Consider the following 144,179-nt stretch of genomic DNA (forward strand, 5'->3'; position numbering starts at 1 on the left):
GCATGGATTTATTTCTAGGACAGTTCATTAAGTCAAACTTACCCAACCAGATGTGAATTCTGTGTCTGTTTTGATCACCAGGTTTTAGCTAAGGGTTTGGTAGGTACTTGGTGATGGGTAAATATTTGTTGAATGAATGATGGGTGGATGCTGAGGGGTCTGACTCAGTTGCGGACTGAAGGAAAAAGACCAGTCCTCCTCTAACGCTGTGCAGGTCTCAGTCAAGGGCAGTTCAGAGCTCTCGGCCGGGAACCACCGCCTGGAAGCCCCCGGTGAGCCCTGGAAGGCGCCGCGGGGAGGCCCGCCTTCCTGGAAAGCTTCGCTTGGAATTGTCTTCAAAAGCTGCGACGCAGCCCCCGGAGTTTGAGCACGAATAAATCATTAGCATTTTATTTACAATTCTGGGTTTACAATTCCTAGAAAAGGATCCTGCTGTTCAGTGCGGATTCCTGCTTTGCTGGCTTTCCTCAGCGCCGCCGCCTTCTCCCGTCTTCGGGGGACTGGGTTTGCTCAAGACTCATTTGGGCAGGAGTGGGGTGTGAAGCAGGCGCGCGGAGGGCTGGCCTGGAGGAAGGGGCTGCACCTCTCTCCCCGACACATCTTTCCCGACGACCCTGAGCGGAGAAGTCGTTCCCTCTCCGTTTTACCAGGAAAACAGGTTTGATTCAAAAAGGGTCGGGGGCTTGTCCAGGGTCACACAGCTTGCGGTGAAGTTTGCACCGAGTCCTTGGCTTCCAAACCCTGCCGGGCTGCAGCGGACCCCGGGATCCCCCCGGCTCGGGTCCCCCCGGCGCCCGCCCACCGCGCCCGCTAGATGGCAGCCTTGGTCTCCGCCGCGCGCGCGGCCAGCTAGGGCTCAGCGGGCGCCGCCGCCACGCTCCAGAGGGTCGGGCCGGAGGCCCCGCGGGCTGCTCCGAGGGAGGCGCTGCCGTGGGTATCCAGGGCCGAGAGACAGGGTCCAAGTGACCAGCGGAAGAGGGTTGCTGGAAGCAGTCCAGGCTCCCCTGCCTGGAATGAACGGGGTCTTGTTCCGGGCTCTCCTGGCGCGGGTTCCGAGAGAGCTCTGGGATTCTCCGCGGAGTGGCGGCGCTTTCAGCCCTGGCAATCCAGGGCGCGCGGGCGCAGGGCCCTCAGGGAGGCCACCTAGCCTGTCCTAATCCGATCTCTTTAGACGTGGCCCACGGTTAAGCCTTCCCCCTTCTCTCTGCCCCAGACTTGAGCGTTCTGAGCCTCACACTAGGGGCGTGGTGACCCTGGGCCAGTCCCTGCTGGCTTCTCAGCCACAGCGAAGCTTGGTCCACCAAGACCCGCAGGGGCCGACAGAGTCACCCCTCCTCTCCCCATCCCCACGGCCCCACCTTTGGGGAGCAGCGATTGGCGTGTCTCTGAGGCTAGCACACCTTGGGACCTGGGCCCAGCCACTGGAGAAAGACGTTTGTTTGTGTAGAGAAGGGGGCCACGGTGGTCCTGGGTCAAATCCTGTCCTTCCTGAGTAGGGGGAAGGTAGGATCCAGGGGCCTGTGGTCAGTCCTGTTGTCTCTGGAGTGTGTGATATGAATTCTTGGATTTGTTTTATTGGCCTCTTTCTTTTGGGCTCCAAGGTTTTCTTTTGGGAGCAGGTGAGGTTTACAAACACCCTCTCCCCTCCCTTCTCCAGTCAAGTCCCTTCTCTCCAGGTGCCTTCTCTGCTTTCTAGAAGGAAGGGAGCTGCACTGGAATTTGTCTTGGCCTAGCGGCCGTCTTTATGCACTAGTCAGGGACAGACCTGATCTTCTTCAGATTCTGAGAAATTGGGCCTTGTCGTGGCACTTGGGGGGAAGGGTGGTCACTGCGGACCCTGGAGAAGGCCTTTCTCAAGGTCACTCCCGGGCATCCTTGTGTCCCGCACAGCTGCAGGCCTTGTTCCAAAGACTTTTCTACTTTAGATCTGAGAGCCTTGCAAAGTTCTGCAGTTTGCTTTGGTTTGGAGAAGCATCTGAACATTCTTGGTAGAAGGCCTGGGTCTAGGAATTGGGTCAGGCACGGAAGGGACATTTTTTCCCCTGCTGTGGGTCTCCAGGCCATGCCTTCCCCAATCTCGGCCCTGCAGGTCAAGTCCAATGAGGACAGGTCTGTGGAGTTAGGTCATGGTGATGGGTTAGGTCAGGGATGAGAACAGCCCCTGATCCCATTAATGAAGCAGGGAGAGGGGCCTGCCAGCCAGTGTAGGCTGGTGCAGGTAATTGGGTATCCACCACATACCCCTCTGTTAAGACCACAGTTTCCAGGACACAGCCTCTCTCTAATGGAGCCTCAGAGCCCTGCGAAAGTAGGATCCCGGGCGTTAACCGAGCCTTACCCACGCAGGACGCAGACGGCGGTTTCGAAGGGGACTTGGACTTGGCACCTATCAGGCCCGCCATCAATTACTCGGTAATTATTCCGCACAACCTTGCAATCGGCCCGGGTCGCCGGCGTGCCCACCGGCGGACAGAGGGGGGAAGGTTGAGCGTCCCCCGGGGGCCCCAGCGCGCACCGCGGGCGGAGAGGGCCCTCTCCGAAGCCGCTGGAAAGGCCCTCTTTGACCGCGTGCCTGGGCCTATCGCCGCCGTCTTTATTGGCAGCCGGAGAGGCTGTTTGGGGAAATGGAAAAACTTGTGTCGGCGGCGTCAGTCTTGCAAAGAGGGTAGCCAAGCAGTTTGCAGTGCGTTCTGTTCCTCGCGCTGCCGCCACCGCCCCGGCTCCTCGGAGCCTGCAGGGGAAGGGAGAGGGGGAGGAGGTGACCGAGTTCACGTCCCCGCCGCCGCCTCTCCCGGAGTGATGGATGGCTGTCTTCCCGGGCGGGGGAGCGCCCGCACAGCTCCCTCTGCAGGGAGCGCCGCTCAGCCTCCCACACCAGGCGCTGTGGCTTCAGCAAGCTCCCTTTCCCCCAGTGCTGGGGAAGATGGGCTCTGGGTCGGTTAACCTGGCCGGTTACTTTGTGTTAATGAGACCAGTCTTTTCCGTTTCATCCCGACCTGTGCCAGTCTTGCTTAAACGTCCGTTTCCTTCTCCCGGCTCCGCTGACCCCACCTTTTACTACTACAAACCCTTGAGGGTCTTCTGTCCTCAGATGCCTTAGGCTCAGGAGGTAACTAACAGAACTCACCTGAGTTCCCTTGGGATGGAACTTTGCCCTTGGGCTAGGGAACAACTCACCCCTGGGAAGACAGATGAGAGATGGTGGGTATCCATTCCTCTCTTCTTTAAGAGATTCCATTAATTGAAAGCTCTAGTTAAGCAGTTAATTACAGAAATAGATTCTATTTTGTCTTTCTTTTCTCTCTATCCCCAAATGGCCTTAATAAATCTTCAGTAGCTGGGAATTCTGAGATCAAAACCAGGGGGTGGGGCTGAGGGTTGGGGAAGAGAAACCCTTCCTATTGGAAGGCGCCTTTATTTTGCAGTTTGTCTCCTGTTAGGAGATCCTTGGGTCTAGCTCATGAGGCAAAATCAAATCCCAGCTGTTGGTCTTGGGGCAGGATGTGTGGATGCTATTGCATTTGGGGGCCAGTGTACTTGAAAATCAACCTCCCCAACAATAATGATGATGAAAATAATAACATGAGGCAGCTAACATTTCTTGGGCACTTAGTATGTGTCAGGTAGTGTGTACTCTATCTCCAGTATCTTATTTAATCTTAAGAGCAGACCTATAAATTAGGTGCTATTGTCATCTCCATTTGGCAAGGGAGGAAACTGAGGCTCAGAGAGGTTAATTAACTTGCTTCTGGTGACACAGCTGCAAAGGAACAGAGGTGGAACTCAGCCTAAGTCTTTCTGATTTCAAAACTCTGGACTTATTCGCTCTGCTTTATTGTTACAGAAACTTGCAGTTATTTGCTGCAAAGCACATTTGTATGTTGGGAAATACCCTTTACCATTATTTTACAATTTTGCAATGAGTGGCTGTTTGGTTTTGCTGTTTCTCTCTCTCTCTCTTTTTTTTTTTCAAAATAGAGTGAAAAAAAAAAAAAAAAAAAAGCCCCAGCTCTTACTTTCCAATGGGTCAGCCAGCTCAGAGGAGGAAGAAACTGCTGAGTTTCATTGCTGGCTTGTATAACAGAGAAGTTGCCTTAGAATTATTTGTCTTAAAAGTGATCGATTAATTTAACTAATATTTAATGCACTTACTGTGAAGTCTTATGGAGTGTCTTCCTTTTGCCACTGTGCCTTTTTTCCAGAGTGGAGCTGGATGAATCTGTCCTCCCTGGGTACCCACTGTACTTGCCCTTCACCCTCTGTGAGGATGGGGAGGGCTACCCAATGAGAAACCTCTGCACAAGCTGTTCAACCAAGTTGGCTGTGAGTTGGCCCAGAGCCATGGAGAGTGAGAAACTTTCAAATTTCAAAACTGCCCTGGGCCAATTTAATAAACTTCTGCCACCTCCATCCTCTCCACATTTTTGAATTCTCAAAAATGCACTCCCATCTAAGATGCGTACAAGAGTGGAAGGATTTTGGAATATTAATAATGCAGACTTTTACAGCACAGCAAGGTGAATTCTCAAGGGGTAGCGGTTAACATCTGCTTTCTCTTTCCCAAGATAACAATGGGGAAGCCTGTGCTCTGCACACACACACACCAAGCCAGGACTGTGAGAGCCGAAATTTTCTCTCAGCAAAGAAGTATATTGTCCCCAGATCTGGCACTAGAAACAATAACCAGAAAACTTGGATGTAGCAAGAGTGACAGTGATAGAAGTTAAAAAAAACCAACAAAACAAAGCCAAATCTCTCATGGGGCTGTGAACAAGACCCTTTCTTGCAGGGGGTCTGAATGATGGTAAGAAGCTCTCTGTTTCCTCCCAGTGGGGCAATTCTTAGCAATCAGCATCAGAGCTGTGGTCCTGACATGTCCCCTGGGGAGCAGCAGGATGCTTTGTATCAGGAGACAAACAGAGATTCAGCCTCTGGTTCTAGACACAGGCTCTGGGGCATTCTGAGGGGGTCTTGTGCATGTCTTCTTTGAGGGTTTCTCTGCTTCTGCCATCATCTCTGCCCTCCACGGTAAAGACTATGGCTGCCAGTGAACTCTGGAAACAGAGGAGCCTGGGTCCCCATCCCAGATCTGCCCATGCGAACCTCAATAAGTGAACTCTCTAAGCCTCTGTCTTCTTAGTTACAAAATGGGGATAGTAAAACTGGCCTGGTGGGTTGTGGGTTGCTTAGCACAGAGTATGGCTCAGTACAAGGTAACTATTTTTTAAAAATCACACATAAATAGCTACAGTCCACACTTGTTTTCTAAGACCCATTTCATACCCTTTGAGCTGCTCATTTTAGAGAATAAAATGCTCTGTAACTTGGGAAGAAACTAGGTGACCCAGAATATAATTTCTGGTCTAGCCTCACTCTATAGATTCACTTGAATAGTTTTATGGCAATTATCCAGAGTCAAATCTAGAAGCAGTGCAGACATTCTTTTAAAGGGAATCTCTTGGTTAGTTTTATTAGTAAAAAAAAAAAAAAAAAATGACCCAGAAGTTATTTTTAAAAATGAAGGGTGCCAGCCTTGTGCTTGTAGCTACCTAGGGACTCATCATGCAATTTTGGGGCTGAAACAAATATTCTTATATGTTGCAGCAATATCTTGTGGCTCAGAGAAATGTGAAGAAATGGTCAGGCTTCATCATACAGATGCCAGCCTAGCTGAATATTGGAAGCCCTGAGCTCGCATACTGGCTTCTTGGTTTCTATCTTTCGCTTGCATAATGCAATTTAAATCCCTTGTTAATTTCCAGGTCGAGTTTCATTCATGAGGATAATCTTTAATTGATGTTAAATATAGGGATCAAGTTAAGTGCATTATTTCTTTTTTACGAAGTGCTAATTGTTCATGTTCTCATAAATTATTTTCTCTTCTCATGTAGCAGGTTTTATGAAAGAACTTTTCAGCCAGTGCTTTTAACCTCATTGTATGAATATTATCCTGTAATCAGCAGGTCGTTCAGATCCTTTCTGTGCTGGTGATCTTTATGTCACCCTTCAGAGCAGAAAGGAGAAGAAAAATGAGCTCGTTTGGAGCATATGAATATATGAGTGGCTCATGGACATTAAAACAAATTTTATACCCAAATATTTGAAACTTTAAGAGCATCTTTTCTGCTGCTCTGTTCCTACTAAGACTCTTGAGGGATTCAGCCTATATCTACTCCTTTTTTTTAAAAAAGTCTGAGCAAGTCATTGATTTTTATCTTATTTAGTTTTGTGATAAAATATACATTGCATAAAAGTTACTATCTTAACCATTTTTAAGTGTATAGTTCAATAATGTTAGTTACATTCACAGTGTTGTGCCACCAATTTTCTGAATGCTTTCTATCATGCAAAATGACCCTCTGACGGGGAGGCTGTGTTATTCCTGTTTTGCATCCTAGGAAAGTGAAATTCAGAACCATTATGTCACTTGCCCAAGATCATCACAGTTCAGGAAACCAGGATTTGAACCTAGGTCTGTTTGACTCAAAACTTGCATCTTTTCTTTTTGCCACGCCGTGTGGCTTGCAGGATCTTAGTTCCCTGACCAGGGAGTGGACCTGGGCCCGCTGCAGTAGAAGCACAGAGTCCTAACCACTGGGCCGCCAGGGAATTCCCCAAACCTGCATTCTTGACTCAAACAATATTGTGCCTTTTGGGACAGCATAACCTGCCCCACCACCCCAGGAAACAAAAAAGAAGGGAAGACCACCGACATCGTGCTGGGAGAGCGTGGAGGGGATGAGATGGCTTCCTCTTGGGACTGGAGCAGACTTCTTGGAGGAAGTGATGTTTGGGCTAGGAGTAGCATGAGGATGTGGGTGGGCAGAGATGCGAGGGAAGAAGATTTTACAGAAAGGATTACCATGAACAAACAAAGGGGAGAGAAAGCATGAGATTCAGGGCAAGGCAAGTCCTTTGGGTGAAGTGTGAAAGGCTGAGAGAGGGGCTGCAGAGAGACCCATGAAGTCTAGCCGTTAAAGCTGGAAGGGCCGAGGGATGTGGACGCTCTTTTCTCAGAGGAGGAAGTCAAGGTCCCAGGAGGAAAACAAAGTTCAGACTGCCAGACTCCAGACCAGTGCTTGCTCCACAGCAGATTGGAAAAAGGTCGAGGGGTCTGGCTGTGGGGATGATGGGAAAGCCTTGAAGATTGTTGAGCAGAAGTATGATGTGGTGTGGGCATTTGATCTTGTATCCTGAGCCCCAGAACCCCAGGGTGGTCCGAGACAGTGAGGGGCAGTATTACACACACCAGGGCTATTGTGACTCTGCCCCTTTCTGGTGTTCTGTGGGCCAGTGCTGAGTAACCCCCTTCCCCAAATCCTGCTGTTGTTGTGTGTGTAGTCGCTCAGTCGTGTCCGACTCTTCGCGACCCCATGGACTGTATCCCTCCAGGCTCCTCTGTCCATGGCATTCTCCAGGCAAGAATACTGGAGTGGGTTGCCATGCCCTCCTCTAGGGGATATTCCCAACCCAGGGCTTGAACCCAGGTCTCCCCCATTGGAGGTGGATTCTTTACCTTCTCAGCCACCAGGAAAGCCCCCAAATCCTGCTAGAAGCTAGTAATTGTCTCCCAGGAAACTAGTGAATTTTCTTCTCCCATCACGGGTAAATTTCCAGAGTTTTAAAAAACCACTGGAGGCAGTACGTGTGAGGGAGGTTAGGAACACAGCCTCGGGAGTCAGACAGATGCTAGTTGGACCCACTTCTTTGTGCTATAATTTTCTTGGTGTCAAAAGAGGAATGCAGGGACTTCCCTGGCAATCCAGTGGTTAAGACTCCTCCCTTCCACTACGTGGGGGCTCCGGTTTGATCCCTGGTTGGGGAACTGAGATCCCCTATGGTGAAAAAAGAAAAAAAAAAAAAAAAAAAGAGGAATGCAGTAGGATTCTCCTGCAGATTAAGTGAAATACCATTTCAAAGAGAGGAGGGTGCTGGGCACTCGGAAAATAGTGTTTAGTGTGCAATGTTAGGACGGTTGTGGGTATTCCCAGGATGGCAGCAAGATGTTTTCTCTAAAGTAACAGCCCAGTTGGGGCAGTCAGTGCCAGCACTCTGGCTGCAGATCCTGCCCTTGGTCTAGAACAACAGAGAAACCAAAGAGAGACCAAAGGCCAATGTTGGGTATCAAGCGACTGAGTTTTGAATTTTGAAGGCCCTACTTAAGTTGGAAAAGCTTGCTGCTTGGGACTGAAGAAGTCAGACCTTTCTCTTCTTTCCACAAATTATTATTTGCCTGCCACGCCTCCTGTGGCAGGGCATTTCTCAAATGATGTTTCCACGTGGAAGTAACTGAAGCCACACTCAGGCTACGTATCTCCTACCCTAGGCATGGCCCTTCGCGATCTATTAGAGCTTTTTTGGTACATGCTTGTGGCAGGATCTATTTTTGACATATGAATGCATTTTGCTTTTTTTTTTTTCCTATTCTCCAGTCGTTATGCTCTAAGCCAATAGCATGGCCCTTCAAATTCCTGGGGCAAAGCAGGAGTTGATTGAAGAGAGGGCTCTTGTGTGAAAGCCAGAGTTCCTTGAAAACGTGATGCTGGCTGGCTTAGAAAGTAGGGGCTGCCTTGGAAAGCACTGAAAGAGGGAAAAGACAGAGGCTTCATGGGCCTGGGATGGGAGAGGGTAGCGGATTCCTCCAAAGGGATCCCGGGACCCATTTCTGGGAAAGAGAACACAGCCTTAGAAGGCTGGCAGAGTATGGGGGTAGCAGAGTTGATCTGGCCTAAGGGACTGTAAGGCTAGGCCTCCTGGCACATCCTTTGGAACAAGTAGGGCAGGTAGTGACCAGAGGGCCTGTCTGAGGCTTGGTCCTGCCCAAGACGCAGGTATCCTGGAGCAACCCTGGGGCAAGGAAGAGACCTAGTCATGCCTGTTTAGATTTCCAGGGTTTAGAGGGCTGGGTCTTCAGAGCTGGACTTAAACTTATTTAAAGAAAAGAAAAAGATTCCTTGGCCACTTGAGTGTGCAGATTGCACTTAATCCCTGCCACACTCCATTTGAGTCACTCGGCCCGGGCAGGGAAATGGGCAGGCACTGCTGACACTGTGGCAGATGAGTAAACGTGCTCCAGGAGGACAGTGCAAGCTCCCACAGCCAGGAGCTGGGGGGCCAGGCAGGGTTCCGTCTGTGGTGTCCACACTGCTTCAGGGTAGGACTTTGCTTGTGCTTTGAGATTTTCTCCAGGGACCCAGGGGAATGTGGATGGCAGCTTTCAGCTGAAGTCACTCTTTCACCTTCCATTTGGTCACTCGTTCAGCATGGATATAGACCACTTCCTATACCTGGAGACAGCGCTGGCTGAATATTTCATTGTACTGATATGTCATATTTTATTTTTCCATTCATCAGTTGATGGACTTTTGGGTTATAACACATGCATGTGTGCTAAGTCACTTTAATCATGTCCAACTCTTTGTGACCCTAGGGATTGTAGCCCTCCAGGCTCCTCTGTCCATGGGATTCTCCAGGCAAGAACACTGGAATGGGTTGCCATGCCCTTCTTTAGGGGATCTTCCTGATTCAGGGATCGAACCTGAGTCTCTTATGTCTCCTGCATTGGCAGGTGGGTTCTATACCACTAGTGCCACCTGGGAAGCCTGGGTTTTAATACATTTTAGCTATTATGAATAAAAGCTGCTGTGAACATTCATATACAAGTTTTTGTGTGGACATATGTTTTCAATTCTCTTGGGTATATACCTAGGAGTAGAATTGCTGAATCATATGGTAACTCTATGTTTAACTGTTTTCCAATCACTGCAGCATTTCGCATTCCCACCAGTAGTGTATGAGGGCTCCAGGGTCTCCACATCCTGCCTGTTTGGCTATAGCTATCCTAGTGGGTGAGGTAGTAGTTCATTGTATTTTTAATATGATTTCCCTGATGAATGATGTTGAGCATTTTTTCATGTACATTTGGTATATCTCTTTTGGAAAATATCTATCCAAATTCTTTCCCCGTTAAAAATAATCAGGTAGGTATCTTTTAATTATCGAGTTGTAAAAGTTCTTTATATATTCTAGATACAAGTCCCTTAACTAGATATGTGATTTGCAAATATTTTCTCCTATTTTGGGGACTGTCTTTTCTTTTTTTACCTCAAATGTTTCAAATTTTGATGTAGTTCAGTTTTCCTTTGTGCACATGCACACACACTTTCAGTATCATATGTGAAAAACCATTGCTTAACATGAAGCTACAAAGATTTACTCCTATATTTTCTTCTAAGAATCCTGTCATTTTAGCTCTTACATTTAGGCCTATGATCTATTTTCAGTTCTTTTTTGTGTATGATGATGTGGCTATCCAGTTGTACCAGCACTGTTTGTTGTAAGGACTAGTCTTTCCCCATTGAGTTATCTTTAAAAAAAAAAATTATTTTTAATTGAAGGATAATTGCTTTACAGAATTTTGTTGTTTTCTGTCAAATGTCAACATGAATCAGCCATAGGTAAACATATCTTGACTCCTTTGGAAAAAGTCAATTTACCAATAATGTAAAGGCATGCTTCTGGACTTTCATTCTATTCCATTGATCTATGCCGATCCTGATGCCAATGCCATGCTGTCTTGATTACTGTACCTTTGTGGTAGGTTTTGTGCCCCCTTCTCCAATCCCTTTCCCAGGCTATGGGCAGGTGCACCAGTGGTGGAAAGAGGCAGCTGCTCTTTTTAATTGATGCTGGGGCAGCAGATGCATGAACACTTACATTTGAACCAAGCATAGCCTTCTCCAGCCTCCTCATTTAAACTCATGGGCCTGAAAACTTCAGTCGCAAAGAGAACGCCTCAGTCTACCTTAGAGACAATACTTCTGCTCTTGGCTGCTTCCTCCAGCCGTGCGGTAGCTCCCTGGCTGGCAAGACCTCTGCCACTTCACCCCTCTGAGCTCCATTTACTTTGACAGTATTAATACCCACCTCTCAGGATTGTTGAAGAATAAATTAGATAATGTGTCAAGCACTGAGTGCTTTAGAAGCATTTATTCTGATGAGATATGTACTCAGCTTCATTTTTAAGGTGGGGAAATCGAGGCACACAGAGACGAGCCTGTAGATCAGGGCACCATATTATTTCGTGGCAGAGCCCGGACCCAAGCCCACTCCGGTCTCTGGAGCCTGTGCGCCCCCGCCGAAATTGCAGAGACCACGGCCCCCACTCAGGGCATATTCTGGGGGGAAGCTTGTCCCTGCCCAGTTCCCTTCCCAGCCTCTTCTTCCCTGGCGGGCCATCCCCAAGGATGTCTGGTCGGGCAGGGCGGGAGGCAGGGGTCCTCCGGAGGCCACCGGGCCCGCGGCCGGCGCGCCTTCCCAAACCCGGGCAGCCGCGTTCTGCCTCGGTGGCCCCGCTGCTAAGGACGCGGCCTGGGATGTGCTGAGCATTCGGGCTGGAAAATGAGCACAAAAGAACAAACAGGAAGGCCTCGGAAATGCTAATGCGGCGCCCGCGTGGCTGGCGGCGGCGCAGCCCGGGGCCGCGGTCACGGCGCTCTGCCTCATTATTGCTGCCGGGGGCCCGCGGCCGCGAGCAGCGGGGGACACGGGGCCGCACGCGGCGCGGCTGATGGTGGCGCTGATGGCGCGGCGGCGAGGCCCGCGGGCTCAGCGGGCGCCCGGCTTGCCCGGGCCGCACACTCCGGGGCCCCGCGCCCCCCGTGGCGGTGTCCCCCCCCCCCCCCCCCGTTGTCTGCTCCCGCGCGCCCCCCTCCCCCGGTCCCCCTTGGCCCCCGGCGTCCCAGAGGTCCCCGCGCCCCTCTCCACCCCCGAATCCCCCGCGGACCCCTCCACCCTCGGTCCCCTGACCCCTTCCCGTCCCCGCGGCCCCAGTGAACCCGTGTGCCCCCCGCGGCCCTCCAGGACAGGGGCGAGCTGGGGGGAGGGCAGGGGCCGGGGAGCGGGTAGAAAGGTCTGTGTCAGGAGCTAGGAGTGGGCGCCTTGCCGCCCCACCTCCCCGGCCGCTGCAGAAGCCTCCCCCTGATTCCTCATTCCCATTAATTTTCTAATGAAAAGAACTTTATTTCTTTTAAAATAAAAAGTGATCAACGCTAGTAGTGAGAAGCTCGAACAATGCCGCGACGCATGAAGTAAAAAGCGAAAGTCCTTCCAACCTGTCTTTCCCCAAACTTCCTCTTCAGAGATAAACACCGTTTACCATTGGTATGGAGCCTTCCAGACTTTTTAATATGGCAATTTGATTTAAAAAAAATTCATAATCGAAACATGATATAGGTCCTCCCTCCCCGCAGGCTGCAATCCTGTTACGCATTCTGGTCTCTCACTTGCTTTCTTCGCGCAAGAATGTGCCTGGAGATCTTTCCACGTTTATCAGGCCAAGTCCTGGGTAATTCTTTTCAAAACCATATAATAATATTCCAGAGCACCAGGGTATGATAATTAACTTAACCTTTCCCTTGCTACTACTAATTAAATGCTTGCTACATGCCAGGTCTTTAAGCACCTTACCTGCACCATGTCATTTAATCATCACAACAGAAGGCAAGTGTAATAATTCGTTTATTAAGGAATGAAGAAACAGGCCCAGAGAGGTGAAGGAACTTGCCTGAGGTCACACAGCTAGTAAGTGGCAAAGTGAGGATTCAAGTGGACTTGACTCTGAAGTCTTGTTCTTCTCCCAAAGCTCATGCCCAGCTAGATGTATCCTTAGGTCACTAAGTGTTGGCAGGGGTGCTCTTTCGCTACCTTGCTATATATATATATATATATATATATATATATATATATATATAAATATTTTAAATCTCACACGCAAGCTCTACATCTTTTTCTGTGAGATTCTGCTGATTTCATCATGGTGATTCTAGACTAGTGACTTTGATCTGAGGATTAAATAATTGAAATCGTATTGCATTCGTTTGTTAAAAAACAAGCATTAGTGGGTATGAAGTGAAAAGTAATTCTTTTACTCCAGATTTCTAGTTTCCTTATTAGAGAGGAAACTGCTGTTAGTAGTTTCTTATGTATCTTTCTAGACATTTTCAATGCATACACTTTGCCACATGAGTAGCATACTCCACAGGCTTCTGAACCTTGCTTTTCCCCCTGCTAACATTGTATTTGGAGATCATTTTGTATTGGCATGTACAGATCGATCTCATTCTTCTCCTTGTTGTTTTTTTTTTTTTCCAATTCAATTTTGTTTTTGAAATAGGTAATACATTCAAAAGATTCAGAAATCAGAATCATTGAAAGAGGAATATATTGAGAAGTCTTACTTCTATCCCTGTCTCCGCTGCGCGTGTTCCCCTTCCACCTTGAGCTTCTGCTTTTATTAGTGTCTCTTTCCAAGGTCTCTTTGTATGACATTCGCTATACTTCTTACAGTGTTTAGCTATCCTATTGACAAATGTTTAAGTTTTTCAGTTATTATTATTTTTTTGGTGATCCCGTAAAAAAGCTGCAGCAAACATACTTTTGGTGCATATGTGTGAGCATGTCTGTAAGAAAAATTCTTAGAGGCAAAATTGCTGGCTCAGAGAACAAGTAGATTGAAAATGTGAAACTTATTGCCAATTTGTCCTTCAAAGAAAGTTGTACCCATTTAAACCCCTGTTGTTGACAATTCATGAGCATGCTGGTATCTCCATTTCTTTGTCTACACTAGGTATTATTATTTTGATCTTTTCCAATCTGCTAGGTAAAAAATAATGCATTGTTTTAATGACTGAGGCTGAACATCTTTTAAAACACTTAAGTCATTTGTGTTCTTTTTATGATCTTTTTTTCTATTGGGTTGTTGGACTTTTTCTTCTTGGTTTCCAAGAGCTGTTACATAATATTATGGAAATTAGCTGTTTTCCAGCTTGCCATTGTCTTTTGATTTGGTTTTTGTTTTGTCTGGCAGAAATTTTTACATTTTGGTGTAGTTCAATTGATTAATTTTGAAAAAATTTATCAGATGTGTATTTTACTTAGAAAGATCTTAAAAATATTTTTTACATTTTCAAAAATGTTATTCATGTTTTCTTTCATGTGTTTCTAATTTTATTTTTTAGTGTTTAAATATTTCATCTTTTCAGAATATGTTTTAGTATAAGAAGTGAGGTAAGAATTTAATTTTTCTCCCCAAAATGGCTAGCCAGTTGTTCCAACGGTATTTATTAAAGAATCAAACATTTTCTCATTGTTTTGAAATGCCATCTTTATTATATACCTAATCCTGATATATTTTTGTGTCTATTTCTAGACCCTTTATTCTCTCCATTGATTGGTTGGTTTATTCATCTTTCAGTACCAAATTATTTTAATTACTGATGTTTTATATTTTAATGTGTAATAGGATCAATCACATGCCATTATTCTTTTTTTCCCTAGAATTTTTCTGACTATATTTATATGCTTATTTTTACACATAAACTTAAGATTTACTTGTCTTGTTCCAAGAATTATTCTTCTGATATTTTGGGATTATGTTACATTTATGACATAATTTAGGGAGAATTGATATCTTTATTCTTTTCTGTCAAGGTCATAATATGATTTTCCTTTACTCTGGAGGAGAAAATGCTCAGCAAGTATTTAATTTGTTCTCCTGTATTGTGCAGCATCTCAGGCATGGTGGGGCTACCTAACTGGTTCTGCCCAGTGAAATATGAGTAAAGGGGACATGTGACACTTTGGGGCTGAGACAATGACAAACTCACATGTGGTTTTCTCTGTTTTCTTCCTTTGCTTTGGTTATTATAGAAGCATGAGGTATTGTAGGATCCAAGCAAGCCTATCGCTGAACCACATAGGAGGACAGCTGCTTTGATTCTCAGCTGACTTCAGGTGTGTTAAACCATGCACTTTTGGTGCCGGTTGTATCTGCAACATCGTTTAGCCTATCCTGCCTGATGCACCTTCAGTAGCTTTAAAACTTTGTTCTTTTAGATCCTGCTAGTTCCTTGCTAGGTTTCTTTCTTTTTTCTGTTGCTATTATAAATGAAATTTTTTCCCTTCCTGTATATTTTCTAATGGCTTGTGATTTATATATAGGAAAGCTATCAGTGTTTATTATATTACATCTGTAATTACTCATCTTACTGAAACTCTTAGATGTTCTAATAGATTTTCAGTTGATTATTATTTTGGATTTACTTTCCTTTTAAAAGTTTTAGTTCTTTAAGTTGAAATATAGTTGATTTATAATATTATTTTAGCTTCAGGTGTATAGCATAGTGACTCAGTATTTTTATAGATTATACTCCATTAAAAGTTATTAGGGGATAATGGCTCTTTTCCCCTGTGCTATACAATGTATCCTTATTATTCACCTATTTTATACATAGTAGTTTGTATCTTTTAATCCCATACCCCTATTTTGCCCCTCTCTCCTTTTTGGTAACTACTAGTTTGTTTTCTATGAGTCTGTTTCTATTTTGCGTATACATTCATTTGTATTGTTTTCTGGGTTCCACATATAAATGACCCTCTTTTTCTTGTTTATTTGTGACTCTGGAGGTTGATAACTAAGTGTTCTAGGGCCAGGTGTATTTTCTGTATTTGCAAAACAATTAAACCATCTTTTAAAAAATTGAGAGCTTTCCCACATACACCAAAAGCTGGAATCCTAGCTTCATGTGAAATTTTAGGTGATTAGACCACACTAGGCTGGTATTCCTGCAGGAGAAAATGCATTGGAACTCATGAGCTGCTGTCCTAAGACGGGTCAAGACTCCAGAATTTAACCTGTCCCTGTTTTTTTTAAACCGAATTCTCTTTACTTTTTTCATTACCTGCGTGGCCCCTGAAGGCATTTGAGTTTGTAACCTTGCCGGTACTTTCAGAAAGAAATTAAGTTAATATTGATGGATAGTGGATATCCTTGACTTATTTCTGATTTTAATGGAAATGCTTCTAGTATTTTCCTGTAAGTATGAGGCTGGCTTTTTCCTCTAACATTTTATTATGAAAAATTTCAAATATCAGAAAAGTGGAGAGAATTGTATATAGCAAACACTCACATACCCAGCACCTGGTTGCTACAATTAACATATTATTACATGTTTTATTACATATCTATCCATCTACCGTTTGCTTCATCCAGCCATCATTCTATTTGATTTTTTTGGATGCATTTCAAAGTGAGTTGAAGACATCAGTGCAATTTACTTCTAAAAATTTCAGCATGCATCTCATTAACCAGAGTTCAATGTTTGAGATGGTTCTTTTTTTTTAGGAGGGTAAAATTTACATACAATTCAATGCACAGATCCTAATTCTACCATTCTGTGAATTTAGATGAATTCATACTCTTCCATAACCTAAACTCTTATCAATATATGATATTACTATAATACCAGAATACTATTGTATTCATTCCTAGCTCAGTTCCCATCCCTCCACCTCAGGCAATCACAGTTGTGATTTTTTTCTTACCACAGATTAGTTAGATCTCTTCTGGAATTTCATATAAATCATTCTCTTATGTAAGCTTTATTTCACAAAGTGTAATGTTTTTTGAAATACATTCATGTGGCTATAGGTATCAGCAGTCCTTTTATTGCTGAGCCTTATTTCGTGTTTAGGAAGTGAATGCTGTGTTCCCCCCAAAATTGGTATGTTGAAGCCTCAGCCCCCAATGTGATGGTATTTGGAGATGGGCCCTTAGGAGACAGTTAGGGTTAGATGAGACCATTGTGGTGGAGCCCTGGTCTGATGGCGTTAGTGCCTTTATAAGGAGAGACACTGCAGAGCTCTCACTCTTGCTCTCTTTTTCCTCTCCATGTGCAGATGCAATGAGAAGCCAGCCATCTGCAACCCAACAAAAGCACCTTTGCTAGAACCAGACCATGCTAATACCTTCCCCTTGGACTATCTAGTCTCCAGAACTGTGAAAAAATAGACTTTTGGGTTGTTTAAGCCACCAGTCCATGGTATTTCGTTATAACAGCCCGAGCAGACTAAGATATTCATTACATGAATATACTACAGCTTGCTTAACTATTATCCTATTGATGAATACCCAGATACTTTCCAGTCTTAGGCTAATATGAATAAAGTTGTTATGAATATTTATGTAAAAGTCTTTTGGGGACATTTGCTTTCATTCCTCTAGAGAATATACCTAGGAAAATCGCTGGGTTGTAAGATAGGTATATATTTAATTTTATAAGAAAGTACCAGACCTTTTTCCAAAAGTTTGGCATGTCCACCAACAACATACGAGAGTTCCAGTTGCTCTGCATCCTAGCCAACACTCGGCATTGCCTAAATTTTGTGTTGATGCTTAAGATGTATAAATCATATGTTAATGAAGTATCTACCTATTCCTATTTTATTGAGTTTCTCTGTTTTAAAAATCTGGAATGAATGTTGAAATTTATAAAACCTTTTCCAGCACCTGTAAAATGATCATATGGTCCTTATTCTTTAATTGGTTGTTATAGTGAATTATAGTAATAGATTTTCTAAAATTGAACCAGCCTTGCATTCCTGGGATGAACTCCGTTTAGTCATGGTATGTTAATCTTCTAATATGTGGTAGGAGCCTGTTTGCTAATAATCTGTTTAGATTATTATTCAATATTCATGGATAGGATGAGATATTTTCACTTTTGGTTCTCTGTAGAGTTTTGGTTTTGATATTATACTGACTGTGAAAACAGATTTGGAAGCATTTTAGCAGCCTCTACTCTGACCAGTGATTTTGGACTTGTGGTTTCTGTATGAATTTTTTTCTTTTTCCAGCTTGTTGGTTGATTTTTGGCCTCATAAAAGTTACTGGTCTGAGTTCCATCCCTGGGTCAGGAAGATCCCCTGGAGAAGGAAGTGCCAACCCACTCCAGTATGCTTGCCTAGTTAATCGCATGGACAGAGGAGCCAAAGAGTCTGACATGACTGAGCAGACACATACTTGCTGCCTATTGTGTAAGCACCGTGCTTATAGCCACAATATCCTGAGGCAGTGTAGCTAGGGATTAAGAGCACAGGTTCTGAAACCTAGTAGGGTCAAATTCCAGCTCTGCCTCTTACTAGTGGTATGGGGCAACTGAGGCTCAGTTGCCAATGACTGGGTCAGAGCACAGAGATAAAGAAGACTTTCAAATCTTCATCTATAAAACAGGGACAATAATGGTACCTGCCTCCCAGGGTAGTTAGGAGATGCAGTGACAGGTGAAGATTCCAGCAGAGATCCTGGTATACCATAAGCACTTGAGAGATATGGCAAAGCTGGTTCAACTCCTTAGCTGAGTTGAATCAGTCAAACTGTTGCATTTCTCTGCTGAGCCACAAAACTTGTGCAGTGTTTCCCGCCCTAGACATGGTGTAAAGATGTGAGAAAAGCCCATCCACATTTCCCTGAATGTTCACCTGGGTTGATGATAGGAGCCATCTCCCAGATCTGTCCAGCTGGACTCACTCAGACCCATGGAGGGATGTCCTCTCCATCGCCTACTGCCTTCACCTGTCCCCATTTTCCTTAGAAAGGGAAAATTGACGAGTACTTTGGAGCAGGCTGTATTGTCAGTTTTTGTTCTTTGTTTTGAATGATTATTTCTAATTTTAATTTTTTAAAAGCTAGCTCTGAAGCTTCCCTCTTATCATTCTACCTCAGTGGGCGTGAAAGTCTTCCTGGCTTTCCCCAGTGGAGAGGCAAGAAAGGGTTGAGGAGCTGATGGGGGACAGAGGCTGCTTCATAAGGGAGTGAGCCCCCTACCACTGCAGGCGTTCAAGCAGAGGCAGGATGGCCACTAGATATTTGGAAGTTGCAGAAGGGATTCAGGCATTAGATGATGGGGGTGGGAATGGGAAGTGGGGTGGGCATTGATTGAACTATGAAAAGCCAATGAGAAAAGCATTAAAGCTGGACAGAACTGAGTACAACATCCTACCTCTGCAGTTCCCTAATAGTGTGATTTCTGGCAAATCACTGCTGAAAAGAGCCTCAGTTTCCCCATCTATGAAATGGGCACAGGCATATCAACTCTACAGGAGGTGTGAAGAGCAAATGGGGTGATGGGGAGAAAATGTTATTTCTTTTCACCCCAAGATTCTGTGAAGTAGGGAGGATTCTTCCTAACGTTCAGGAAGATGAATGTTGTTGTTTTTAGCACTTGTCTGTCTTTGCAGCTCAATCCCATCTTTTCCACACAGCAAAAGGTATGTTTGGGTTTAAAGGTTTTCATATTAGAGGGTTTAGAAAGCTGTGACTGTGGCCAGACCAGACCAAATATCATGATGAGTGGGTGCTGTTGTGTGTTGTGGTTTCTGTTATATTTGGCTTCCCTGTCTACTTTTCCTAAGTTTTGTGAATTAGTTATTGGGGCATTATTGCGATGTCCAGTTTGGTAAAGTGACCTTCCTTGGACAAGAAGTGCAGCTGCTTGGTTGCTTCCTGTGGAGCCGAGGAAAGTCAGGTTGGAGTGTTAATTCTATTGTGCTGAAAAAAGAAACACAGTTGAATACCATTGCAAACCATTACATTTTTAACACTTTAACAATTCATGATGCAGAAATTTCCAAGAGAGGAAAGATCTGGAATTTTGAAGGACAAGCCTGTCTTGAGGTTTGATAGTTAAACATTACGTTCTAGAACTACAAGATGTAATAATAAAAAAATTTGGGAAAATTTCCCTATAATGGCAGATGGAGATTAAAATGCATTTGGGGACATTTCCAACATACATGAACAGAGTGGATGAAAGCAAGTCCTAAATGAGCTAACCTGTGGGAGCCAAGCTTGTCCTCACACCTCCAACTGACGGGGGCGGCATTCAAGAGACCAAGGGGTCTTTAGCGAATTTGATTTTAAGGGGAGGAGTAAGAACTAAACCACCCCAGGTTGTTGAGATAAATTGATTCTGGGACAGAAAATTAGTTTTGGTTTGGAGTTTCAGTTATAAAAGATGGTGGCATTGGTAAAAAGATCCATTTAGTACCAGTATGGACAGAAAATGATGCCCATTCTTCAGCTGGGGTAAACTGAGGCTCAGAAACACACAGCTTTCTAGAGGCTACCTGAGGAATGAGGCATATGTGAGACAATAATGCATATCTCCTTATCCTAGTCTTACACATGGATCCTCTCCAACTGGATCTCAAAACCCTGTTGTCTGGGCTGGCATGAACCCCACCAGGATTATAGATTCAGCTTCAGCAGGTGCTAATTAGCAATGTGGAGGAGAGAAACTTTCAAATCCTAGCCAAAGGCTGTATCATCTGCCCCATGCCCTGCAGTTGGTCCTCCCAGGAGGCTGAGTGTGGATGACTCTGGGTGCTTTATCTCCTGCCCCGCTGCATAAACAATTCAGAGGCAGGAGTGCCTGCTGGAGGGAGTGTCACTGAGGTGGTGGAATGCTCATTGCTACTTAAAAGCTGTGGGATTATCAGTGAACTGGTACTGCAAGATGGGGGAGGCGTGGCATGCTCTGTACTGTCTGATGCGGCCCCTCCCTCTCCCCTCTCCCCAGTTCCCTTGCTGTTACCTTCTTCATTGATTCTACTGAAACTCACTAAATGCTCAGAGTGAATGGATTTCCAGTGGACACCAGTCAAGTGACTGAGTTTTGCACCTGGGGTGATGTGGGGCAGAACAGAAGCATGATGGGGGAGCAGAATTAAGACCACAGATGTGTGAGTCTGGGGACAAAACCCACAACCTGGGAAAGTTTGAAAAGCCCCTCTGTAGCTTCCCCAGGCTGAGGTTACATCTGGCTGACATTATCAACACCCTTTATTTATAGTGGAGGCATCTGAACCTTGAGAGGTTGTTGGATGACTGGTCAAGTGTTGGATTCTTTTCCCATCTGGAGCTTTAGATCCTGCTAGCAATACCCTACCCTGATTCTCCTGAAATCTCTCATGTCTGGAGAGAGACTTGGTAGGCTGCTGGGGGTCAGGTGGAGAACCACTGAAAGATGAGTTCCTTTCAAGGGGGAGTAAGGTAGTCCGGGAAACAGGACATTACCATGGGTCAGGCTACTCATAGGTTGATCATATTCTGAGGATATTAGAGGCTGCTCTCTGGAAGGCTGAAACACCCAAGGACCTCTATGTTACTAGCTAGTCAAAGGCCAGACCACTTCCTGCAGCAGCCCCCAGCTCCTGCCTGTCACCTTGTACCCTGGGCCCCGGGCTCTGGGGGTCAGCTTCCATGCCAGCATCCTCACCAACCTCACGTGCATATATTTTTCAGTGGGAACAACAAAAGCACTAGAGAAGAGGGGACTCTTTTCTCTAGAGCATTTATTATTAGGGGCCAATGGTACCCGGAGGAAAAACACTGGCTTCCAAATTCTGCACTGGAAACCAAACCTAATTTAGGGAAGTACAACGTGCTGAAGAAAGATTGCCTCTTAATTTTAGATTCATGCGGAATGCAGGCAGGAAGGCAGAATCTCTTAACATAACACAGGCTTTTTGGTGGTGTAACAGAATAATAAATCCTTGAGGAATTCCCCAAGCAAGGTAAAGTAGGATAATATACATTTCTTAATATTGCAGAAGTTTCCTTAATCTTATTGTTTAAACTTTTCAATAAACCGTAATGTTTATTAGAAGTTTTTCATTTCCAACTGTCAGATAATTCTTTTTGCTAAGTTGGGATAAACAGCCCCCCACCCCCAGTGCCTCTGGTTTTAGTTTCCTTTGATACAGATCTGACCAGACATTTGATGTAATAGAGAAGTATTGTGTTTTCTACTATGGTGAACTTAAGAGGTTCAAGTGTGTTAATGCAATTGAATTGATTGTAATATTTTATAAAAGTTTCTCCAAACGGAAATATTGTTAGCAATTCGACTTCTCAGAGGTTATGAGAGAAGAGACGGAGGTTTGCCTGTGGTGCAGAAAGCTTCTGGTTCAGCACAAGGATGGACAGACAAGGAGGCTTGGTATTGGGGAGTTCATTTCCCCATTTTCTAGAAAGAGACTCATTGGCAGGAAGAGCAGCCAGGCTTTCCCCAGAAAGCTTTGCAGGAGGACAAAATGCATTTTTATTTCGTAAGGGCTATGCGTTTGCCCACGGTGAGCACGGCATGGCTGCTTCCATATCAAATCTCCTTTGCTGAGCACCCCAGATTGTAACGTCAAGGAGACTACACCAAGCTGGAAATTAAGCTGAAGAATTCCAAGCCCCTTTTGCAGGAAAGGGGTGGGACATGGCAGTGATAATCACCAGTGAGAAAGAACTTTTTCTTTAGCAAATGCCCTAGAAGTACCGTTTTTTCTTTGCAATAGCTCTGCAGGGGAAAATCCTGTCTTCAATAATCAGCACCAATGATGGAGAAATTCATTTTTACCCTCTCTCTCTTTTTTAATTGATTTTTTTCCCCTCTTGAAAATGGCAAAAAATTTAACGTTGTTACTCCTTCTGCTCAACAGCAGAGAGGGAAAAAACAAAAGCAAAAACCAACAACAAACCTCAATCACAGTAAGGAAAGTGGGAAAATCCCATCCCTTAATGAGGTCTGTAACTGAGCCATTAGTTCTGCTTGAAGCCCCTGTCAGCCCCAGATTAAGCTGAGGGCTGGTCCTGGTGTTTTTAGATTCCTTCCCCGAGCACACTCTGCATACTCTTTCACCACCTGCTGGGTGGCTCCTGCATTCTGGTCTTTCAGAATTAAAAGTAAAAAAATGGACATTAGATGTTTTCTGCTTCCTGGGCAGGTGCTGGGATGATGGAGAGGATACTCAAGGCAGAAGCCTGTTGGTTTTCTACTGATGAATTCTTGCTCCTCGGCCTTCTAATATTTAGTGAGAGAAGCAGTCTGAATATAATTTTCAGAAAAGATCAGATTGAATGGAGCAATCAGTGGAGAACAGTTCTGAGCTCACCCTTTGTTATTTCTTCTTTCCTCTTTAAATGATGCTCCAAGCTAGTCAGGACCCAGGGGGTCCAGAGGCACAGTGGTGAGCCTGTCTCCTGTAGGGTCATCCTTGAGCCTTGAATCTCTTCTCTGTCTTAGAAGCTAGACCTGCCTTGAGGCCTGAGAATGGAATCTGCACTGTCCAATATGGTAGCAAGTAGCCACATGCGGTTAGTTAAACCGAAGTCCAAGTTCATGAAACAAAAATAAAATTACAATTTGGTCCCTCATGCAGACATAGAGAATAGCCTTATGGACACAGTGGGGAAAGGTGAGGGGGGGATGAATTGAGAGTAGTACTGAAACATGCACTACCATATGTAAAATGGATAGCTAGTGGGAATTTGTATATAATGCAGGGAGCTCATCCTGGTGCTCCGTGATAACCTAAGGGGTGGGATGGGGTGGGAGGTGGGCGGGAGGTTTAAGAGGGAAGGGATGTATATATATCCATGGCAGATTCATGTTGATGTATGGCAGAAACCAATACAACATTGTAAAGCAATTATCCTCAATCAAAAACAACTTTTTAAAAATTGTAAAAAATCAAAGATTTCATCCCTCAGTTGTATTAGCCACATTTTCAGTGCTCAATAGCTATTTGTGGCTGGTGGCTATTGATCTGTAAAGAGCAAAACATTTCTATCATTACAGAAAGTTCTACTGTACAGTGTCTGCATGAGGCCGGGTCTTATTTCCCAAGCTGGGGGGCTTGATTTTACTCAAGGCATAAAACTGGAAAGCCCACAGAATTTGATGTTCTTTAGACAGCAAAACTTTTGTTTTTTTTTTAACAAAAACTTAAAAAATTGGCTTGCTGGGTCTTTGTTGCAGCTCATGAGCTTCTTCTCTAGTTGCAGCATGCAAGGTCTTCTAGTGACAGAGCATGGGCTCTAGAGTGCCTGGGTGTAGTAGTTGTGGTGGGGGGGCTCAGTTGCCCCTCGGCATGTGGGATCTTAGTTCCCGGACCAGGGATAGAACTTGTGTCTCCTGCATTGGAAGGGGGACACTGGACCACCAGGGAAGTCCCAGCAAAAACTTTAATAAGGGTTAATTGACATGAAACATTATATTGGTTTCAGGTACAGTACAACATAATGACCTGATATTTGTATATGTTGTGAAATGATCACTGTAGTAAATCTAGGTAATATCTATTATCATGCATAGAAGGCTTGCTGTTTATTGGCAGAGAGCAAGGAGCACATGTAGTTCGTAGGGAAAGAACAAATGAACTTGGGCTCATTTTGAACAAGGCTGCTGGTGGCCACAGGGTGAGATGAAGCGGGACCCTGCCCTATGTCTCTGCCAAGTGACCTGAGGATCCCCAGCAGAAGAAATGCCAAGGGCCTGGGACAGAAAGAGAGTGGTACATTCCAGGCATAGGAGGCATCACTCATTCTAAGGAATCGTCAGAGTAAATTCCAGGCAAAGGCACTGGCTGTGGTTGGACCCTCTGTGTGCAGAGGCTGAGCATGATGTCAAGGTAACACCCTCAAGACTCCTTCCCACTCACAGTTTTAGAGGGTCCATGAAAGTGAAAGTTGTTCAGTCATGTCTGACTCTTTGCGACCCCATGGACTATATAGTCCATGGAATTCTCCAGGCCAGAATACTGGAGTGGGTAGCCTTTCCCTTCTCCAGGGAATCTTCCCAACCCAAGGATCGAGCCCAGGTCTCCTGCATTGCAGGCAGATTCTTTACCAGCTGAGCCACAGGGAAGCCCAAGAATACTGGAGTGGGTAGGCTATCCCTTCTACAGCAGATCTTGCTGACTCAGGAATTGAACTAGGATCTCCTGCATTGCAGGCAGATTCTTTACCAGCTGAGCTATCAGGGAAGCCCGAATGTCCATGGCTGACCCTTGATTGGGGCCCTGGGTTTCACATCCTCACCTGGAGCTGGAGCCATGAGCCTTCCCTGGAGATGGGGTCAATTTGGCTTCTAGGAGAGTCTCGTGGAGGGTGTGGCAGATTGTCATGTCTGAAGATGACCCCACTAAAAAGCATCCCAATCTTGCTCTTCTTGCAGTGTGAGGTTGACCCTCTCCATGAACCTGGATGGACTTTGGTAACTGCCTTGACCAAGAGAGTGTGGAGGAAGTGAGGCTGTTTGACTTTGGAGGTCAGGTCATAGAAGGTGATAGGTGGCCTCTCCTCCCCTATACTTTCCTCCCCTCCCTTCCCTGGCCTCTGCATGCCCCTTGGGAGCCCTGGGCTGCATGTAAGCCATTTGACTACCTTCAAGCTCATGTGCTGGAGAGATCATGTGAACGGGCTACATGGAGAAAGAGAGAGATGCTTGAAGAGCCCCAACTGGCCAGCATCTAATGGGGCCCCAGGGATCGTGGAGCAGAGACCACCCATCCCTGCCATGCGTCATCCAAATTCCTGACTGGCAGGATCTACGAGTATAATAACTGAATGTTTTAGGATAATTTGGGGGATAATTTGTGATACAGCCATTGTGATGGATCAGTGGGTCTGTGGGACCCTTGGAGGTTGGGAGAAGTACCAGCTTTGCATTTTGGGTGGCCTAGAGCATCCTTGGCAAATGCTGGAAACAGTAGGGTGCTTTTGCGAATGCAGTCAGACCTGGCGATTTGAGGGTTTGGAATTTGGTTTGGCTTCTAACCAGCCTTGGGCTAGAACTTCCCAGAGCAGCTTCCATCGAGAAAGGGTTTGCACAAGCAAATAGGAATGGCGACCGAGTGAGGGGGAGTGACTTTAGTTGTCCTAAGAGGATAACTGATTTTGAAGAGACCCAGCCAAGTGTGCATTACTATTTACACATTAACGATTGATATGCTTACCACAATGCCTTGTCAATCCACCACAGCAGGCCCCTAAGGACCTAGTTATGGGAACTACAACTAGGTTTGTTAGAGCCTGGTTAACGTCAATCTAGTCACTTGCACTTAAAAAAATAATAATTGATGAGCATTTCCCAATGGTTCTTAAAATCCGATTTTTACTTTTTGAGATTAGACCAGCCCTTGCTCTGGTCTGGTATACATGATCGTTGCTATTATTTATCAAGAGCTGTACATGTGCCAGGCAGGCACTGTGCCAGGTTATTTAACCTGGAATATTCTCATTTAACTCTTGTAGCCACCTTTGAGGAAGGTTCTAGAATTAACCTTCTTTTGCAGATGAGGAAGTCATAGCTCAGAGAGGTAAAGTGACTTATCCAAGGTTGTCCAGTGACCTGACTCCAGAGCCTGAGGGAGTGACCACCATGTAGAGTCAGCCTCTCCAAGGGAGCCTGCCTCATCTTCCCAAACCGGTGGAGGGCAGCTCCCGCAGAAGCCAGATCACCCGAGCTCCAGATGCATGTCCAGGTGAGGTCTTCTTGGGGGTACCAGTGCAGTGAGCTGTGTGACCTTGCACAAGTCATGTCCCACTCTGGGGGAGACTGACCTTGAAGATCTCAAAGCCTCCTTCCCAGTCTAGTCACTAAGATAGTCTCTGAACCCAAGGTAGCAAATATCCCCTTAGGTTGAAGCTCCTGTTTGTAAAGCCTGCTCCAGATGCTTTAATTAATTATTCAGGCTGACATCTCTAGCTCCAAAATCAGAGGGTTGAGAAAAGATCATAGGAATATAATCAGTGTGAACTTGGCTGGTAATCGCCGGTCCCGGGGTGGTGTGAAGAGAAGAAAACCCTCCAAATTGGTCTTCTCTTAACACTTTGGCCCTGGTTCTGCCAGCGGCCACGATAAAACCATCCTGCCTCAATAATTAATGAGCCGGAGCGCCCGTGGCCTGGGCCCCTGGAGGAGGCCCCTCACTGCGGCAGCGCGTCCGAAGGCCCCGTGTGCGCATGCGCCTGCGCATCCACATGTGGCAGCCGGTCGTGGGCCGCGAACACTGAGTCTCCGCGGCTGACCCAGCAAAGTGCTGGGAGTGTGACCGGAATGAAGGGTTGCTCTGTCTGTCTCCGAGGTGGCGTGGTAGATCAAATCACAGCGGATCAGGCGCCGAGATGTTGCCTTGCTCTGAGTGACAGAAGTTAATAATTAGTGACAATGATTGACAGATACACTCCATCTGCTGCTCCGACGCCTAGGAGCAGTTATTCCACAACTGTCTGCGGGCACAATGAACTCCCCCGGGAGCGCGGGCTGGCCCGTGATTGACAGCTGCCTCCAAGAGAGACAGGCCACTGACGGGAAAGTCGCTGTCAGCAGAAGCACTCCGGTCCCCACCATGTACCCGAGGAGGCTCACTCGCTGTATACATTTATTCTGTTTCATTTATCATGTCAGCCGCGGTTTTAAATAGATTACTAGCTAGCCTGTTTTTTTTTTTTTTTTAAACTGGAGAGTTTTCTATGGGTAAATGAGAAATATCCACGTGTGTTGACTACTTCCCGGGATGCTGGTCTTCCTCTGCTTTGCTCTCAGGATAGATGGAGGAGAGGGAGTCGGAGCTTGCCTGGGTTGTAGATTTCACTGATCTTCGCATTAAAATCAAAATGACATCTTTAACCAGAAGCCCTGTAAAATGGTGCTGAGCATTACTTGGAAAACTGGGCTCCAAAGCACAAACTAGAGCAGGAGAACTCTCTCATTTTTTTTCCGTAAGAAATAAACACGTCTCAGAGCCTGCCTTTAGATGAAAGAACTTGTAAGGGTTGCTCCTTAAATGATATCTGCATTTGTAGGGTTGAGTAGAAGTCCTTCACAATTCAGAACCCCAGCTTTCTCAGGATGAACTGTTTATTCCTTTGTGGTTTCACGGTCAAAATCTGGAACTAACTAGCTGGGTAATCGTAAGTGTGTGTTACAGTTCTATCTAGACCAAAGTTCCTGCCCTCATTTCTTCCCTGAGTATTTTTATCTTAAATTAAAGCTCAATTTCAAACCAGCCTGATGGAACTGGAGGGCTCTGAAGCCTTCTAGCTCTATTATAAATAGGAAAACAGAAATATATATGCTTTTTACTAGAGGAATTATCATCACCTAATTGTTTCTACTTATAATTTGTTCGGCTTTCTGGAAAGATGCATTTTAATTTTGCTTCATTTAAGACCCTGAAGATAGACTTTCCAGACCATCACTTACTCCTTGCTCTCCTTTATTCCCCCTGATGCTTCAGCATAATTTAAAGGACTGTCCATCTTGTTATGAATAAAAGCCTACTTAAATCTTGCTATTTAAAATACAATGAACCCTGTTTATATTGATCTCATTCAGAATGTTTTCCCGCATACGATGTCCATCTTTTAAAGGATGGGTCATGTTTCCTCTTAAGATGTTTTCTTATCTTATTCCCCTAAAATGATATAAACAGTTTTAGTAGTCTTGATAATTAGGTATTCGGGTAAAGAAAAGACATCCTGTTCTTTTTCAAGTTTTTAAATGATCAGCCTACCAGAAAATGAAGTCATAGGGGGTACAAATGCTTGCCTCTCATCCAGGGTTAGGTTTTCCTCTCTCTTTCTGTAAGAAGGAAGCTTATTAGGATACAGGATGGTAGTGGCATCTTAGCCTTCCCCTAGGGTGAATGAGTATTGCCCCAGATGGCCCCAGGTGTCTTGCCCCAAAGATTCAGAGAAAGGGTGGGTGGGTGGGGCTGGATATTGGAGAGGGAATGTGTAAGTTTGATTGTGCCCCACCCCTGCCTCCTCGTTCCCAAGTTAAATGTGTACCTGGGTCTCCTATAAAATCAGATTTTGTGTGATCAATGTCTCTCATATCTATTCTAGAGAGATTTTGAAGCAGAAATGTTGATGGAACTTGTTTGTCTATCTACTTATTTTTGCTCCGTTGCTTAGAAGGACATTGTCCTCCATTTTCCTACTTAGAACCTGCTCTAGTTAGAACTACAGTGACCTTAAAGAACCAGGTGCACTGCAGGTTCCAGGAATACAGAGGGGAACAGAGAAACTTCCTAGTACCTTACCACTTATTGAGGGATTGGACCAGGAAATAGGAATCATACCACTTCATGGTTTTTCCAGTAGTCATGAATAGATGTGAGAGTTGGACCATAAAGAAGGCTGAGTGCCAAAGAATTGATGCTTTCAAATTGTGGTGCTGAGACTGTTTATAACAGCCAGGACATGGAAGCAACCTAGATGCCCATCAGCAGATGAATGGATAAGAAAGCTGTGGTACAAATACACAATGGAATATTACTCAGCCATCAAAAAGAATACATTTGAATCGGTTCTGATGAGATGGATAAAACTGGAGTCCATTATACAGAGTGAAGTAAGCCAGAAGATAAATACCAATACAGTATACTAATGCATATATATGGAATTTAGAAAGATGGTAATGATAACCCTATATACAAAACAGAAAAAGAGATACAGATGTATAGAACAGACTTTTGGACTCTATGGGAGAAGGTGAGGGTGGGATGATCTGAGAGAACAGCATCAAAACATGTATATTATCAAGTGTGAAACAGATCACCAGTCCAGGTTGGATGCATGAGACAAGTACTCGGGGCTGGTGCACTGGGATGACCCAGAGGGATGGGATGGGGAGGGAGGTGGGAGGGGGGTTCAAGATGGGGAACACATGTAAATCCATGGCTGATTCATGTCAATGTATGTCAAAAACCACTACAATATTGTAAAGTAATTAGCCTCCAGCTAATAAAAATAAATGGAAAAAAAAAAAAAAAAAACTGTGGTGCTGGAGAAGACTCTTGAGAGTCCCTTGGACTGCAAGGAGATCAAACCCGTCAATGCTAAAGGAAATCAACCCTAAATGTTCCTTGGAAGGACTGATGCAAAAGCTCAAGCTCCAATACTTTGGCCACCTGATGTGAAGAGGCCACTCATTGGAAAAGACCCTGATGCTGGGAAAGTTTGAAGGCAGGAGGAGAAGGCGGTGACAGAGGATGAGATGATTGGATGGCATCACCGACTCAGTGGACATGAGTTTAGGCCAACTCCAGGAGACAGTGAAGGACAGGGAAGCCTGGTGTGCCGCAGTCCATGGGGTCACAAAGAGTCAAACATGACTTAGTGACTCAGCAACAATAGCAGCAACAACAACCACCACTTCACGGCTAACGCTGAGTAAGACTCGGGGAGCCTGGAGGAGAGGTGCCCTTGGTAGTTGAGGAAGCTTTCTTGGAAGAACCCTAAGGAAGGAGAGAGGGAGTGGGTGAGAGAGAGGGTGTTTCAGGCAACAAGAAAGGTAAATGAGGAGGATCCAAACCAAGCTCAAGGGGATGGCCTTGTAAACTAGGGAAGGAAACTACAGTTACATCACTAGGGGGCCTTATTTTCATAATGAAGAGTCTGGACTTGATGTTAAAATTTTGCACTTTAAGAAGGTCAGTTTGCAGTGATCTGTAGAATGCTTTGAAGAGAGGGGAGTTGGGAGGCAGGGTGTGGTTAGGAGGCTGTTGTAGAATTGACTTGGCTTGGGTTGGTGAAGTGGTGGAGAGAAATGAGAGGCAGAGAGAGAGACAGAGGCCTCTGGAAAGTAAATTCAGTAGGCTTGGGTGATGGGATGGGGTGAAGGGCTGCGCTCTACTTGAGTGACTGGGTAGGCAGAAGGGCTGGTCTCGGAGATGAGGACCCTGGGAGGAGGAGCCCGTGGAGATGGGAGGAAGATGAGGGACTGGATCTTGCACTTGCTAAATTAGAAACGTCTGCAGTCAAGGCTGGCTTCTGGGGTGTGTGCCCTGGGTCGTTGCCCTGGGCCCAAAGGGGTTCCACTCTCAGTTTAATGCTCTGATGTCCCTGTCTTGAAATTCATAATAAAGTTTCCATGAAGGGCCTCGTGTTTTCACTCTGCACAGGTTCTGTGTACAGTTCATTGGAGTAGAAAAGTCAGAGAAGCAGCTTTTCATCTGACTCTGGAAGTCAGGGCTGGAGACCAGGTCCAGGGGATGTCAGCAGAGAGAAGCATATTTCAGCCCTGGGAGAGGGTGGGCTCCTGAGAGGGACCAGGAGAACTGAGATAAGAAGAGAGTCAAGGGGAGGACCCAAGACACACAGCATTTTAGGGACAGGCTCTCAGAAGGAAGAACCTCCGAATGCAAAGACCCTGTTGCCACTTTTTGCCTTTGAGATGAAGCACCAAACGTTAGCCGTTGTCTGAGGTCTGAGGAGTTTTGGCTTCATCTTAGGTTATCAGCTAAATGGCAAATCCAGTCAGCAAATGAAAAAAAAATTATGAGCAACCGTCAATAGTTATTAATATCGACATCTCAACTTTCTTCAGATTTCAAAGCCCATTCATTCATTCAACAACTATTTACTGAGTACCTGCTGAGTGCCACGGATGGATCAGCAAATAAGAGACAAAAGAGCTCCATACGTCGTGGAGCTTATTCTCATGAAGAGAGCCAACAAGCAGCATAATAAATGGATACGTTGCATAATATGCTTCAGCTTCAGATGCTGAAGCTCCAATACTTTGGCCATTTGATGTGAAGAACTGACTCATTAGAAAAGACCCTGATGCTGGGAAAGATTGAAGTCAGGAGGGAAACGGGGTGACAGGATGAGATGATCGGATGGCATCACTGACCCAATGGACATGAGTTTGAGCAAGCTCCGGGAGATGCTGAAGGACAGGGAAACCTGGCATGCTGCAGTCCATGAGGTTGCAAAGAGCTGGAAGTGACTGAGCGACTGAACTGATCTTATATAAGATAGTGGTGGTTTAGTTGCTAAGTCGTGTCTGACTCTTGCCTGCCAGGTTCCTCTGTCCATGGGATTCTCCAGGCAAGAATACTGGAGTGGATTGCCATTTCCTTCTCCAGGGGATCTTCCCGATCCAGGAATTGAACCCAGGTCTCCTGCATTGCAGGCAGATTCTTTACCAACTGAGCTATGAGGAAGGCCCATATAATACAGTAGGAAGTGATAACTGCTTTGGAAAAAAAAGAAAATCTCACTTAATTTTTCTTTTTGAACAAAAAGTGGCATTTTCCTCATGGTGTAAAAGCATCATGGATGGGCACTGGGGCTGAACGTGGTCCTCAGCTCTGGTTTCTTTCTCTGCTTCCTCTGTGCTGACTCTGTTCTTCAGAGGACCCCCACTCTCGTGAGTGGTCAGAAATGGCACCCCAACACCACTGTCCCCCCAGTGTGAATCCAGCAAAAGAACGCGGGTGTCTTCTCCCACTTGCTGGCCAGGGCCTGGAGAGATGCTTGGCAGAGACTGGCTCCTTTGCCCTCCTCTGAACTGTCCCCCGGCCCCCTGAAAGTTGGCCTCATCCTCATGTCACAGCTGAGGAAGACAGGCCAGGAGAGGAGAGGCAAGTGACCTTCCTAGGACCCTGCATTTAGAAAGTGGCAGGCCTGGGAGCTGGGCCTACGCTCTCTGATAATGAGACTGACACGCTGCCTACTGTGCTCAGAGGGCAGACGGGGCCTGGGCTCTCTGACCCTAAAGTCTGGTCCCAAGGCAGAGTATAAATTAATGGGAAGACATTGTGTCTCCCCAGATCTACTCTAAGACTTAAAGGTGAAAAATTTACGTGATTATCAAAGGCTTAATCAGAGATGTGATTAAGCAACCAGATGGGTGTACAAATAGCAATTGCTTAGAAATTGAGCATAATCCTTTTTTTTCTCTTAAAAATTGAAATATGGTTGATTTACAATATTCTATTAGTTTCGGGTGTCCAGCAAAGTGGTCTGTTGTTTTTTTTTTTAAGTCGTTCAGTTGTGTCCACTCTTTGCTACCTCACGGACTATACAGTTCATGGAATTCTCCAGACCAGAATACTGGAGTGGGTAGCCATTCCCTTCTTCAGGGGATCTTCCCAACCCAGGGATGGAACCCAGGTCTCCTGCATTGCAGGTGGATTCTTTACCAGCTGAGCCACCAGGGAAGCCCGATCTGGTTATATGCATATGCAGGCATATATTTATCTGATTGTATACATATATAAATACATGCCTACATTCTTTTTTTGTTCTTTTCCATTTTAGTTTATTGCAAGAAGTTGAATATAGCTGGTATGCTGCAGTCCATGGCGTTGTAGAGTCAGACATGACTTAGTGACTGAACAACAGTTATTGCAAGATGTTGAATATAGTTCCCCGTGCTATACAGTACATCCTTTTATTTATCTGTTTTATATATGATAGTGTGCATCTGTTAATCTCAAACTCCCAGTGTATCCCTCCCCCTCTTCCCCTCTGGTAGCCATAAGTTTGTTTCCTATGTCTGTGAGTCTGTTTCTGTTTTGTAAATAAGTTCGTTTTTACTATTTTTTGGATTCCACAAGTAAGTGATATCATATAATATTTGTCTTTCTCTGCCTGACTTACTTCATTTAGTATGATAATCTCTGGGCCCATCCATAAAGCAAATGGCATTATTTCATTCTTTTTTTAATGGCTGATTAGTAATTGATTGTATATATATATATGTATATATATATATATGTATGTATGTGTGTGTGTATATACACCTCATCTTCTTTATCCATTCATCTGTTGATGGACATCTAGGTTGCTTCCATGTCCTGGGTATTGTAAACAGCAGCGCAATCCTTACATTATAGGCATTTAGACAATGAAAACCCCTCCAGTTCAATTCTTACCTGTGATAGGCCCAGCAAGTGGAGGAAGGTCAGGGCTGGGAGGGAGGTGAGGACTCTGTCAATTGGAATAGCTTAAGGCTTGTAGGGGGTCTGGGCTTCTGAGTAACCACTTGGTTGTCTGTTTTTGGCTAGTGTCTCCCAATTAGCTAAACACCACAATTGGTAGGTACCTAATGAATATTCACATCCTCTTAAAAACCTCATCATTTGCTAGTTTAACTCCCTGCTAGTTTTTCTTGATGATAATAATAACACTGAATACTTCAGTTCAGTTGCTCAGTCAGGTCTGACTCTTTGCGACCCTATGGACTGTAGCACATCAGGCTTCCCTGTCCATCACCAACTCCTGGAGCTTGCTCAAACTCATTTCCATCGAGTCAGTGATGCCATCCAACCATCTCATCCTCTGTCGTCCCCTTCTCCTCCCGCCTTCAGTCTTTCCCAGCATCAGGGTCTTTTCTAAGGAGTCAGTTCTTCACATCAGGTGGCCAAAGTATTGGAGTTTCAGCTTCAGCATCAGTCCTTCCAGTGAACACCCAGGACTGATCTCCTTTAGGATGGACTGGTTGGATCTCCTTGCAGTCCAAGGGACTCTGAAAAGTCTTCTCCAACACCACAGTTCAAAAGCATCAATTCTTTGCCTCTCAGCTTTCTTTATAGTCCAACTCTCACATCCATGCATGACTATTGGAAAAACCATAGCTTTGACTATGTACTTACTGAATGCTAGATAGTACACTAAGAGCTTTACCTGCATTATCACATTTAATCCCACCGAAACCCCATAGATAGGTAATTTTTCTCCCCTCCTTTTACAAATGAGAGAGGTGAGCCCTTTAAGGATGAAGTAGCTCTCCCTTGGTTGTGGATAGTGAGTGGCAGAGAGCCGAGATTTAAATCCAATTCTGTCTGATTCTCCAGCCCAGGTTTTTAACCACTGACAGAGCAAAAGCTTTCTTTTTCCTTAAAAAAAAAAAAAAAGAAAGAATATTAAAAACAAAAATAAGTAAAATATATAGCTTGTCACTTTCCCAAACCCTGCAATCTCTTTTTGGTTTTTTTTTTCCTTTTTGAGGTGGAGTCAGTCCCCACTGGGAGTAAAAGCCTTCAGTTAAGTAGCAAAATGCACCTGATGCTAAACTTGATTGAGGCTGAGGCCAAAGAACTTGATAAGGTAGATGCTTGACTGGTTCAAAGGAACTTTGAGACTGAATGAAGCAGAAAGCTACAAAGCCCTGGGACAGAGTCCCTCACTGTCCTCTGCATTGTGACATCTCTCTTTGGAGGGAGTTTATATGTCTGTCAGATGCACGGACTGTGCAAGGTTTTCCTAGGTTTCACTGTCATCAAAAGTGCCAAGAGAATTATGCCTTGGAATAATCGTAACAGCCACCACTCACTGAAGGGCACCTGTGTGGGGACTGGCTGAGGCTTTATATAATCACCTCCTTTAATCCTCATAAGAGCTGGTAGGAGATAGAGGTAGTCAGTCCTGTAAAGTCAGTGCAATTTTAATCCCCAATTCACATGACACAGTTGGAGATTTGCTTAAGAGGGCTTGGGTGACTGAGGATCGTGGTTTCTGAGTAGTAGAGCAGGAATTTGAACCCAGTAAAGGCTGCCACTTTAGCCACCATGCTGTAAGACCTGCCGCAGGACTCAGAGGCACTTCTGAGGTCACTAAGTCCAACTGCGGCAATGTAGAGCAGGGGCCTGCTTAAAGTCCGGGAACAGCTGCTCGCAGAACCAGAATACGAATTAAACATGTCCTGACTCCTCCTCGAGCTCCCTTCCAACCTCCTGGCGAGCTTTTGAGCAACTTATTCTGCAGGGCTTCCTAAAACTGTCCCAGAGGGAAAATTGATGAGCGTTCTGTTCCTAAAGCACTTCCTCAACTCAATATGCAATTAGGCAGTATTACTCAGAGAGCGCGGCTTGCCCCTGCCCACTGGCCGGCATCTTTCAGCTCTGTCGATGACCTCATCTGTAGCTTTGTGAGTTCATCTTTGTTGAGGAACAGTAGCATGCTTGACCAGCGAAACTTCCACCCTAACAGCATCATGCCACCCTAACATGAGCCCATCATGCCATCCCAACAGCAAGCCTCTTTGGGGCTTCAGAAACTAAGCCCAGAGCTATGGTTTTAAAATAGACCACCGATTCTGCCCAACTTTGTCACTGTGAATGTACATATTGCTAAGAGGAGCCAGCGTTGATTGGGGATTTATCATGTGCCCGGCTCTCTGTAGAACCTGTCTGTCTCATTTCATCTTTACGACTGCCCTTTGGAGGACATACTCTTTTTTAAAATTTTTAAAATATTTTTGTTGGAGGATAATTGTTTTACAATGTGGTGGTCTCTGTCATACATCAATACCAATTAGTCATAATTATATATGTATATGTCCCCTCCCTCATGAACCTCCCTTCCCCCCCCCCCCCAAGTCGTCACAGAGCATCAGGCTGGGCTCCCTGTGTTACATAGCAGCTTCCTGCTAGTTATCCATTTTGCACATGATAGAGTATAAGTGTCAATGATGCTTTCTCAATTGGTCCTACCTTCTCCATTCTCTGCTGTGTCCACCAGACTGTTCTCTATGTCTGCAACTCCATTTCTTTCCTGTAAATAGGTTCATCAGTACTATTTTTCTAGAGTCCATATATATGTATTAGTATACAGTATTTTTCTCTTTTTGACTTACTTCACTCTGTATAACAGGCACTAGATTTATCCACTTCACTACAACCGACTCAAATTTGTTCCTTCTTACGGCTGAGTAATATTCCACTGTATCTATATACCACAACTTCTTTACCCATTCATCTGTCAATGGACATCTAGGTTGCTAGGACATCTAGCCATGTCGTGGCTATTGTAAATAGTGCTGCAATGAACATTGGGGTGCATGTTTCTTCTAGAATAGTGGTTTTCTCAGGGGATATGCCCAGTAGTGGGATTACTGGGTCATACGGTAGTTTTATTCCTAGGTTGTTAAGGAATCTCCACACTGTTCTCCATAGTGGCTGTACCAGTTTGCAGTCCCACCAACAGTACAGTAGGGTTCACTTTTCTCCACATCCTCTCCAGCATTTATTGTTTGTAGTTTTTTTTGATGATGGCCATTCTGTTTGGTGTGAAGTGACACCTCATGGTCGTTTTAATTTACATTTCCCTAATAATGAGTGATGTTGAGCATCTTTTCATGTGCTTATTAGCCATCTGTACATCTTCTTTGGAGAAATGTCTGTTTAGGGCTTCTGCCCATTTTTTGATCGGGCTGTTTGTTTTCTTCTATTGAGCTGTATGAGCTGCTTATATATTTTGGAGATTAATCCTTTGTCAGTTGCTTACATCGCAATTATTTTCTCCCATTCTGAGAGTTGCCTTTTAATCTTGTTTATTGTTTCTTTTGCTGTGCAAAAGCTTTTAAGTTTAATTTGGTCCTATTTGTTTATTTTTGTTTTTATTTCCATGACTTTGGGAGGTGGGTCAAAGAGGATCTTGCTGTGATTTATGTCTTTTAAAACCCGTTTTATGGATGAAACACATCAGCCCCAGAGAATTGAAGAGATCTGCCCAAGAACATGGCTAGGAAGTGGTGGCGGCTTGAGCCTCTTAGGGTTTGTGAGAACCAAGAGTTTGTGCTTTGCCCCACAACTCCTGTCTGCATTTGGGGGAAGCTTATCCCAGATTGTGGGGGAAAACTTAAGGAGATGTTTTTCTGGCACATGGGTCACCTTGTCCTAGGACAATCTGGTATGCTTGGGAAGGGCCCACCTCAAGGCCTGAGGATGATCTATTGATAACTGGACTGCCAAGCCCATGGAGCAGCACCTCAGTCAAGTGACCTTCTGTCTTCTTCTTGAACATCTAGCAGCCTTTTTTTTAATTAAAAATTTTTTTTAAAAAAATTGAAGTATAGGAAAGTTATGACCAACCTAGACAGCATATTAGGAAGCAGAGACATTACTTTGTCAACAAAGGTCCATCGAGTCAAGGCTATGGTTTTTCCAGTAGTCATATGTGGATGTGAGAGTTGGACTATAAAGAAAGCTGAGCACCAAAGAATTGATGCTTTTGAACTGTGGTGTTGGAGAAGGCTCTTGAGAGTCCCTTGGACTGCAAGGAGATCCAACCAGTCCATCCTAAAGGAGATCACTCCTGGGAGTTCATTGGAAGGACTGATGCTGAAGTTGAAACTCCAATACTTTGGCCACCTGATGCGAAGAGCTGACTCATTTGAAAAGACCCTGATGCTGGGAAAGATTGAGGGCAGGAGGAGAAGGGGACGACAGAGGATGAGACGGTTGAATGGCATCACCGACTCAATGGACATGGGTGGACTCTGGGAGTTGGTGATGGACAAGGAGGCCTGGCGTGCTGCGGTTCATGGGGTCACAGAGTCGGACATGACTGAGCAACTGAACTGAACTGAACTGAACTGGTAGTTGATTTACAGTGTTGACTTAGTTTTAGGTGTACAGCAAATTGACTAAATTTTATTTATACATATCTATCCTTTTCAGATTCTTTTCCCTTATAGGTTATTACAAGATATTGAATATAGTCCCCTGTGCTGTACAGAGGTCCTTATTATTTATATTATAGTACACTTCTGTTAATCCCAGACTCCTAATTTATCCCTTTCCTGCCTTTTCCTTTGGTAACCATAAGTTTGTTTTCTATGTCTGTGAGTCTGTTCTGTTTTGTAAATAAGTTCATTTGTATCATTATTTTTAGAGTCCACCTATAAGTGATATCATATGATATTTATCTTTCTTTGTCTGACTTCATTTAGTGAAATAATCTCTAGGTCCATTCATGTTGCTGCAGTTGGCATTATTTCATTCCTTTTTTTATAGCCAAGTAATATTCCATTATATTCATTCATCTGTCAGTAAATGCTTAGGTTGCTTCCATGTCTTGGCTATTGTAGGTATAGTGCTTCTGTGAATAGTAAGGTTCATATATCTTTTCAAATTAGAGTTTTTGTCTTTTCTGGATATATGCCCAGGAGTGGGGTTGCTGGCTCATATGGTAGCTGTACTTTTAGTTTCTTAAGGAACCTCCATACTGTTCTCCATGGTGGCCGCACCAATTTATATTACCACCATCAACGTAGGAGGGTTCCTTTATGTCTTGCACTTTGTTTCTGTAGACCCCATTCTGACTGGTATGAGGTAACTCTTCATTCATTAGTTTTGATTTGCAGTTCTCTAATAATTATATGGGGCTTCCCAGCTGGCACTAGTGGTAACGAATCTGCCTGCCAATCCAGGAGATGCAAGAGACATGGGTTCGATCTCTGGGTTGAGAAGATTCCCTGGAGTAGGAATTGGCAACCTACTCTAGTATTCTTTCCTGGAAAATTCTATGGACAGAGGAGCCTGGTGGGGTACAGTTCATGGGGTCACAAAGAGTCAGACATGACTGATCACAATAATTATATAATTATAATACAATAATAATAAGATGCTTAGCAATGTTGAGCATCTTTTCATGTGTCTGTTGGCCATCTGTATGTCTTTGGAGAAATGTCTGTTTAGGTCTTCTTCTGTCCATTTTTTGATTGAGTTGTTTGCTTTTTTGATATTGAGCTGTATGAACTGTTTGTATATTTTGGAGATTAAGCCCTTGTTAGTTGCACTGTTTGCAAATATTTCTTCCTAGTTCAGAAGTTGTCTTTTTGTCTTTTTGTTTGTTTGGTTTTCCTTTGCTGTTCAGCAACTATTATTTAAGCTCTTTGTTTGTGTCAGTTACTGGAGCAGTTCCTGTGGATGGTGACAAGATTCATGCTTCCTGCCTTTCCTCAGCTCATAGTCTAGTGTGAAAGACAATGAAACCAATAATTACAGTGTTATGGGGGAGAGTACAACAATGGGACAAGTACGGAGCACTCAGAGATGTCCAGCAGGGTCACTGAGCCCAGACTGAAGGGTGCCATCAGGGAAGGCTTCCTGGAGGAGGTGAGGTTGAAACTCACTCCTAAAGAAAGAATGGTGTGTGTTAGACAAAGAAGACGTGGAAGGATGTTATAGGCAAAAACTTAAGGTGAAAGAGAGAAGATGGGGAGCTCCTTTCAAGAGAGCCTGTTACATCTTGGCTGTATCTTTGCACTCCTTACAGCATGCTCCTAACTTGCCTATGATCATACACCTAGGAACCAAAGCTGTTTGACTCCAGAGACAATGCTGTTAGCCTCCGCTCCAAGTTCCCTTTCTCCCTCTGAACATTGCCGTGTCCGGATGTGATGCCTGTAATTATTGCCATTCTCTCAGCACCACAAGAGGAGCCAGCTTGAGGGCAGCATGGATTCACTGAGGATGGGCAGTGGAGAGATGTAAAGAACCCGAGTGAGTCCTTGGTGATATTGTGCAGCTTCTGGATCAGGGGTTGAACCCGGTCCCTCTGCAGTGAGAGCGCAGAGTCCTAACCACTGGACCACGAGAGGATCCCCTCACCCCCTGCTTCTCTTAAATAATATAATGTTTTAGAGCGTAAGGTTGAATGCCTGCTCTGCCTCTCACCCATCACGTGACTTTGGGGAAGCTAGCTTTTCTGAGTCTTGGCTTCCTCATCTCTGCAATATGGATAATAGTAATTGATAATTATGGTACTTCCCCAGCAAGTGAGTTTGTAAAGACTACATGTGTTAATGCATGTCATGAGCATATAATAATGCCTGGCCTTCGGAAGTACCAACAGATGGAAGCTCTTCGTATTGCCAACACACATTTCTGGAGTCGGCTCACACTCCCAGCCTTTTCAAGGCTCTCAGTTAATAACAGAGGGACTTGGGCTAATCACAGTGCAGGTCGATCAGCATTGTGATAGAGCACAGAGCGGGAAGCAGTTGACTTTTCCCAGGGAGCAGGGGAAGGTCCACAGAGGCCATGTGTTTGATCAAGGACTGAAAACATGAGTGGAAGTTTAAGAGAATGGAGCGGGAGGAGAGGCTTTCCTGGCAGTGAGAGCAGCCTGAGCAAGGCACGAAAGTGTTCCAAGTATGTCAGAAAGCTCAAGTGGCTGGTGTGGTTAGAACTCAGATGTGGGTGCACGTGTATGGAAAGAATGTCCTGAGGCTGGACATATGGCTGGGGACCAGGTGTGGAACCCAGACTTGGGGCTTTGCTGTCACTCTTAAAGGTGTTCCACGCAACCACAGTCCTAAGGGATGCTGCTTGAAACTAGGATTCCATGGTGGTCAAGTCAGGTATGGAGAAGCTGCAATATTGCATTCCTGCAAAGACTGATGCACAGAGCGTCATAAGGACACTGACAAGTCCTGTAGGAGCAAAACCTGTTCAACTTGGTTGAGTGCAGTGTTTTACAAACTTTTTCACAAGGAGCCCTTTATCCACTGAACATCCTTTCCTGCAGGTCACACTTTGGGGAGATACTTTGAGGCATTGGGGAGCTGTCAAAGGTTTGAAGCACAGGAGTGAGGGATCAGTTGTGTGTTTTCCAGAGATTCCTTCTAATTATTTAAACAATAAGGGCAAATTAAGTCACAAGTAACCTGTTTCAAAGGCTTATCTGGCTCAGCTGAGGATCTTTTATTTTAAACGGGCGACTCCTCTTGGCTGTGTCCCTCTTTGAAAGTCTTCTACCTTTCAAGTGTCCGAAGCAGAGAGACTTGCTGAAACGTCCTGTAGGTTTCCTTCTGACCTTTTTGCTGTGGCTCTTTAAAGCTGAAGGTTAGATAATTCAGGCTCAGCACTTGGATTGACACTTGAAAGCTATGATGGGGCTTTTTGAGGGTTAAAGGTTAAAGTCAGTGGAGCTGCAGTTTGACTTGGAAAAATTGTTTTGAAGTTTTTTTCTTTTCATTATTTTTCTTTCTCTTTTCTCTCCTTCTCTCCACCCCCCTTTCTCTCTCTGTCTCTCTCTTAACAGAAAGACCACTTTAAAATGATGCTTTCCAACTTGGCAAATACTGTTGAAGGTAGAATATGTGATAGGTAGGTTCCTTTAGAAGGTTTTGGCAAAAGCTGAAATTTTTCAATCACTTGTAAGGGGAAGAGGGAGGGACCGTATGAAAAATACAGATTTCAGGGAATCTGCAACTTGAGTAATATGGATGAGCAGTAAAGTTAGAAAAATATAGGCCTGGGAGCCTTCACATTTTACATGTTCAATTTACAGGTCCTCCCTAGAAGGGACTCTCCTCCTATCCATCTCCTCACAGTGCTGCTCATCCCTGCCCAGTCCGCAACCCCAGGGTGCTCCCCTGAGGTTTCAGAGCAGGCCCTACCCTAGTCCACACAGACTCTGGCCCCACCACTGGGATCTTCACTTCCTTTCCTTGCTCCCATTCTCTTGCCGCAGCCACTGTTCTTGCTGCTGTGGGCTGAGGATTGAGGCCCAGGAGCAACATCAAAAACTTGGGGGTGATGGAGGTGATGGTGCGCATTCTTAGGGATTCATGCCTTTGGTGCTGGTTTGGCCCTACGGTGCTATGAGTCATCCTGCTTTATGGGTATCCGGCTTCCATATAACCTCATGCTGTAGGATGGGAATGTAGGGAAACTTGCTCTTTGGGGTCCCAGGTGCTCCTCCTTTTTTTTTTTAAATAGGGGCATAGTTGTTTTATAATGTTGTGTTAGTTTCTGCTATACAACTAAGTGAATCAGCTTTACGTGTACATATATCCCCTCTCTTTTGGACCTCCCGCTACCCCCCGCCCCATCCCACCCATGTCGGTCGTCACAGAGCACCGAGCTGAACTCCCTGCACTCTACAGCACTCGCTATGTGTTTCACACATGGCAGGGCACATGCATCAACCCCAATCTCCCAATTCATCCCCCTACCTCCTGCCTTGTCCACACGTCCTTTGCTATGTCTGCGTCTCTTCTGTTCCTTCCTCTTCTTTTCTGACTGTGTTCATCTCCCCCATCTTTTTTTTTTAACCTCTTCATCACTGGAACATTGCCTTTGTCCTCCACATTGTGACAGATTACCTTCTAGGGCTAGGTCATTGGTGACAATACTGGTGGGGACAAATCTTTATGACTGTTTTCAGCCACCAACCTCAACTCTGCTCTTAAAGAAAACATCCCATCTCTTACCATACTGGGATCCCTACTTAGGAGGCCTAATCTTGTTCCTTATTCTAGAGAACTAGCTTAGTTCTGGAGAGAAAATGCTTCAGGCCAGGCTACTTATTGAAGAGACTGGTAATAACGTTTCCTCTGAGAGCTATTGCTGCACTGGAGGTTTTGGTCTCTGCCTCAGGCAGCTTCAGTTCAGTTCAGTTCAGTCGCTCAGTTGTGTCCGACTCTTTGCAACCCCAGGGACTGCAGCAAGCCAGGCTTCCCTGTATACCACCAATTCCTGGAGTCTACTCAAACTCATGTCCATCATGTCAGTGATGCCATCCAACCATCTCATCCTCTGTCGTCCCTTTCTCCTCCTGCCTTCAATTTTTCCCAGCATCAGGGACCCCATGGACTATAGAGTCCATGGAATTCTCTAGGCTAGAATACTGGAGTGGATAGCCTTTCCCTTCTCCAGGGGATCTTTCCAACCCAGGGATTGAACCCAGGTCTCCCAAATTGCAGGTGGATTCTTTACCAGCTGAGCCACAAGGGAAGCCCCTTAGAGGGCTTGGGCTTTTATAACAAAAAGCCGTAGACTGGGTGGCTTAAACTATAAGGAGTTATTTCTCACAGTTCTAGGGGCTGGAAAGTCCAAGACTGAGTGCCATAGGATTGGTGTCTTGTGAAGACTCTCTGGGTTGTATGCAGTCACCTTCTTGCTGTGTCTTCACATGACCTTTCCTTAAGGCATGTGCCTGGAGAACCGCTCTTGTGTCTCTTCTTGAAAGTGGAAGTGAAGCTGCTCAGTCATGTCTGATTCTTTGCGACCCCATGGGCTGTAGCCTACCAGGTTCCACTGTCCATGGGATTTTCCAGGCAAGAATACTGGAGTGGGTTGCCATTTCCTTCTTCAGGAGAACTTCCCGACCCAGGGATTGAACCCAGGTCTCCCGCACTGTAGGCAGACGCTTTACCATCTGAGCCACCAGGGAAGTCTTCTTGTTAAGAAGTGTCTCTTCTTATAAGAGGACTAATCTCATCATGAAGGCTCCACCCTCATGACCTCATCTAGATCTAATCACCTCCCAAAGGCCTTATCTAGAGCTACCATCATATTGGGTCTCAACTTGAATCTTGTGGGAACAAGATTTCAGTCTGTAGCAGTCTCCAAATCTGTGTCCCAAATATAGCTCATCTATAAGAGAACTACTGTTAAGAATCTGCCTGCCACTGTAGGAGACTTAGGTTTGATCCCTGAGCCGGGAAGATCCCCTGGAGAGGGAAATGGCAACCCACTCCAGTATTCTTGCCAGGGAAATCCCATGGACGGAAGGCCCTGGTGGGCTACAGTCCATGAGGTTGCAAAGAGTCAAACATGACTTATTGACTAAACAACAACCACAGCAACAAGAGAGCTCATGCTCTCCTCCATGCTTTGTTTCTGGACTGTCACCCTGAGTGATTTTGTCCAGCCACATGACCTTCAGTGTTGACTGTGTTCCTGATTTGTGAGCAACAGAAAAGAACTCTAGCTGCTCTAAGCAAAAAGCAAGTCTATTGAAAGTCTATTGCGGTGCTCCCAGACTATTGGGAACTGGGAGACCAGGCCTTAAGAAAGAGGTGGGGTTTTGAACACAACCTCCATCTTCAAGGCATTTGCTCCAGTTTCAAAGCATCTGTAGTGAGAATCCGATAGGTCCAACTTACATGGGTGGGTGGAGAAGATGGAAAAGTCATCAATACCCCCATCCCTTCCCCAGCTTAGCTGTTTTGATCAGAGCTGCAGTGGATGGGGAATTAGCCTTCTGCCAAGACTATCGGAGAATTCCAACAAAAGGGAGATCTAGATGCTCTTTGGGAAGAAGGTGGAGGGTTGGAATTCAAACCACAGGGCAATAAATAGGCACTATACTATTTGTTTGCAGAAGTCTCCAGTTTTATACTTTTAGCCCTGAGTCTTGTCCAATGGCTGACTTGACAGTGCCACTGGATGTCTCATAAGCATGTTAAACTTAACACGTCCAAAATAAAACACTTGGTTTTTGTCTCTTGCTCGAATCAGTAGTACCTGCTCCCACCACCTTCCTCATTTGAGTCAATAAGACCACCATTCATGCAGTTTCTTAGACCGGAAATCGAAGTGTCAGCTCCTTTCCTTCCTTTCCATCTGTCCATTGGTGGTTCTATAGGCTCTACTGAAAATATAGCTCTCCACTTATCATTGCCTCTGTTGTTAACATCCACACCCAAACCACCACCATCTCTCACTAGACTACTTCAGTAGCCTCTGAATTGGTCTTATTGCTCCTCCTCTTACTTTCCTATAATCCATTCTCTCCACAGTGGCTTTCTAAAGCAGCAATCATATCATGACTCCCACTAATTAGAACCTTAGTGATATGTAAAAGTTTTCCTTTCCATGGGTAATAAACTCCAAACTCTGCCATGGCTTCAAGGGCCTGTAACTGATCTGGCTCTTTTCCATTTCCCCAACTCCATCTCTTACCAGTCCACCCCCGATTATCTTTTGCATTCCCACAATGCTGGTCTTCTTTCCATCCCTGTAACATCCAGCCTCTGCCTGGCTCTGACCTTGACTCCTGCTTGTTGGAATGCCCCTCCCCCAGATCTTGGCAGGGCTCCTCTTTAAGGCACAGATCTAGAATCAGATGTTACCTTCTCTGAAAATCTTCTGGTCACCTAACCAAAGGTGCTCCCCATCTGTACTGTCTATCATGTAACTGATTTATTGCCATCATAGCACTTCCTGTCTGAAACTGTCTTTGTTCATTTATGTGTTTATATTTTTCTTTGATTGTCCTATTGCTCAGTCACTCAGTCGTGTCCGACTCTTTGTGACCCCATGGACTGCAGCTTGCCAGGTTTCCTTGTCCCTCACCATCTCTTGAGGAGTTTGCTCAAACTCATGTCCATTGAGTTGGCGATGCCATCCAACCATCTCGTCCTCTGTCATCCCCTTTTCTTCCTGCCTTCAATCTTTCCCAGCATCGGGGTCTTTTCTAATAAGTCGGCTCTTCGCATCAGGTGGCCAAAGTATTGGAGCTTCAGCTTCAGCATCAGTCCTTGACTGTCAGCCTCTTATTAAAATATAAACTCACCCAGAGCAGGGTTCTCATCTGTCTGTTCACTGCTGTGTTCACTGCCTAGGACAGTGTCTTGAATATGTGGAGACTCAATGGCTATTGGATATTTGTGAATGATGATCACTCATGCTGCTGTTCTGGGGCCCTCTGAGCCCAGGGTCCCCCTCAAGGCCAAGTCCTTTTGAATATGAGGGGAGGAGGATATGGCCACAGCTCAGAGGCTGGAGCCCAAGCCTCCATCCAACCATGTACTCAGTAGCCCCATCTGGGCACTGTCCCCTTGGTGTTCCTGTGCCAGATAGCCCCGTGGTGTCCACTTCTGCCTAAGCCCAAAGACCAGGTGTGACTTTTACTTCTCTTGACTTCCACACTACCCACACCCAACTGATCACCTAGCCCTGCAAATCAATACAAAAAAGGACAAATAACCCCACAGAAAATGAGAGCAAAACTATAAAAAGATAGATCACAGATGAGAAATACAAATGGCTATAAACCTATGAAAAGATGCTCAACCTCATGGGAAAGAGTTCAATAAAATGAACTTTTTTTGACCCCCCGCCCAGCCCCCAGCCCCCACCCCCCACCACATTAGACTGAGAGAGGGACCTCCCCGGGGGTCCAGTGGCTAAGATTCAATGCTCCCATTGGAGGACGCCCAGGTTCAACCCCGGGTCAGGGAACTAGATCCCACTGCCGCAACTAAAGATCCTGCGTGATGTAACGAAGACCCAGCACAGCCAAATAAATAAGTACATATTTAAAAAAAGGCCGATAGAAATGTGTAAATATGGATAAAATATTTAGTGCTGGGAAGGGGTGAGGGGATGAGTGATGTTGTGCACTGTGCATTGTAGGTAGTAATGTGAGTTAGTTTATCCTCTTTGGACAGCCAATGAGGCACATCTGTCAAAAATCAAAATGCACGTAACTTACAACCCCTCCCCATGCCACCTGTGGTTATATGCCCCAGAGAAATGCTCACATGAGTCACCAGAGAGCACGGATGATCATTGCAACATGGTTTATAAAAGCAAAAGAGTAGGCACAACCTAAGTGCTCACCACTAGGGCAATATTTAAATAAGCTGAGTACTTCCTTCTTATGCTTCAGTGTGGTGAGCCAGTGGTGCAGTGGTTTAAAAAGAGCAAGACACACATTTAAATGCTGATGTGAATATACCTCCAAGAAATACAAGACACAGACAGAAGTTGCAGAATATTGACAGTATAGTCTTATTTATGTAAAAATAACCATGACATATATTTACATTAATAGTTGATGTTTATTTATTAAGTAATAGCTCATATTTTACATAGTGCTCACTCTGTACCAGGCACTTTTCTAAGTGATTCAGGTACATTAACTCATTTAATCCTTATACTAACTCTATCAAGCAGATATGATTATGATCATCAGCCTCATGGAGAGGTGAGAAAGTTGAGGCACAGAACACTTAAGCAGCTTGCCCAAAGCTCCACAGCTAATAGATAATAGGGCTGGGATTCAAAACCAGATTGACTTTCTCTTTTAACTATTGTACCGCTGTGAAGTAGTTGTTATGCTTTTCTTAGTATTATCCTGTTTTTACAGATATGGAAACTGAGCTATGGAGAGGTAAATAATTCACCCAGGCCCCCCAGTGTAAGCAGAGGAGCTAGATTTGACCCTAGGTGTGACATCACCTCCTGTGCTCTTAATCACCATGCCGTCTCTTAATTTTTATATAGGTTTATGGCAAAGGTCTAACTTCCAAACAACTGAGAGGAACAGAGGGTAAAAAGAGACTGTCTCCTTTTCCTCCTCCACACTCTTATTCCCTGTCTTAGATATCTGGTAGGGGCCTTGCCAGTCAGGATAACCATTTGCCTCCTCAACCTGGCAGAGGTGGGGCTGGGGCTAAGACTGGAGGCTGGGATCAGGCTGAACCTGGTTGGTCCCAGAAAGACCATCTTCTGGTGGGCACCCACCCTAGCAGGGGCCTCCTTGGTGTGATTGGAGCACTGAGGGATCAGCCAGGCTGAGCAGATGGCAGAGGGTCTCCTAGAAATGCTATGTGACCCCAGGTAGAGGTGGCCTGGTCCCAGATACTGGGATGCTGAGCAGCCTCGCTGTGTTCTGCATGGGCTCCGAGCCCAGTGGTCCCAGGCAGCAGGTGAAACTGCCTGGTGGAGCTGCCAAGGGGTCTCCACAGAAATCAGTGATGGTTGCTGCATCTCAGCTTGGCAGAAGCTGGGATGAGAGACCACAGCTTTTGACCCAGCCTCATGAGGACATCTACAGGCGCTCTGGGACCAGAAGGATTTTTACATGGAAGTTTGTACAAATAAGCTAGCTTCACCTTTGCAAATACGAAGTGACCCTCCAGACCCCTAGGGGAATGCAGAGGAAGAGTCAGACATATGAGCTGCTCAAGGTCTGGAGACAGAGCTTGGGGTGACCCACCTGGTGGGATCAGTGAAGAGTATGTGAAGGTACCTGGTGGCTCAGTATAAGGGGGCTTTAGCCTTCATAGGCTGGGATTGAAGCCTGATGCTGCCACTTACCAAGTGAGTATAATGCTGAGGAGGCTACTGTGTCTGCTGAGACTCAGTATTCTCATCTGTGAAATGGGGATGATGAAACCACAGTAACTTCCCACCGGACCATCACATAGTTTAATAAATGAGATAAGGAGTGTGGGGCCCACAGATAGAGGAGTAAGCACCAATGCATGTCCGCTATTCTTTGTTTTGAACGTCATTGTCTATTTTTCAACAGATTTCATGGTTTGCGTTCCCTTCATGATCCTCTAAAAAAGTTTTTCGCTGAGATATAGTTGATTCACAATTTTTAAAGATTATATCACATATGTAGTTATTGTAAAATATTGGCAATGTTCCCTGTGTTTTGCAGTATATCCTTATAGCTTATTTTATACATAGTAGTTTATATCTTTTAATCCCCCCCACCCAAACCTGGGACATAAATACCCATGTTGGGTGGTGTGCAGACTCATTCAAACAGACTCTTCCTCTCTGCCCTCAGCATTGGTTACTGGGGACAGCATTGGGTGACAGCCCAATCCAGAAACCTTGGAGCCCTCCTGGATGCTTCCCTTCAACTCACACAGTCCCATAAATTGGCAAGTTCTGTCATTACAGCCCAGTGATAGGCTGAATAATGGCCCCTAAAGAGTGTTATTGTCATTTGGTCACCAAGTCTTGTCCAGCTGTTTACAACTCCATAGACTGCAGCACACCAGTCTCCCCTGTCCTCCATTATCTTTAGCCGTTTGCTCAAATTCATGTCTGTTAAGTTGGTGATGCCATCTAACCATTTCCTCCTCTGCCACCTGCTTCTTGTTTTGCCTTTGACTTTCCCAGCATCAGGGTCTTTTCCAATGAGTGGCCTCTTCACATCAGATGGCCAAAGTATTGGAGCTTGAGCTTCAGCATCAGCCCTTCCAACGAATATTCAGGCTTGATTTCCTTTAGGATTGACTGGTTTGATCTCCTTGCAGTCCAAGGGACTCTCAAGAGTCTTCTCTAGCACCATAGTTTGAAAGCATCAATTTTTTGGCACTCAACCTTCTTTATGGTCCAACTCTCACATCCGTACATGACTACTGGAAAAACCATAGCCTTGACTATATGAACCTTTGTCAGCAAAGTGATGTCTCTGCTTTCTAATATGCTGTCTAGGTTTGTCCTAGCTTTCCTTCCAAGGATCAAGCATCTTTTAATTTCATGGCGGCCCTCACCATCTGCAGTGATTTTGGAACCCAAGAAATTAAAATCTATCACTGCTTCCCCTAGAGATATGTGTGTCCTAATCCTTGAAACCTGTGAATATTACCTTATGTGGCAAAAAGGAATGTTGCAGATGTGATTGATTTAGGAATCTTATAATGGGGAGATTATCCTGGTTTATTCAAGCGGATTCCCCATGTCATCATAAGCATACTCCTCAAGGGAGGCAGAGGGAGATTTGACTACAGAAGAGGAAGGCGGAGATGTGACGATCAAAACAAGAAATTGGGAGTGGTTTGAGGAAGGGGGTCATGAAAACTTCCAGGCTCTACCAAGGACAAAGAAGTGGATTCTTCCCTGGAGCCTGCAGAAAGAACTGGGTCTGCTGACACCTTGCCTTCAGCCCGGTGAAACTGACTTCAGGCTTCTGACCTCCCTCCCTACAAGGGAGCACATCTGTATTGTTTTAAGCCACAAAAAAATGTGTGGTAATTTGTTACAGCAGCCTTTGCAAATTAATACAACCTCCCTTTTCTAAAAAGATGTTTTTCCAACTTGGCCTCTTTTTTCCGCCTCCTTGCTACTCCTCGCCATCTCTTGTTTGCCTCTCTTCCTAAATCTTGCTGCCTCTGTGATGACTTTTATAACATATATGAACAGCGGCCCACCATGCTGAGAACTAAGCCCAAGTCCCTAACAGGACAGTCCAGGAGCGTCCGTGTGACCGGCCTCCTGCCGGCGGCTCCAGCCTCGTCTCCTGCCTCCTCTTGCCTCATTCACTGTGCTTGCGGTGCAGCCATTCCTAACCTGGGCTCTACCTGCTGGCTTCCTTGCTTCCCACCAGACACATGTGGTTAGGATTTAGAAAGTCTGTGAACCCCTGAAATTCAGCTCAAAACTTGTCATGTACAAGTTGTACGCTGTTGGTGGGAATGCAAATTGGTACAGCCACCATGGAAACATTATGGAGATTTCTCAAAAAAGTAAAAATAGAACTAACCATATGACCTGGCAATTGCACTCCTGAGTATGTACCTGAAATAAACAAACAAACAAACAAATTAAAAAAGCAACACGCAGCCAGTGTTCATAGCAGCATTATTTATAATAATCAAGATATGGAAACAACCTGAGTCCATCGACAGATGAATGGATGAAGAAGATGTGATGTATATACCAATGGAATACAATTCAGCCATAAAGAACAAAATTTTGCCATTTGCATAGCATGGATGGACTCGGAGGGCATTATGCCAAGTGAAGTAAGTCAGGCAGAGCAAGACAAATACTATGATACTATATGATATCACTTATATGTGGAATGTAAAAAAATACAACAAACTAGTGATTATAACAAAAAAGAAGCTGACTCACAGTTACAGAGAACAGACTAGTGGTTGCCAGTGGGGTGGAGGGAAATATAGGGGTGGAGGAGCAGGAGGAACAAACTACTGGGTGTAAGATAAGCTCAAGGTTGTATGGTACAACATGGGGAATACGGACAATATTTTGTATTAACCTGTAAATGGAAACTAGCCTTTAAAAACTGTATATAAAAAAAAAAACTTGTCCTGCATGTGTGCTCATGTGTGTTCCTGGAGACACCATCCACAGGTATCTCTGAGCAGCTCCTGTGTCTCTAAGGAGATTGCGTGCCAGTGACAGCTTCTGATTTCTTGTACCTTTCCTGCTGCTTCAGCCTAGCACACCCTCACTCCTGTGTTCCATTCGCCTGAAATGCCTTCCCCCTCAAATCCCCTCATTCTATTCTTGTGTCTACTCTGGACCATCCCCCCCCGCCCCCCTCCCCCAGAGAACCCTGGGGGACACAGTACAAAAGGGAGACCCTCCCTCCCCCACCTTCCCTCTTAGGAACACAGATGAGAAACCTCCTCCCATCTTTATAGAATCTGTGAACCCCAAGGGAGGGACTTGGGGGCTCAAGTTCAAGATATTTTCCCAAAGGACAACATTTTCCTCCCTAAGAGAAATTCTAGTGTCGGCCATTAGATAATAATTTCCCCACCTCATTACGTAAACCACGAACCTGGAAGAAATAAATGTTATAATGCTGATATTAGAGCTATGCTTTGGAGGCAAAGAGAATTGGGTGATTAATTCCAACCTGGAGGATTATGGCAACTCCACAGAAGAAATATCACTGGAGCCATTTCTCACTGAATTATAAGGAGGACTTGGTAAGAGGAAAAGAAAGAAGGGAATGGGAGAAAGAAAGGTGTGGAGGCAGGAGGGGGCTTGGTGTGGGGATGGGGAGTGGTCTTCTGCCCTTTGAACCTTTGGATGTCTGGGCTGAGCTGTGGCCAAAGAGGTTAACTTGAAGAGGTTAATTCATCAGGGGAGGCCCCGCCTGGGGTGCTAGGGAGAATGGACTTGCATGGGCAGTGGAGAGTCATCAAGAGTTTTTGAGCAGGAGAATGATATAATCAACTCTGTGTCTTATTAGCATCTGTCTTCTCAGCCCCAGGGTACATGGCATGTCACAGGGCACAAAAGATGCTTTTGCATGAAGGAATGAATGCAAAGTTGCCTCTGGGAGAATGAACTGAGTTTAAAAGAGGCTGAAGAAGAGGGGACCCATAAAGTACTTTTCTAGTAGTTTAGAGTTAGATGATGAGGCTGATCCAGTCTGGGGTGCTGGGGTGGAGGGCAAGGGGCACTGGGAGGGTTATTGCCAGGAGGGATTAACTGGGTAGGGAGGGGCAGGATGAGAAAGGGGATGTTTGGGGAAGACAGGTTTGTGACCTACGAGAGGGTGGATGGTGGCATCCAGTGGGGGCCGCAGGAGAGGAGAGGTTTGGGGATGGAGGGATGGAGAGGAAAGTGAGGCATTTAGGAGGCTGGTATTGTGAGATCTCTCAGGTGCTAGATTCACAGAGTAGGGGTGGGATGGAAAGTGGGGAGGTGACATCTTAAGTTTCACCAGTGATCTGGGTTATGCACCCTCCTCCCACCCTGGCTTTCTCCCCAGAGAGAAGTCTGCACAGAAGTCCAAGGGCAGGAATCTCATTTGTTCTATCTCAGAACAAACCAGCCCTGAAACCAGTTCGAAGCAGCCATTTTTCATCCCTGTCCTCAGCCACCAGTTCCTCCCGGGAGTCCTCACCCTGTTATCTCTCAGCTTGGCATGGCCATCAGTTTGGGCTGGGACAAGGCACTGTATCTCCTGGAGATTTCCCTGATACGCTATCAGCAAAGGGCTTTCACTTCGAGTTACAGCGTTTCTAAATGTCCTCGAGAGGCACAACTCAGCCTGATGGAATGTTAATTATTTGGAGATGCTGATGGTATTTCTGAATTACAGTTAAACTATGGGTACCCCCTAATGCCTTGCCCCCCAAAATGCCCTAAGAACCCTAGAGCAGGAGGTGCATAGGGAATAGTCATGGCCATTTTGGGATATAGCTCATGTGTCCTGGCGGGGCCCAAGGCAGGGACTGGGGCTCACATAATTTCCTGGGCGTGTGGTGGGTGTGAACTAGTGATTTGATTCTATGTCCATCCATTCATTTATTTACTTACCCTCTCATTTCATAGGTAGTCATAACAGACCCATGCTAGGAATATAAATGTCATCAAAATAGATTTGTGTTATTTTGTGCTCAGGTGGGGGAATAAACAGGCACTTATGAAGCTGAGGGCTGAAAGTGCAAGTGTGGACTTGGTTTAAGAAGAAGAGGTAGCTAGGTTTAAAAAAGAGGTAAAGGATGTTCCAGAAAGAAGATACAGCTGATACAAAGGTCTTGAGATATGAGAGGAGAAAGTGGGATGAGTTCAGGAAGTCAAGAATTTCCATATGACCAGAGCATAGTGTGTACTCATATGTGTGTGTGCGCGTGTGTGTGGCCCTGTGTATTTGCATGTAAATATGAACACAAATGTGCACATACCCACCAGTATACGTGTATACTCACAACATGCATTGGACACATAGGCTTATGTATGTGCGTGCATGTGTGTACATGCAAATGCATATGTGGCTGTGCACACATGTGTATACGTGTGTGTGTGTGTGTGTGTGTGTGTGTGTGTGTGTGTGTATGCGGGTATACATATCTTGGGTAGGGGAACATGAGAGAGATAGGACTGGAAAATGTGGGCAAAAGAGAATTATAGGCTCTCTTCTTCAATGAGTTCAGGGCTTAAGAAACAAAATAGGGATGGGAACTATTTCTTAGGCAACCTCTACTGCCTGTCTGGACCTCTTGTCATCAAATAAACCTCCCCAAGAAAAGGAGGCATTGAAGAGCCTGGCTACACTCGCGGCATGAGTTTAAGGAGGGCAGAGAGTATACTGGATTCTTAACCACTCAGTACATTACCCCGCCCCACATTCCTGTTATTACTGCAGAGGAAAGACTTGCCATATTTCGGGTTCCTGATTTCTACCCTTGCTCTTCTTCGGTTTCACAAAGAGGTACCGAGGTGTGTCTCTGCCTGGGCTGGTTCTCCCAACAGCAGAGAGAGATGTTGCTGAGTGGAAATTTTCCAGACTAGTGGCTGACAACCGAGGCATGCACTTGGGCCAAGGAGCAAATGGGGCCCAAGGTCCTGCTCTGCTCTCCGTGTAGCTCCTGTGCATGCTGGCTAGTTATTGGTGAGGGACACTTCTTCCAGAAGACTGGCATCCTGACAGGGCACAGGTGTTGGGGTGTTACACTGCTCAGCCTCCCCAGCCCCGCCCAGCCACTGGGGACAGTGGCTGATCTCAGGCCGCCTGTGAAGCTTGGCCAGTGGTCCCCACCTTGGTCCTGAGAGAGCCTGGGGTCCATCCTCAATGCTATGCCCTGCCCTCCGAGAGCTGCAGGGTGTGGCCTTGGACCATCTCCTGGGAGCCCACTTTATGTGGGAGGCCACTGCTGCTTCACTGTGTGTTGCTATCCTTGAAGAGATGGGAGAAGAGATACACAAACAAATTAAATACAACGTAGAGTAAGAAATGCCGTAGAGAAGGACTGAGAACATACCTGTAGGTGAAAATGTTCATTGCGGAGCTTAACACATAGAAGGTGTTTAATAATGTTTAATTGAAAAATTTAGGATGCAATGGATAAAAGCATGGATTCTGGTGTCAGATTCTGACTCCAGCAGTGCTGGGAGGCCCAACGGCAATAACAATCATAATAATATTTAATATTTATTGAGCACTTATTTGCAGTAGGTATGGGGGTGGGGAACATAACAGTCACAATAGGAAATATTCATTGAGGGCTTACTAAGTGCTGGACACTGGGTTTAAGCTGTTTACGTGTATTGTTTTATGTGATCCTTAGACAATGCCATGAGGTATATGTGCTGGGAAGAATAGTGGCCCCCAAAGGTGTCCGTATTCTCATCCCTGTGAACATCTTCCTTATAAGGAAGAAGTGACTTTGAAGATGTACTTAAAGATCTTGAGATGGGGAGGCAATCCTGGATTATCCAGGTGGGCCCTGTGTAATCACAATTGTCCTTATAAGTGAAAGAAGGAGACCAGAGGGGCTTTTCACTGGCAAAAAGGTAGATATGCTGTCAACTTTTACATAAGATTTGAAAATTGTGTTAGAAAGGAAGATGCAGTGCTCCATTATCAATGTCTGCCAAGGATGTGGGAAGGGAGGATGGTGTATATGAGTTGGTTACTTACCATCCTAAAAGAGACCTAAGTAAGGAAACTAATTTACTCATGCCTTTGCCTGTCCTTCTAACAGTAGCATATTACTCATCATGGACAAGTCCCAGCTCCCAACTGGATACCGGTTTAAAGAAGGGAATCTCTACACCACTGGTTTCCTCTAAGTCTTGGATTCCAGTGCCCACCTGAGCTGACCCAGCGATTTTGTAATTTTCTATTGGAGCTTCCTCAAGGTAGGCTGGTGGTCTGCGGTGAGGTAGTGAGCTGCTTCCTATCAGCTCTGGAATCATGGAGAGAGTGCTGGGCTTGATCAACAAATCTGGGTTCAAATCTTGGCTCCACCATTTACTACTTGGAGTTGGAGAAAGAAGGAGAGAGAGTGTTCTTGGTTGAGGGATGGGTGTAAGCAAAGGCAGAAGCACGACCCATGGTGGAGATGTCATGGCAGATGGGAACCCCCGGGAGATAGTGAAGGATGTCAGCATGGTCCTCTCGCTCAGTCTTGGCTTAGGCTCTAAGACAATTGAGAACTTGTCTTTCTGAACAAGTTGTTGGAGTGCTATGCCATTTCCCTCCCTGGCCCCACCCACAGAGTGGATCTTTATTCTAAGCTTAAAAAGAGGGCCTATATTACCCCTGGAGTTTGAGACATACAGTGAACTGGTGTCCAGCATGGTCTTGAGTATTGTCTGCAGCTGAGAGGCTGGCAGAAGTGGCTGTGGTCACACTCAACTTTCACAGGCCAGAGTGTTGGGAACAGGAGCCCACATCCCATGCACCAGGGTCATTTAAAAACAATTACCACCTGTGATAGTGGTCAATTTTATATGTCAGCTTGGCTAGACCATGGTGCTCAGATACTTGGTCAAATATTATTCTGAATATTTCTGAGTTTTTGGATGAGATTAGCATTGAAATCAGTGGATGTTGAACAAAGCACATTGCTCACTGTAATGTGGTTAGGCCTCATCCAACCAGTTGAAGACCTAGCTAGCACAAAAGACTAGCTCCCCAAAATTTTGCAGCAGATGGCCTTTGGACTTGAACTGCAACACTGGATCTTTCTGGATCTCCAACCTATGAGCCCACCCTGCAGACTTTGGACTTGTCAGTTTCCATGGTCATGTGATCCAATTCCTTAAAATAAATCTTTATATATGAGATATACATATATGATATATGTATATATCATATGGGTTGTGTTCCTCTGGAGACCCCTGACTAGTATCCCACCCATAGGACTTTCTCCCATGGGTGAGGCAATCTCAGCAGAAGAAGGCTGGAGGATTACTCCTGGCTGCAGACTTGGGGGGAAGCAGTCATATGGACCATCCTGTGACTACCCACAGGGTGACTGGTGGGATGACAAACATTGTCTGCATTTAAGAGGGACTGCTGTTTTATCTTCCCAGTGAGAATGTTTTCAAGTAACCCATGAAAGTCGCTTACTCTGAATGTTTTGTGAGAGAAAGAATACATCAGGATATTGGGGTACCTCACAGGTCTCAAGATCAGCAAGCCCAGTGAGGAGTTTCGTGACAGAGGCAGGGATCCAGGTCCGTCCTCTTTCCATCTCATCCTGTGGCCTCTCGTGTTGGTCACTCCGTGGGGTGACTCTTTACTTGCTCACCATTACATGTTGCCTCAAAATGTCTTCCTCATCCATGGACTACTACCCACTACCACCCACCAACCATTGGTATCTCTTAGTTCACATTTTCAAGAGAAATCTGATTGACTGATGGCTAGCCAATGGACTGCCTCCCCCGATCAGGCGCTCCCTTTCCCCTCAACGATAAACTGGGGCCTGGAGGTGGGGTTACCCCGGTAACACATGGTGTCTGGGCTGCTCCTTTCTAGGGCTGCAGTGGAAGTGTGCAAGAAGATCACCAACAGTAATCAGAGGGCTAGCGTGACTGCAGCCTGCAAAACACAAAGATTATACTGAAAGATGGGGCTGTGAGGGGCATTTGGAGCTAGATCATGGGGGGATCTTGAGTGCCATGTCAAGGAGTTTGAACGTTACCTCCTGTGAGCCGGACTGGTGAAGTAACAGTCATCAACAGCTCCATCCCTTCAGATCACTGCCCGGTGGTGGCTCATTTGCCTGGCTAAGTAGTCTGACTGAAAGGTGGCAGATAGCTGGGGAACGCTCTGAAGAATGTGCCTTTTTTGATGGACTCCTGGAATGATGCTCAGGCTTTGGAATGATTCACTTCAAGGACTCTTGGCTTTTGTGTGTTTCAACTCTCAATTGCAACACTCCACTAATGTGGTTTTTTGCATTGAATTAAAATTAATCTAATACTTGACAACTCCGGCTGGACGCCTGCCAAATATGGAGACTAGAGATGCTTCCTGTAAATTCTGCCACAGAGGATTCTTACGATTCAGGGAACATCTCATTTATCTCACTGCTATGCACTCCTGACCCTAATTCTCCGGAGATACCTTCCGTAAGACCCTCTTGCATAAACGTGAGCATGTTCCACAGCAGCTACTTTTTCAAATCTGTATAACCTCTGGGGACCAGGATCATCTGAGGTGCAGGGAGAGAGTCATTTAGATGAGCCAACTCTGTTCAAAGTCAGTCTTGGATTTTTTCCAGTAATAATCTCTTTCGTCATTAATGGCCTGCTGGGTGAATCTTATTATATCTCCTTAAAATAATTTAGATGCTAATATCTCCCAGTGACCATTATGGGGGAACGTGGGGCTGGAGGTGGTGGTAAGGACTGAAAGCTGTCTTCTTTCTACTCTCCTTTTCACAGCTGGAGACCCTCATCTGATGGACTTAGAAAAGCTGCCCTAGCAACTAGGATTTTCATGCCTTTGCCCTCCAAATGCCTTTGATTGGTATCACAAAAGTTCTGCTTTCTGAATGAGGAGCCAGGATTCTGGGTGAGCAACCCCAGGGGATTCTGGGTGAATTTTCCAGAAGAATTCTGGGTAAACAATGGAAGGGAAATTGTATTTTTGATTAGATGTGAGCTTAAGGGTTGGCTAGGGAGGTATAAAAGAAGAGGAGGAATCTGGCAGTCAGGAGATTTGACTTCTGTTCTAAGTGTGTTGGGTTTCCCCGGGGGCTCAGCAGTAAAGAACCCGCCTGCCAGTGCAGCAGAACCAAGAGAGGTGGGTTCGATTCCTGTGTCAAGAAGATCCCCTTGAGTAGGGCATGGCAACCCACTCCAGTATTCTTGCCAGGAAAATCCCATGGACAGAGGAGCCTGGAGGCTATAGTCCATAGGGCTGCAAAGAGTCAGACGTGATTGAGCATGGCACAGCTAGGTGTGTTGCTGCTAGCCAAATTCCTTCCTTCCTTCTTTACTTTGCAGCTATTGATGCCTACTCCATGTCAGGTCCTGCGCTGGTTCTGAGAAAACAGACAGGTCATCATTCTTCTTCAAGGCGATCACCGCTTGTACGCCTTTCTCCTTCCTGAGCCTCAATTTCTTATCTATAGAGGGAGCAGGTGGGAGTGGAAGTTCTCAGAGGGCTCTTCCGAGGTTAGTACTCTGCCATGGTGAGAGCCTTGATATCTGGCCCCTTTTGTTTGATCTCATTCACTAAACTCCACCCACGTACTGCTTCATGGGCCTGGGATGCCGGCTTGCCATCAGCATCCTGCCCTTGAGTTGCTCAGGGTCAGGTAGAGCAGAAACACATGTGAGCTGGCGGCAAACAGACCAATACGTTTGTCCATAGCCTTGTGGAAAAGTGAAGGAGGGAACATATAGCTTTGTTCATGGATGCTGATTGTGAAGCTGGAGGTTTCCCAAGTTTCATGGGCTCCATTCTCCTAGATCCCACAGAAAATCCCAGCCTGATTGCAGCCAACTATTACAATCTTTTAACCAGACAAACAAAGGATTGGACAGCTTTTTCTAACTCTTGGAACTCCGTTTCTGATTCACCTGTGGGGAACTGTGTAGAAAAATTGGCTGAGTCTGCACTGAGGTTCTTGATTTTGAGCACCAGGGAACATGCCACCACTTAAAAGCAAAGTGTTTTTTAATGCTGCTGACATTTTAAGAGAAATATTTCTTGTTGGATGCTGGAGAGTACACCAATGTTGTTTCTAAGAACAGGAGAGAGTGTGAGATAGGAGTATCAAGCTTGATTGTGTAGCACATGGGCCTCTCAAGGCAGAGGGAAGGGTCAAAATGACATCCCAAATATTGTCCTAAGGATGCTGTGTCCATAGTTCTGTCTCAGGCTACCCATGGAACTCTAACTCGAGCTGATTTATCCCCATAGGTCCTGGGAGTTCCTGGCTATCTTGGTTTGGGTCCCCCCTGCCCCAAAAAACAAGGTGTATTGGTGAGGACTCAATCAGAGAAGAGCAGCTGCCACCAGGAAGAAACAAGATGACCATGTTCATCTCTTAGTAGGGTTTGCCTGAACCCCGACTAACACTTTAATACTAAACTTTGTTCTGATTTTTCTTCCTGGAGGATATATACCTACACTTAAGAGATTTGTTACAAAGATTGAATTTTATACACTGTGGGATTCTCTGTAAGTTCTGGTCATATTGCCTGATATTGGAGGTTGACGTCTCGAGGGCAGGCAGCTGGGAAGGGAAGATGGATGGAAAGGGAGGGAGGTCAAGGACAAACTGGGGCCTGCACCCCTGAGCTAGGACCCTGCAAGGATGCCATGAAATTAGGGTATGGGGGGTGGTCTTCTGTTTCAGAGCTAAACACATCCGCCTGACCTGACCATCAGAGATGTGACGTAAGATCCAAGGAGCTGATCCCAGGAAACATCAGTGAGGGATGAAGGTGAGGAAGAGGATCTGGGAAGGAAGAATCCAGACCAAGTGATCCCCCAGAGCGCGATCCCCCGGGAACTCTGGGAGGTAGCCTGAACCCGGCTTTGGAATTACCTGTGGGCTGAGGAAGCTGGGGAATTGTCTCTGATGCTGGTTGAGAGTTGCTTCCACCCAGAGAGAAGGCGTTTGGGCAGAAAGTTTCAGGTGTTCACCTTTGCAGGCTTTGGAGGGTGGCAGGGACGCTGAGGGCAGTGCTGAAAGGACTCCCTCTACACGGGGGCATCACTTACATGATCTCAGCTACCAAGCCCACCATCTTCTCGAGCTCCTGCTTCAGCTCTAGTGGGGGCAGCTCCTTCGGTCTCCTGTGGTCACTTGAAGTGGACAGAGCGACTTCCACATCCACTATTGCTTTATGATGTGGTCCTGAAAGTGGGGCCGACCTGGGTCCACTCTCAGGCCTTTTCAGAGATTCGAGGGTAAGAGTTGATTATGTCTTAATTTGTCTTGTCTGGCTGTCTCCTGAATTCAGCTAAACATGACCCAGGAGACATCTGCCGGTTGACTGCTATTTTCTGAACCAGACCTCTTTTCTGACAAGACCCATTTGTGAGGACTAAGGGTGTGCTCTACACAGCAGACCTGGACTCCACTCCATTCAGGCCCAGCAGGGCCACAACTCAGGTGAGACTTGGAGCCTCAGAGCTCCCAGGATCTCTGCCTCTCAGAGCTAGAAGGGGCTGATCGAGTCAACTCACCTATTGCCCTCACTCTCAGACAGAGAAGTTGAGGCCCGGAAAGAAGATGGGTTTTTCTGGGGTCACATAACCATTTCATGGGGTCCCAGCTTGTCTGAATCCACCACCAGCTGATTTCCTGTAATGCTGTGCTCTGTACCAGACAAAGTGTCTGGGTGGCTGCTCCTTCAACAGGGATCTCGTCATAAGCAGTTGGGAGATCTCTTTTGCGAGTGACTTTGAACCTGTTTCAAATCCTGGCATTGACATGCCCTCCAAGAGAGAAGAGCATGGACTTCAGATTTGGATAACCTGGGCTTGAATTTTAACTCACCTGTTATGTGACTCTGGGAAAATTACTTAACCTAGGTGTCCCACTTCTTCACCTGAAAAAAGAGGATAATAAAACATATCTTTCAGGATTGTTGTCCAGATGAAATGTGTTAATGTACATAGAACACTTAGCACAGTCTCTCAGACATAGTAATTATTCGCTAAGCAGTGATGATGACAATTATTGTTGTCATTGTTATTGTTAATGTCAAGGCCATTTGCCTCCAGTGTAGGGGCAGCTGATCATGCTGCCTGTATAAGTTTGTCTAATTCAGGTGTTTGATTTTAGGAAGCTCATTGTGACTGTACACCTAAGCCCCACTTCCATCCCTCCAGTATCAGTAATAAAATCGATGCTTTGGTCTCTACCTGTCTTACTCTTTTGTATTCTACTTACTTAGTTCAGATCCTGGATGGGGAAACCAGAAGTATTTATTGGGTCTGCTCAAACCCCAATAATGTTCAGTATGAACATGATGAAAAATTCAAAGAGGAAAAAAATTACCCACAGTTGTGTCATCTGGAGGTAACCTTCTTAAGCTTTTTCTATGTGGGTATATGTATTTTTAACCAAAGCTGTATTATGTTGTAGGTTTTATGTGTACTTTTTCACTGAAAGATGAAATGAATTCCTTTTCAATAAATTTTTTTTTCGACATGATTTTTAATGGCTGAATGTTTTTCAATGGTCGGAGTCTTCTACGATTTAGTGAACGAGTCTGTGGCTGGTGGAATGCCAGGTACTTTCTGCTTGCCTTCAAATTCACTCTTCACTCTCAGTGACCTCTCTGAACTTCCATGGACCCATCAACAGGCTGCTGTGCCCTAAGGCGCTGTGGGTACCCAGCATGGAAGAACGCAGGGCAGAGTGCATGTGCAGATCCTGAGGGCAGACTGGGCTATGCCAGGCGCATGCGTGCTAAGTAGCTTTAGTCCAGGCAGACCCTCTCCTAAACTTGCCTGTTAGGGTGGGAAGGGGAAGATCCCAACCCAGGGATCGAACCCAGGTCTCTCATATTGCAGGCAGATTCTTTACCAACTGAGCTATCAGGGAAAAACCTGAGAAGGGGTCAGGGTCCAGCCAAAAAAAAAAGTCAGTATTATTTAGACATACTTCCTCCATTTAGAACCAAAAGGAGTGAGGAGGGGGGAAAGGCCATGTAAAAAAAACTTCCAAATACTGTCACACACCTTATCATGTTTAATGGTCACAGCTAACCTGTGAGGTAGGTAACATTGTTGGTTCCTACTTTACAACTAAGACTAAAGTTCAGACAATAAAGTATTTGCCCAGAGTTACACAGCTAGTGAGTCACAAGCTTGGACTAGAAGCCGTACCTGACTCCTGACCACAAGTCTCCCCTCTCTGCATGAATCCTGAATGTTTTAAATGTTTGGAGTTTGAAGGAAGGTTGCCAGGGTGTGGTGGGCCAGACTCTTGGCAATTCTAAGGCCAGGCTGCCCAAGAACCCAGGGAGAGGGGACAGTAAAGGTTGTGAGCAGAAGAGCAACTCTTGCTCAGAATCTGTGAGGGCCGCCATCTGAGGCTCCCAGCAGCTCTGGCACCCACCTCCAGCCCTGACCTTACCTCTCCTGGTTCCCCGCACGCCCCGTGCCTCTGTGGGTGCTCTTTCCTCTTCCCAGGATGCCTTCTCTACCTAGCATCCCTTGTGGGCATTTTCTGCCCCTGAAGGAAAAATAGAAATGCTCTCCTCTCCACAAAGCCTATCTTGACCCCTTCCTCTGAATCACTCTGATTTCTATGTGGAAGTGAACCACGAACCCCACCAGAGCCTCCGGCAGAGCCCTTCCCCCTGGCTTCAACAGCAGCAGCTTGCCTCTAGAGGGTGTGCAGCTGTTTGTCAAATCACATCAGAAATAAGGAGTTTTGCCTTTTGACATTGCCCCCTGCATTCCAAGAGCGGGGAGTGGGGGCTCAGGTTCTACTCAAGAGACTGCAGAAGCTCTTCTAGGGAGCCTGCCCACCAACACACACACACACACACACACACACACACACACACACACGGACACAGAGATACTAGCTGCAGTCCCGGCACTGTGTGTACGCAACTTTCACGATGATTTTCCCTGACCCTCATAATAGTCCCTCGCATCCTTCCCCACCTCTCCATCCCTCTAGGTATCAGTTGGCTATTGCCATGTAACAAAGTGCTCCAGACGCTAGTGGCTTAAAATGAAAATATCTTAGTTTTCCTGATTCTGTAGATTGATTGTTTTCAGACGAGTGACTCTACTTCCCGTACTGTCACAGAGGTCACTCCTGTAGCTGCGTCCCATTCCCCAAGATGGTTGGTAATCTAGTTTGAGCTTCTCTATGTGGCCGCTGACCTCCAGAGGGGAAAATGCTAACTCTCACAATCACAGGAATTAAAGCAAATCACAGGTCTACCCAGATTCAGGGGGAGGGGAAACCAGTCTCCACCTCTTGACGTGAAGGGCAGCTAAGCACAGAGGGAGGGGAAGAATTGTTGGAGGCCATATTTGGAGACTGACTCCCCTCCCCTCCTCTGCCTCAGGCTTGGCTTCATCCTGAAGCAGCCTCTTAACTGTTCCACTGCTCCTGTCCCTTCTCCACTTCATTCCTTAACCAGAGGGATCATTCCAGGATACACATCTCAGCACAGGACTGTCTTACTCTCCTGTGGTGGCTCCAACTGTTGTAGACTTAAGTTCAAGATCCTCAGCCTATTAGATTCATCTCCTAGGTACCCTGAAGCCTCAGAGGTTGTTAATTTCTTCTCGATTAAGTCTTACCCCTGGAGTGCAAAGTCAAGTGGGCCTTAGGAAGCATCACAAAGAACAAAGCTAGTGGAGGTGATGAATTCCAGTTGAGCTATTTCAAATCCTAAAAGATGATGCTGTGAAAGTGCTGCACTCAATATGCCAGCACACTTGGAAAACTCAGCAGTGGCCACAGGACTGGAAAAAGTCAGTTTTCATTCAAATCCCAAAGAAAGGCAATACCACAGAATGTTCAAACTACCATACAATTGCACTCATTTCACATGCTAGCAATGTAATGTTCAAAATTCTTTAAGCTAGGCTTCAACAGTATGTGAACCAAGAACTTCCAGATGTACAAGCTGGATTTAGAAAAGGCAGAGGAGCCAGAGATCAAATTGCCAACATCCACTGGGTCATAGAAAAAGCTAGAGAATTTCAGAAAAATATCTATTTCTGTTTCATTGACTATGATAAATCTTTTGACTGTGTGGATCACAACAAACTGGAAAATTCTTCAAGAGATGGGAATACCAGACCACCTTGCCTGCCTCCTGAGAAATCCACATGCAGGTCAAGAAACAACAGTTAGAACCGGACATGGAACAATGGACTGGTTCAAAATTGGGAAAGGAGTACATCGAGGTCTATATATTGTCAACCTGCTTATTTAACTTATATGCAGAGTACATCATGCAAAATGCCAGGCTGGATGAAGCACAAGCTGGAACCAAGATTGCTGGGAGAAGTATCAATAACCTATACAGATGACACCACCCTTATGGCAGAAAGCAAAGAGGAAATAAAAAGCCTCTTGATGAAGGTGGAAGAGGAGAGTGAAAAAGCTGGCTTGAAACTCAACATTTAAAAAATGAAGATCATGGCATCCAGTCCCATCACTTAATGTCAAATAGATGGTGAAACAATGGAAACAGTGACAGACCTTATTTTCTTGGGCTCCAGAATGACTGCAGATGGTGACTGCAGTCATGAAATTAAAAGATGCTTGCTCCTTGGAAGAAAAGCTATGACAAACCTAGTTTAGTTCATTTCAGTTCAGTTGCTCAGTCGTGTCTGACTCTGTGATCCCATGGACTGCAGCACACCAGGCTACCCCGTCCATCACCAACTCCTGGAGCTTGCTCAGACTCCTGTCCATTGAGTTGGTGATGCCATCAAAACATTTCATCCTCTGTCATCCCCTTCTCCTCCTGCCTTCAGTTTTTCCCAGCATCAGGGTCTTTTCCAATGAGTCGGCTCTTCGCATCAGGTGGCCAAATTATTGGAGCTTCAGCTTCAGCATCAGTCCTTCCAATGAATATTCAGGACTGATTTCCTTTAGGATTGACTGGTTTGATTTCTTGGCTGTCCAAGTACTCTCAAGAGTCTTCTCCAACACCACAGTTTGAAAGCATCAATTTTTCGGTGCTCAGCTTTCTTTATGGTCCAACTCTTGCATCCATACATGACTCCTGGAAAAACCATAGCTTTGACTATATGGATCTTCACCAGCAAAGTAATGTTTCTGCTTTCTTAATATGCTGCATAGGTTGGTCATAGCTTTTCTTCCAAGGAGCAAGCGTCTTTTAACTTCATGTCTGCAGTCACCATCTGCAGTGATTTTGGAGCCCAAAGAAACCTAGACAACATTGGACTCATTGGAAAAGACCCTGATGCTGGGAAAGATTGAAGGTGGGAGGAGAAGGGGATGACAGAGGACAAGATGGTTGGATGGCCTCACTGACTCAATGGACATGAATTTGAGCAAGCTCCAGGAGATGGTGAAGGACAGGGAAGACTAGCTTGCTGTAGTCCATGGGGTTGCCAAGAGTTGGACATGACTGAGTGACTGAACAACAACAGTAATTATATATTAATGGAAATATGGTAGTTATTTGAACAAGTGTCAGGATTATCCTATCAAACTGTACCCCTGCAGGGCAGGGACCATACCACTCATCTTGCCTCCAGACTATGCATCCATAAATATCTGTCTAGTGAATGAGTTTAATCCCTAGAGGAAGAGATGAAGAGGGTGAGGATAGAGAGATCTGAGGGTTTGCCCAAAGTCATGCTGCAGAATTGGAATTTGAACTTGAATCTATTTGAACTCCAAGATCAGTTCTTTCCTCACACATATCAATTAGGTTACTTTCAGCTATGAGAAATAAAAGAGTCAACCCAAAAATGTTTAGGCAGGTAGATAGTTTAATGATTCATAAGAAGAAACCTGGAGTTAGGGCAATTTCAGGGTTGATTATTTCTGTCCTCTACTGACCTCACCAGGGACTCAAGTTCTTGTCATGCCTTCTCGGCTGTTTTCCTCATGGTCACAGGATAGCTGCAGCAGCTCCAGGCATCTCTCTTTAAGATCAAAGATCTTAGAAGTCCTCCAGCAGACAACCCCCTCTCCCTTCATATGTTGGTGTCTAGAATTACATTATATCCCTATTCCTAAACAGTCATTAACTGGAGAGATATAATAGCTTCAACTGGCTTAGAAAAATCAAAATATACTTGCATGAGTTTGTAAATTCCTGATACCAAGAAGAAAATCTTCTGTAAGCAGGGAGGGGGGAATGACATTAGGTAGTCAACCCACACACAATGCCACACCATACCCAGACCTGCTATGCTCCCAAGGAGGGCTCAAACCTTTGAGAAATAACAGAAAATGTTGTCAAAGTTAAAGATCTTTACCTGCTTTCCTGCCTTCCTTCTGTGTCCAGGGAGGCTTGGTTTGGCCTGGCCAAGGAGACTGAGCTGCCACTCCCCTGAACATACCTCCTGGGTACAAACGGAGGAAGGCACTTTTCTCTCTTGGACCTACACATCTTTAAGAATAAAATCTTCATTTCTCTTCATTCTGCCCCGCAGTCTTGGAGGTCACAGTTGTCTCTAACCTTCCTTATCTTCTCCGGCTTACACACTTGTCAAGTGAGGATTTTGCTTCCCTTCTCTGCTCAGATAACAGGTGATATGTGAGGGGTTGGCGTCTTTAAGAGCGATTAGTTCGGGTTTTATGTGAATATATTTTAAGGATTTCAAGATTAAACTTTTCCTCCTTCCACGTAATTCACTTTGGAGAGGCAGCTTCATGCCTATTTTATTTCGAAGTGAACTCAGTCTTGTACACAGAAGATCCTTACAGCCTCTGTGATCGTGTTCGATCTTCCCAGGAGGCAGTGTACAGTACTGGTTAAAAGCTCAGTTTCTAGATTCAGATCTGAATTCAATCCCTAATGCTGTCACTTGTTACCTGTGTGACCTTGGACAAATTGCTTCAGCTCTCTGACCCTGAGATTCCTTAAATGGGTCCACTGATGGCCTCACCTCATCGTGTTGTGAGGAGTGAATGAGTTACCATGAAATGCCATCCCTTCTTAGTGTTACTGAAGGTGGTTTTCTCAGTTGGGGCTTCCCTGGAAGCTCATACAGTAAAGAATCCGCCGTTAATGCGGGAGACATAGGGTTCAATCCCTGGGTCGGGAAGATCCCTTGGAGAAGGAAATGGCAACCCATTCCAGCATTCTTGCCTGGGAAATCCCATAAAAAGAGGAGCCTGGGGTCACAGAGTAGGACATGACTGAGCGACTAACACAGCCAAGGAAGGGAGGCAGTTCTTACAGGGCAAGACCCCTCCTTCTTTCCTTCTCTCGTTCTTCTACTTTCTTTCTTCATCAAATATTTATTGACCTCTATTATGAATGAGACACTGCTTGGAATTAGGAATACAGTACAGAGAAGAACAAGATAATGCTGCCTCTGCCCTCCGCAAGCTTATAGTCTAGCGAGGAAGACATCTATAACAAATGAATTTAAGAACAAGGGCAATAAATGTTCCACGAGGAAAGGTAGGCATTATAGAAAGTAAAACACAGAGCTCATCTGGGACCCAGGGTGGGTGAGTGATGATTAGGTAAAGCCACATAGGAGTAATGGTATTTATTTATTTATTTGGCTATGCCGGCTGTGATGTGCAGGACTTTGACCTTCATTGAGGCATGTGGGATCTTTAGTTGAGGCATGCAAACTCGTAGTTTTGGCATGTGGGATTTAGTTCCCTGACTAGGGATTGAACCTGGGCCTCCTGCATTGGGAGTGCAGAGCTCTAGCCACTGGACCACCTGGGAAGTCCCAGGGCTAGTGATATTTAAGCTGAGCCTTAAAGGATTGCAGAAGAAGTGGAGATTTGGGAAAAGTGTTTTAGGCCGAGGGAACAGCATGTGCAAAAGTCCAGAGGTGAGAGAATGGAGAATGTTTAAACTGAGTGAAAAAAATCCAGTATGGCTCTAATGGAGAGGGGCAAGACTCAATCAGGGGGAGCTCTGTGGGTCACGAAGGAGTTCAGTTTTTTTCTAAAGTGATGAGGATCTTTGAAAGGGTTTTAAACAGGAATACAGTCAGGTGTGCATTCCACAGATTTCTCCTGGTTGCCTCATAGAGAATAGAGGAAGTGAGTGGTAGTGATAAGGGGAGGAAGGGAGAGAAGTTAGGCGGCAGCTACAGCGGTTCGGGTGGGAAATGATGGGTGTGTGGCCTGGGATGTGGACAGCTGAGATGTCACCTGAGTTCTGGTGAGTTACGGTGAGGACAGTCAACTAAAGGGTGCACTGGAAATGGAGACCCCGTGACAACTTCCGTTGCATCTCTCCTTGGCCAGCAGTTTGCATCACTGGCTAAATTTTCAGGCCTGTGGAATCCCCTGCTGGCCCAGTAGTTGGGAGTTTGCCTGCCAGTGCAGGAGGTGTGGGTTTGATCCTTGGTGCTGGAAGATCCTACGTGCCGTGGAGCAACTAAGCCTGCGTGCCACTACTGAGTCCTTTCTCTAGAGCCTGTGCTCCTCAACAGAAGCCTGAGCACCGCAACAAAGAATAGCCCCTGCTTGCCACGATTAGAGAAAACTCATATGCAGCAACAAAGACCCAGTGCAACAAAAATAAATATAAATAAATAAACAGTTTCAGGCCGGACAAATCCTTGTAGGATTTCAGGACCCATTCCCTGTGTTAGGGTCTCCCAGACTTTGTGGAGTGAAAAGGTTCATGGCTTCAGAGAGGCCAAATTACCTCTGAGGTTGAACTAGGTTGATGTGGGGCCATGGTGATTCTGGAGTGTGTGTCCCTTTCTCCACCTGAGTTATACTCACTGGGTGGCAAGGCAGCTCAGCCACCTTGAGCCTCATTGCCTCATCTGAAAAAGGGGAGCAGTGAAGGGAGTTGTGAAAGGGGAAAGAAACTTGCTAGTGTGGGGGCAGGAGTGGGGGAAGCTGGGTTCCCCCTCCCACTGAGAAATAGGGGAAGTTAGAAAGGGAATCAGTCCTGAATATTCATTGGAAGGACTGATGCTGAAGCTGAAACTCTAGTACTTTGGCCAACTGATGCAAAGAACTGACTCATTGGAAAAGACCCTGATGCTGGGAAAGATTGAAGGCAGGAGGAAAAGGGGATGACAGAGGATGAGATGGTTGGATGGCATCACCAACTCAATGGACATGAGTTTGAGTAAACTCTGGAAGATGGTGAAGGACAGGGAAGCCTGGTGTGCTGCAGTCCATGGGTTCACCAGGAGTTGGAAATGACTGATTGAACAACAACAGCTCTTTTCTTAGGGGACTAGAGATGACAGTGGGGTGGAGGTGTGCTTTGAAAGGAAAGAGCAGCAATGCTGTGTGGCTCTGTCCTGCGCTCACCTCTGATCTTCCTCAAACTCGGCAGGCTGACAGCAGATCACTCTGGAGTCCCTGTCATAAGCAGTGTCTCTCCCACTTTGAGTGCAGCCCTGGGGGCCAGGTGTCTGTAGGGTGTCCACTGCAAAAGGACGGAGAAGAGGAGGCCCTGACACCATCACATGGTTCTGAGTGGGGATCCAACAGCCTAGCATGGCTTCAGGCACTTCACAGCCGTCCTCCACCCTCACACCACCTGCCCCCCTTCCCTAGGTGAGATGTTGGGCATTCCAGCTCCTCCAAGCCCCACTTGCCCTCCACCTGCAGTCCTTCACTCAAGTTCTCACTGCCTGGCTTATTCTTCCTCCAACTTCACTTCATGAGCTCCTATTTATCTTCAAGGCCCAACTCAAATGCCACCTCCTCTCAGAAGCCCTCCATCACTCACCCAGGCAGCATGGCTCGCTCTTTGCTCCCTCACAGTCAGTGCTTTAGGCTGAGACTCTGCAACATTTGCTGCCACCTTGGGCTCATCTGCCTTCACTTCCGCTGGGCTGGGAACTTCGAGTGCAGAAATGGTGAAGGTCTTGCCCATATTCCCTAAGTGCAAGACCTGGGCCACAGCGAGTGTCAGCACTCCTTGTGTGAGCCAAACATCCACAGCCTTTGGGTACAGATGAAGCCCCCTTACTATGTAGACCCCACTCTCCTGTGCCCCTAACTGTAGAATCACGAGAACTTTGACCCTGTCTTTTCCCCGCCTCTAGGGTTTCAGCAGGTCTCAGGCCGTCACATGCATTCCCATGGGGTCCTCTGGCTTTTTCTAACCATGGTGCTGTGGCAGCCACTATTTCTGCCCCATCCCCATCCCCGGCAGCACAGTGTATATCTCTGGCTAAGCCCTGCCTCCCCCATCTGGAGAGACTAGCTTGGCCCTGGGCCCTCTGCTGTAGGGGGGCTGCTCTTCTCTGGAGACCACCATCCGTGCCTGCTCAGGACTCCACCTGTCACCCTGCTGCGGGGAATTTTGTCCCCTGGGTCAGGTTTGGCATTTTTAAAAGGGAGTCCAAAGCAGGGGTGCCTGGGCATCGGGGTGCTACAGCTCCTGTGATTTTCTGCCTCCCCGCCTTGCTCTCTCCTGGGGCTGGTTGGGTGGGGGGCAGGTGGGAGAAGCGGCCACCGGAAGCACCCCTCGCTGGTCCTCAGGCCTTTGAAGTGCCAGGCCCTTTCCTGGGTGGACTCTTTTCCTGGATCCATAGGCCCTCCTTGGACTTGACCTCTGCACCAGCTCCCAGACATGCCTGCCTACAGCCTTCGGGTAGCTGTGCCCCAGGTGCTGACGTCCTTTGAGTTCTTTTTCTAGAAGTCTCCTTAGCTGCTCTGTAAGTCAGTTGAGGGAAAGTTGAATGTGTGTGTGTGTGTAGGACTTCTTGGTCATCCACCCAGGCTCTGCTTAGGATCTGCTGCTACCTCCTGTTGAGTGAATGAACACATTGGTTCTGCCCTGGCTTCTCAGGGATGCTGAGTGAACAGCTGGTATGAGTGTGACCACCCCTTCCATCCCGCGGTCCTCAGCTGAGCAGGGCCTTGGCTCTGCAAGCAGAGGGAATTGCCTCGTTGGCAGTGACTGGGGGAAACGCTGCAGACTCTTCTGGGGAGTTTGGTCTAACTCTGCTCATTGATCAAAAATCACTTTTCCTAACTGAGTCAGATGACTTCCTTAAGAACATTCGTGTTTCTACCAATGAATATATTTGCATAATCTATTCTCCGGTGACAACCTTGCCTCCCCACACCTGCCCCACCCATACCCGTGCCTTTCTGCTTCCAGGAAGCCACACAGCTTCCAGGCTAGTTTGATCAAGAGGAGTGAAAGCAAAACCATCTGCTTTCCTTCGACAGCTGATTCCAGCATCGCTGTTGTAAAAGACCTGTCTTCCAGGTGGGCTCGCGATTGTGGGGGGTGATCCTTTTTGCTGAGATGAAAGGGCTCAGCCTGCTACAGAATGCCTCCGCGCCAGCATCAAGCTTCCAGTGACTCACATCAAAGGCCTCCCTGCCACTGCTGGCCCCTTCCAGCTGTGGGAAAATAGGCTTATTAGAAGCAGGAAAGGTACACTGTTTGCAGGAGGTGGTGGTGATTTCCTAGCGTTCATCTGCCATTTCCCTCTCACCTGGAGCTCTCAGGGATCTGGAGGGCCCTCCACTTGCTCGAATGGCTCCTTTGAACGTGTGCATGCAGCCTCCTGAAAAAGAGCAGGGTGACTGTCCTTTCCCTCCCCACTCTCCTTCCTCCTCTAATTAGGTTGTTACCATTCAAGCAATATCTGCGGCTTGGATAGAGACTAGCCGGGGCACTGTTGGCAGAGGCCTCTGCATAATTGTGTTGATTAAGAGGTACAAGCCTGGAAATGTTGTCTTCCTTCAAGATCAAGTCCCTGTGTCTGTGGGAACCTTGATTTTCTGGGCCGATTTGTTTGTGTTGGCCTAATTGCTCAGGAAGGGCATTTTCCGCAGAAGTTTCAGCCTAGATGATCTGCAGCCTGTGCCCGGGGCTCCCGAACAGGCGAGAGTGGGAGGAGGTCACAGATCTGGGCATCTGTCCTGCGGTGGCGGCCGGGGAGCCCTATCCTTCAGTCAGTGTCTTGGGGTGGGACAACGTTGGCGCCTAGCTGGGGGTGGACTGGAGAGGCAAAATGGGTCAGGGCAAGACAAACAAAATGATCCCCAGGTCCCTGAGTTCTGGCCTCCCCACTAAAAGTCATGGCTATGTGGGGCCCTGGAGAGAATTCAAAGAAAGTAAGAACTCTGGGTCAAATGATATTAGGAGAATTTTTAAATTTCATGTGGCTTATAGCAGTTGGTACTCATCCAATGTCTATATTCCCTCCCAATGTAAGAGGAAAATCCAACTCCCTTGCAGTTGGATTGGGCCATGTGATGACTTCTGGCCAATAGACTTTGAGCAGAAGTGACACCTGTTGGGTGTGTGTGTTAAGTCGCTTCAGTCATGTCCAACTCTGTGTGACCCTGTGGACTGTAGCCTGCCAGGCTCCTATGTCCATGGGATTCTCCAGGCAAGAATACCGGAGTAGATTGCCATCCCTTCTCCTGGGGATCTTCCTGACCCAGGAATCAAACCCGTGTCTCTTACATCTCCTGCATCGGCAGGCGGGTTCTTTACCACTAGCACCACCTAGGAAGCCCTTGTGTAAGTCGCTCAGTCGTGTTTGACTCTTTGCAACTACATGGACTATACAGTCCATGGGATTCTCCAGGCCAGAATACTGGAGTGGGTAGCTCTATTCCCTTCTCCAGAGGATCTTCCCAACCCAGGGATCGAACCCAGGTCTCTCACATTTCAGGCAGATTCTTTACCAGCTGAGCTACCAGGATTGCTTCTGGGCTAAGGTAGTCAAAAGCTGATGTGCTCCCTCCATCTTTCTGCTTCTGCCACAGAGAACTTGGAGCCAAATATTCCAGACAAATGTGGGCAGACTGACTCACATCTGACTTTTTGTAAGAAATAAACATTTATTGTATCACACCTCTAAGATATCATGGTTTTGGCCTTCCTGCAATCTAGCAGAGTCTGTCCTAAGACATGGCCCCCCCCCAAATGCTACCATCACCAGGGAAAGCACTTTGTGTGTGCTATATTTAACCCTGACGCTGACCTAGAGACCTAGGGATTATTCCTTGTTTTTCTGTGTGTGTTTGAAGAGATAGGAGCAGAGAGGTAAAGCCACTTACTCAGATCACACAGCTGATTGCAGGTGGAGTCAGGACTTGAACCCAAGACTGGCAGGCTCCAAAGCCCAGGCTCTTGCCGCTGCTCATTGCGCTGCCTCCCTGGCCCCAGCAGTCCTGTCTGCGACACTCTGGCCCTTGCTTACAGCTCTCCAGCCATGTTACGTTTTCTTTTTTTCCCACTTGGTAATCATCTGAAGGACATTTCCAGCCGGGGACCTTGACACATGCTCTTCCTTAGTTTGGAGCACTCGGTTCCTCCCCAGCCTGGAGCTTCCAGCTTAATACCACTTCCCTGAGGAAGTCTCAGGCCCAGTCTGACTCTGGTCTCCCGGCTGTGGCTCTCAGACCATCCTCCCTTTGGAGCTGTTATCATGCATTTTTATTTGCAGTCCTTTGTCAGTTTCACCTCCAGGCTATGAGGTTGGTGGGTGGGGGCAGGGGAAGGAAGGGGTGGGTGTTTAGTCACAGCTGGATCCCCAGTAGCTTCCCTGGTAGCTCATTTGGTAAAGAATCCACCTGCAATGCAGGAGACCCTGGTTTGATTCCTGGGTCAGGAAGATCCCCTGGAGAAGGATAGGCTACCCAATCCAGTATTCTTGGGCTTCCCTGGTGGCTCAGATGGTAAAGAATCTGCCTGCAGTGCAGGAAACCTGGGTTCGATCCCAGGGTTGGGAGGATCCCCTGAAAGAGGGCATGGCAACCCTCTCTAGTATTCTTGCCTGGAGAATCCCCATGGACAGAGGTGCCTGGCAAGCTACAGTCCATGGGGTCGCAAACAGTCAGACACGACTGAGCGACTGAACACAACAGAGCTGGATCCCCAGTACTCAGGGCAAGAGGCCCCCGCATATCTTCTCCCTGAGTTCTGGTACTCAGTTCTGCCCTTGCTAGCTCTGTGAGCCTCTCTGTTACATCTCAGTTTCTTGCTCATAACCTGGGTCTCAGGCTAAGAGGTGAGTCAGACAGTAGGCTTGCCTTCCCAGGCCTTTGTCTCTGCCTAGAGAAGGTGGGGCAGACTCCTGAACTGTTTGGACAGCTGGCATTTCCTCTGTACTCTTTGATGGAGGGCCTGGAGCAGAGGCCTGGAGCTTGCCACGCCTTAGGCTGTTACCTGGCTCCCTGGGTGGACCCCCAGCCCACCACCCCTACCCCCACCCCCACCCCCGTGTGACTTAGAGACTCAGATGAATTGGCTGGGCAGAGAGAGAAATTGTGTGCTGACATCTGGCACCACAGAGGTCTCTTCCTGGCTCAGGCAGGAGACACTAATGTTATTAAGTCAGTTTTTAAACTGGACAACATACTTGACATTTCGGCCGAGATGCCTGAGCATGAAAAGCTTCTCCCCTCCCGTTGTGTGTCTCCAAACAGTAACTCTGGAGCAGTATGACTCGACTTAAAAGCCCGGGGCTGTTTGCTCATAATTCTAATAACCATCCAGAATGAGATCACTTCACGTTCACCTTATTTCTCCCCTCATTCATCTTCTCGTCAGGTCGTTAGGATCTCCCTGATTCCTCCCTCAACCTCAATGTTCTATTATTTATATATTATACACTTTTCTCTATTGAGTCTCTGGGAAACAAGAAAATGGCCACAGAGGATGGACTTTCTCCTCTGATGACAGCCTGGGAAACCATCTTTTCTTCATCCATTGATCCATTTTAATCCATTGACATTTGAAAGCTGCCAACTGAAAATACTGCCAGGGGGCTTCTTCTCCTGGTCCTAAGTGGGCTTGGGGCAAATCAGGAGGATGAGCCTGTGACTGCAGCTTGGCAGGAGGGCGGGAAGGCGAGATGTGATCCAGTTTCTTCTGCGGCCCTAATTGGGGCTGTTGGTTGTTTTGTGGGAAGAGATGTTTTCATGGGCGGGTATCTGCTTGGTTTGGCAGGTGGAAAAATTACCATTTAAAGATGACATTTATCTTCATTGTTTGTTGATTTTGCCTGATGACAAAAGACATAGTTGCTTGTTGAAGACAGTTCAAATCTACAAAAATATATAATGTAGAAAGTGATTGTCCTTTATAATTCTTCTGTTCCTAGAGATGATAATAGTCTGAGTTATACCCTAGATTTTTTCCTTATGCATATTTCACTTTCACTGTACAAACATAAGTAAGAATATATAATTACATACAATTATTTTGTTATAAAAAATGTGTTCCACAGACATCCTGGATCCACACTCTATTTCTGATTACTCAATTTCACTAAATTCTTGGGTTGAGGACTGAGGCTAGAGTTGAGAAATAGGGAAGGATGTCCATCACCCACTATGCTGCTAATAAAGGAGATATAATATTTTTTAAGACAGAAAAAAATTTTGTTTATTTAAGTTGTAAAAATATAAATGTTTACAGAAATAAAACTCACCCATAATCCCACGCTAAAACTGATAAATTATTTTTCTACTTTATTTTGGTCCAGATTTAAGTTAATACCCATTATTTTACATTGCAGTTACAATACGTCTACAACACTAAACTCTACTTTGCTAAACAACTGAAAAGCCTTTCTTAGTTATTATACAGAGTTCATCATTATAAAATATGTAGATACCAGCCCAAGAACAAATGTGCTATACTTTTAGGAGATGAAATATTAATGACTTGTGTTTTAGTCCATGTCAAAATATCCTTTCATCCAGAGGCCAAGTCAGAAATGCCTCATCACTTGCTGGCTCCCTGAGTTTCCCATAGGTACCAACCTCACTCTGTGCATCTTTCTCCATATAGTGTATTGTGGCCTCCAATCTCAAGGTCTACCGTTGTCCAACAGAGAGGTCCCTTGTATCCTCCACCAGGGCCCCTCACAGTTGGTTCTTTAAATCCAGAAAAAGAATACGAAAAGCAAGGTGTCTTTGAGATTTAACACAGTTCTAGAAATTCCTGAATTCCAACTTCTTTCTTTGACATTTCTTCCTGTCTCCCTCAGATTCATATGTTGGAATCCTAGGCCGCCCACTCAGTGTGATGGAATTAAGAGGTGGGGCCTTTGGAAAGGTGATTAGGTCATGAGATCAGGTCCCTCGTGATGACATTTGTGTCTTATCAAAGGAGGCCTGAGAAAAACCCTCTCCCTTCCACTGTGTGAGGATGCAGGGAAAAGATGCTGGTGATGAGGCAGGAAGAGGGCCCTCACTGGAACATGACCATGCTGGTGCCTTGATCTTGGACTTCCAGCCTCCAGAACAGGGAGAAGGTGAATTTCTGTTTATAAGCCACCCCATCTGCAGTATTTTGTTATGGGGCCCAGAAGCAGAGTAAGATAGTCCTCCAAACAATGCAATACTTTTGTTTCCAATGAACATCAGAGTCACATTTTCAACTAGTATTCCTAATAAATGTTAAGATAAGTGATATCTGGTCTTGTCTGCAAGGACTAGATTTTTCACCTCTAAGTTTTAATCTATGCATTGAGGTATTAATTTAATACAATGAATGGCAGAACAGAAGAGTTCATGGTGTTGAGTATTTTCTCCAGGAGAGAAAAGTATTAACCATAACAACAAAATCAGATGAATATGTGCAGATCAGTATGCTTATGAAGTACCTAATGATTGTGATAGTGCATCCTCTGCTAATAACACATTGCTCAAGTGAGAGACATTCTTTGTCAACATTTCACACTTCAGACCACAAACAGGTAGTTTGGAGGAGCGGAAAGAGCTCTCGTATCAGGTTGGTAAGTTGGTTACTGAACCTCAGTAAGGAAGGAATCTGAGCCTCAGTTTCCTTGTTGGTGAGATGCCGAGTAAGTCCTGCTTTGCCTCCTTCTCAGGGTTCTTGTGGAAATCAGGCCAAGTAAGGAAGGTCAAGGGTGTGTATAGATCTTTGTATTCCCGGCTGACCTGGTATTCAAATACTCTTCCTATTTGGGGTGCAGCAGGGAGGAAAGCTCTGCCTCCCCAACAGGAAGGGAGGGGGCTTGGGTACCATGTGCATGGGTAAGCGGTCCATGCTCAGCCCACCACATGCTCTGGCCTAACACAGTGATTGTGGAGTGAGTGATGTCCAGAGGTCAGGGGCAGATCAGAACCTATCCTGGTGGCCGTGGGGCCAGCAGGCAGAGATGGCTCCAGGACTGGCCACAGTTTGTTCTACCCCAACTCCTGGCTTCCTGGATTTTCCCTGCTTTTGAGCCTGCTTCTCCCTGTTGGTGCTGTGAGCTACCAGGCAGTTTTCTTTTGCTGTTTAAAATTATCTACAACCGGCTTCAGTCATTTTCAGGGACGAGTCCTGCCCTGTGGAGTCTGCTGTGAGCTGTGTCCCTGTGAGGCTTTCTCCATGTGCCATGTGGCCCAGTGGGTTTTCCCTTGGAAGGGCTGAAAAATACAGATGCCTGAGCCCTGCCCTGGAGATTCTGAAGCAGCAAGTTGTGGGGGAGTTTTGGGTTAGACGGTTCTTCAAGCTGGAAAAGTCACAGTCTCGGTCCTGCCTCCTCATCAGTCCAAGGCACAAAAAAGCAATGTCTTAGGAAGTGGGCATGGGGTAGGTCTATTACCCGCCTCAATTGCTTGTCCCAGAATCCCTCCCAGCTAGTTAACCTGACATATGAAAACAGCCTTAGGCACAGGGAGCGTCATTACAGCATTGGTGTAATTTAACAGTATGATGACACCCGTGATTGCCCCAGAGAGGCTAGTGGTTAGTTACATAACCCATGGCTCAGCTGCTTGAAGGAATATCATACAACTGCTAAAAGTAATGTTTGGGCAGAGGTTTTCAGTACCATGGGGAAATATTTAAGTTAAATCTGCATAAACAAAAAGACATAAGAAAACCTGTCAAAATATTTATAGTGCTATTTAGCTTTTTTTTTTTTTTAAACAAAATGCAGCTTTCCCTTTCTTTTCCTTTTTCCCTCTTCATGATGTTCAATTCAGTCAAACTAATTTGTGTGTGTAGAGGATTTCTATCGTCGTAGTTACGGGAAAATGCTGACTAAGAGGACAGTGACAATTTTCAGCCTGAATATAAGGCGTGAAATAGTCATGAACTAATTTTTTCCCTCTGGGCCTTTTACTTCCTGTTGGGGTGGCTGTCACCAATGGATGGGCGGGCGGGTGGCATCATGGTTCACTGTGAAGATTGAAAGACCAAGCCTGGAGAACGTCAGGCTGTATGACCGGATCCAGTTACTTAATGATTTCCCTCTATGACTTTTCCAGCTTGAAATAATGAACTGTTTTCCAGCTTGAAATAATATAGATCAAGAAAATAATGAAGAGGTGAAATGTAGTGTCTCTATTCATTAAAAAAATTATATACTTCTAGTCTTAACTCTTTAAAAAATTGTCATGAATAGGTAGAAAGGATTCATTTATGAGTTGATTTCTTCCTTCATCATTCATTGTATGCTTACTGAGAACAGGTCCGGGTCCACCCTTCTTTCCCGTGTATTGTTTCCTAAGGTTAGAGTTTCCGGTGTTTGTTCGGGCTCAGTCTAGCTCTTAGAGGCTTTGGGATTCGGTCTTCACTTACGTGTGTCACGGTTTTTTTGTCCATTGAAGATGTTTTATCCTCCCTTCTCCTGGAGCTTAGCTGAGACGGGCAGCTGAGTTAGGTTAAGTCATCCTTCCAGAAGCTCTGACAGATTCCTGCCCATCTTTGGCAGGGGAATCCTGTCTCAGTCTTTGCAGGGGGAGAAGTTCTGCCAACCCCTCCTTGCCCCTTCAAGTCTGTAGATTAGACAGTTTCTAAAGAATAGGAGATCTGTTCTATTCTGTTTCAATCTACTCCAGTTCAGCCTGTTAAACTGGGCTTCCCTGGTGGCTCAGAGGATAAAGTGTCTCCTGCAATGCGGGAGACTTGGGTTCCATCACTGGGTCGGGAAGATCCCCTGGAGAAGGAAATGGCAACCCACTCCAGTACTCTTGCCTGGAATATCCCACGGATGGAGAAGCCTGGTAGGCTACAGTCCATTGGGCCACAAAGTGCCGGATATGACTGAGCAACTTCACTTTCACTTTCTGTTAAACAGAGGTGTTATAAAAAAAGGAGGAAATCCTGCTGTGGGAACAACATGGATGAACCTTGAGGATAATTATGCTAAGTGAAAAAAGTCAGACCAAGAAAGACAAATGACCTCATTTATATGTGGAAGCTAAAAAACAAACAAGAAACCAACAACAGTAAAAGCAACAAATCAAAACAAACTCACGGGAAAAGAGATCAGATTTGTGGTTACCGAAGGCAGAGGGTAGGGTATTAGTAGTCATTTCAAAGTATATGTAAACACATCATTATGCCCTATACCTTAAACTTACATGGTGCTCTATGTCAGCTATTAATATTTATCTCCATAAAACTGAAACAAATTTAAAATTCAAAATTAAACAACAAAACAGTGATGCTGCCCTGAGGCCTGGCATGGGCTGAGATTGAGGTGGTTATAAAAGAAGGTTAGGTGCTCTGTGTATGTTTGGAGTAGGGTAAATGTACAAGTAGGGAGGATCTAGGAAACCCTCCAAGGATACTGCTCAGCATCACACCCCAGCTTGCTATTTCTGCTCTTGGTTAGTGGTTATCATTCAATCATTCTTTATTTTTTCCACATGTCTACCATGTGTTAGGTGGGCACTCTGCACGTCCTGGTAGCCCAGGGCTGAGAAAGACAGAATCAGAAGCTCACAGTCTTGCCGGGGAGATACATGCATGCATGCTCACTCACTCAGTCATGTCTGACTCTTTGTAGCCTGCCAGGCTCCTCTGTCCATGGGATTCTCCAAGTAAGAATACTGGAGTGGGTTGCCATTTCCTTCTCCAGGGGATCTTCCTGACCCAGGGATTGAACCAGTGTCTCCTGTGTCTCCTGCATTGGCAGGTAGATTCTTTACCACTGAGCCACCTGGGAAGCCCGCTGGGGAGATAAGACGTGTATCCTGAGTTTCTGCTGGTTCTACTTCATAGCTCTTAAAATCTTTCCCTCCCCACTGCCATTTCTTTTCTCTTTTGGATGACTACATAAACTTCCTAACACACCTACCCCTAATCCAGTCCCCACACTCCCATCAGATAGATTTGTCTAAAATCTAGACATGTACTTTCTTGCTCCAAATCCTCCCAGCTCTACACAAGGCGTTGCATGAGATGGCCTGCACTGCCCCTCGCAGTCAGATCTCTTGTTCCAACCTGCTTCACAATCTCCATGGTACTTGTCCTAGGTGCCTCCTTGACCTTGTCCTTGTCATTCTCTCTTCCAGGAAATCTCTCACCACTTGTTCTCCCAAAAGACTCTTGTTCATCCTTCAAACCTCAACTCATGTTCCAAATCATCTGGAAAAGCTTCCCTGACCTCCTCCATTTCATTCATTTGTTACTTCATTCATTTAACTGTTTAGTGAGTATCCGTTATATGCCAGACATGGTGCCAGACATGTGATATAAAACCAGTATAGTATCTGACCTCATAGTATCAGGCTAAGGGATAGATAGAGATGCTCACTGAAAAAGTTTTATAAATGAATGTAGAATTATAGACTGTAATGGCTTCCCTTGTAGCTCAGTTGGTGAAGAATCTGCCTGTAGTGCAGGAGACCTGGGTTTGATTCCTGGGTCGGGAAGATCCCCTGGAGAAGGAAATGGCAACCCACTCCAGTATTCTTGCCTAGAGTATCCCCATGGACAGAGGAGCCTGGCAGGCTACAGTCCATGGCGTTGCAAGAGTTGGACACAACTTAGCAACTAAATCACCACCACCACAGACTGTAATAAACAGTATGACGAAGATGAAAACAGGACACTCCCAGAGAGCATAGCCAGGGTTCCTCTCTCAGAATGTTGTATAGCCACAGGGTGTCAATCCCCACTGGGTGCCAGCCTCTCACCTTGAGGAGAGGGCATGACCGGAAGTGCAATGGGAACCATTTGGATTTGTATGTTAGGCTGGTTCACAGCCAGCTATCTCTGGCTGTGACAATACAGTTCTTTACTGGGTGCTTTCTGGGAGATTCTGCCCAGCTCACAGAGAACTTCCTGAATTTCCCGCTTACCCTTGGCTATGAACCCCTATAGTGTGTCTGGACCATGCAGCGCCCTTCTCAGCCATGGTTGGAAGGGCCAGCACAGAAACCCGATCCAAACTTGGTGATTCACATTCTTTCTCCTCAGAATCTGAGACCCAAAGGTTCTAGGACAGGTAGGAATGGTCTGTAGAATAGACTCGTTGGGAACTTGGGAGCCAGGGGTGGCCATTTCCTTCTGCCTTGCGAACTGAGAAGTACTGGGGAGAACAAACATGGGGCGCAGAACAAGGTCTTTCTTGAGTTCTGGGAAACAATTCCATCTCCTCTGAATGAATTCCTCTTTGCTGCCTCAGCTCAGGTTATGTTGGTCTCTATTTCTTGTAGCTCAAAAATTCTAGCTCTATGGGTCTCAGATAGCCAATCATTGATGCAGGCCAGGTGAAGGAAAATCAGTCACCTCAGCAAAGACTTGGACGGAGCCATCAAGGCACATCAATCAGTGGAGTCAGGTGAACAAGACTGGTGGCTTCTTGGCTAACCTTGAAATGTTCCACTTTTAGTTTTGAAATCTTGTGCCCCTCATACCCACTCCAAAGTGGAATTGCCCAGAGAGCTGAAACAAACCCATTAGTTTGTCTAGTTCTAAGGATTGGTTGGTGCCTGTGTATACATCTCCTGTGTTTTCTGTTTGGGGGAAGGAGGGGTTAGCCAAGCATATGGTCTTGTTCTAAATCTTGCAGGAATATTGATATTCTGTAGATGCAAAGAGTCTATAGAACACACATACACAGATGCATTGTTTGCTAGGTCAAATTTGTCTTTTTCTGTTTCTTTTTAAAAACAAAAAACACACTGTAAAGCAATTATCCTCCAATTAAAAAGAAATTTTAAAAAAATCATGGAGCAGTAGAATGGGGGGATACCTTACTCAATATCTTCAGTTGAGACCAAGTGAAAATATAATGCACAGTCTTTCTGTAATCTCCAATTACTTAACAGGGACCAACTTTAAAGTAAAATATTCCTAAACAAAAAAACAAAAAAAAGAAATGAAAACAAACAAACAAAACAACCCCCACAACTCTCCTATATCACGAAGAAAATTTTTGTGTGTGTGTGATTGGATCTCCAACAGACTTATATGATTAAAATTAGCTGCCTTTGATTTCTGGGATTTACTCTCCTCTTGGGTTAAATTTTAGCTAATTGGTGGCAAAATAAGTCTCCTAAAAGTCAATTTCCTTCTACAGTCTTAGAAAAATAAATGAAAAAAGAGGTCCCATTTCAGCAGCCTTGTTATTTTTCCTACTTGATTTGCACAGCCTTAGTCTTCTGCTTTTGCCCATACAAACCATAACACAAAGGTCACAGAAATCCCTTGGCTTATTTAAATGTGTTAATCACATCATTGATGCAAACAGGGGGTTAACCCAAATATTTCATAGTTTGGAGATTTTCAACTAATAAGAGGAATCAAGCACTGTATTTGGGGAAAGATTAAGGTCACTGGCCCTCATTTGAGTTGATTGGTCTCTTGAAATGAGATGCTAATTGTGAAATTGATAGGCAGATTTCCATTTGATTTTACCCCCAATAGTTTATGTTTGTGATTAAAATAATAAAAATGGAAAATGTCCAGTTCAATCAGCACAATCTCCCATCTATTCTCAAGCAACATAGCCGAAGTGAGATGTATCTGTGCGTGTAAGTCGCAAATTCCTTTTACTCTGCCTCTGCTGGCTGGAGGGAAGGGGAGAAATAAATTGCTCGGGGTCTAGATATGTTGATATCTCCTCTGAAACCAGAGAGGAACAACCACAATGTGAGAATAAAAAAAAAAAGCCAAATAAAGAACTAGAGATATTTTTATATAAATAAAAAATTCTTATTGCTTATAATTAAGGTTATGACTTGATTCACACATGCAAGCAAGCAATACTTACTGAGTGCCTCCTCTGTGACAGGCACTGTTGCAGGCACTGAAAATACAGAGGTGAATATGAAAGTTGGGTCCCAGATCTCATCGAGTTTATTTTCTGGTGAAGTGAAGCCGCTCAGTCATGTCTGACTCTTTGTGACCCCATGGACTGGAGCCTGCCAGGTTCCTCCGTCCATGGGATTTTCCAGGCAAGAATACTGGAGTGGGTTGCCATTTGCTTCTCCAGGGGATCTTCGCAACCCAGGGATGGAACCCAGGTCTCCCAAGTTGCAGGGGATGGCATGATCTGATGCTATTTCTGATGGCTGATAACCCTGCCTGCCTTGGAGGGAGCATGAGTACAAGCAAGAAGACTAGTTAGGAGACTCTTGCAGTGTCCAGCTAAGCAATGCCAGTAGTTTAGACCTGGTGGTGATGGTGGTGAAGGCAAGAAGTGATGAATGTAGTACGCATTTTAGAAGTAGAGTGAAAAGGACTTGCTGATAAATAAGATATGGGGGTGGGGTGTGCTGCTGATGAAGAATAGAGAGGAACAGACACTTTCCCCCACCTGAATTTATGGTGATGCCATACTGCATGCAGGTGGGAAGATTGGGAAGCAGTTAGAAACTCCATGTTGGATATCCTGGCTGTGGGATGCATCCAAGTTGATTGACAGGTTCCTAGTTACTGGTCTCTAGAGACTGCTGGAGAGTTCAATCCTTGACAAGTTCTTTCCTCCATTGACAAGGGAAGCAGACTCATTCTAGCTGCAGGGAGAAGCAGAGAATGATTTGCATGCCAATTTAGAATGGGAAAAAATTCTTGGCCAGCTGATACATTGAGAATCACCTGAAAAAAAGGAACTCAATGAAGATGTGTATGGAAGATTCCAAACCCAAAGACAGAATATGTTCTGGCGAGGTGGGGAGGGAGACTTGCTATATCAAAGAGGGGGCCTGGGGAAGAGTAAACTCCATAGGAGTTTATGACATAGTGCATATATGTCCTTGGGCTGCCTCCACTGTGGGGAGGGTCTTGACTTTGGAGTCAAACAAGTTCTAATCCAAATGCCATCACTTGCAAACTCTGTGTCTTCAGACCAGTTACTGAATGTCTCTGCACATAGACTTTGAAAAATTTTGTCTCTCCTCAAACACTGAAGTTGTTAAGTTAAAAACTAATTTTCTTCCCCATTTTGTATTGAGCAAGGGATATATCAAACTGCAGCTTGAAATGTCAGGTCAGCTTGAGAGAGTGTGACCACATGAATTGAAATAATTGCAGCCAAAAGCAAAGGCAGTTTTCTTCAGGCAGAAGTCTTATCTTGCATGAATGGGTCATTTCAGCTGTGATTTTTAAAACCTTGAGACAAGCTTTTGTGCCCTTGAGGCTGTCTTCTCAGATGCCAGGGTAGGAACCACTGGGTCATTTCCTGGGAGTGTCCCAGGTGATAAACTCAGGGATATCCAATAACCTTGAATACTTCTGTGATTGAGAATGGATCAAAGGAAACGGAAACTCACTCATTCTAAGAATTGAAAGACCTTCACAGCAAAGGCAATGAAAGCAAAAATAAACAAGTGGGGCAATATCAGACTAAAAAGCTTCTGCACAGCAAAAGAAAGTATCAACAAAATGGAAAGGCAGCCTACAGAATGGGAGAAAGTGTTTGCAAAATCACTGATCTTATAAGGGGTTAATATCAGAAATATGTAAAAAATTCACAGAACAGCAAAAAACAAAACAAAACAAACCTCAAACCAATATGATTAAAAAATTGGCAGAGGAACTGAATAGACATTTTTCCAAAGAAGATATGCAGATTGCCAACAGCTACATGAAAAGGTGTTCAGTATCACTAATCTCAGGGAAACGCAAACCCAAACCACAATGAGGTTATACCTCAAACCCTTTGGAATGCGTGCCATTAAAAAGACAAGAGATAACAAGCGCTGGTGGGGATGTGGAAAAAAGGAAACTTTGTGCACTATTGGTGGAAATGTAAACTGGTGCAGCCACAATGGAAAACTGTATGGAATTTCCTCAAAAAATTAAAAAATAAAGCTTTTATTTATTAAAAAGTAAAGCCATATGATCCAGCAATTCCATTTCTAGGTATACATTCAAAAGAAACAAAATATGGTTTCAAAGAGTTATTTGCAGTCCCACATTTGTTGCAGCTTTATTCATAATAACCAAGATATGGAAATAACTAAGCTGTCCATCAATACATGATGGAGAAAGAAGATGTGGTATACATATATACAAGGGAAAATTATTCAGCCATGAGAAAGAAATCAATTCTGCCATTTGAGACAACAAGGATGGACCTTGAGGACGTTATGCTAAGTGAAATAAGCCATGTAGAGAAAAGCAAATGCCACATGATATCATTTATATGTGGAATCTAAAAAAAAATTTAAGTTCACAGAAACAGAGGGTAGAAAAGGGGATTCCAGGAGTTAGGGAAATAGGGAGAAGTTGGTAAAGGGTACAAGATTTTAGCTATAAGATGAATAAGGTCTGAGGATCTAGGGTAAAACATGGTGATTACAGTTGATAACACTGTGTTGTATAATTGAAATTTGCTAGGAGAGTAGAACTTAAATGTTCTCACAGACCAAAAAAAAAAAGAAAGAGAGAGAGATAAGTATGTGAGATAGTAGATGTGTTAATTAAGTAGATAAGGGGAATCCTTTCACAATGTATATGCATATCAAATACCACACTGTACACTTTACATACCCAACAATCTTTATTTTACCAACTGAGCCACAGGGAAGACCAACATACCCAACAATCTTTTATGTCAATTTTAGCTTAATGAGTGAAGTAAAAGTCGCTCAGTAGTGTCTGACTCTTTGCAATCCCATGGACTATACAGTCCGTGGAATTCTCCAGGCCAGAATACTGGAGTGGGTAGCCTTTACATTTACCTTAATAAAGCTCAAATTTTTAAGATACCTTCACATTTTAGGAAGACATATTCAGTGCTTTCCATGTCCACATTCTAGACAAGCCTTTAGCAGAGTACTGATCATCCCTCTATCTTTGTCAAGTTTTACATCCCATTGGGAACAGAGGGGGACTTTCTGTTGTGGGACCCCCTTGGATTCTGTCTGTGTGATGTTGCTGTATTGAAACTTAATTCCAAATCCAGCTGTTTGGTCCATTTGAGACCAAATATTGCTTGATGCTTTTTTTGCTGCTGGATTTTCTGGCTTGATGGCTATTGCGTGGACACAGGCCATGATGAATCAACCATGTTTTCCTACACGTGTATGCAGACCGATGCTTCTTGAGCTTTCCTGTGTACACGAACCACCTGGGCATCTTGTTAACACACACTTGGTCTGATGCAGCAGGTCTAGGTGGGGTTCAAGGTTTTGCATTTCTAACTAGCTCCCGGGTGATAACTGATCCATCTTACTGGTCTGGGGATTGTGCTTTGAGTTGCAAAGTTGGAGAACTCTAGTCTGTTAGTAGAATACATGTTGCTCAAGAAAAATAAAAAGGTGGGTGGGAGTGACTATGTACAAATAGATTTGGGAAAAACAGTTACACTCTCATTCTCTCTTATAGATTAAAATTGTACCTTATTCACATTTTAAAGGGTTGGAGAAGCCCTGCAGTTAAAAAAGAAGCTGTTGATTTATTTTACTCAATGTCAAACTCATTTGATCATGAAAACTTTTTTTTTAAAGGAAAATCATTAACATTCAGTAGAATTAATGTTCTTTGTATCAAATTTTGGAAAACAGTTTGAGGCACCAGAGACACAGACTGTCCTACAATTCCGTTGATTGTAAACAGTAACTAGGCAGTCACCCAGGAAAATGCTAGAACGTGTGATAATTGGGAATAGGGGCTCTGAAACTGAGTCAAAGCCTGAGGTTGAATCTTGGTTTTTCACTTAGAGCTATGTGGTTATGGGTCAGCCAGTCAACCTCTCTGAGTCTCAAAGATCCTTCCTGTAAGTGGAAGCCGATGTTATAGTTGTCCAGGTTGGCAAGACAGACGATGCTGGGCTTCCTGGCTGGAGTGAAAAGGGCTCAGACCAGAGAAACTAGAAGAACAGTAATACAGGAAAGAAAGGATGTCTGAGCATGAAGGGCCCCTGGAGACAGTATGATGCAGAACTCTCACTTTATAGCCAGGGAAATGTCACAGTCACACCATGGAAATAACTCACCCATGGTCAGCAGCTGAGGGCCGACCAGGTCCTGGATCTCTGGCCCAGGTCCCCTGCCCCCTTTATTGCATCACACCAGCATATTATCAAGCCCCCAGGTAACCCTTTCAGCTTTCTTGAAGGGAGTCATCTTTGTTTCAACATAGTCTTTTGGGAAGAAAACCTGGTCTTCACTGGTGAAGCCCAGTGATTCTGATTGCCTCATTTCCATCAGTGCTGAGTGTTTGCAGCTGTGGCCCAGAGAGGGCAGAAATAAAGATCCTGCCTGTTGACAGCTTTCCCACTGAGGAGCCCATGCAAGGGGCCCCCGTGGCTGGTGGGTTAGAAGCCTTGGCTTATCAGGGCCTTTGAGGAAGTGGTGGGACCTTTCCAGACAGACAGTCTCCCTGGGATCTGCATGACATGGTGCAGCCTGTGAGGGCCCCGTGTAGAGCCTGGGAAATTTTTGTAGGTACCAGGGAGTGCCCGGGGCCCACTGGGCACTATCCCATGGTGAGGGACGAGGCCAGAGGGAAAGAGCTTCTGGTACCCTAGCCCAGCCCTGTTGCCATGGAGACCTGGGTATGAGGGGGAGCTGCTTAGTCCCTCTACTTGCAAGAAGGACAAGAAGTAACAGATGCCTCAACCTTTACAGTTCCTGAAAATTTTCATCAGTTTTCTACTTTGAGTCTCAAAACATCCCTGGAAGATGTCTCTTGTTCGTTGTCATTGGTTTTCCTATTTGAGGGCAAAGAAGAAAATTCACGGAGCAGATGTGACCAGTGGGGAGGCAGGAACATGATGGTTCGGTCCAGTCACACCTTAAGTCTCATCCCTTGTCCTCATACATCTTCTCCCCAAAACCCAGATGGGTGCATTGGTTCTGACAGCTGTGGGCTCTTACCCCTTCACTGGTTTCCTGAAAAGTACATTTATTCCTTACTGCTCCTTCCGGTTGGGAGGCTGGGCAGAGCCCTGGGAGCGGGGTGAGCTACTGGCTCACCTACATCCTCATCACTTCCTGCTCACAAGGAAGGGAGCTTAGGAAGTCCTGTCACATGTCCTTCCTTCTTTATGATGGCCCGTGAGTGGACACGGCAGGATTTGTGATTCTCCTTTTTATAGATGGGGGTAGGGTGGGGGGAGACATAGGCTTAGAGCTGGTAAGATCACTCCATAACAAGATAGCAGGGGGGGCTGGCCCTAGAACCCCGGACTCTAGGTTGGTTCAAGACACCCCAGGAGCTAGGGGACACCATGGGCTTGGCCTCAGTTCCTCTGATACTGCAACATCCAGGAAAAACCAAGTCCCCTCAAATGGCTGTGCCAAAGGAGAGGAAGTATGGGCTTTAAAAATCATCTTGCTGTCAACCAAAACTCATTCTGACCCCCAGTCAGCCTGAGAGAGAGACAGAGAGAGAGAAAGAGTGTGTGTGTGTGTGTGTGTGTGTGTGTAGGGGCGGGTGTGGGGCTGGGGAAGTGAGGGGAGAAAGAGCCCTGGGCTCCGTGCCCAGTCCCTGCGATTTCCCAGGAGGGAAGCCGGCCTCCAGGCAGAAAGCCAGGAGTCTCCCTCATCGCTCCAGCAAATGGGTCCCAGGAGCTGTCCCCTGTCTCCGCTGCTGATGGGTAGCATGGGGGTGAGTAGAAAGGGCACGGCTGTGCCCCCCGAGGGCTGCCACCGAATCCGGGAGGAAGCCCGTGTGTTTGTCTTGTTTCCCGTGCACCATTTTGACTTATTTTCCTGGTCCAAAGAGAGAGCTGCAGTGTAAACTAAGGCTCCGTTCTAGGGGGCCTGTTGGCTCCTTGGAGTCGGTAATTGGGGCATTGAAAGGATACAAAAAAGAAAAAAGCCCACAGAGGAGTGGATGATCTTTTATACTTAAAGTTCCCCCCTCTATAAAAGCGACATATTACAAACCTCTTTCTCCTCTCGAACATTTCTTGCTAAGTGCATTCTGATGCCACATTGAAACGCAAAATAGCTGGAATCAAGCAGGCACCGAAGGCTATTTATATGCTAATCTCTATTTCCCAAGCTGAAGCAGGAATCTCGGGCTGGGTGCTGCTTCTAATGATGGCTCGGCTTTAACCTCTCTGGAAGAAAGAAAAGTATTTTCCTTAAGAAAACAACTCAGTTTCTTTAAGATGAAATGTAATTATCTATTATCAGATGTCCCTTAAAATGCAAGGCCTATTAAAGCTGCTAAAAATATTGAAGCCCTAATTTCACCATAATAGCATTTTAATTTCAGCAAATCACGGCTCTATTGTTATAGGACATTTTGCGGTAGGAATGTGGTAAGAGGTCCATCTTAGCTTTTTTCTTAACATTTTCCTTTCTTTGAGAAGTACAATTAAATCATTGCAATCATCTAACCTTGCTCGACACAAAATTTTACTTATCAAGTGCGAAAACAATGGTCATTAGCATTTAAAAGAATTTGTTTTAAAAGTAGCTAAAGTTTAATTGCTTTAAATATTCTTGTTGGAATGTGCAGCCGCTGTTGGTTCAACGTTCATATTAAAGAGAGACGGTGTTTAATTGATCACTGAATTTCATTGAAAAATATTTACTTTCTTTCTGGGCAAAGTATATGAAAGAGACATCTTGATGGACCCTGGAGGAGGACCCGTTTTGGGGGAAGTGACTGCTGTGGGGAGTTGCTGGCAAATGACCTGGTGATGCGCTCACCCCAGATGGGATGCGTGCTTGGGAACTTTTCTTGTGTAAATTTCAAAAAATGAACCCTCCCTCCCAAAACTTGATTTTGATAGCCTGCAAGAAGACGCATCCATGCTCTATTGAAAAATCCTGGAACTTGTCTTCTTGTTTTTCAGAGACCCCTGGATATTGCTATATATGGATGTGAGAGTTGGACTATAAAGAAGGCTGAGAGCCGAAGAATTGATGCTTTTGAACTGTGGTGCTGAAGAAGACTCTTGAGAGTCCCTTGGACTGCAAGGAGATCAAACCAGTCAATCCTAAAGGAAATCAACCCTGAAGATTCATTGAAAGGACTGATGCTGAAGCTCCAATACTTTGTCCATCTGATGCAAAGAGCTGACTCATTGGAAAAGGCCCTAATGCTGGGAAAGATTGAGGGCAGGAGAAGGGGGTGACAGAGGATGAGATGGATGGATGGCATCACCGACTCAATGGACATTGGTTTGAGCAATCTCTGGGAGACAGTGAAGGACAGGGAAGCCTGGTGTGCTGCACTCCATGAGGTTGCAAAGAGACATGACTTAGTGACTGAATAACAATCGAAGAGGGGTCCACCTCTAAGTGGGCTTACCTTTTCACACAAGGGTGAGGGAAGGGCTGGAGGGCGGGATGGGACCACTTTCCCATGGATCTTTTGCCCACACCTGTTGGTCTCAGCCACCAACTGAGATTGATCCATTTCTTTCTCCTCTTTGTCGTTTGAAATGAAATGAAATGATCTTAGTGGGCTGAGTCACCACTGAATCTCACCAATTATAGCATTTCTGAGTTCCAGGGAGAGGCTCTGACAGGCAGGAAGAGCAGGGAGGAGTGAATGGGGTGGGGCAAGGGAGGGGAATCAGCTCAATAAGCCACTGATTGGGGTTTACAGAAAGGTGTTTTGGGGTCCCTAGTAATCCTATTTATTGAGCACTTACTATGCGCTAGGCACTGTGTTGAGGTCTTTATTTGCACCCTTCCCCTTAATCTTCACAGCAATCTTTCCATGGAGGTGAGTATCTCCATATTCCAAACGTGGAAACTGATGCTCGGAGAGGTTAATTTGTCCAGGCTCATGCAGCCAGTGGGAGGCAGAACCGCACATCAGTCTGTGGTCCACCTGGCAACAACTTCCATGCTATGTGGCTTCCTTCTAATAGTTTCTATCCTCAGTCGTCACTTTAACTCAGGCCTCCAGCCAGACCCCGAGACCAAAGGCTAGTTCCTCGACTCCATGCTCCTTCCTGCATGCCCGCTTTGCCTTGGGGACTTCTAGAGCCGGGTACACGTGGAATTTGAAGAGCCTCCTTCATTCCTTCCCTCTTTGGATCTTAGCTTGCTAAGTGTAAAATGAGGCCCTTGGATGAGCCAGTCTTCCAGAGCTTCTTTAGGTCCATGTTTGCATGGACTCAGATCAGGTCCACACAGGGGTTCTGAGTGCCTTCTCTGGGCCAGGCTGGTGTGGGCCTTGGTTGTGGGGAGACAGGTAACATGGGCCCCTGCTCTCTGGGCAACACTCTGGACAGTCAGCTCGGAGCAGCTGACCCTCTTCCTGGTCGTGTCACACGGCTGGACACTTGCGGCTACACCCAGCACAGCATGGATTGGGTCATCCAGGGTCCCAGAGCAATTTGACATTTTGCCTGGTTTTCCCCTTTGCTTGCTAGATTAACTCCTGCTTGTCTCTCAACATCCAGCTCGAGTTACCTCTTCCGGGGAGACTTTTGATCCCTTTTCAAGCCCAGATTCCCCTGGATCTTCCAGCATTTCTCCCTCCCTGATAGCGTCTACCATAGAAATGTGAGAATGCAGCCCAGGTTACTTTCCTGGCTCTACTACTTAGTAAAGAATCTCAGGTAAGTCCCCTAAGCCCACTGAGCCTGTTTCTTTATCAATACAGTGGGGTAATAGTAGCGTCCACTTCCCCCTCTGGGGGGGAACCAAATGAGACTTGTATAAGGCTCCTAGAACATGCCTGGAACGCACAAACACTTAATGCACATTACTTACTGTTAATATGGGAAAGGGGCTGACTTACGGTGTGTGTTACAGTCAGATGGTGTGCTCTGTGGGTTCAGCACCGCAAGATTGTCACTCGTCCATCTCTGTGACTAATACAGAGATTTCTGTGTAACAGAGGTCTCTGAACATTGGCCAAAGGCTTGTGTTCAGGTCCATGTCCTGCCAGTGACCAGCTTTGTGAACTTGGGTGGCTTCCGGAACTTCTCTGGCTTTCAGTTTCTTCATCTGTAAAGAGACACGTACTTACAGGAACTCCCTGATTTTTTTTTTTCATTTTTAGAAATTTTCTTTATGTTTTTAAATTGAAGTATAGTTGGTTTGGTCTTCCCCACTAGCTCAGCAGTAAAGAATCTGGCTGCAAAACAGGAGTTGCAGGAGACACAGGTTCAATTCCTGGGTCTGGAAGATCCCCTGGAGGAGGGCTCAGCAACCTTCTCCAGAATTCTTGCCTGGAGAATTCCATAGACAGAGGAGCCTGGCAGGCTACAGTTCATAGGGTGGCTAAGAGTCAGACACAATTGAAGAGACTTAGCACACATGCGCGCACAGTTGCAATGTTGTGTTAATTTCATGAGTACAGAAAAGTGATTCAGTTATATATATACATAAAACTTCTTTCTCTTTTTCAGTCTTTTCTCTTATAAGTTATTACAAAATGTTGAGTTTAGTTGCCTGTGCTATACAGTAGGTCCTTGTTGATTATCTATTTTATATATAGTAGTGTTTATATGCTAATCCAACCTCCTAATTTATCTCTCCTCCTTATTCTTCCCTTTTGGTAACCATAAATTTGTTTTTATGTCTGTGAGTCTATTTCTGTTTTGTAAGTAAGTTCATTTATATCATTTTTTTTTATGATATCAGGGATATCATAGGATATTTATCTTTCTCTTATGGGACCCTTTTCATAAGATTATTGGGAGGATTAAACATAACAAACCTGGTGAATTTAACTCCTTGTCCAGTGCGGTTGTAAGATCTCAGCCCATAGTATCTGTTAGGTTAACAGACTCTAATTAATGACTGCGTCTATATTCCACTTTTACATTCTTATCCCGTTTAATTCTCACAACAGTTCTGGGAGGGGCATCTGGCTCATTGAGATCTGACAGCTGTTAAAAGGCAGGTCCCCTCACCTGACATCCCCTCCCTCACTGGCCGCCCTGTGACATTTCATATCATGAAGATGGACGAGGAAGTGATTCTCAAACAGGCCAAATAATCTTCCATAAAAGTTGGGTGGGGCTTGGACTTGTGGCTTGTTAGGAATCCCAGCTACACTGGTTTTCTAACGGCGGGCTTGAATTGACTCCAACAAGTAGCTGCTCTACTTGTGTTTTTGTGTTCTTCAGGGGCGGTCATAAATTTGATTCTATCTGAAATAGCAGATTTCAAGTTGAAGTCCCCTTTGTCCACTCTGGAATTCAGATTTATTTCTATGAGACCAGTGCAATTTTCTTATCTTTGTTACAAATTACTACAGTCTGGGTTAATCTCACGCAGCAATAAAGTTGTTTGCCTAGGAAGCTTCCTGCAATGTCAAAGCTGATGAATGGCTCCCTCTGGCTATAATAATTCAGTCTAGAACATGGAAAACATTGGTTCTTCTGTAGGAAACTCCATCAGGGTGCTTGGCTGTTCCAGTTGTTGGAGATCAGAGACTGTCATCTGAGTCAAGACAATTGGAACCTTTGTACCTGTGATACACACTCCATGATGAAATGGTGGGGCACAGTGCCCCTCTGCTTCATGAAAAAGATAATCCTGTTGGAGTTTTCTGAAGGTGGCAGTGGATCAGGTGCCTACAACCGAACTCAGCACAGACCGGGGGGGGGGGGGGGTCTCGGGACAGGTGAGTGAGTGCGCTGGTCTCAGAAGCAGAAAAGAATGGGCTGTAAGGGAAGGAGCAGAAGGCTTATGTTTCACTCATTTCACAATTACTGTAGTTTAAAAAATCTGATACGTACCATTGATTAGAACATGAACTATTGACTTAATAAGAACACTTCAGGAGGAGGGAGGAGAATGCAACCACAACCACTTTCAATGTGCACGTTGATTTTCAGAGCCAATGTTGACACCATTCGAGGGAGATTGAGATCTGAAGGACAGTAAGAGATGACTGGGGTGTGTGTGTGTGTGTGTGTGTGTGTGTGTGTGTGTGTGTGTGTGTGTGTGTGTTATTTCTGAGCAGGGTGTGCTGTTTGGGAGAAGGAGCATTCAGATGAAGAGACTAGCTTGCCCAAAGACTTTGACACCACAGGGCTTGCTCAAGAAATAGAAAGAAGACCAGTGTGACTTTGGGGGAGAAGGTTGTGAGAAGATGAAGCTGGGGTCAGCTGGGGACATGACATCTTTTGGAGGACTTTGTAGGCCAGCTAAAGAGTTTAGATGTGATTCTGAGGACAAAAGGGTATGGAAGAGTTTTAAGTAGAGGATTGGTATATTCTGTGTTTAGTGTCCATGGGAAGCAAAGCAACATCAGCTTGGAAAGACAGCTGAATCATGGGGAAGCCGGGGCTGGGAAGAAGCCTTCACGCAGTCTGTGCCCACCTGGGGACACGCACTGGCTTCTTGGGCACTAGGAAGTGCCACTATAAGAGGCACATAAGTGACAACTCCAGAACTTAGGAGATAGTACACTTCTTTGAATTCTGTAAGTCATACTTAACCTGTTTTGAGTACCCACCCATCTAGGCTGGCCATATGTGGTCTTCAGTTGGATTTCTATTTGTTAACCTTTCCTCCAGTGCTACCAGTTCACTGTGGTTTTCAGTTCATTCTGGTGACTGGATTAGCTCTTTGTCCAAGTCTACTTGACGTTTAGAAGTTAGGGTGCTTCTCTGCCCTTCTGCTACACTGGGTCATAGGAGCCCATCACATGGGTTCAAAGGCCATAGATCTTAGTGTGCAGTTATCTTCTCCCGCTTCCCACAACTTCTCATCACAGCAGCTCTCCATCATGGGTGCTGTGTTGGTCTCTTCCCAACTTAGAAATCTCCAAAAACACCAGCCCTTCTCTTCTTCCTCTCCTTAATGGTTTAACTACTCTTGTTCTTTATAGTCTGAACATTCTCCGCCATTCTTTCCTCATCTGAGATAATCGAGTGAATAAAAGCTGGAGTGGGTTATTTTTTCTGCCAAGGAATGTCAACTTTTGTCCCTTCAACATCAAGGCCCTGAAGGTAAGGGAACACAAAATCCTCTCTCCGGCTCTTTCTTGTCAACTTTAAGGATATGGTCAGAGTTGTAATTTAGCTGATGCAGGCTTTTGCTATGAAATGGGCTGAGCAAGGAGGAGATGGCTTATTAAATTTCCACCCATCCACTCATGCATCCATCAATCCATCCATCCACCCAGACATCTATCTATCCACCTGCTACTTTGAGCAGGCATGAAGGCTTTTTAAGGGTCCTGTTTCTTTGACAGCTGCATGCTTCTAAGTGTTTAAGACCACAGTGTTCAAGACCAATACAGTATGATGTTAAAGGCCTGGATTCTGGAGTCAGACTGCCTGGGTTTATGTCATGGCTTCTTCCATTACCAGCTGAATTCGGTCATAGAGACACGATTTTTGGTTATAATACCTTCCTCACCTGTAAAATGAAGACAACAGTAGCATCTACCTCAAAGGCTTGTTGTAAAGATTAAGTGGGTTAATACCTGTAAGACTTTAGAGCAGTACCTGGTACTTAGAAACTGCTCCATAAATTTTAGATATCTTGAGTACTCTCGGATCAGGGGTGAACGTCTGATACGAGCTGGGTCAATAGGATTCTTATCACCTTGAAATTTGGAATCAAGACTGGAATTAGTCTGGGTCACTCACAGCTGCTGAATTAACTGAGATGTAGGCAGGCAGTTCAGGGCCTTCTGCAAGAAGCAGCTCTCTAAAGAGAGGAAAGAAGAAATGAATACGTGCAGAGGAGCCAGGAGGTCTGGTGGATCTGAGGAAGAGAAAGGAGAAGGAGGGAGAAGAGAGGCTCTAGAGAATGGGAGACAAAGAGGGAGGAGGAGGCGGGACACTGGAGGAGGGCGAGGAGAGAGGCTTAAAGATGCCTTAGTGCTTGGTTTCCTGGTCCCAGTCTTGCCCATGATGGTCAGTTTTCACACTGTGTCCAGATAAATCCCCACTTGCTTGATTGCTTTCTACTTCAGTGACTTTGGAATGGGTTTCTGACCTGAAATGAAAGGAACAAAGGCAAAGAGAAGCAAAACACATCTTGCCCTCAAGGAATTTCCCATTGCTATAGACCTTTTGTCCACCCCTTCCCCAATCCTATGTTGGAACCTGAAGCTCAATGTGATGGTCTTAGGAGGAGGGACGTGATTAGGTTATGAGAGCAAGGTCTTCATGAATGGGATTAGTGCTCTTATTAAAGTGACCCTGGAGGGAAGGGGGATCGGGAAGGGGAACACATGTAAACCCATGGCTGATTCATGTCAATGTATGGCAAAAACCACTACAATATTGTAAAGTAATTAGCCTCCAACTAATAAAAATAAAAGGGCGGGGGGAGAGAGACCCTGGAGAGCTCCCTTGCCCCCTTTTCCATGTGAAGACACAGCCAAAAGATGGCTGGCTTTATGGACCAGGATGCGGGCCCTCACCAGACACCAGATCTTCTGCTGGCACCTTGATCTTGGACTCCCCAGGCCTTCTGATCCATGAGAAATAAGAGCCTGTTGTTTAAGCACCCAGTGCATGGTATTTTTGTTAGAGCAACCCTAATGGACTAAGGCAGCCATCTAGCAGGTGAGTACAGAGATAAGACATGATGATAGCTAACTAAATAATGAGTTTGGATGGGGCTTAGGAGAGGATGAAGAAGGGTTGTGTTAGCACTGAGGAGGAAGTCATCCATTGGGGATGGTGGAGGGCTTGATGGAGAAGGCAACAATGGCATTAGGTCCTAGGGAATGGAGTTCATTATACTTCCTTATCGGAGGTGAGCTATGTCTACTGCTTGCAGCCATAATCCTCTACTGGGGCCAAGGACAGAGGAAGCTACCAGACCCTGAGGCTCTGGAAGCAAGGCTTCCTGGTAAGACACTGGTACCCTTCTTGCCTCCTTGTTGTCAGGGCTTTCCTACTGATAAGGCACTAACGAGTGCTCTGGGGTTCCAGATAGGATAACCTTATTTATTAGCACCCTTTGATCTCAAAGCATGTGAAGAGTCAGCTCTAAGAGAGAAGCTTTACAATTTAAATGCCACTCCACCCAAGTGGGCCTTGTTGAATATTAGCTTTAATGAGAAGGCAAAGAAGTTAGTGGGGAGTTCTATGAAGCAGAATCATCCTGGAATCAGATCAACTGCCCAGTGAGGCCAGATCTACTGCCCATGAACCCAGTAAGATGAGTTGCTGTTCCCCAAATCCACTCTGGGTGAAATTCCTCACATCCAAACCTTTGCTGATGCTCTCTCGCCTACCTGAAATGCCCCTCCCTATGGACCCCCTCCCATCTCTACCCACGAGAACACTCCCACTCTTTAATGTTCATCTGTGCCTTTCCTATAATGTCTTCTTTGCTACCCATCTTCTCAGATTTGGTGTGGCTCTGCCCTGAGCTCCTGCAGTTTCTGAGCTTAATTGCAGCCCTAGCAAGTTGTTTTATTCTTCCTGTTTAGCCCCTGCCAGAGTGGTTTGTTGATTTTTCATCCTTAAAGCCTCTACAAATGTTTATGGACCCCATAAATGTTTTTGCAATGAGAATTTTTAATTCTTTAAAGTTATTGATAAGCTACAATTAGAGACATGTGTTGCTAATCACATGCCAGGAATTCAGTTCAGTTCAGTTCAGTTTAGTTTTTCAGTCGTGTCCGACTCTTTGCGACCCTAGGGACTGCAGCACGCCAGGCCTCCCTGTCCATTGCCAACTCCCGGAGTTTACCCAGACTCATGTCCATTGAGTTGGTGATGCCATCCAACCATCTCATCCTCTGTCGTCCCCTTTTCCTCCTGCCTTCAGTCTTTCCCAGCATCAGGGTCTTTTCGATTGAGTCAGCTCTTCCCATCAGGTGGCCAAAGTATTGGAGTTTCAGCTTCAGTATCAGTCCTTTTAATGATTATTCAGGACTGATTTCCTTTAAGAGGGACTGGTTTGGTCTCCTTGCAGTCCAAGGGACTCTCAAGAGTCTTCTCCAATATCACAGTCCAAAAGCATCAATTCTTCGACGCTCAGCTTTCTTTATAGTCCAACTCTCACATCCATACATGACTACTGGAAAAACCATAGCTGTGACTAGATGGACCTTTGTTGGCAAAGTAATGTCTCTGCTTTTTAATATGCTGTCCAAAAAAAAACCAAAAAAAACCCCCAAAAACAAAAAACAATATGCTGTCCAGGTTGGTCACAACTTCTCTTCTAAGGAACAAGCATCTTTTAATTTCATGGCTGCAGACACCATCTGCAGTGATTTTGAAGCCCCCCCAAATAAAGTCTGTCACTGTTTCCATTGTTTCCCCATCTATTTGCCATGAAGTGATGGGTCCAGATGCCATGATCTTAGTTTTCTGAATGTTGAGTTTTAAGACAACTTTTTCACTCTCCTCGTTCACTTTCATCAAAAGTTCTTTCATCATTAGTTCTTCTTTGCTTTCTGCCATAAGCGTGGTGTCATTTGCATATTTGAGGTTATTGATAATTCTCCCAGCAATCTTGATTCCAGCCTGTGCTTCCTCCAGCCCAGGGTTTCTCATGATGTACCCTGCATATAAGTTAAAAAGGCAGGGTGACAATATACAGCCTTGATATACTCCTTTCCCTGTTATTTGGACTGAGACAAATCTTTTTTTTTTTTTTCCTTTTATTTTTATTAGTTGGAGGCTAATTACTTTACATCATTACAGTAGTTCTTGTTATACATTAAAATGAATTAGCCATGGATTTACATGTATTCCCCATCCCAGTCCCCCCTCCCACCTCCCTCTCCACCCGATCCCTCTGGGTCTTCCCAGTGCACCAGGCCCGAGCACTTGTCTCATGTACCCAACCTGGGCTGGTTATCTGTTTCACCCTAGATAATATACATGTTTCAATGCTGTTCTCTTGAAACATCCCACCCTCACCTTCTCCCAGAGTCCACAAGTCTGTTCTATACATCTGAGTCTCTTTTTCTGTTTTGCATATAGGGTTATCGTTACCATCTTTCTAAAGTCCATATATATGTGTTAGTATACTGTAATGGTCTTTATCTTTCTGGCTTACTTCGCTCTGTATAATGGGCTCCAGTTTCATCCATCTCATTAGAACTGATTCAAATGAATTCTTTTTAATGGCTGAGTAATATTCCATGGTGTATATGTGCCACAGCTTCCTCATCCATTCGTCTGCTGATGAGCATCTGGGTTGCTTCCATGTCCTGGCTATTATAAACAGTGCTGCGATGAACACTGGGGTGCACGTGTCTCTTTCAGATCTGGTTTCCTTGGTGTGTATGCCCAGAAGTGGGATTGCTGGGTCACATGGCAGTTCTATTTCCAGCTTTTTAAGAAATCTCCACACTGTTTTCCATAGTGGCTGTACTAATTTGCATTCCCACCAACAGTGTAAGAGGGTTCCCTTTTCTGGACTGAGACAAATCTTTTCATGTCATCCTAATGCCAGCCCAGTAGGGAGGTGGCACCATCATCACCACTTTGCTGATGAGAAGGAGAGGATTAGAGAGAATTAAGCAAGGCGACGTATAAAGCTCGTGAAATGGCAGAACTATATTTTCAACCCCAGTTTATTTGAGACCAAAGCTTTTAACTCTTAGAAATAACAGGATACTGTCATCTTTCTCAAGAATCCCCAGCCCCCAAAGCAAATTGCACAACGACAAGATTGTTGGACTAACAGATAAATGGGTAAAAAAATGTGATATATATATTCACTGGAATGTTATTCAGCCATAAAAAAGGAAATCTTGCCATTGGCAACAATGGACTTTGAAGATATTGGGCTAAGTGAAATGAGTGAAACAGAGAAAGATAAATGTCATATGTGGGATCTAAAAATAAATGAACAAACAAGCCTGAGCTCATAGATACAGAGAACAGATTGGTAGTTGCCAAAGGCGGAAGAGAGGGGTGTGGGTGAAATGGGTGAAGGGAGTTGAAGGTACAAACTTCCAGTTATAAAATAAATGAGACCTGGAGATGTAATGTACAGCATGGTGACTACAGTTAATAATGCAGTATTGCATATTTGAATGTTGCTAAGAGAGTAAATGCTAAAAGTTCTCACCAAAGGGAAAAAACCTGTGACCACGAATGGTGACAGATGTTAACTAGACATAGTGGTGATTGTTTCATAATATAGACAAATATCAAATCATTGTTGTATATCTGAAACTAATCTAGTGATGTATGTCAGTTATAAAGTGTTAGCTATACTTGAATAAAAAAGCAACAACAGAGAGATCTTTTTATCAAACTAGTAAATGAGGATAAAAAGATAACACAATGTTGATGATGTTGCAATGAACAAGATACTCGCTTATGCTTATAGCATTAACACTGAGTCAAAAAATTGGTACCTCTGACCCAGGGATTGCTTTTATGTTGAAAAATTATCTTAAAGAAATAACCCCAAAGATTGAGGAAGAAAACAATAAATTCAAAATGTTCATTCCTGTTAAAAATTGTGAATCACTATATTGTACACCTGTAATTTATACAACATTATATCAACTATACTTCATTTTAAACAAAAGATGTTCATTGCAGCATTACTTATGGTAGTTACAAGCTCATAAATAGAAAAACTTAGTAAAAGATGGCATGACTCCATAGAGTACAAGGTAGTCACTAAAATGACAGTTATGGAGATTAGGTGTAATACCAGAAAATGTTAAGAATCTAAAAAATTGGATACACATTTGCAAGAGTACCACAGTTACAATGAGGCAAAACCCTGAGCTTCTGAGAGCAGAAACACATCAAGAATGCTAATGGTGGTTGTGTCAGGTCAAATGAATTATGGCTTATTTTGTTTCTTTTTTTCTTCTATTTTTCAATTCTTCTGTAACATGGTTATATTATTTTTTATGATGAAAATGATGTATTTTTTTAAAGCTGATGAATAATTCCATAGCTGAGTCTTATTAGCAGCCAAAGGTGACCTTGTCTAAAGAAGATGTTCTCCGGGCCTTGGATCAATGCAGGGAGGGCCGGGCAGCGTGTGGCACATGCCTGGGGGGTGTAAAGGTGGTGGACATCTGTGTGTATATCCTGCTGCACTGAATAACAGCAAGCCTGGGATAGATGCTGGGGCCCCAAAGGTAGTTGCATACCAGGAGGTGACCTGGCTCATACCAGGAGGTGACCTGGCTGGGTCACAGGTCTCCCTCCTCCCTCTGCAGCTTTCCCACTTCTACATGTTGCTGGGTCTCCCCACTGGCTCCAGACAAATCCAGGTAGCAAATTTGGAAGCTCAGGGAGGGAAAAACTGGATACAGTGTTTCTTTCCACTAATTAAAAGAAAAAACCAACAATAAAAATGAAATCTGGGAGACTACACTGAGGATGGGATTGATGGTTTGGGCTGTTTTTACGATCTGCCCAGCTAAGTGGAGAATGGCTCTGTGGTTTCTGACTACCTTCCAGGCGGCGATCGTTTCTGACTTCCAGCCATTCTCCGAGCTGCCTCAGCTTGCAGGGCTCTTTGAAAAGTTAAGTATGAGGAGAAGGCATTGGATTTATAAAATTGCCTGGATTCCTCTCTGGTTTGTGTTAATGCTTTCCTCAGAGACTGGGGCGGGGGTAAGGTAGGGAGGAAAAGTAAACCCAGTGGGTAAGACAGTAGGCTTTGGAATTAGACACAGTTGGGTTTGAATCTAGTTTTAGCTACTTAGTAATTGTGGCTACGTTAGTCAAGCAAATGCCTTCATCTCATCAAGCCTCAGTTTTCTTATCTGCAAAATGGATGATAAAGATGGTACCTGCCTCAGAGGTTGAAGTTAAATGAGTTGCGTATCAAGCAGAGCACAGATCTGACACATTGCTAGCACTGGATAAGTGCCGACGCCATTATTATTGTTTTTATCATGATTGCTATTTAATGAACATCCTTACCCTTGGTTCCCCTGCTTTTTCAAAAAGAACTTTTCTACCAGAGAAAGAAGAGGCAAAGTTAGCAGAAGATACAGAATAACTCAAAGACTTCCAATTCCGTCCAAGTTCCTGAGCCTCAGACTCTGTCCCGGCAGGAGTTCTCTTTCCCAAACATCCTTAGGTCTTCCTAGGACTTTGCTTTCCTATTGACACCCCCCTGGACCATCTCCATAGAAGACAGCTTTGTTTTCCACCGAGAATGGTTTATCTCCTGGGCATTGCCTTTTTACTGCCAAGGACTCGAGACCATAGCTTGTACACAAGGCACTGTGCTAAGTGCTATTTATAGGGCTAGAAATTATAAGTGCCATAATTTCCAGTTTAATTCTCACAACCCCTGATGTAATACTGTTATTATCACCCATTTTAAAGTCAAGGAAATGGAAGCTCAGAGGGGACAGATAACTTTCCCAAGTACACACGACTAGGATGAGGCAGAACAAAGATTCTAGTCTAGATCCATCTGATCATGGAGCCCCTGTTCTTAACCTCTATGAGACAATGACATGAAGATCTATTGTCCAAGAGGTTGTTGGGAATTATTAATGAATGTGAAAAGTGCATACTAACCTCTAACTTTCTCTGTGCATTCAATTGCTCATCGTGTCTGACTTTTTTTGCCACTACCTGGACTGCAGCCTGCCAGACTCTTCTGTCCATGGAATTTTTCAAGCAAGAATACTGGAGTGGGTTACCGTTTCCTCCTCCAGGGGATCTTCCCATGGTGTAACAAATGTATCACAACAGAGCAGCATAGGAGTAGAGCACTGTGGTTATAAGCTGTTCACTCTGCACCATTGCTTTTGACCTTTCGTCACTTTAGTGACCTTAATTTCTTTCTCTGTAAAACAGATAAAATAGCACAGGGTTGTGGTGACCAATGTGGTAGGAGAAGTAAAGCCCATAAAACAATGTCTGGCACATAATCGACAATAAATAAACAAGACTCTAGAGTGTGACTTCCATGCTGGCAGAGAGCACTGTCTGTTCTGTGCATAGTGGTCACACTATGTCCTTCGGGAATCTCTGACAAGTGAACGAATGATGGTGGTCCTAGTTGTTGGGGCCATGATGTCTTCAGTGTGGCCCAGCTGCGTTGGATTCCTATGATGAGTCAGCACTGGCTCTGTCACTCTGGCAAGCAATGAGATGGATGGATCAGGGCAGCCAATAAACAGTGGCCTGATCCAGGGACAGGACTTAAGGACAGTCACAGTGACACCCCATGGGCTGTTTCTACCTGAGATTTCATAATTTCCCTATGAGTTAAGTCCATACAGGACTCCGGCTTCACTGGAGTTGTTTGTCAAAAATTATTGTCTAGAGTCAAAGGGAAGACCCTCATCAAATTAGGATTGCATAGGATTGGAGAGACCACTGGGGCTCGGGCCACCCTGAGGCCCTGCACGGGCCTCCTACGCTACCCCTTCCTAAATGGAGGCTGAGAGTAGTTAGAATTCAATTAAGCCTTGGTGAAGGGAGTCTTGCAGGCAGCGCTGGGGCAGGCCCATGTCCGGGCTGAACAGAACAACCGATTTAAGCTAAATCAACGCCTACTTAAGTGAGCTGTAATAAGCATTCTGGGGGCAACGCCAGCCTAGGGGCATCATTTATCACTGGGTAATAGAAAACCGTAATGAATAATAACTTGGGCCCAGCAGCCGGAGCGCACATACATTACCAGGTTCCCGTGGCCGCTGTCCACCCAGCCGGGAGGGTGGGGTCTGAGGCCTGGGTGCTGGGGTTTGCATATTGAATTCTGCTGCCTGCAGCAAAGTCTTTGTTGCACAGGAAAGCCACTAATCTCACACCTGCTTTGCCAGTCTTGGCAAAAGTCTGCGCTTGGCCTGGGGAACACACGGTCCCTTTGCTACTATTGCATGAAGAGGGGACAAGAGGCCTTGGAGGAGAAGCCTGTTCTTGAGAGAGTCTGGTTTTGGCATCTGCCTTGGCCAATGTATGAGAACACAGATCTCCAATTAACTCCTCTCTGAGGCCTGATCCCAGGGTCCCACTGCCTCACAAAGCCTTGTTAGCAACGGTCTTTGAGCACCAGTGATACACACGGTTCTGAACTGGGCAATGGTGGGGTGTAGGAAAGCCTTGGGGATGGGTGTGGAAAATTCCTGCCCCAGCACTGTCTCATTGATATCTACTAACTACTCTGAGATAAATGTTACATACATGTGCCTTAAGACCCTTAGGAGCCAGTGTCTTTGAAGCTTAACTACTTTTTAGCTGTGCAGCCTTAGATAAGCTACTGAACCTCTCTGCTCCTCTCATATAATGGAGACAATACCAGGGTGGTTGTAGGTGTATGTAAGTTATGGCGTATGAAGCACTCAGGATGCGCCTGACTCAGAGCAAGTGCTGAGCTCACTGGCTGCTCTTACTATTATTTCTGGGCTTTCTTGGTGGCTCAGTGGTAAAGAACCTGCCTGCCAATGCAGAAGATGCAGGGTTCCATGCCTGGGTTGAGAAGATACCCTGGAGAAGGAAATGGCAACCCACCCCAGTATTCTTGCCTGGGAAATTCTATGGACAGGAGAACCTGGCCGGCTACAGTCCATGGGGTCGCAGGAGAGTCAGACAGGCCTTAGTGACAAAACAAACAACAGCAACCACTTTATAGGGAAGAAGACTGAGAATCGGAGGGGTCGATCAGCTTGCACACACAGGAAGTGGAGGGCCCTGGAATTTGAATCATTTATATTCAGATCACCTCCCCTACCAGGAGAAACAGACCCTTACACCTTCGGATCTGGATCTGTTCTTCTGACACCAGTCCATTCAGGCTCTGGGTCCTTGGGGGCTCTCTATCGCCCCTCCCCCATTGTGTACCAGCAGCCCACTCCCTTCTTTTGAAAGCTCTCCTTCTTGCACCTTCCCTAATACACTCTGCCTGTTCACCTCACCTTCTCTGTAGGGTAATTATTACACCTCACTGTGGTTGTGAGAAAGCTGCGTCTATCTGTACCAAGCAAGATTCTTCTGGCCCTGTTAGCCTGGGGATGAGAGAAGACCTCTGGAATAAAACAAAAAACAAAAAACCAGTGCCTTCCTGACTCAGATCCCGCCACAGATTTAGTCTCAATCCTTCCCCTTGTGTTCTTTGAGAGTTGTTGGCCCATCTCATCTTGCTGCCCTCTCTTGCTGCTTCCAGGGAGCCTCCATGATATCCTCTCGTCCATCCCATGGCCCAGTTCAGTGTTCACCTCTTCCCCCACCTCCTACACTGACTTCTTGGCTCTGGGTCTTTAGAGATGGTCTTTGGTCCTTCTTGATTGGAGGTGGCTTCTGTTTTGTTCTCCCAAAGTTCCCTCTGAAGTGGGTGGAGTTTGCCCTTCTGCACATTCACTAATTTACTCAACAAACATTTATGCATTTTCTAGGGGTTGGAAATTCAAGAGGATTTAGACCTTGTCCTTCTACACTGGACAGATGCCTTCTTCAGATGCCCCTCCTTACTCATCTGTGTATGTCACATCAACTCTATATTTCAGCTTCAGTGCTCCATAGTCTTGTGTTTGTTTGTTTGTTTGTTTCCTAAAGAATCTGATGCTGTTGACTTTTTTCTCCACTGACTCTTAACCATAATAAACTCAGTTCCTGGGGACCCATAATGAGTTTGTAGATGCCTGGAGCAAAGCATGAGGGCTGTGAGCAATGCTGGGCTCAGACTTCCTTTCCTTCTGATCTTAGCCACGATCTCAGACCAAGATGAGGCCTGGGCCTGATTTCACTGGCATCTTAGATCGAACAGCCAACATTAAGAAAATATCTCAGCAGCATTCCTCATAAACCATTAGAAATAAACCAAAAAAAGCCGGTTTGCTTTACTCTACCTTCAACTGATAAAACCAAACAATGTCATAAGAAAACAAACAAACGAACCAGAAGTGGCCTAATTCTTACTTGAGTTAGAATAGCTTTTCTTTGACCTACCTTCTCTTAGATCATTTCCAACTAAGCAGACTCATCATCCCTTTATCATGAGTTTGGTAAATCCTCTTGAGAAAAAACTCCTTTATGATGACGTCAACCATGGATGGTGGCCGTTGGAGGTGGACCACAGAGTCTTCCCTTCAAAAGAGCTGCTGTGAATACAGTTGGCTGCCAGGTTGCAAGAGCTACACCCCAGGATCTGCTGTGATGTTCAGCTGAGGCCAAATGTTTGATGGATTTCAGATAAAATATCTATTTCTTATTGATTTCTAGTTTAAAAACATTGTGGTCAGTGAGCATACTTTGCAAGATTTTAATTATTTTGCATTTATTTGAGACCTGTTTTATGCCAAAATACTATTTTAGCAAATGTTTTATGTGAACTTGAAAGAAATGTGCATTGCTTTGAGTGGCGTGTTCTGTAAGTGTATGATTTTTCTGATAAGCTACTTGCTATGAATGTAGCTTTTTTAAAAAAAATTAGTGTTAGGATGGCATAATTTTATAAATATCCTTTAACTTTCAGCCTATGTGTGTCCTTATATTTAAAGCGAGTTTCTTGTAGGTAGCTTACAGACGGGTCCAATCTGGCACTCTATGCCTTTTAATTGTGTTGCCTAGACCACTTATAGTTAATAAAATGGTTGATATAGTTGGGTTTAAATCTACCATTTTGCTATTTCTTTTCTATTTGCCCATATGTTCTTCGTTATTTTTCCCTCTTTCCTTGCTCTTATAATAAATGAATTTTAAAAATGATTCTGGTTAATCCTTAGTATTGGCTTATTTGCTATGTCTCTTTGTTATATTTTTAAAATGCTTGATATAGAATTTATATAAACGTTTTTAACTTCTTAAAGTCAAACTTCAGGCAATATTGTACATTTCACATAGTATGAGAACCTAGAACAGTATTTCCCCTCCTGTTCTTTTTGCTGTTGTTTTCATAAATTTTATTTGCACATGTACTATAAACTCCAAAATGCATTGTTATTAGTTTTTATTTAAACTATTAATTATTTTCTAAAGAGATTCAAAATGAGAGGAAAGAGTCTTTTATATTTACTCACACATTTAACATTATTGGTGCACTTCATTCTTCTGTGTTGATCAAAATTTCCACTTAGTATCATTTTCCTTTTTCCTGAAGAATTTCCTTTATCATTTCTTGTAGTACATGTCTTCTGGCAATAAGCTGTCTGAGGTTTTGTTAGTCTAAAAAGTCTTTAGAGGCATACCCATTTTATTGTGTTTCACTTGATTGCTCTTTGCAGATACTGTGCTTTATGCAAATGGAAGGTTTGTGGCAACCTTACACTGAACACGTCTACTGGCACCATTTTTCCAACAGCATTTGCCTGTTTTTCATTCCTGTGTCACATTTTGGTAATCCTCAAAATATTTCAAAGTTTTCCATTATTATTACATTTGTTATGGTGGTAATGATCTTTGCTGTTACTACTGTGTTTTGAGGTACATGAATTGCACCCATATAAGATGGCAAACTTATTTGATAAATATTATATATGTTCTAACTGCTCCACTAACTGGCTGTCTCACCTTCTCTCTTCCTCTCTCTACTCCCTGAGATGCAACAACATTGAAATTAGGCCAATTAACACAATGACCTCTAAGTGTTCAAGTGAAGGGAAATGTCATATGTCTCTCACTTTAAGTCAAAAGCTAGATATGATTAAGCTTAGCGAGGAGACATGTGGAAAGTAAAGACAGGCAGAAAACTAGGACTCTTGGACCAAATAGTTAGCCAAGTTGTGAATGCAAAGGGAGGGTTCTTGGAGCAAATTAAAAGTGCTACTCCAGCGAACACACAGATGATAAAAAAGCAAAACAGCCTTGTTGCTAATATGGAGAAAGTTCTAGTGGTCTAGATAGAAGATTAAACCAGCTACAATATTTGCTTGAGCCAAAGCCTAGTCCAGAGTAAGGCCCTAACTTTCCTCAATTCTGTGAAGGCTGAGAGTGGTGTGGAAGCTGCAGAAGATAAGTTGGAGCTAGCAGAAGCTGATTCATGAGGTTTAAGGTTTATGTCATCTCTATAACATAAAAGTGCAAGGTGAAGCAGCAAATGCTTATATATTAATAGAAGCTGCAGCAAGTTATTCAGAACATCTAGCTAAGGTAGTTCATTTACGGTGGCTACATTAAGCAACAGATTTTCAACATAGATGAAACAGCCTTCTATTAGAAGAAGATGCTATCTAGGACTTCCATAGCTTAAGAGGAGAAGTCAATACTTGATTTCAAAACTTCAAAAGACAGACTGACTCTCTTGTTAGGGGCTAATGCAGCTGGTGACTTTAAGTTGGAGCCAATGTTCATTTACTTTTCTGAAAATCCTAGTATGTACTTAGTTGCTCAGTTATGTTTGATTTTTTGTGACCCCATGGACTCTAGCCCACCAGGCTCCTCTGTCCATGGGGATTCTCCAGGCATGAATACTGGAGTGGGTTGCCATACCCTCCTCCAGGGGATCTTCCCAACCCAGGGATCAAGCCTCCCACACTGCAGGTGGATTTTTTACCGTCTGAGCTACCAGGTAATCCTAGGGTTCTTAAGAATTATGCTAAGTCTACTCTGCTCATGCTCCATAAATGGACAAAATCTGGATGACAGAACATTTGTTTACAACATGATTGACTGAATATTTTAAGCCCACTTTCGAGACATAGGGCTCAGAAAAAAAGATTCCTTTCAAAATAGTACTGCTTGCTGACAATGCACCTGGTCACCCAAGAGCTCTGATGGAAATGTACGACAAGCTTAATTAATGTTGTTTTCATGCCTCCTAACAGAGCATTCATTCTGCAGTCTATGGATCAAGGAATAATTTTGGCTTTCAAGTCATATTATTTTAGAAAGAAGTACATATCATAAGGCTGTGGCTGCCATGAATAGAGATTCTTCTGATGAATCTGGACAAAATAAATTGAAAATCTTCTGGAAAGAATTAACCTTTCTAGATTCCATTAAGGATATTCATAATTCATGGGCAAAGATCAAAATATCAACACTAACAGGCATTTGGAAGAAATTGATTCAAACCCTCACAAGTGACCTCCAGGGGTTCAAGACTTCAGTGGAGAAAGTAACTACAGATGCTGTGGACATAGCAAGAGAGCTAGAATTAAAAGTGCCTGAAGATGTGGCTGAATTGCTGCAATCTTGTGATAAAACTCTACCGGATGAGGCATGGCTTTTCATGATTGGAGCAAGGAATTCTGTCTCTTGAGATGGGAACTACTTCTGGTGAAGACGCTATGCAGATTGTTGAAATGACAAAAAAGGATTTAGAATATTACATAAACTTAGATGACAAAGCAGTGGCAGGGTTTGACAGAATTGACTCCAATTTTGAAAGTTCCACTGAAAAAATGTTATAAAAAACATTGCAAGCTACAGAAAAATTGTTTGTGAAAGGATGAGTTGATTGTCTTATTTTAAGAATTTGCTGCAGTCACCCCAAGCTTCAGCAACCACTTTTGGCCGCTTGGCCTGGAGTCATGACCTGTTCATCTGCACAGCTGAGCTTCTTCAGAGGCGTGGGCCAGCCTGGAAGAGGAAGTCCTCAGGGAGCTCAATGCCTTCTCCTTGCTCACGGGAGATGAGTGTCACCACATGCACAAAGACACTGTCTACACTTATTGTGTCAGCAGTCATCAGCACCCAGGCAAGACCTGTGTCATAAAAAAAATTTGACTCACAGAGGCTCAGGTAATGAATAACATTATTTTTAGCAATATTTAGCAAAGTATTTTAAATTTAAGGTATATATGTATTTTTTAGATGTAATGCTATTGCACACTTAATTGACTATGGTGTAGTGTAAACAGCATAATGTAAATACAACCTTTACATAACTGGGAAACCAAAAAATGCATGTGACTTGCTTTAATGCAATGTTCACTTCATTATGGGGTCTTGAACTCAACCTACACTATCTCTGGGGTAAGCATGTGTTTCATCTTCAGATTTGAAAGAAATTTCTGCTGGGTTAAAGAATTCTAGGTTGACAACTTTTTCTCTTTAGTGTCTCAATAATGTCTTCCCATTTTCCTCTGATTTGTGAAATTTCTGACATGAAGTTTGCTGTTAGTTTTTGTATTTATTTTTCTCTATATAATTGTCTGAGTGCTTAAAATTTTTTAAAAAATCATGAATTTGAGGATTTTGATTAAGATGTACCTTGAATTTTTTTTTTTTTTTTTACATTTATTCAGTCTGGAGGTCTTTGAAATTCCTGAATTTGTGGGGTTAAAATTCTCACCATATTTGAAAAAAATATTTGACTGTCTTTCTTCAAATGTTATATCTGCCAGTCATCTCTCTCTTTTTATGGAACTTTAATCACACATATGTTAGGCTACTTGATTTTTTTCTATATTGATTATCAGGATCTAATGATCCAGTTTTTTTTTTTATAGCCTCTTTTCTCTTAATGTTTCATTTTTGATAGTTTCTACTGCTATATTTTCTCTTTTACTTTAAAAAATTTAATTAATTGACTAATTAATTAATTAGTTGGATTTTAGTTGTTTTACAGTGTTATGTTAGTTTCTGCTGTAAAACGAAGTGAATCAGTTATACATATACATATATCCACTCTTAAAGATTTGCTTCCCTTTTGGCTCACCACAGAGAATTGAGCAGAGTTCCCTGTGCTATGTAGTAGGTTTTCATTAGTTACCTGTTTTATGTAGAGTAATGTATATATGTCAATCCCAACTTCTGAATTCATCCCACTACCACTTCCTGCCTTTGTAGCCTTAAGTTTGTTTTCTATGTTTGTGACTCAGGTCCTGATCTTTTCTTCTGCTGCTTCAAACATCCTGGTAATCCCATCTAGTGTATTTTTCATTTAATATATTATATTTTTTAATCTCTAGAATTTGCATTTGCTTCTTTATTATATCTTTTCCCCCCTTATCACAGGCATGTTTTTCTCTGCCTTCTTAAAAAATGGAATCTATTTATAATGGTTGTTTTACCATCCTTTTCTGCTTGTTCTACCACCTGTGGGTCTGTTTCTACTGACTGCTTTTTCTTCTTGCTATGGAGAAAATTTTTTTCTATTCCTTTGCATTTCTGGTAATTTCTGATTAGATAGTAGATATTATTAATTATACATTTTGGGTTGCTGGATATTATTGTATTTACATAAGTAGTGTTGGATTTTTTTCCTGTGCATAGTTACTCAGAATCATTTGGATCTTTCTGCCTTGTTAAGCTTTTTAATGGTACATCCAAAGCAACTTTTAGTCTAGGTAAAATTTATCTCCAGTACTAAGGCTTTTGTGGGTTTTACTCAAAGCCCCATGTGTTATGAAGTTTACTCTAAATCCTGTGTGAGCTCTGGAAGTTGTTCTGCCTATTTTTTCCTGATATTCTTTCTCCATTTTTACATAGTTTTTGCTTATGCATTGCCGTTCAGTACACAGATGGAAGGGGAAACCTCTGCAGATCTCTAAAAGTCTCTGCGAAGATCCCTCCTCTCTGGGACTCAGCCTTGCAAATTCTAGCCATCTCGGCCTTCCTGAACTTTCATCTTTGGCTTCTCTGTCAGGCTGCTAGGTGTTATTATGGTCTCCACTCTCTTTGCTAAGACCTGGATGATGCCTCCAGATGCTGACTTGGTACAGTGGAACAGTTTGCCTTCTTTGAGGGATCAAATTTCTGTGCTGCTTTTTGCACAATACTTAAAACTTCACATTAAACAATGCTTTAGTTTTCTAGTAAATTTAAGACTTAAGGGTATTTGCCTCCTGTTACTCTATCTTGGCTGGAAGCAGAATTGATCACTCCCTCTTTTTTGAAACACTTTTTTTTCCTTTTTTTATTTTTCTGCTTTAATGGTCACTTCTTAGTCTCATCATCTTCTTTCTCCTTTCTCTGATGTCCTTCTGAATATTGGCGTAGGTCCCCTTCTTTTTTCTATTATCTCCATTAGCAGATTTATCGAACATCATGCTAGATTTGCTGTTGATTGTAAAATGGATGTCTCCAGGGCAATTTCCCTTCTGAACCCCAAACTCGGATATCCAAGTAGTCCATCTGACATCTCTGGGATGTCTACCAGGACTTTTTAAGCTTATTTGTTTTTATTGACATAATTTATTTATAATGTGTTACTTTCAGGCATACAGTACATATATACATACACATATATAGACCCACATTTTCAGATTCTTTTTCCTTATAGGTTATTACAAAATACTGAGTATGTTTCCCTGCTCTAGTAGCCTCTTACACTTAATGTGCCCACAGTATAATTCTCAACTTAATCCTCTCTCAAACATGTTTCTTTCAGTCCTTGTATCCTAGTGATGTGGCTCAATTCACTAATGCATCATCCACCTAGAAGCTCAAGGAAAAAACTTTTAACCATCTTTAATTCTTTTTTCTTCTCCTCTAATATCTAATCCATTAGCAAGTCCTGTATAGACTCTACTTCAAAAATATATTGCAGTATGTACCAACTCTTACCAACATTACTGCTACCACTTTGGTCTCTGTCTTGATCATTTCTCGCCCGGATGATTGCAATATGCTCCCACCTGCTTCCACTCTGGTGTGTTTCCAGTTTAGCCTATTCTCCCTGCAGCAGCCAAATTTTAATCCAATCATTTCACTTTCCTGTTTCAAACCCTCAAATGACTCAAATCATTTAAAATAAAATGCAAATATCTTACAATAACCTGTAAGGCCAAACATGATCCTCCCCTATTTCTCCAGTTTGGTCTGTTAGCATTTCTTCCACCTATTTATTTATTCCAAGTAGACCCAACCTCTTTCTGAATCCTGAGCACAATTAAGATTTTTATGTACTTGGGGTACTTGCACATGCTGTGCTCGTCTACCTAATCTGTGAAGCATTGCTGCTGTTTCTTATCACTCACGTCTCACCTCAAATTTTGTCTCTGCAGAGAGGTTTTCTCTGACCTAACACAAAGAGAGTTTTTTACCCTGTCACTTTGTTATCCCATTACTTCCTTTTATTTTCTTTATAACACATGTCAATGATTCCAACGATGGCCACAATTTTCCAACCCTCCATCAACACCCATTTGCAGTGTGATGTTGCAGCACTTTCCATTGAGAGATGGAATCTATTTCTCCATTCCTCAAATCTGGGCCAGACTTGTGACTTGCTTTGGCTGACAGACTGGTTTGGAAGTAAATCTGTGTTCGCTCTGAGCTATGTGATCTTCTGTTCTCTTTCTTGGACTCCAGCAACTGCCCTGTGAAGAATCCTGAGCTTGTTTGGTGGAGGACAGGAGAACACAAGGAGAAAAACTGAGGCATCTCAGCCAATAGCCAGTCTTTTCTGGGAAACAAAGCTGCCAGGCTGACCTGGAGCCAATTGCAGACACATGAAGGAACCCAGACCAGACTAGGGCTGCTGAGCTGAACAACCTGTAGTCTCATGAGCAAGAATAAATGGTCATTAAAAAAATCATAAAATATTACTATATTGGTCATGAAGCAAAAGTTAGCTGATATAATTATATCAGTATTTGAAATTATGTATCAATACATACTCACTTTATTGTGTAACCACAATAAACATATGAATTCCTTGAAGATAAGGAGTTTAGCTCATCATTATATTGTAGTGGTTATAGCTATAGCATTAGATTAAAATGACAATATGATATTTTAAGAAAGGCCTATATATTGGCATTTTATTAAACAGGAGAGATATGGCCACAGAAGCCATCTACACTTCCTCCTAAATTTTTCCTAAGGAAAAACCATAATAAAAGACTGAGGCAATTTTGTTCTATCAGGAGACCGATGGTCAAAGTGAATTAAATTATCCTAGGGGAAGGGGAATTAGGTGCCAACAAGGAATTGGTCCCTTTTCTGGGATTGATGGAATCTAATCCCAGGGAAAGGAAGCCAGGAAGACTTGGGAAACTCATTATTTTCTTGTCCCTCTCCCATCTCCCAATCCTGCTGCCATATCCTCTTCTTGTTTGCCTTAATGTATCCATCATCCCCACTCTAAGGAAATCCCATCAGGGCTTCCAAAGAACAGCAGAACCCAGACTGGCTTTAGCAAAGGTTTAAATTAATAATATCACTCAAACCAACCAGCTAAAGGATAAAGCAAACAATGGCCAACCAGCCAACGTGCCAGGTCATGGGATTTTAACAACAGCAAGGGAGAAATACAGACAGATGTATTTCTAAGTGAGTGCTTTTTGGGCCAATCAGAAATTTTGATATAGTGTAAAATTTTCTAGGTATCACTCCAGATGTAAATAATTCAGATTTCAAATTTTGAAAATTACTGAAATATAGTATTATACCAACAAAATATTAATATTTTGATACTTTAACCTGGCATTTATTCTGGAATGCCTGAACACCTTCAGCCTATGTTGCAATCACCCTCATGTCCCCAGCACCTAGGACAGCGCCCAGCAGGTTCTCAATCCATGCAAGAGCAGACGAATGAACAGATGCTTGCTAGGATTTGGCTTTATGAAAGGCTTTATGGAGGTGCAACCCCAGGGTAGTCAGCTGTCCTCAAACACACATACACACTTCACATGCTACCTCCCAAACAACAGCTGCCCTCCCAGTAGGTCCCAGTTCTGACAAGGGAGCAGGAGGGGCACTGTGGGTGCTCCAAGGACGTGCATCCCAGGGTGAAGGCAGTACATCCTATAAAGATGGTGCTGCAAACCCTCCGTGTCCTCCAGGCTTGGCAGGGCTAAGTCTTCTAGCAGAATCTTCCGTGATGCTAGCGGGGGTGGGGCTGCGGAGGAAAATAACAGTAAGAACAATGTGGGACTCTGTTGGTGGTCCAGTGGTTAAGAATCTACCTCGCAAGGCAGGAGACAGGGGTTCAGTCTCTGGCTGGGGAACTAAGATCCCACATGCCGCAAAGAAACTAAGCCTTCGAGTCACAGCTACTGAGCTCACGTGCTCTGGAACAAGCTTGCCACAATTAGGGCATGTGTGCTGAGTGCTGAGGGCGGAGCGCTGCAACTACAGGGTCTACGCGTGACAATAAAAGATCCTTCATGATGCAGTGAAGATCCTGCATGCTGCAACTGAGAGCTGAAGCAGCCAAATAAATAAATAAATATTTTTTAAAAAACTGAACAGAGTAATGGCCACCTCCTTGGTGCTTCCTGGGTACTAGGCATTGTGCTAAGTAAACATAAGTCTTTTTTTTTTTAATACTCTATTTTAATATTTATAGCATTCCATGTTGTGCCTTCCCTGGTAGCCCAGTCAGTAAAGAATCTGCCTGTAGTGTAGGAGACCTGGGTTTGATCCCTGGGTCAGGAAGAACCTCTGGAGAAGGGAATGGCTACCCACTCCAGTATTCTTGCCTGGAAAATCCCATGGACAGAGGAGCCTGGCAGGCTAATGTCTATGGGGTTATAAAAATAGGACGCGATGTAGCAACTATACCACCACATTTTGTGGAAGAGGAAACTGAGGCTGGGAGAAGTTAGTAAGTTGCCTGGAATCACACAGTTAGGAGCACATACCTGGTAGCTCAGATGGTAAAGAATCTGCCTGCAGTATGAGAGACCTGGGTTCGATCCCTGGGTTGGGAAGATCCCCTGGAGGAGGGCATGGCAACCCACTCCAATATCCTTGCCTGGAGAATCTCCATGGACAGAGGGGCCTGGTGGGCTACAGTCCATGGGGTTGCAAAGAGTTGGACATGACTGAGAGTGTAAGCCCAGCACACACAGTTAGGACGTGCGACAGGCCATGATTTGAACACAGGTCTTTCTACGCCACACCTTCTGAAGGCCACGCTAGCCCAGAGCTTACCGTGTCTGCCTGTTTGAAGCCGCTGCTCCCTTCCGTCCCCAGTGAGGGACCAGACTCCGTCCTGAGCCCCGCCTCCACCCCCCAGGTCTCCTGGGTCTAACTCTGACTCATATGTTTTTCTACTTGGGATCAGCCTGTTCACCTCCACCTGGGGTCACCTTTCTAAAGAGCTCAGACTCTTCCCATTTCTCTGCCTTGGGCCAGGCCTGCCAGGCTTATCTGACAAAGGGCTCAACTGCTTCCTTCCCAGCTCGTGTGGGAACTCCCATCTCAGCTCCCCTCAAACCCACACACCCAGTGCATCCTCCCCCATACACCTCACCTCCCCACAGAGCAGATACATCCTACACAGCACACAAGCTCAAACACCTAATACGCTCCAGATCTTTCCCAACTTAAGGTGGGGCTACTTCCTGATAAACATATCATAAATTGAAAATACCATGAATCAAAAATATATTTAATACAGCTAACTTACCAAACATCATTGCTCAGCCTAGTTTGCCTTAAACACTTTCAGAACACATCTGTTAGCCTACAGTCGGGCAAAAGCCTCTAACACGAAGTTCATTTTATACTAAAGTGCTGAATATCTCATGTAATTGAATAGTGTGCTGAAAGTGAAAAACAGAATGGTTGTCTGGACACAGGGTGGTTTTAAGTGTACTGGTTGTTCACCCTCATGATCGTCTGTAGCTGAATGGAAGCTGCAGCTGCTGCCACTGGCCAGCATCAAGAGAGAGCACGTGCCACGTATCACTAGTTCAGGAAAAGATCAAAAGTCAAAGTCTGAAGGACAGTTTCTGTGGAATGCATATTGCTTTCACACCATGGTAAAGCACAAAATCATTAAGTTGATCCATCATAAATCTGGGACCGTCTGCATAAACCAGAGACCTGCATCATATACACAGGTGAGCTGTTGTTTTTCACAGTATGAGGATATGCTCCTCATACTTCCGGACCTCTACCCCTCCACAGGAAGTCATATACCACATATGCACACACACATACACACATACCATTCAGCATACACACACACCTGTTAAACTTCACACCTACTCACAGGACTGAGTCCCCCTGCCCGATCCCATGCTACCCTCCACTGCAGATGGATGGTCGTTTGGTGTGATGGGTGCTCCAAGTAGGGAAACTATCTCCTTGCACCACCTCACCTTCCAGGTGCCCCAACAAGCTCGAGTGCGCATAGAAGAAAAGAAGGAAAAGATGGAGCCAAAGTGAACTAAACAGGCCCCAGAACTGCCATAGGCAGACCAGGGCTCCAAATCCCACTGGAGATGGACAATGCTATGTGTGCAGGAGAGAGATCTTGGTGAGATGGCAGATACACTGAGAAAAAAAGGGGCTGGTGGGTCAAGATGCCCCTGGTCAAAGAAGAAAATGAGGATTATAATCATGGTGAAACAGAGAAAATATGAATAGGACAAATTTTAGATATTTGAATAAAACAAAGCACAAACAGGAGAAGAAAATTCCGAAAGAGGAGTAACCTCCTGACTCCCCCTAAGATGAGAATCCATAGAACTGGGGGTAGGGGGTGTTACTGGATAACCCATCAAGGGATAGTGGGGATCAGACTCCAAATTTCTTCCAGGGACTTGTCCAAAGTGCTTCTCCCAGCCTCGATTTTGAGGAATGATGGGTGTGCTGCCAAGAAGCTTGAATGAAAATGTGGTCAGTTCTGAGCCTGGGTAGGTCACATCGTTGTGTGTCCATCCATATGCATGAGTTGATTGGCCGGGGGTGAGGCTCCCACATGGGACTCTGGAGGCAGAGGCAGGGGATGGGGAGGGCAGCCTGGAGTCTGGTCCAGGGAGCCCAGAGACCTGGCCTCGGAGCCCTTGGGATGAACTGTTTACAACCTGGGGCTGAAGGCGCAGGCAGCACCAGGCACAAATCCTTTCCTGCCTTTCCTGGGGACATGATGTGGCCTCAGGTTAGAGGGGGCAGTGGGCATTCCACAGCGGGGAGAATGTCCTTCCTGAGAGCAGATGAGGGCCACCGGGGACGTCCCTGAAGGAGCTGGGGCAGGAGGAGGAGAAGAGTGCTGTTTGTGAGTGCGGGTGAGTTTGTGCTATCTTTGGACATTTCTTCTCTTTTTTAAATTAAATATTTATTGACTTATTTTTCTGTGCCAGATCTTAGTTGTGGCAGGCGGAATCTAGTTCTCTGACCAGGAGTTGAACCCAGGCTCCCTGCATTGGGAGCAGAGTCCGAGCAACTGGGCCACCAAGGAAGTCCCTCCTTGCACATCTGCATATGGAAAAGGGGTGAGATTTGAGGTGGGTGGAGCGTGCTGTGGGCAGGTGGAAGGATGTGGAAGCGGGCTGGAGGAACAGGAGGATTCTGTTACATGACCGCAGTGATACCCGCAGTCCTGCTGACACTGGGACATTCACGGTATTTTGTCTTGATCTCCAAACAAATTGGTGTCTGATCACTAGCAGCAGGTAACCCAAACCAGCTTTCACTTGCACCCTTCCTTCCAGTTCTCCCAAGGACTTGTCCCTTGGGCTCTCCCTGCCTCTTGGACTGGGGCAAGCTTTACACGGAGCGGAGCTGAGGAAAGGCTCTGAGCCATCCCGGTCATTGGGGAGTAGCTTTGCTCTCAGAAACCCAGGTGTGGCTCATGGAAGGCTCCCTGGAGGAGGGAGTTTGACTGTTGAGTTGGGTGCTCAGAGTTGGATTAGCAAAATGCTGGGACTGGAAAGATGGCACTCCAGGTGGAAAAAACTGCAAGAGCAAGGTCACGGAGCTGGGGAGTCTGGGAAGCCTGGAGAAGCTGGCCAAGGCCCGGGTGGTAGCGGATTTTACGTGTCAACTTTACTGGGCCACAGGGTGCCCAGATATTTGGTTAAAGATTATACAGGGTGTGTCTCTGAGGGTATTCTGGATGAGACTGACATTTGAATTGGTAGACTGAGTGAAGCAGAACCTCATTCAATCCATCGAAGTCCTGGATGGAGCAAAATACCTGAGTAGGTGGGGACTTCTGCTGCCTGACTACTGGGCTAGTCTTCTCCTGCCTTTGGATTTGGACTAAGTCTAGAACTTATACATTGATTCTCCTGGTTCTCAGACTTTTAGACCAAGATTAGAGTTATACCATTGGCTCCAGCTTGCTGACTGCAGATCCTGGGACTGTTCAGCCTCCATCAGTTCAGTCACTCAGCCGTGTCCGACTCTTTGTGACCCCATGAACCGCATCACTCCAGGCCTCCCTGTCCATCACCAACTCCCGGAGTCCACCCAAACCATGTCCATTGAGTCAGTGATGCTATCCAACCATCTCATCTTCTGTCATCCCCTTCTCCTCTTGCCCTCAATCTTTCCCAGCATCAGGGTCTTTTCAAATGAGTCAGCTCTTCCCATCAGGTGGCCAAAGTATTGGAGTTTCAGCTTCAACATCAGTCCTACCAATGAACACCCAGGACTGATCTCCTTTAGGATGGACTGGTTGGATCTCCTTGCAGTCCAAGGGACTCTCAAGAGTCTTCTCCAAGACCATAGTTCAAAAACATTAATTCTTCGGTGCTCAGCTTTCTTCACAGTCCAACTCTCACATCCGTACGTGACCACTGGAAAAACCATAGCCTTGACTAGACGGACCTTTGTTGACAAAGTATGTCTCTGCTTTTTAATATGCTGTCTAGGTTGGTCATAACTTTCCTTCCAAGGAGTAAGCGTTTTTTAATTTCATGGCTGCAATCACCATGTGCAGTGATTTTGGAGCCCAGAAAAATAAAGTCAGCCACTGTTTCTCCATCTATTTCCCATGAAGTGATGGGACTGGATGCCATGATCTTAGTTTTCTGAATGTTGAGCTTTAAGCCAACTTTTTCACTCTCTTTTTTCACTTTCATCAAGAGGCTCTTTAGTTCTTCTTCACTTTCTGCCATAAGGGTGGTGTCATCTGCATATCTGAGGTTATCAGCCTCTATAATCTCAAGCAAATTCTTTATAATAAACCTCTATCTATTCTATTAATATTTATCTATCATCAATCAATCAATCATCTTTTACATACCTACCTGCCTATGTCTATTTCTATATTTTTATCTTAATGTCCTATTGGTTCTGTTTCTCTGGAGAACTCTAACAGCCAGAGTGGTGGTTCTCACCCATGACTGCACATCATCATCACCTGGGAAGCTTCAAAAAGAATGACTTACTGGGCTCCATCCCCGGAGGCTCTGATTCCATTGGTCTGACATCAGACCCAAGCACTTCTACTTTTCAAAAGTTCCCCAAGGACTCCCCTGTATAGCTAGGGTGGAGAAGCTCTGAGGTTGGAGGGAGCTCTGAGCTGGGGCATGGGGTGTGGGAAGGAGAGGAAGGAAAGGGATGTGAACTCATCCAGGGCATCTGGGCTGCAGGCATTTGCTTGTTGAATAGCATCGGACAACCCCGCATCATAACAGTGAGGATGTTCCCCATTTTTCAGATAAGGAAAGCAGTTGCTCAGCGAGGGAGTGGAAAGCTCAAGATCCCAAGGCTGGTAGGTGGCAGAGCTGGGATTTACACCCTAAAATCTGGAAGATGGGCCTGAAAAGGCTTGGCCCTGAAGTGGCATTTGTCTTCCACTCTAGGAGCATGGAGAACACTGGAGAATGGCGATCCCCATTCTGGGGTCAGATCCTCTCAAGCATAATAGCCCCCATACTTCTACCTTGAAGGAGAACTTCAAGCTTGGGATTATTATTACTAACCTGCAGGATTATGAGTCCCATGATAGTGTTTTGTGCTTTTTAGCATCATATTAGTGGAGTATTTGTGTTGGACCGGACCTCAGAAATCAGAGCATCCTTGGGATGGTGTCACATTCATTTCTTTATTTCCTTGATAGCAGTGCTTGGCATTCAGTAGATCATCCATTAATGTTTATGGAATTGAAATAAATGGTTTAAAAGGTCACAAAACTGATGCAACAAATGCTCAGGTATATTTGGCTGTCTTTCCCACATGGAGTGAGTTATAGCAGAGGTGGGACTAGAATCAATTCTTCTAATCTCAGCCATGTGGCCTTTTTACACTGTTATTTCCCTGCTGTTTTTGTTGGTTTCAGAATCATAGCCTTTGGAGACTAGAGGAGCCTCAGAAAAGGTTTACACAGCATTTAAAAACAGTCTCATTCTTCTGTGCTCTCTCCCATCCAGCAGCAGTGACTGTCTAGAGCTCATTCTGAGGCTCATGAAGAAAGAGTGCCATCATTGATTAGTGATGCCTGTCATGGATGTGGGAGTGGCTAGTGGCTGCATGTATGCCAGATATTTGCTGTTTCTGATTTCATCCATTTCATCCTGATTTCTATAATTTATGGTTAAGAAAAATCAAGTTCCTTTTGGCTGTCCATAAAATTATATGACAATGGGAGACTCATATTAGTAATCGGGGGAGCCTTTCCACAAATCCCAGATACTCTAGGGTCTCCTTAAAGAAAGCCAGCATTGAGTTATGGCAAAATTTCTGGACTTGAAGTTAGATGAAGAGATTGATGTACACATTGTTATGCTTAGTGATGTGATCTCTGGCATGACTTCTCTTTCTGAGGTTCAGTTTCTTCATCTATAATGAATGAATATTGAGGTGGAGCTATATGTCTCTTAGGACTGTTATAAAGAGTAAATTAAGGTAAGTGTGAAAAATGTTCAATCAGCCATGTAGCACTGTGGGACTCATTCCTTTTGTGGATTGCATTATTGGTCCCAATTCTTTACATTTCCCTGTATCTATGCCTTTGCCATATGGCTCTGCAGTTCTTTCTATATGGCAAAATATATTTCTCTGGCCCTTTACTTTAGGCTTAGTTATGTGACTTGATTCAGGCAATGGAAAGGGACAGAAGACATAGGGTGTCAGCTTGGGCTAGGCTTGGAGTAGCACATTATGCTTCCATTTGCTCTCTTATGCCTTGGTTCTTGTCCTGAGAAGGACAAGCCCTAGCTAGCCCCCTGGACCAAGAACTGTGAAATAAATGAGAAGCAGACTCAGTGCAACCTGCAACTTGAGCCCAGCCTGGATCAGTGGACCCTCAACTGATGTGCATGCAGATGCTTGAGCTAAATGAATGTTTAGTTTGGTATGCAACTGGGATTGCTTGTTACACAGTAACAGCTGACTAAAGTACCTCTGAAGGCCTTTCCTGGTAAGAAGCAGCTTTCTCTCTCTAGGGTTGCAGTTTCACTGTGGAGTGAATAAAGGACAATATGCCATAGGGGAGAAAAGGCACGTTGTCACTTCCCTCCCTCTTCTACTTTTGTGAGGAGCCTAGGGGCTCCTGAATGCTACTGACATTAAAATATGCACTGCTTATGTGAGAACCTCTCATCCTGAGATCTGGCTCCAGGGCCTCTTGCCCTAGTAGCTCAAAGCAAAATATCAGTTGCTTTGGTTTTGTCTCATGAGCTTTGCAAACCATTGCTTTCCCCCAACCACTTAGCACCTGCAACACCCTTGGCCCCCTCATTCTATACCTCTTCTCTGCATCCTACTTTGGGTTGGAACTTCACTGTCTACAAGGGGAGGGGAGGATGTGAGGGGAGGGCAGTTACCCCAATTAGCTGTGGAGAGAGTGGGCCTCAGCCTCAGCCAGGGAGCAGGGCTAGCCTGTGGTGGGCAACTCAAGGGCAAAAAGTCCAGGAGAATATGCAAAATTTTGCATTAAATAGGCAAAGGCGCAGCTCCAGAGTCCTTTGCTCTCAAGTTCAAGCAGAAAATGCAAGAATTGATATGCTAAATGGATGCAAAGAAAGGAATTCTTCCAGCAGATCCTGGGTCTGAGGATTTTCCCCTAGATGAAGGAAAGAAAGGTGACCCATGTTCTGAAGCAATTTTAACTGGCATTTCTCAGAGGAAGAGGCTGCTTGACCTTGAGCTCGTTAGGTTGAGAGAAAGAAACTGGGGTCAGAGAGGTGTGTGGACTTGTCTAAGATGGCACAGAGATTTGGGGGTGCAACAGGTCTGGGCCCAGGTGTGTTAGGTCCTGATTGAGCTCTGCCTTTGCTGAGCAGGTTCTTAGAATCAACTTGGTCCAAGGCCAGGGCAAGGTCACCGCTCCTGCGTAGTTCAACTGTCACTTATCTTCTTGCTGGAAAATACTGCTCTTCAAGGTATTCTTATGGCATAGTCCTGCTTTCCTGTGTCCCAAGGGTCCCTGCTGGGAGCTCACACTTGATGACAGGGCTGCGCTCCTGTCCCCCTGCCCTCCCCCAGTTAGCTGCACTGAACGTGGCTGCCTTTCTGCACTGTCCTGAGCTGCTGACAGAATGTGGAGGCTGGCTGCACTGCTCTCTCAGACCCATCCTCTGTGGTCTGGGCAAGGCTGTCAAAATACTCCCCAGGTGGCACAGTGGTAAAGAGCCTGCCTGCCAGTGCATGAGACTCCAGTTCAATTCCTGGGTCAGGAATATCCCCTGGAGGAGGAAATGGTAACCCACTCCAGTATTCTTGCCTGGAAAATCCCATGGGCAGAGGAGCCTGGCAGGCTACAGTCCCTGGGGCTGCAAAGGGTCGGACACAACTGAGCATACTGCACACGGTCCAATATTGATATCTTTCTAAGGATTGTATTTTTCACTCAGTTTTATCCACGGTCGCTTTATTATATCATGTAATGAATGGGAAACGGAGGCCCAGAGAATATGAGACTTACTTGAGGTCATAATGCTAGCTATTGATGGGGTGGACATGTCATGGGCTGAATGTTCGTGTCTCCCTCATCAAAAATTTATAGGTGGAAGCCCTATCCTCCAATGTGATGGGGGACAGTCCTTTGGGAGATGATTATGTTTAGATGGGGTCACATGGTGATGCCCTCATGATGGGATTAGTGCCCTTATAGGAAGAGGGAGAAACCGCATGGAAGCACTCAGGAAGAAGGTGGCCTTCTACAAGGCAGGAGATAGGCCCTCTCAGACACCAGATCTGCTGGCGCTTTGATCTTGAACTTCCCATGTTCCAGAACTGTGAGAATTAAAAGTTTGTTATTTAAGCCAGTGTATGGCAGCCTGGAGGACTGATGCTGAAGCTCCAGTACTTTCGCCACCCGATGTGAAGAGCCAATTCATTGGAAAAGATTGAGGGCAGGAGGAGAAGTGGGTGACAGAGGATGAGATGGTTGAATGGCATCATCGACTCAATGGATGTGAGTTTGAGCAAACTCTGGGAGGTAGTGAAGGACAGGGAAGCCTGGTGCACTGCAGGCCACGGGGTTGCAAAGAGTTGGATGTGACTTTTAACAACCGAATGACCAAAACGACATGCCAGCCTCAACCGACTACGATGGGAAGTAAGAAACCACTCCTCCTGACCCTCGGCCCAATGCCTCTTCTACACCACAGTGTCTTTTGGGAGGGTAGACCACATACCATCACTGTAATCACCTAAGGTTTTGTTTATCTGACTCCTCAAGGGATGGTGAACTTCAATCTGTCTTTCTGTGAGAGATGATGGTGTGGGTTTAGTGAGATCCGTCAGCCATAGGGACACAAAGTTGGAAAAATGTGTTTCTCTAAGAATACTGTTGGCAGGAGAGCAGGAGCAGACATCTTGCTGTCCAACAAGCGAGGTAATTAATATTCCATTAACAAAGCCATTACAACTCCTGAATGGAAATCATGCTTCATCTTAAGGTGCGAAGCCCACTTCTAAGTGAGGTGTAACAGCTGAATAAGCATACCTGCTGATTTATGTCCATAAAACTTAATTTATTAGCTATGTCTTAATTGTGATGGTGTGAACAGTCGTGGAGCCATTAGCAAAATCCTTTAAAAGCCGCTGACGAGAATAATATGCCCAATAAATGAGATGAGTAGCACTTTTTCTGCTTCTGAGTCTATAGACTTGCTAATCAGGGTGGGTTGGTCTTTAATGGAATGGGTGTGGGGGGGTGCTCTGGAGGATGTGATGGAAGGTGGCCTCATCCCGCACTGCCCTGGGACCAGCCCTGCAGCTGTATCTGGAAGGATGGGTGGTGTTTGGACACGTGGAGATACTGGGAGTGACGGAAGGGACAAGAGAGGGTTCTCCAAGGTATAGTCAAAATGGCAAAGACATGGAGCAGGCAGTATGCAATTCCCATAAGCTCTTTGACTAGAGAATAGCTGCGTGACTTTATGCATCACCCCCCTCACCCTCCCCTTCCTTCATCTTTCCTCTCCGCACTGTCAAGAGCTTAGCCCCATATTAAGCACACAGTACCTTAGTATTTGGGTGTCTGTAGAAATGCAGAGAGGTAGACTCTGATGCCCTTCTCACATGGGTTCAGACATGCTGCCAACCAGCAAAAAGTCCTGTAGAGCCCACATCTCATGGGCTTTGAAGGGTGTATTATTTGGCCATGCAATATGCATCTAGCTGAAATTAGGTTGCAAAACAGAATAATTTATCTCCTCTGGGAACGCTAATGGTCAAAGAAGAATCACATTCCTTCTTTGCCCTGCTCTCTCTTTATATGGGAAGGGAGGTGTTAGAACCCTCATGATGAAAAGCAATTCCACTGGCTGCTGCCAAGGTCTGACACCCAGAAGTTCTTCTCTATGTCTCTTACGTACACCATTTTCTGAAAAGGACAACTGGAAAAAATGGTTTGAATAGATACACTTCCAGCTTCCTATTTACAGCTGGACATCCTCCTCTCTATCCACCACTGTCCAAAACAAGGGCACTGAGAGCTCACAGCTTCAGCACTCTTGGAGTGGAGGGCACTGGTGTCCCTGAGAGCAGCCTCACTGCCAGATCTCCCCGAGATCCTCATGCTGGTCAGCTCAACTTCTGTTCTTAAAATATGGGGTTGGTCAAAAAGTTCTTTTTGAAGTAAGAAGTGACATCTGCAGTAAGATGTTACAGAAAATCCAAATGAACTTTTTGGCCAATGCAATGTTTCTTTGTTGTTTTTGTTTGGTCACTCAGTCGTGTCTGACTCTTTGTGACCCCATGGACTGCAGCACGCCAGACTTCTCTGTCCTTCCCCAACTCCCGGAGCTTGCTCAAACTCATGTCCATTGAATTGGTGATGCCATCCAACCATCTCATCTTCTATTGTTCCCTTCTCCTCCTGCCTTCAATGTTCCCCAGCATCAGGGTCTTTTCTAATGAGTCGGCTCTTCACATCAGGTGCCCAAAGTATTGGAACTTAAGATTCAGCATCAGTCCTTCTAATGAATGTTCAGGACTGATTTCCTTTAGGATTGACTGGTTTGATCTCCTTGCAGTCCAAGGGACTTTCAAGAGTCTTATCGAAGACCACAGTTCAAAAGCACCAATTCTTTGGTGTTCAGTTTTCTGACTGACTACTGACTTTGGTCCAACTCTCACATCCATACATGAACTACTGAAAAATCCATAGCTTTGACTAGATGGACCTTTGTTGGCAAAGTAATGTCTCTGGTTTTTAATATGCTGTCTAGGTTGGTCATAACTTTTCTTCCAAGGAACAAGTGTCTTTTAATTTCATGGCCTCAGACACCATCTGCAGTGATTTGGAAGCCTCAGAAAATAAAGTCTGTCACTGTTTCTATTGCTTCCCCATCTATCTGCCGTGAATGGGACCAGATGCCATGATCTTAAGTTTTCTGAATGTTGAGTTTTAAGCCAGTTTTTTCACTCTCCTCTTTCACCTCATTAAGAAGCTCTTTAGTTCCTCTTTGCTTTCTGCCATAAGAGTGGTGTTATCTGCATATCTGAGGTTATTGATATTTCTCCCAGCAATCTTGATTCCAGCTTGTGCTTTATCCGTTTTGGCACTTCTCTTGAGGTACTCTGCATATAAGTTAAATAAGCAAGGTGACAATATACAGCCTTGACTTACTCTCTTTTCAATTTTGAACTCAATTCTCCTTCCTCAATTCTGTTGCTTAAAATCAAAGGAATCTTGGAACTTCCCTGGTGATCCAGTGGTTAAGACTCCGAGCTTCCACATCAGTGGGTGCGGGTTTGATTCCTGGCGGGGAACTAAGATCCTGCAAAAAAGGCTTGACCAAAACAAATGAATCTTGATTAATATAGTAAAGAACCTGCAATATAAGGAAAAGACACTTTAATATAAGGTTCAAGAAGCTGTCAAAATCTTGTTCTAATGCTTTTTTAAAAGATAAGCTCTATTGGAGTATAATTTACATGCAATGAAATTCATGTCTTAAGCATACAGTTTGATAACTTTTGATATAGGTGCACACTCATGTAACTGTCACCCCTGTTAAGATGTAGAACATTTCCGTCTCTCCAAAAAGTTTCCTGGTGCCCCCATGCCAAATTACTACAAGCTGTGATTTCTAGCACTGTGGGTTAGTTTTGCTATTCAGTCATACAAACTGAGGCCCGTAAATCCTACCACACATACCCCTTATTACCTGGCTTCTTTTGCTCAGCATAATTATTTTGAGATTCACCATGTTGTTGAATGTATCAATAGTTCATTTTTATTGCAGAGTAGTGGCCTGTTTTCTGCATATAGCACAGTTTATCAATTCACCTGTGGATGAATATCTGGATTGTTACCAGAGTTTCAGGCTATTATGAATGCAAGTGTTATGAACATTTACGTACAAGTCTCCCTACTTTATGTATATATGACATTTTTTGTATATATGACATATGCAAATTTGTATATATATTATATGTATAATATACGCACACATATATAATTTCTTTTAGATAAATACGTAGGATTGGAATCTCCAGGTTATATAAGCATATGCTTAACTTTGTAGGAAACTGACAAACTTTTATTTATTTATTTATGGCTATGCTAGGTCTTTGTAGCTATTTTAACACCATTTGTTTAAAACACTGTCTTTTCTCCACTGAGTTATGTTAGTACTTGTGTCATTGAAAATCAACTGGCTATACATACATTGGTCTATTTCTGGACTCTTTAGTCTATTCAACTGATGTATATGTTTACCCTTATACCAATATCATTCCATCTTCATAACTGGAGCTTTATAATATAAATCTTGGAATCAGCTAATATAAATCCTCCAATTTTGCTCCTTTCCCCCTATTTTGTTTCAGCTATTCCAGATCCTTCGTAGTTCCACTTAGTTTCAGAGTCACTTTGTCAGTTTGTACAAAAATATGTCTCTAATACTTTAATAGGTATTGTATTGAATTTATAGATCAATTTGGGGAGAAGGAATAAGTTAACAATATTGACTCTTCTAATCTGTAACTGTGGTATATCTCTGCATGTTATTTATATCTTGCTTAATTTTCCCAGTAATATTTTATAGTTTTCATGTCATTATTATAGCGATATTATGATCTTTTTTCAGTTTATTCTGAGGTTTTTTTGAAAATTTGACACCCACAAATTGTATCATTTAAAAAATATTAATTTTCCTATTATTTGTTGCTAGGGCCTAGAAATACCATTGCTTTTAATACATTGATCTTTTATTCTGTGCTACTGCAAATTTTTCTTGTTTGTTGATTAGGTGTTTTTGGTAGATTTCTGTTAATTTTCTGCAATTATATCATTGGCAAGAAAAGACCATTTAACTTCTACCTTTCTAACATCTATATCTTCTATTTCTAATTCTCTCTTTCTCTTTTTGTACTGGCATAGGCATGTAATACATACTGTTTAGAAATAGTAAAAGAGGACATCCTTGCCTTATTCCTGATATTAGAAGAAAAGCACTAAGTATCATGTTAGCTGTACTTTTGTTTGCTTTTGTATAGATGCCCTTTATGGCTGAGAAATTTCCTTCTATTTTCAGTTTGCCGATGGTCAAAATTTTTGCAATATAATCCCATATTCATATTGATTTAGGTGCTTTCCTATATGTGAAAATTAATAAATATTATACCAAGAGAAATTTTGGAAGAAAAATATCAAAAATGTAAAAATCAAAGCTTATGGATAACTGAAAGGTAGCATAAGAAAAGATCTTTCTATCTTTTTTAATTTGGTGGCATGAAAGTACTCTCTTAGCATGACCCCAAAAGAAGAAATGATGAAAAAGTTATTAGACTATGTAAAAATCGTCAGTTGCTGTTCTAAAGATGTCATAAACAAATACAGAAGACTTATATCACTTGTTTTATAAGTGTATATAACATACACGATAGATGAAAGGTTGTTATTTCTTACATATAAAGAGTTCATACACATAAAGAGGAAGTTTTAGAACTCTTTTATAAATTGGCAAAGGGCATGAACAAGCAATTTGCCAAAGAAATAGAAATAGGCAAGAAAAGTATAAAAAGATATTCCATTTCAGTAGTAATAAAATAAATCCAAATTAAACAATAGCAAATGTTATTTGGCAGATGGGCAAAGGTTAACAGATTGATAATATTTAGTGTCAAAGAAGGTGTAAGGAAATTTTCATATTGTTGATAGGAGAGCAAATTGTTATTGTATCACTGGAGGACATTTTCTAATATTTATTGAAAGCCTTAAAAATGTGCATAACCCTGGATCCCACAATTCTACTTCTGGGAATTTATTCTAGAACAATAATTGAACAAATGAGAAAATATTCATGTATAAGGATGTTTATTGCAAATTATTGATAACACCAAATTTTTTTGTTTTTTTAAATTTTATTGAAGTATAGTTGATTTACAATATGGTGTTTAATTTCTGCTGTATAGTAAAGTGACTCAGTTACACATATATATTCTTTTTCTTATTCTTTTCCATTATGGTTTATCACAGGCTATTAACTATATTCCTTGTGCTATACAATAGGACCTGTTGTTCATCCATCTTATGTGTAATAGTTTGCATCTGCTAATCCCAAACCCCCAATCCTTCCTTCTGCCACGCCCCCTCCCCTTGACAGCCACAAGTCTGTTCTCTATATTTGAGAGTCTGGTTTCTTTTTCTCACTGATATGTTCATTTGTGTCATATTTTAGATTCCATATATAAGTGATAACATCAAATTTTGGTTATAACCTAAAGATCTATCAGCAGGAACTGGATAAGTAAGTGAATTATGCTATAGCCATTGAGTGGAGTACTATGAACCTATTCAGATATATTATGTGGATTTATATTAATCAAAATGGAAAGATGTGCCTTGTTAAGAATGGTTTGGGTCTATTAAGATTCCATATTTTTAATTAAAAAGGAAATGTATATATGTGTGTGTGTGTGTGTATAAACATATATATACCCAACACAATAATTGGCATACAGTAAGCACTCAATAAGCACTGAGTGACTGAATGTCGAAATTAAAAAGAACTGTCTGGATGTGTGTACAATATATCAAATGTTAACTGAATATCTATAGATGGAGGGTGTTGGTGATTTATACCTTCTTTGTTATTTCTGTACAATTTGAAAAACTGAACAAATGTGTATTACTTTTATAATCAGAAATGGCAAAAGATCTGTTTGTTTTCTAAAAAATAAAAGAATCTAGGACTTGATTGCTGGTAAGTGGGGCACGGGGAGAATGGAGGTGTTGAGGAAGATGTACTGTATTTTGGTTGGTGTAACTTCCTTCACTAAGAACAAAGCTAGTGGAGGTGATGGAATTCCAGATGAGCTATTTCAAATCCTAAAAGATGATGCTGTGAAAGTGCTGCACTCAATATGCCAGCACATTTGGAAAACTCAGCAGTGGCCACAGGCCTGGAAAAGGTCAGTTTTCATTCCAATCCCAAAGAAAGACAATGCCAAAGAATGCTCAAACTATCGCACAATTGTACTCATCTCACACACTAGCAAACTAATGCTCAAAATTCTCCAAGTGAGGCTTCAACAGTATGTGAACCGAGAACTTCCAGATGTTCAAGCTGGGTTTAGAAAAGGCAGAGGAGCCAGAGATGAAATTGTCAACATCTGTTGGATCAGTGAAAAAGCAAGAGTTCCAGAAAAACATCTACTTCTGCTTTATTGTCTATACTAAAACTTTTGACTGTGTGGATCACCACAAACTGTGGAAAATTCTTCAAGAGATGGGAATACCAGACTACCTTACCTGCCTCCTGAGAGATCTGTATGCAGGTCAAGAAGCAACAGTTAGAACCGGACATGGAAAAATGGACTGGTTCAAAATTGGGAAAGAAGTACGTTAAGGCTGTATGTTGTCACCCTGCTTACTTAACTTATATGCAGAGTACATCATGTGAAATGCCAGACAGGATGAAGCACAAGCTGGAATCAAGACTGCTGGGAGGCATATTAATAACCTCAGATATGCAGATGACACCACTCTAATGGGCAAAAGTGAGGAGGAACTAGAGAGCCTCTTGATGAAAGTGAAAGAGGAGAGTGAAAAAACTGGCTTAAAACTCCACATTCAAAAAACTAAGATCATGGCGTCTGGTCCTATCAGTTCACGGCTAATAGATGGGGAAACAATAGAAACAGTGACAGACTTTATTTTCTGGGGCTTCCAAATCACTGCAGATGGTGTCTGAAGCCATGAAATTAAAAGACGCTTGCCTCTTGGAAGAAAAGCTATGACCAACATTTACAGCACATTAAAAAGCAGAGACATTACTTTGCTGACAAAAGTCCATCTAGTCAAACCTATAGTTTTTTCAGTAGTCATGTATGGATGTGAGAGTTGAATCATAAAGAAGACTGAACACCAAAGAATTGATGCTTTTGAACTGCGGTGTTAGAGAAGACTCTTGAGAGTCCCTTGGACTGCAAGGAGATCAAACCAGTCAATCCTAAAGGAAATCAGTCCTGAACATTCATTAGAAGGACTGATGCTGAATCTTAAGCTCCAATACTTTGGCCACCTGATGCAAAGAGCCGACTCATTGGAAAAGACCCTGATTCTGGGCAAGATTGAAGGCAGGAGGAGAAGGGGTGACATAGGATGAAATGGTTGGATGGCATCATCAACTCGGTGGACGAGTTTGGGCAAGCTGGGGGAGTTGGTGATGGACAGGGAGGCCTGGTATGCTTCAGTCCGTGGGGTCACAAAGAGTTGGACACAACTGAGTGACTGAACTGAACTGAATTTCCCTCAGTGTTCTGTTGCCATTTCTGGGAAATCGGGAGAAGGAGAAGAAGGAGGAGGGTATGTGTGTGTTTTGGCTGCGTGGCCTGTCGAATCTTAGTTCCCCGACTAGAGACTGAACCCATGCCCATGCAGTGGAAGGGTGGAGTCTTAGCCATGACACCACTAGGGAAGTCCCTGTTTGTGTGTGCTAAAACTTCCACCTATTTTGTTTGCAGTGCCAGTGGGGCACCCAGTGAGATATATGGATCTGGAGCTCCTATAAAGAGGTTAGATCACAAACCAATTACTATTGATCATGTCAGGAGGCAGCCGCCAATGTGTGTTAGTTATCGTTGCAGCTGAGAAAACTGCTGCTCGGCAGAGAGGGCAAAGTGAGGAGGGGGCAGGGGGGGCAGTCTTGCAGAGCCCTGTTCTCTTCAGGGAGGCCAGGAAGAGTTTCCAGGAAAGGAACCAGAGAAAGAACAGGAAGTTAGGAACGAGGAGAACCAGCAGAGTGGTGTCCTGATACAGGGGGACAGGTGCTGCTGAGAGGTCAAGCTAGGTGCAGGATGCAAAGTGCCCAGAGGATCTGGTCATTAGCAAGGACATCATGGCCTTGGCTGGAGTGGTCTCCTTGGAACTGATGGGGCAGTAGGTGTATTCGATTCTTATGAGACACTTGGAGGAGAGGGTGAGAAAAGACCTAAGGTGATAGCTGGAGAGGGATGGAAGGTCAAGAAACATGTTTTTTACTAGGATGGGAGGAATTTGATCACATTCATGAGTGGAAGGGAAGGAACCAGTTGAGGGGGAGCCCTTAAAGACCCCGGAGATGGGAGAATGGTCTATGTGGAGGTCAGAACAGGTGGGAAGGGATTGATATACCTCCAAGAGAATGGAGGGGTACCCCTCTTCCACGATGATGGAGGAGGAGAGGATGGATGTGGGTGCAGTGGTGGCAGGAGCATGGGGGGTAGTAATTAGAGATGGTCCATGCCTGATTTTCTCCAGCAGCCAGAAGATGCTCCCTCTCCTGATGGCTTTTCATCATCTCAGTCCCCAGAAAGACCAGAGTTTTAAGGTTCCCGCTTGATGAAGTTGGCTTGACGCAAAGCAGTAATGAAAGTTGCCAACGGAGAATGCGGCAGGAATCGGCCCGGGTGTCAAATTCACTCAGCTCCTATGTGCAGATACATAATTAGGAGGCCTCTCCACCAGGCGAACGCATCGGATCACGATTCTTCTCCGGCGTGAGCAGGCGCATGTTGAAGATTTCCAGAATACAGATTTCCGAAATAATGATTCTAATAAACAGTGGTTATCTTAACTTTATTTTCAGGCCGTAAAACACATCCTTTGATAAATTATTTCGCCGTCTATCCCCAAGTGCACCTCTCCGGGCCAGGCTCCCCTCCCCCGGCTGGCAGCCGCCCGAACGGCAGTTCCATATATTATTCATTCCAATCAAATAAGACACAGTGGTGCCTCAGTAAACTTGCTTTTCATATCAGAATTGCTCTTATTGAGTAATACACACTGCAGACCCCAGCTTCCAGCACCAGGCCTGAAATGAGCAATTCTCTCATTGTAATAATGTGCCTCTGTCATCTCCTTATTATCAGCATGATAAAAGATGAAATATTCACAGACGCTGCCCTCCTAACCTGATCACAGCTTGATATTTGAGCTTTGGAAATGAGTTTTATAAGCTTTAATATACTCCTTGGCGGAGTGACCCCTGAAATTAAACATTATTACAGAGCGGATATTTAAAAAGCTGGGGCCGCAAATTACATCAAAATGAAAATATTAAGGAGTATTACGAATATACCAAGTGGGAGCTCACAGCTCTGGAAGCTGTGAACGCCCGAGAACTCCACACGCGGGTGTCAAAAACATCAGAAAAAATAATAACAGCAGAGACACCTTGACTTCGGTTATTTTATACTTAGGACTAAACGAAATTATTTGAATGGATTTTTTTTTTTTTCCTCCTGTAGGCTAGCTTTCCAGGAGGAAAAAAAAAGCCCATTATTCTCAACTTTAGGTTCCTAATACATTTCACGCTTGGTTTAAAGAGGCACCTTCCTTTTTTTTTTTTTTTTTCCTGGTGCATGGATAAATAAAAGAAATACCTAAATGTAATGAAACCAAAGATCATGCTAAGAAAAAAGTGAGCAAACACGACTAGAAAGAGCCTCTGGATTCAATTTCCCCTTCGATTGGCACTCTGATGGACAGGCTCCCAGCAGCATCAGAGCTGCAGAAAACCAAGGCGGGGAGAGGAAGGGGGGTCCCCCCCGCCCCAGGGCTGTGCTGCTTCTTCAGTGGGACCTGGAGATGCTGGGAAATGCAGCACCATCTGCATGAGCTTCACACAGGATTTCTGTTTGCCTGATGGTGGAGTCTGGAGTTGGGCACTGTGAATGTGGGCCAGGGATTTACTGGTTTAATGCCTAATTCTTCTGCTGGATTGAAAGCTTCATGAGGGCAAGAACTGTGTCTGGTTTCCCAGCAGTATTCCCCAAATTAATTCTGGGACTCAGAGAGGTGACCCTGAATAAATACTTTATTTATTAAATGCATGTATGCATGCAAAGGAGCAAATGACTTCCCAGTTCTTTTCTTTCCCAGTACCCATGAAGAACTCCACAGAGGTGTTCTTGGTCTTCACGGACCTGCAGGGAACACACAAGGAACTTTTCCTAGGCTTCATCATTTTGCATTTATCTGGGGCTGTAAAACTAAGTTGCAAATTATACTTGGAGGCTTTTTCAATTTTTTTTTAATACTATAGACACATTTTGCTGCTCTGCTTGCCATGGAAAGCTCGTTGTTTGGGTCATTGCGTTTTTACATTCATTTCTCTGAGCATCAGTTTCTTCACTGCAGAGCTAGGACACTAATACTCAGCTTGCTGGTTGCCATTGGATAGAACGAGCAAACATACGGGAAACAGTGTGTGAGGTGCTTTCACCCTTTAGTTTTTTTGTGTGTCCAAGAGGGTACAGATGTATTGACCAATTCAAAATAATCTTTTTTTTTTTTCTTTAAAAGAAGCAAAGAAATAAAAATTCTTATCCACAATGACAGATCAATGTTTTTATGTGCCAAGATTTTCTTTTATAAACTTCAGATGTATTTGCATGATGGGGAAGGAAAAAGAAATTCATAGCATAGAGGATAAAAATACAGATTTTGGAACGGTTAGACTGGGGTCTGAATCCTGATTTTGTTTATTTCTTGGTGTGAGACCTTAGGCAAATTAACCTCTCTGAGGCTTAGTTTCCTCATTTGTAAAAATAGGAATAATGGTAAAACTGATCCCATTTGCCAGGTTCCCGCCAAGATATAGGCGTAAAGAATTAAATACAAAGAATAAAGACTAGGAGGTAAGAAGCAAAAATAATTGTTATTTGCAGATCTATGATTGACTATGTAGAAAACCCAAAAGAAATTATAAATTATTTGACTCAAAATGAAACTTTAGCAGGGTTTCTGGATACAAAATCAATATACAAAAATCAATTGAATTTTCATACACCAATAGCAATAAGCTGGAAAAATTAATTTAAAATAAATCATTCACATTAGCAACAAAAATATTAAAGTATCTAGGAGTGCATATAACATGTTAACAAATTTTTTATGGAGAAAATCTTATACAAATATGTTAAGACCTAAGTAAATAGATACATCATGTTGTTGGACAAAATATTCAATATTATAAAGATATAAATTTCCCAAACTTCTCTTTTGATTTGATGCAGTTTCAATTAGATTTACAATGGAGTGGGAAGTTGACAGACTGATTCTTGTATTTATATGGTGTAGGGAAGGGCCAAAATCTTTCTAAAGCAGAAGACTAAGTTGGGGAGATTTTTCTTTACTAAATAGTAACATTTATCATAAAGCTATAATAATCGAGGAAGTAATTGATAAACAGGTCAGTGGAAAGAAGAAAGAGCCCGGAAACAAACTGTATATACATGGAATCTTGATGGAGTAGGCATTGCAGATGAGTGGGAAAAGGATAGACTACAGTGCTGGGAAAATTGGTAGTTCTTAGTGACAAAAAAATGGAATTTGGTTTTTGCTCTATAATCTACACAAAAGTAAATTCTATGTGGATTATATCACTGAAAATAAAGGAGAAAAACTAGAAAGTGATTAGAACATAATATAGGAGAATAACTTCAAAACTTTGAGGTCATGAAACATGCACATTATAAAGACAAAGATTAACAAATTTGACTCTATTAGAATTGAGAACATATTCATCACAAGTCACAACTGAGTGAAAAGATAAGCCACACCCTAGGAAAAGAAACTATAACCCTCATGAGCAACAAAGGATTAATGCACAAAACACTAAAGAATGATGCAGGGTGTCAGAATAACACATGTGTAACAGACTAGCAGGCAAAAAGCATAAACAGATCTTTTCCACAAGAGGAAACATGAATGGGCAATAAACATATGAAACAATGTTCAACTTCACTGATAATCAGGAAACTTCAAATTAAAACAGTGATATTATTACATGTCCATTAGATTCCCCTCTGCAACCCCCCACTGCTGCCCTGCTCAAAAAAAAACCACTAGCAGTACCAGATCTAGATTAAGAAACTCTCAGCTACTCCTGCTGGGAATGTGAATTTGTGCAACTACTTTGAAAAACTTGAATTTTCTAGCAAAGCTAAACACACACAAGTTATGAGTCAACAGGTCCGCTCCCAGAGTATACCTTAAAGAGACTTGTATTTCTATATCGAAGATGAGTACAGAAGTGTTCATAGCATCATTTTCTGTAATAGCAGAGATAATGGACTCAACCAACATGTCCACCTATAGTATAATGAATAATGAAACTGTGTCAAACTTACACAATGAAATACTATTCTAAAATAAAAATGGATACATTGCTGTTATATGCATTAAGTAGGTTGAACTTACAAATAAATGCTGAATGACAGAAGGAAGTCATAGAAGAAAACCTATAGTATGATCCCATTCATTGACAACTCATAAACAGGCTAAGTAAAATAATATTTTGCTTAGGGACCCATAATTAAATGGTAAAACTATAGAGAAAACCTAAATAAGGATTAAAACAAATTGAGGATAGTGGTTGCCTTAGGCTGGGGTGGGACCAGGGACTAGGTAAGTCAGAGGAGTACACAGGGGGCTTCTAAGATATCGACACTATTCTATCTACTTCTTAACCGGGATTGTTTGTATGTGGATTTTCATTTCATTATTATTCTACAATAATAATTCTGCATGTGTGTTTTAAACCCTCTCTTGTATGATATATTTTATAATGGAAACCAAAGACAGAAACAAGCTCAGAGGTGAGAAGTAACTTGCTTGGAGTAAGAGTTAGAGCAAGGATTTAAATCATGGTCTTCAGCCTGGCGTTTCTTTTATAAAATAATTAATTAGTTTATTTGTTTTTGGCCACACTACGGACACAGGGTGAGAGAAGGATGGAACCCATGCCCTCTGCAGTGGAAACACAGACTCTTAAGCACTGGACTGTCAGGGAAGTCCTGGTCTGGTGTCTCTGAAGCATTTAAAAGTAACTCTCAGCCGTCTCTCGACTGGAACTCTTCCTGTCCTCTGCATCTATGTGCTCCTTGGGTGCTTAGGTTCCTTCTTCCAATGTGTAGGCCTCCTCTGTGGGTCAAGAAGCTAGGTAGTGAGGCCATTTTTCTAATCAGGACTGTGTATTTTCTTTCAATCCATCAGTAGGAGACAGCCTTAAAACCCAAACGTCAGTCATCTGCAAAAGGGCCGGTTTGCAAGTCCAATTTCTTGAGCGTTTATAAATGCCAGAAATTCCTGACAAATGCTGGAAAGGAGTTGCCAGAAAATCTGACACCAGATAGGGCTTTGGGGAATAACACTGTCCAAGCTCCTAATTTTATTCAGGAGTCACTGAGGCCTAGAAGCTTCTTCAAGGTCACAGAGCCAGGAAACGGTGGAGCTGGAACCACTTGGCTCAACTCCTCACTCACTGTGATGTTGCTTCCTATGGCCCAGCAACAATGCCCTGCTGTTCTTAGATACCTGAGAACATTTAGAGTCCTGAAGAGCAGAGGGGATTAACTTGTGCCTTTGTATGTTTACACACTGGTTCCCATGAGTATATCCTCTGAGCTGCAATAAGGTAAAGGATCTTCTGAATCATCAGAGAAGTACCCCAGAATGTTCTGAGTCTTTTTGGATGTTAACTTCATTCTCGAATCTGCAATCAAAGGTATCCCAAAATCTTAGCTAATAAAAGTATTCATTGATTGAGCAAATATTACCTCTTGCCTACCTCTTGCCACATAGAATTAGGGTGTATGGGGCTGGGAGAGGCAGAGAGAAACAAAGAGGGAAAAGACCTTTTGTTTTTATTGGAGTATAGTTGCTTTACAATGTTAGTTAGTTTCTGCTATATAGCAAAGTGAATTAGCTGTATGCAAACATACCCCTACTGTTTTTTGGATTATCTTCCTGTTTAGGTCACCACCGAGCCCTGAGTAGAGCTCCCTGGGCTATACAGTCTCATCAGTTATCTCTTTTATACACAGTAGTGTATAAAAATGTATGTCAATCCCAATATGCCAATCCATTCTGCTCCCGACTTCCCCTCTTGGTATCCATACATTTGTTCTCTAAGTCTGTGTCTCTATTTCTGCTTTGGAAATAAGTTCATCTATACCATTTTTTTAGGTTTTACATATACATGTTAATATATGATATTTGTTTTTCTCTTTCTGTCTTACTTCACTCATGACAGTGTTCTTCTCTTTCTGTCTGACTTCACTCATGACAGTCTCTGGGTCATCCAGGTCTCTGCAAATGGCACAATTTCATTCATTTTTATGGCTGCGTAATATTCCACTGTATATATGTACCACATTGTCTTTATCCATTCTTCTGTTTATAGACATTTAGGTTGCTTCCATTCCCTGGCTACTGTAAATAGTGCTGCAGGGGCCTTGTTTTTAAATAATCAGGACATTTACTTACAGAATTAGATGGGGAAAGGTGAATCAAGACATGCCTATAAAGTTAGTGTACTGCTTTTTTATTGCTGCTGTAACAAATTACCATAAATTTAGTGACTTTAAATAATACACATTATTACCTTGCATTTCTGTAAGTCAGAAGTCAGATGTGGATCTCACTGGTCTAAAACCAAGATATCAGCTGTACAGTGTTTCCTTCCAGAGTCTCTTGGGAAAAATCCATTTTCTAGCTTTAAAAAAAATATTTTAGAGGTCACCCATATTTCTTGGCTCATCAAGCCCCCTGCCCCTGCATCTTCAAAGTGTAACATTGTACCTATTGAACCATCCTTCCATGATCACATTTTCCTCTGACTTTTCCTGCTTTCCTCTTCTACTTCTAGAACCCTGCAGATTATATGGGGTACACCAGGATAATCTAGGTTTATCTCCTTATCTACTGATTAGCAACCTTAATTCCATTTTTTTGTTGTTTGGTCATGTCTGACTCTTTTATGACCCCATGGACTGTAGCCTGCCAGTCTCCTCTGTCCTCAGTATTCAGGCAAGAATACTGGAGTAGGTTGCCATTTCCTTCTCCAGGGCATCTTCCCAACCCAGGGACTGAACTCTTGTCTCCTTCATACCCTGCATTGCAGGCAGATTCTTTACTGCTGAGCCACTGGAATTCTGTTTTGTTCTTTTAACATAATATATTTACAGATTCTGTGAATTAGGGTGTAGATATCATTGGGGGCCATTATTCTGCATACTGCAGATGGCATGCATGGCAATTTACCACAGCCAAATTTCTTTATTAAGCAGCATCTCCTGGAAGAATTGAGATCAGTTCTAAGAAACATCTCGGAATATCTCTAAATGATCTATTTTTGTTTCTAACTCACAGATTTGCATAGAACAGTCTTCCAGTGTTTTTCTATCATAGCACCTACATAGAAGAATTATCAACACATGGAATACACACACACACACACACACACACACACACACACACGGGGTTGTTTTTGTTGTTATTGGGTTTTCTGAGTGGTGCAGTGGTAAAGAATCTTCTTTTACAGGAGATGCAGGTTCAATCCCTGGGTCAGGAAGATACCCTGAAGTAGGAAATGGCAACCCAATCCAGTATTCTTGACTCAAAAATTTCATGGACAGAGGAGCCTGGCTGTCTACAGTCCATGGGATCGTAAAGAGTTGGACATGGCTGAGCATGCACATTGTTGTTTAGTTGCTAAAGCATGCTATACGCCATTGTCACGCCATGGACTGTAGCCCTCCAGGCTCCTGTATCCATGGGATTTCCCCAACAAGAATACTGGAGTGGGTTGCCATTTCCATCTCCAGGGGATCTTCCCAACCTAGGGATGGAACCTGTGTCTCCTCCATTGGCAGGCAGATTCTTTACCACTGAGCCACCAGAGAAGCCCCAGATACGAGGGGTAGAGGTGCATAAAACATGACTTCTGTCCTTGAGGATCCCACAGCCAAGTGAGCCCATGTTGTAGTAGAAACTGCTGCACAACAACGACATCAAATTGTAGTGATGTAAAATACAACTGTTTTATTTTGCCCATGACTTTTTGGGTCAGGAATTTGGAGCAGGTTTTGTTCGGCATTTCTCACTTGGGGTCACCTGTGTGGTTGCAAAGAAGGATATAGTTATCTGAAGGCTCAGATTGCCTGGACACCAAGATAGCCCCCATATGTGGCTGGCAATCGATGCTGGCTGTCTACTGGAGCAGCAAGATGTGAACAGTCTGGGCAGGTGGATTTCTTCCATGGTGGTTAACATGGATGAGTGTGCTGAGAGCATAAGGTGGAGGCTGCTTGATCTTCTATGACTTAGTCTCAGAAGTTATTTAGCAATGCTTGCATGATACTCTATTGATTGAAATGCCCCAAATCCCTCTTGGATTCAAGGGAAGGGAACATTGCCCCCACCTCTCAATGAGAATAAGACAAGAATTTATGGCTATTTGTTTTAAAACCATCACACCCACAAGACAGGAAATTCAGGCAGTGATGATGTGTGTCTTGTACACCACAGTATCCTCAGAGCCCTGCACAGTGGCAGGCATGCAGTAAATGGTGTGTGAAGATTAACTGAGGGATAACCACAATAACTAGAATTGTATTGGAGTTCATGAACTCATTTTGTCTTCTCAGCAACACTGGGAAATGGGTACTGCTATTATCCTCATCTTATAGAGGAAATTGAGGCATGAGGCAAGGAAGGAAATCAACTCTGAATACACATTGGAAGGACTGATACCAAAGCTGAAGCTCCAATACTTTGTTCATCTGATGCGAAGAGCCAACTCATTGGAAATGACCCTGATACTGGGAAAGATTGGAGGCAGGAGGAGAACGGGGCGACAGAGGATGAGATGGTTGGATGGCATCACTAATTCAATGGACAGGAGTTTGAGCAAGTTCCAGGAGATGATGAAGGATAGGGAAGACTGGTGTGCTGCAGTCCATGGGGTCACAAAGAGACGGAAATGACTTAGCGACTGAACAACGACATAATCATGTAGCTGATAAGTGGGTGAGCCAGAATTGGAACCTGGGTGATCTGTCCCCCAAACCCATGCCCTGAAGTGTGGATTCATGGTGAGAGATACATAAACAGTACAGTGAGACTCATGGTGACTGTGCAAGATCTTGTGGGAGAATAGGGGACCCAGTGCGGGGAGAGGCAGGAAGTGTTTCAGAGGGGTCTGTATCTTCAAGGGGAGTGTTTTTGAGGGTGGGATTGCAGGGAGGGCATTTTAGGAAAAGCATAAGAGTGAATAAAAGTTTGGAGGGATGCAAACGTGAGTTAAGTTTTATGAGAAGTTCAACAGGATTTGTGTGCAGGTGCCGAGAGGAAGGGAAGGAGGTTGGGGAGATAGGTGAACCCCAACTCCCCAGCTCTACACTATGATGACCAAGAACCTTAGCCTTGTGAATAGGCTCATCAATACCATTTTTTTCTAGATTCTATATATATGCATTAATATATAATATTTGCTTTTCTCTTTCTGACTTACTTCATTCTGTACAACAGGCCTGACGCTCCATGGTGACCTAGATGGGTGGGATGGGGGCAGTGGAGAGAGGCTCAAGAGGGAGGTGATATGTGTATAATTATGACTGATTTGCGTTGTTGTACATTGGAAATGGGCACAGCATTGTGGAGCGATTTTCTTCCAATTAAAGAACAAATTAAAAAATAAAAGAACTTTAGTCTTGATCTGGAGGGAGTTGGAAGCTTACAAAATGGTTTTGAAAGATTGCTCTAGCCTTGTGGTAGTCGGGCAGGCAAGCAAGGAGAAGGAAGAACTTCTGAAAGCACCCTCCTAACCCAGTGCTTGGCATGTTGGTGAGCAGAGTCTGTGGTCAGCCAGCATGATAGATGGCTCTGGGGATCTTTAAAAGGGACCTTTGAGGATGAAGCACAGGGAAAGGAAATCAGTGGTCGCAACAAACATTGGGAGCCATCTGGTATCTCACTGGATCCCACTATAATATTGGGGAGAAGGATGTGTTGTTCCTACTTGACAGATGAGAAAACTGAGTCCCAGAGAGGAAAGGTGACTTGCCTATGGTCATATAGTGGTAGGTAGTATAGGATCTAAAAACCAGATCTGTCTGATCCCAAGGCCCATGAGTCTCCACTGCTCAGACCTGTTGGATGACCACTATAAGCTTCCTGCTCCATCCCTAGCTCCCCAGACCAGCCCCAAAGGCAGGAACCTCAAAGAAAAGGATCATGCCTATGAGTGCCAGAGCTTGCCATACAATTGGCAGGGTTCAGAGCCCAATGTAAACGTTGGGCCCTTTGTTAAAAACGATTAAGATTTCTGCTCAGCGTTATGTGGCAGCCTGGATGGGAGGGGAGTTTGGGGGAGAATGGATACATGCATATGTCCCTTTGCTGTCCACCTGAAACTATCACAATATTAATCGGTTATACTTCAATATAAAAGAAAAATTTTAACGAAAGTAAAAAAAAATGGTTAAGATTTTCAAATGGTACTATTTCATTCATTTTTCTTGCTGAGTAATATTTCATTGTATATATGTACCACATCTTCTTTATCCATTCCTCTGGCGATGGACATTTAATTTGCTTCCATATCCTGGCTACTGTAAATAATTCTGTTATGAATATTGGGCTGTGTGCATCCTTTTGAATATCGTATTCTTTAGATATATGCCTAGGAGTAGGATTGCTAGATCATAAGGTAGCTCTATTTTTAGTTTTTTGAAGAAATTCCATATTATTCTTCATAGTGGCTATACCAACTTACATTCCTACCAACGGTGTAAAAGAGTTCCCTTTTCTCCACACCCTCTCCAACATTTATTGTAGTTTTTCATGATGGTCATTCTGACCAGTGTGAGGTGATACCTCATTGTAGTTTTGATTTCCATTTCTCTATAAATATCTCTACAAAAAAATGTACCATTTATATGTGGAATCTAGGAAAAATGGTCCAGATGAACTTACTTGCAAAGCAGAAATAGTCACAGATGTAGAAAACAAACTTGGGGTTACCAGGGGGAGGTGGGCTAAACTGGGAAATTGGGATAGACATGTATACACTACTATAAATAAAATAGGTAACTAATGAGAATCTATGATTTAGCGCAGGGAACTCTATTCAGTGATCGACGGTGACCCAAATGGGAAGGAAATCTAAAAAAGAGTGGATATATGTATCAGTTCAGTTCAGTCACTCAGTCACGTCCGACTCTTTGCTACCCCATGGACTGCAGTAAACTAGGCCTCCCTGTCCATCACCAACTCCCAGAGTTTACTCAAACTCATGTCCATTGAGTTGGTGATGCCATCCAACCATCTCATCCTCTGTTGTCCCCTTCTCCTCTTGCCTTCAATCTTTCCCAGCATCAGGGTCTTTTCGAATGAGTCAGCTCTTCGCATCAGGTGGCCAAAGTATTGAATATATGTATGGTGGTGCTTTAGTTGCTAAGTTGTGCCCGACTCTGTGCCACCCTGTGAACTGTAGTCCGCCAGGTTTCTCTGTCCATGGATTTCCCAGCATGGAAATACTGGGAAATACTGGGAGAATACTGGAGTGGGTTGCCATTTCCTTCTCCAGGGGATCTTCCTGACTCAGAGATCGAACCTGGGTCTCCTGCGTTGCAGGAAGTATCCTGCTTTGCAGGTGGAGTGTTTACCAACTGAGCCACCAGGGAAACTGATTAACTTTGCCGTAAAGCAACTACACCCCAATAAAAATTAATTAAAAATGATTAAGATTTTTAAGACAATGATGGCAGAGTATTAAACCAAACATGGGCTTTTCCAAGCATAGGGCCCTGGGTGATTGCACAGGTCACCTGCCCATGAACTTGACCCTGGTAACACAGAAGTAATCTGCATGGGTGCTATGAATATGCCTTCACTCCCAACCAAAGCTCAGGACAGCTCAGAATCAGCTCAGCTATGCCCCTGGGGCACCCAATTCAAGTAAATCTGTTCCACTCTAGGTTTTCTATCTTGGATCTCTTATAAGATGACCTCCTGGTAAAAGGCCTCTGTTACTGTAAAAATATTTGGAAACCCCTGTAGTCCTCATTGATAAGCACTGACATTTCACCTCGCTCTATTGCTGTGAGTACCCAGACACTCCGTTTCGGTGTTCTCACCCCATTGTTTGCAACATAGATTACTTTAAAATGACAATTTGATGACATT

At 44.2% G+C, this 144,179-nt stretch overlaps 1 long non-coding RNA gene across 1 annotated transcript; it reads left to right on the plus strand.

Moving 5' to 3' along the window:
• The first annotated feature begins 352 nt into the window (after positions 1-352).
• LOC139035076 (uncharacterized) lies at positions 353-61,065 on the plus strand. The gene is made up of 4 exons (XR_011487590.1): positions 353-658; positions 57,625-57,754; positions 58,189-58,359; positions 59,550-61,065. It is a non-coding gene; the product is annotated as an uncharacterized lncRNA (long non-coding RNA).
• The last annotated feature ends 83,114 nt before the right edge of the window (positions 61,066-144,179 follow it).

Source organism: Odocoileus virginianus, chromosome 5, assembly GCF_023699985.2.
Source record: "Odocoileus virginianus isolate 20LAN1187 ecotype Illinois chromosome 5, Ovbor_1.2, whole genome shotgun sequence".
Lineage (NCBI taxonomy): Eukaryota > Metazoa > Chordata > Mammalia > Artiodactyla > Cervidae > Odocoileus > Odocoileus virginianus.